Source organism: Molossus molossus, unplaced genomic scaffold, assembly GCF_014108415.1.
Source record: "Molossus molossus isolate mMolMol1 unplaced genomic scaffold, mMolMol1.p scaffold_m16_p_21, whole genome shotgun sequence".
Taxonomy (NCBI): domain Eukaryota; kingdom Metazoa; phylum Chordata; class Mammalia; order Chiroptera; family Molossidae; genus Molossus; species Molossus molossus.
Genome location: NW_023425357.1, coordinates 2,603,273 through 2,737,390, shown reverse-complemented (window position 1 = coordinate 2,737,390; position 134,118 = coordinate 2,603,273). Strand labels below are relative to the sequence as shown.

Here is a 134,118-nt window from a genome sequence, read left to right as displayed (position 1 = left end):
GAGGGGCTGGGGGTCTGGACTCCTGGGTCTGAGGGAGGAGGGGCTGGGGGCCTGGACTCCTGGTCTGAGGGAGGAGGGGCTGGGGGCCTGGACTCCTGGGTCTGAGGGAGGAGGGGCTGAGGGTCTGGACTCCTGGTCTGAGGGAGGAGGGGCTGGGGGTCTGGACTCCTGGGTCTGAGGGAGGAGGGGCTGGGGGTCTGGACTCCTGGGTCTGAGGGAGGAGGGGCTGGGGGCCTGGACTCCTGGGTGTGGGGGAGGAGGGGCTGGGGGCCTGGACTCCTGGTCTGAGGGAGGAGGGGCTGAGGGTCTGGACTCCTGGTCTGAGGGAGGAGGGGCTGGGGGTCTGGACTCCTGGGTCTGAGGGAGGAGGGGCTGGGGGCCTGGACTCCTGGGTGTGAGGGAGGAGGGGCTGGGGGCCTGGACTCCTGGGTCTGAAGGAGGAGGGAACTGGGGACCCAGGTCCCCTGATTCATCTTCCTCCTCCCTCCACAGAGCAGAGGAAGCGTTACTCCACTCTGGTGATGTCCGACGTTTCCCAGTATCTAGTCAATGTGAGTCTGGGGTCTGCGTAGCCACAGGGACTGTTCTGGTACCAAAGGGACGAGGGTGTTGAAAGCAGTTGGGCTTCCAAGCAGAAAGAACTTGCGAGACTCAGTTTGCTCCTCCACCAAGTGGACTTCCTCTGCCTTGCCTCAGACATGGCTATCCGTGGAGGAACTCAATTCCACTCTGATCTGCCTGCTTTTCATCAGAACCAGCTCTTGACCTGGACAGTTTGGCCACAAGCACAGATCAGATGCAATCCTGGATGAGTAGGGGTCACACGAGGTCCAGAGGTACAGCAAAGGGTATCAGGTGCTCTGAAGGAACTAGATATAATCCAGACCATTCCCTGCCTTCAAGGAGCCTCCAGTCTCCTGGGAAGACAGACCCAGGCGCTAGTCACTCTGGTGAAAGAGAAACAAAGGGCAATGAGTGGAGGCGCCCACAGGTGGAGCAAGTGATCAGGAAGGCTCCCTGGAGGAGGTGTGGTTAGTCACAAGCCAGAAGGCTGATTCCAGGGGATTCTGAGCCCACCGTGCGTTATCCCCGGACTCACTGCTTTCTCCGTGGCCCGTGCCAGCACCTGGTGACGTTCTGCCTGGGCGAGGAGGATGGCGTGCACACCGTGGAGGACGCGTCCAGGAAGCTGGCCGTCATGGATAGCCAGGGCCGCGTCTGGGCCCAGGAGATGCTGCTGCGCGTGTCTCCCGACCACGTCACGCTGCTCGACCAAGTCTCCAAGGTGCCTGGGGACACGTGGGTGTAAGACGCGGCTGGACTGAGCAGCCGGGCATGGGGAGCTTGGCCCTAGGGACGTCAGGGGTCTTGGTGTGAAGCTTGGTTTCTGTGCGTCCTTCCGCTGGGAACTTTGGCAAAGGACCCCGCCCCTTCTTTGAGCCCTATTAGCCTCATCTATTAAACGGGTGTTTTCGCGGGGTTGCCCTGCGTAGTACGGGCAATTGCTGGCACTTCTGTCCCCCTGTCGTAGTGTCATTGGTTCCAAGCCTCAGTTGACCCGCCTTCCCGCCCCGCAGGAGGAGCTGGAGTCGTACCCGCTGGGTGCCATTGTGCGCTGCGACGCGGTGACTCCGCCGGGCCGGAGCCGCTCGCTACTCCTGCTGGTGTGCCAGGACCCCGAGCGCGCGCAGCCCGACGTGCACTTCTTCCAGGGCCTGTGTCTCGGGGTGAGCGGCGGGCTTGGGGGCCACCGGGGAGGAAGGAGCTGGGACCCCGCGCATCCCCCGACGGAGCTGGAAAGGGGCGGGACCTGGGGCACAGGCGGGGTCTGACCCGCGGAGGGGGCGGGGCATGGGGAAAGGTTCTGTAGGGGAGGGAGCTTTGAGGGCAGGTTGGACTCGGGTTCCAGGGCTCGGACCGAACAGCGAGAGGGGACCTAGAGGACCGCCAGAACTGGGCGGTAGGGGGTGCTTGTGGTCTAGGGAGCCACCTGGACGGGGCCTCCGTGGGTGGGTGCGTGACCTAAGTCAGGAACAGATTTAGGGCGAAGGTGTGAGTCTAGGGCGTGGACCTGCGTGGAACCACATGCGTGAATGATGACTGGACGCGGTCTGGGACCGCACGCGGCCCGAGGCGGGCTGTGGGCGGGGTGGAGGCGTGGCCTGACCCCGTGACTGGCAGGTGGAGCTGATCCAAGAAGACATCCAGGGGGCTCTGCACAACTACCGCTCTGGCCATGGGGATCGAAGGGCGGCGGCGCTCAGGTAAGGGCGCTAGGCTGGAATCCGGGGAGAAAGGGGGACGGGTGGGTCTCTCTGGAAATGGGCTGTTACCACTAGCCTAGAGCAGAACGAATTTTGAATGAAGTCAAACAGAGCCTCTTCAAGTCTTGCGTGTACCTCCCAGACAAGTGTGCCCCTTCTCCAGAACCCTGCTTTTCCCGACTCTGGTCCTCGTTTTCTCCTCCCTTGGCCCGTTCTCCAGAGGGATGCTTTCCACTCCCCACCCTCCAATATCTTGGATTTCTCCCTATCACTCTGGGCCTAGATTTGACCCATGTGGGCCACTGTGTCTGTTTTAAGCCCCGAATTTTCCCCCTCCCTGCACTCCAAGGGGGACCCAGCCACAGGTCCCCCCTTCTTCCTCCGCAGGGCCACGCAGGAGGAGCTGCAGCGCCGCCCCTCGCCCGCCGCGGAGACCCCGCCCCTGCAGCGCCGCCCCTCGTTCCGCGCATCGATCAGCACCGCAGAGTCGGCCACGGACCGCGGGCGACCCCAAGGGGAGCCCATCCCTGAAGCGGAAGCGGCGCGGAGGCCCGGCCCGGCGGAGACCTCCAGGAGCGCCGACCCGGCCTCCCCGGACCTGGGCCCCCGCGGCCCGGATCTGGCCAATCTGCAGGCGGAACGGGACGTGGTGAGCGGGGCGGGGCCAGGTTGGGGGCGGGACCGGCTGGCGTGGGAGGTGTGAGTCCTTCGTCAGGAGGTGGGGCCAGGTCTGGGGGCGTGGTCAGCGCTGGGGGTGTGACTGGCTGTGACCAACTGGGGACAGGGCCAGGCATCAGAAGGTGTGGCCTGGGCTCAGGGTGTGTCTGAGCGCTCCCGGCTGGAGGGCTTTGATTGGAGTGATGAGGGTCCGCGACTCAGGGATCCCCCACGCCCCCTCTGTCCCCCAGGACATACTGAACCATGTGTTCGACGACGTGGAGAGCTTCGTATCGAAGCTGCAGAAGTCCGCGGAGGCGGCCCGAGTGCTGGAGCATCGCGAGCGCGGCCGCAGGACCCGGCGCCGGGAGGCCGGGGGTGAGGGGCGCCACTGGGCGGGATCCCGAACACCCCCCTCCCCTGGCCACTCCCAGATAGCCTCCCCCGCGCACCCCCTGCCTGTTTGACTCCCCCTCACAATCTCACTGGGACTTTCCCTCTCTGGCGCTGTCTGTGTCCCCTGCCACCTTTCCTGGCCCCTGCCCACAGAGGGCCTGCTGACGCTGCGGGCCAAGCCGCCCAGCGAGGCTGAGTACACCGACGTGCTTCAGAAAATCAAGTACGCCTTCAGCCTGCTGGTGAGGATGCGTCCAGCTAGGGCCCCAGGGGCGGGGGCGATGGCATCCTGACCTGTCCACGCACTAATGCCAGCCTCGCTCGCTCCGTAGGCGCGTCTGCGAGGCAACATCGCCAACCCCTCCTCCCCAGAGCTGCTGCACTTCCTGTTCGGACCTCTGCAAGTGGTGAGGCCGCCTCCCTCGGCCCTCATGTCCCCCAGCAGCAGGAGGAATCAGGGTTCCACTTCTAGAGGGGCTGACGGCGTGCCCATTCCTGCTCCCCCTCCCCCGGTAGATTGTAGACATGTCGGGCGGACCCCAGCTTGCGAGAGGCGTGCGGCAGCCTCACCTGACGTCCGAGGCCGTGGCCCTGCTGCGGGACAATGTCACCCCAAGTGAAAATGCGCTCTGGACCTCGCTGGGGGACTCGTGGACCCGCCCGGGGTGAGGGGCCTGGCGACTAAGGGGCGGGGCTGGGATGCAGGGGCGTGGTCATTGGAGGAGAGAAGCGGCTGTGAGGCAGGGGATGTGGTGATTGGAAAGGTGAGACTGGGAAGGAAGGGTGAGAGCGAGCCTTAGGTAGAAGGATGCGGTCAATAAAGAAAAGGTGGGACCTAGGACAAATGCAGCACCCGACTGGAGGAAAGGCCATTAGTGTGACATTAGTGTGAAGGAGAGGTTAAAGACTGCCTCGGATAATCGAACGGGAACGAAAGGCGGAGCTTAGAGGAATGGAGCCGGGCTTTAGGGCGGAGCTATACTGAAGGGGCGAGGTTTAGGAGGGTTTGGGCCTGTGGGTTGACAAGGGGGCGGAGTCTGCGCTCTTGGAGGCAGAGAGCCGCGGGGTGTAGGGATGTGAGTAGCTGGAAGCCGGTTTGCATTCAGAAGCTGGGGGCGAGCATTAGTTGGAATCAGTGTATTTAGAAATATAATTTATGTCATGGGAGCGGAGCTTAGAGACAGGGGCAGAGTTGGCAAAAAGAAGCGAGGGTGGGGGAGGGGAGGGGGGAGGTGGAAGAGGGCGTAGAGGGGATACAAGGTGATGAAAAAGAAAATTAAATGTTTTTATTGATTTTTTAGAGTGAGAGGAAGGGAGAGAGAGAGAAACATCGTTGTGAGAAACATCCATCAGTTGCCTCCTGCATGCCCCCTACTGGGGATCCAGCCCACCACCCGGGCATGGGCCCTGACTGGGACTCGAACTGGGACCTCTTAGACCATGGGACGACCCTCAATCCACTGAGCCACACCGGCAGGGCGAAAAAAATTAAATTAAATTAAATTAAATTAAATTAAATTAAATTAAAAATAAATTTAAGAAATCAATATATTAAAATTTTTTTTTAATTTTTAAACAAACCAGGATAGAATAGCTGGATTAGAGTGAGATTTAGGAATACGGGGAAAGTGAAGTCAATGACAGAGCTAAATCGGGGCCAACCAGGATCCCTGAGTCCTTGGCGTATCTTTGGCTACAGGCTGGAGTTGCCCCTGGAGGAGGGACCCCCATACAGCCCCGAGTTCTACAGCGGCTGGGAGCCCCCGGCCACAGACCCGCAGGGCCGCCCCTGGGAAGACCCAGTAGAAAAACAGCTACAGCACGAGCGGCGGCGCCGGCAGGTGAGGCGAGGGCTTGGAGGGGGCAGCAGGCGCCCCCAGGCGACACAGCAGGGCCAGGCCTGGGAAGTCTGGGAGGAGGCCGCCCCCTTCCATGACCATCTGTCTTCTTATTTCCTGCAGCAAAGCGCCCCCCAGATCGCTGTCAATGGGTGAGTGTCAGCCCTGGGGCAGGTGGGGTCCAGGAGGGGTGCGTCCTGGGGCCTCCCAGCGCTGACTCCGCCCCCCCTTTTTTCTGTCTTTTTCCTTCTGTCTTCCCGACTCCTCACAGGTGGGTGAGGTGGTGACCAGGTCGGGGCGGGGCTGGGAGAGGGGGGAGGAGCACAGGGGGAGGGGGCGGGGCCCAGACTTCTGGGTCTGAGGGAGGAGGGTGCTGGGTGTAGGTAAAGTCTTGAGAGGTTGACCCCTGAGTCCCCAAAGGGCTGGGAGAAGGCACTTTGGTTTCCCAGGATCTGGGAACCTCCCTGCCAGGGTCTCTATCAGGACAGAGCCCTGGGTATTGAAGGGAAGAGGCTGGGAATTAAATATTTGGATTTTGAGGAAGAGTCCAAGTCTGGTACTTGGGACCTTAGACACCCAGAGAAACAGGCTTAGGACTTGAAGGGCTGAGGGGTGAGTTTCTGGGGAAATTAGGAAGTGGTAGTCTCTCTGGGCCCCAGGAGGTGGGACCATCGCTTTCCCCAAGCGTTACAGCAGTTGCCTCAGTCCCTGAAGCCTTTAAGGGTTAAAAGGGCAAAGAAGTTAAAGCTTACGACCTGGACTCCTGGGTCTCTGGGAGAGGAAAGAACTGGGGGGTCCAACTTCATGATTCCAACAAGCAATGGGGGTGCAGACTCTTGGGTCCTGAGAGAAGAGGGATCTAGAGGGGCTACGACTCTAGGGTGCCTGGGCAAGTGGGGGGGCAGAGGAAAGGGAAGCCGCATGGGATGAGAAGAAACCAAGCAGCAAAGCTGGAGGAGAAGAAGGGGGGTCTGGGTAAGGGCCCGGGCAGAGGGCCTCAGCAGGGACAGCGTGCTGGGAGCTGCCGGCCCCACACAGGGGGCGCCGCGGCCCTGAAGACCCCCCCTGTCCCCTGCACAGGTAGGCCTGATCTGGGCTGAGGTCCTTCTTCCTGGGGGCTCAGAGCCCAAATCCCACTCCCCTTCCCCCAGCTGCCTGGTCTTGCGGAACCCCACCCTCATCCCCGCGCTTCTGACACCCCCAGCTTTTCACTCACCTTCTCTGTGCCTCGGGTTCTTTGGAGGACAAAATGGAAATAATCACCCCTTCCTGGAAGAGTGAGAATCTGTGAGGTGGTACAGGTTTTCAGTTAAGAACTCAAAGCCATGGCAGAGCCCAAGTTCACGTCCGACTGCATAGCACAGGAGAGTAGAATTTGCTCAGGACGTGGACTCTAGGGCCAGCCTGCCTAGGTCCCTGGCCGGCTGTGCCTCTTCCTGCTGAGACCTTTACATCAGTGGGTCTCTTCACATCACTGTTCCTCCGCTTCCTCGCCCGTAAAGTGGAAATAATAACAGGGGCTCTGGGAGCAGGAAGAGAAAGGTGGGGGTCCGCACTCATGGTTCTACCAGGGGTTGTCTGGAGAATCAAATCAGCTAATATATGTAACAGACTTTGAACAGTGCTTGGCATGTAGTAAGTGCTATATAAGTATTAACTATTGCTTTTATTGTGACTGTGAGCATTATGCATGAGCCCAGTACTTAGTAACTGCTTGATAATTAGCTTCCGTTCCCAGTTGTGTGATCTGGGACATTTTTATCTTTCTCAGCCTGAATGTTCTCATCTATACAACGGAGCTGATGGTAGTACCCTTGCAGCACATTGCCAGGCACATAAGAAGCAAAATATATTCAAGCTGTTATTCCAATGTCAAGTCTCTATTAACAGTACTAACTTGTACCCCTGCCTTGGCCCCGGCTTGGCTCTAGCCCCAGCTCACACCAACACCCTACAGCCCAGAGCAGAAGGGCTGGCTACCTCCTGTCTCCAACCCTCCTCCTTCTCCTTAGTCACCAAGATCCGGAGCCAGAAGCTGAGCCCCAGCCGGAGCCGGAGCCGGCGGGAAAGTGGGTCCTAAGCAATTATGACTTCCAGGCCCGCAACAACAGCGAGCTATCGGTCAAGCATCGGGACGTGTTGGAGGTTAGCGGGGTGGGGGGCTGAGGGGCTGGAGTGGGCCCAACACTAACAGCAGACACAGGCTCTGAACCCTCCCCTCTTACCTCCCCCAGGTCCTGGATGACAAGCGCAAGTGGTGGAAGGTTCGGGACCACCAGGGACAGGAGGGATATGTGCCCTATAATATCCTGACACCCCACCCAGGGCCCGGGGGGAGCCGCAGCCAAAGCCCTGCCCTCATTCTGGTGAGCCAGGGAAGACTCCCCCGTCTTGAGGGAAGAGGCGCTGGGGACCAGGTCCTGGGTCCTGGGAACGAGGGGTATGCCGAGTCAGGGCGGAGGAAGTGCTTGGGGGTCAGAAATGTATCTCCATAAGGAGGGGCTGCGACTCGGAGTCCTCTCTCTGATCCCAGGTGCTCTCCTCTTGGTCCTCTCTAGAATAGCACGCCCCCTCCCCCACCGGCCCCGGCCCCGGCCCCGGCCGTGGCTCCTGCCCCTGCTCGGCCCCACTGGGACAGCTGCGACAGCCTCAACAACTTGGACCCCAGCGAGAAGGGTAAGTAGTGGGGGCACCCCGTCCGGGGAGCGGTCCTGTTCTCTCCGTGCAGGCAGGGAAACCAAGGCTCAGAAAGAGTAGGTGGACTCCGGCCCATCACGAGGACCCTTCTGCCTGAGTCCGTCCTCTCTCCGGGTCTCTTTCCCGCCCGCAGAGAAATTCTGCCAGATGCTCAGTGTCAACGAGGAGCTGCAGGCGCGCCTGGCCCAGGGCCGCTCGGGCCCCAGCCGCACAGCCCCGGGGCCCCGCGCGCCGGAGCCGCAGCTCAGCCCGCGCTCCAACGCCTCGGAGGTCCGCGCCTGGCTGCAGGCCAAGGGCTTTAGCTCCGGGTGAGTAGCGGGCGCCGTAGGGAGGGCCTGAGATTTGGGCACTAGAGACGAAGTGTTCTGATTGGCTCAGAGGGAGGCGTGGAGGGCCGCGGTTGACCAGGATTGGTCCAAAGCGAGGGTCTGTCTAGTTGCAACAATGAATGGCAGGTTGTGACTCGCATGTTTTCCCAAGCAGTCCCGCCTCCCGCAGAAGTAGAGTGCCCCGCCCACCTACGCACGCTGTGATTGGTGGGTGGGGATTTAGGAGCCTGCTTAGCTAGAATGCTGCTGATTGGGCAAATGGCTGGCAGCGTGAAGTGATTGATTTGTGGGGCTTGAGTTCTGATTGGCCGGGAGGCCTGACCACGCCCCCACTGCCCTTGCTCAGGACCGTGGACGCGTTGGGCGTGCTGACAGGCGCGCAGATCTTCTCGCTACAAAAAAAGGAGTTTCGGGCGGTGAGCCCGGAGGAGGGGGCCCGCGTGTACAGCCAGGTCACCGTGCAGCGCGCACTGCTGGAGGTGAGCCGGGACGCTCGCCCCGGGGCGGGACCGGGGGGAGGGTGCCCAGGACTCGGACGCCAGAGCCCCGATTTCCCCCCTGCCCTCCAGGACAAAGAGAAAGTGTCAGAGCTGGAGGCGGTGATGGAGAAGCAAAAGAAGAAAGTGGAAGGACAGATAGAGACAGAGGTCATTTGACCCTCCCCGGCCCTGTGGTAGAAGTGTCCAGGCAGCGGGTTTCCCCGCGCCCCGCGGGAGAGTGGACTCTGCAGGCCTCCCACCAACAGACCCCTCGAAGGACTGCGGACCTGCGCCAGCTCCGGTCGTCCCCTATCGCGGCGGATAAAACGGACCGTCCCTGCTGGAGTGGCCTGAGCGAGGACGGGCCGGGAGCGGGAGGGGTGCAGGGGAAAGACAATGTAAGGACCCCGCTTGTGGCGCACCCCGGGAGAGGGCACACCTGGGAGCCCTGCTGATTGTGATGTTGCCCAGTCTATAAACAGCTTCCTCTTTAACAGGCTGTGTCAACTGTTGTCCATTCTCTACCGGCTACCAGGGGGCTCAGGAACCTGCCCCTCACCCCAGCTAGTTTTACGGGAGGAAGGGAATCTAGGGAACGCCCCCACCTTCTTTGGTTTCTCTTTCTCAATACACGTCTCCTTACCCCAGGAAGAGCCCCAACCCAGGCTTCTTCCTGACCTCCATCACTCCAGAGGGATCTTCTGAACACCCAGTATTCCAGCCTGTCCCTTGCCCAAAATCCTTCTCTGGTTTCCGATTGCCCTCTGAGCTCCATAGCCTGGTATTCGAAGCCCCGAGTGGTTTGGTCCCTACCCACCTCTTCAACCTCCTCTCTCACTTCCTCATTCTTCCATGCATCGTGGTCCTACCCTTTTCCAAACATTCCCCAAACCTCTTCAACCACTGGTTTTGCATTTGCTGGTTTCTGCTGCTGGAACAGCAATTCTCTGGTGAACTCCTGTTCAGCCTTCTAGGGCCAGCTCAAATACCCAATTCGGGGAAGTCTGCCCTCATCCCCCAGGTTAGTCTCCCAGCATCCACTTTTCCACAGTCCCCCACCTCCTGCCAGAGGCCCAGCCACGGAGAAGTGGCAGCCTCCTGAAGGTGCCAGAGGCTTCCTGGCCACTCTTCATCTTGAGATGACAGCTCAACAGGAAGCTTCCTGCGACCTCCAGAACCACCAGCTCCTTTCCCCTCTGACCAGCCAGCCTCAGGCTGGTTTTCTCTGGCTCCCAGCCTCGTCCAGACTGGACATTCCTCCAGCTTTAGAAAGAAGGCTCTTTCCTCTTCCTCCCATCGCTCCTTCTTCCCTAGAATGACCATTACCAGGCTCCCCAGACAGAATTCCTCCTGGCCGCTCCCCGCAGAGCTCAGCTTCTACAGAGCCGCCAAGTGGCATGTGCCTGGCCAGGTTCACCAGCTTCTCGGGACCACTGCTCCGCTTCCCTCGTCCTGCCATTCCTTCATCCTGGAACACCCTCGCCCCTCATGGCTGTCTAACCCTTCAACCTCCTGTCTGGTGTCCCAACCCTCATTTCTAACAGGAACCAGGGATGCAAGCAAGTCCCCAAACCTGTTTGCTCCAGTTTTCTACTCAACAAACCCCCATGGTGCCATCTAGGCTGCTAAGGGGAATGATGCTGGGAATATTCTAGGAGACTGTCACCAGGATGTCCTTATAGGTTGGATAGTGATAGAAACAGGGCTTGAACCAGACAACTGACCCACATGAGCAAACCAGGCTAGTTTCCCTGTTTCTGTCCCTCACTGCCATCCTCCAGGCTGTTCTCAACGTAGCAGCCAAAGGGACCCGTTCAAAAAATAGGTCCCACCTCAGCTCAAGTCCTTACCACGGCCACATCCCTACATGGTGAGCCATTAACTACCTCCCCAACCCCATCCCCTACCATTTCCCTCCAGACACATGGCTTCTTCCTGTGCCTCAACATGTCCGGCGCACTTGTACCCCAGGGCCTTTCTCAACATCCAGAAGACTCTTCCCTTAAATACCGACATGGCTCCTTCGCTGACGCCTTCAAGTATCTGCCTGTGCCAGCTTCTTGGTGAGGCCTACTCTGACCACACTGTACAAAACGCACACATGCACGTACTTCTGCACGCGCACACACGCGCACACACACACCACCCTCCCTATCCCCTCCCTGCTTTTTCTTCATCGTACCACCACCTGAAATGTACTCATTTTATTGTTGGGTGCCTTATGCCTCTCCTAAGATGTCTCAGATCTTTGCCTTTTTCATTCACTACTGTATCAGCAACAGATAGGACAGGGCCTGGCACACAGAGCATGACCAAGAATGAGTGAGTTGAGTGAATGAACGAATGGACGCCCCACCTCGGGAGAAGACGGCTCCTTCTCAGCCCCGGCCCACCGTCACCATGCAGGACTGAAGAGCTCACACTGCCACAGCTTCCTGCTTTCAGAGAAGTCAAATTACAGATTTTTCTATGTGAATTACCCAGATGTTAAATGTTGACAACTGACTCCGTTTCAAAAGCAGTGATGACAAGACCCAAGCTCCCCAGCTCCCCACTCACAGCCACCTTGCGAGTGACCATGTCAGCCCTGGCCTGGGGCCTCCCCTCCAACGGCTCTTCCTGAGGCACTTCCCAGCCGGGAGCACGCACCTCCCGCCCTCGGCGCCCCACCCGCACAGCCCAGCACAGCAGCAGTGCCCACCTCCAGCAGGGGACAGTCACTGAGTGGCAACTTCACGACTTTTATTTGTGGTGCCTGTGCTATGTCTTGAAAATACCTTCTCCCCCTGCCCGACATGTCTGGGAGGGGGCAGCAAAAATAGAAGACGTCCCTCCCTATTGCACATGGACCCTATATACAGGCCCACCAACCTAGGCTGGTGGGACACTTGGCACATTCTCGGATCCCTGTTCAGGAGTGGGGGGGTGACTGGGTGGCATCACACGTGAGAGGGGACCTCCAGGTGGCCACTCTGGTCCTAGCTACTGGTCCTGGTGCTTCGTGGTCCTCGGGTCCTTCCTGGTCCCACCTGCAGCCCTGGTCCCCCTACCTGGCTCAGCCTCCCGCCTCCATCCTGGCCTCAGATGGCCCCCCCCTCGGCTCCCAGGGACTCTGTCCTCCCCTCCAAGTCTGGAGGTCCCAAGGGGAGGCTATGGCTTCTCAGAGACTCCCCAGTAGCCCTGTCACTCGTGTTCACACAGGGGAAGGGGTGCGTGTGGCAGAAGCAGCTGTATAAATGCGGGTGCGGGGCAAGTCCTCCGAAGTCACTTGGAGAGTTTGCTGATGACGCGGATCAGGGCCGCGTTCTCATCCTTGAGTCGCTGGTTGTCAGCCCGGAGGTCGGACAGGCCCTGTGGGATAGGACTGGGTCAGCTGGTAGCCCCGGGCGGGCTAAGCCCACGGCCCACAGTGCCTCGTGAGTATTCACCTTCAGCTCCTCTTCCAGCTCAGCGGCCTTTCGCTCCAGGGCCCTGCGCTCCTGCAAGCAACGGCGGAAGGTGAAGGCAAGGGACTGGGGGTGGGGAGGGTCAGAGGTTGAGTAAGTCTGAGAATGGTGCAGAAAGGTCAGTGGGCCAGTTTAGAAGGTCAGTGTGACCCCTCCATAGCTTGTAAGGCCAGGGACAAGTCCTGACCCCACCCCAGCTGCCCCACTCACGAATCTCTCCAGCTCCAGAAGGGCCGGCCTCTCTGCAAAGCGCTCCTGCCTCTGGTGGGGAGAGAAAGAGCATGAGTCAGAGAAACGTCCGAACAGCAATGGCCAGGAGTGGGAAACCTGCGGCCAGAGGGAAGGCAGCCGCGGCTCACCACAGGCCCCGCCCCCTGGAAAGGAGCCGCCAACTCCCTGCCCCACTCCTCCTTGCTGAGGCCCCGCCTCCTGAAGGCGGCGCCCAGCTCAGTCCCCACCCCTCGCTGCTCCGGCTGGGCTCAGGGCACAGGGATGCCGGCGCCATCTGCAGGGCCTCAGCTCACTCACCTGCGTGGCGCGCTCCAGCTCCACCTTGAGCTGCGCCAGCCGCAGCGTGGTCTCGGTCAGGGCCTCACGAAGTCTCTCGTTCTCACTGCGCAGCTGTGCGTAGAGCTGCGGGCACCGGGAAGCGGGCATGGGGTCAGGCCCGAGCTGCCCTGCCAAGCCGTGGGTTTGCGGGAGGGGCACACGGGAGGTCTGTGTGGGTGAGGATGGGGATGCAGAGCGGGAACTTGGCAGGTGGAGGCGCTGCCGGGCAGTGGGGCAGGGGTTTAAAGGCCGACTTATGGGAGGGTTAACGCACGACCATGGGGTGGGGGCCTCGAACCTTCCTGAAGCCTCCCTCCGGCTCTTCTGCTTCAGGCTGCGGTTCTGGGTTGCGGTCCCGCGGCCTTCGGGATGAAGGGCCGGCCTTTGGAGTGCTGGGGTGGAGGCAAAGCGCAGCGTCAGGGGGTGCGCACAGCCATCTGATGGCCCAGATCCTGCCCTGCCCGCCCTGTACCTGGATTCTGGGCTGATGTCCGCTGGTTTCGCCTCCTCCCCCTGTGGGCGGGGTGGGGTTCAGCGGGATGCCCAAAGAGGGATGTGCCCACTCCCCACCCCTGCCAAGGCCCACCCACAACTCCAGCTTGCCCCACTTGAGCCCACCCCTCACCTCCGCAGGCCCTCTCCACTCCTTGCCAACTCTGCGATGCTCCCTGGCGGCCTGTGGTCCCTGACCCTGCCCGTCAGGCGCGTCTACTGGGGGAGGGGCAAGAATCAGGAATCCCCTCTCTGTGGTGTCAGGGTTCCTGGGCCCAAGACTCCAGGAAAATGGGAGACTGCAGCGGGAGGGCTCAGGTGGGCTCAGGAGGATGACCTCCCAGAGACCAGACCTCACCTCTCTGGGCAGGGCCGTCAGAGTTTTCAACCCCGGGGACTCGGGGCTGCCAAGAAGGGTCCTGTGGGAGAGGGGCAGGGGGGTCAGAGGACGAGGGCTTCTTGTACTACCCACTGCCCAGTCACCTGACCCCAGCTGCCCCTCACCGGGCTCTGTGGGCATGACTTCTCTGGCTCTGGGGCCTTCCCTGACACCTTCTCTGCTTCCTTCAGGTCTGTCAAAGTCACGCCCTGCAGGGAAAGTGGGCAGTCAGGGCCCCAAGGCTCAAGCCACAGCCCCTTCAGGCCCCCAGCCCTCCCCCCCAGAGCAGGAGTGCAGGCCCCCAGCCCTCCCCGACAGATCAGGAGTGCAGGCCCCCAGCCCGACCCCCCAGATCAGGACCGCAGGCCCCCAGCCCGACCCCCCAGACCAGGACTGCAGGCCCCCAGCCAGACCCCCCAGACCAGGAGTGCAGGCCCCCAGCCCGACCCCCCAGACCAGGAGTGCAGGCCCCCAGCCCGACCCCCCAGACCAGGAGTGCAGGCCCCCAGCCCGACCCCCCAGACCAGGAGTGCAGGCCCCCAGCCCTCCCCCACAGACCAGGAGTGCAGGCCCCCAGCCCGACCCCCCAGACCAGGACTGCAGGCCCCCAGCCCGACCCCCCAGACCAGGAGTGCAGGCCCCCAGCCCGACCCCCCAGACCAGGAGTGCAGGCCCCCAGCCCGACCCCCCAGACCAGGAGTGCAGGTCCCCAGCCCCCCCACACACACCTGTGTGGACCTCCGAGACTGGCGCATGAGGCGAGAGCGAGCTTTTCGCTGGGATTCAGACTCCTCATCGCGGACAGGCATTTGATAGGACCTGTGTAAAGGGCCCCCGACCTCAGGGAGGGTTCCTTTTGGGCCTGTGCCATGGCTGACACCCTTAGGGCGAGGCAAGTTCTGCAAGAGGACTCCAACTCTCAGCAGACCCAGGCACAAACTCTCCCTTGGGAGCTCCTGCCCAGACCCCTGGGGCCTCCTAGGTAAGGGAGCTACTCCCGCTGGGGAGACAGCTGCCAGGGCCGCTTTACCTCCGGCGGTCCCGGGAGTCCACTGTGGGCACTGTGGAGGTGGCAGGGGCAGTTGGCTTCCCTGGGGATTCAGGCTCCAGAATCCTGGAGGGAGGAGTGGAGTTATCCAAGGGAGGAGGCCTGGAGCTCTCGCACCTGTGTGAGTTCATTCATTCGGCAAACGTTACTCAAGCCCGCCTTAGGAGGCGGCAGCCGAGATACAGCAGCGAGCAGAAGCTACAATGACCGCTGCCCAACGAGTCAGGTCTGAGCAGAAAGGATGCAAAACAATGACCATGAAAAGATTGGACGCCCTGGCCAGTTTGACTTAGTGGTTAGAGCGTCAGCCCGCAGACCAATTGAGTCGTGGGCTCAGTTCCAGCCAAGGGCACGTACCTTGACTGCGGTTCGTCCCCGGCCCTGATCAGGGTCACGTGGGAGGAGCCAGTCGACGTGTCCCTCTCACATCTATATTTCTCTCTCTCTCTCTCTCTCTCTCTCTCTCTCTCCTTCCCTACTTCCCTCCCGCTCTATCTGACAATAAATGGAAGAATGTCCTGGGGTGAGGATTGAAAAAATAAATAAAAATTAAAAAAAAAAAAGACTGGTCCATGACAGGACACGCCAGGAGGGTAAAGCACACTGGAAAACAGCAGCAGAGCGAGGAAGGGAGACGAGGGCGTGCGTGTCTGGGCACTGCTGCCACGTGGGCAGTGCCATGGTGGGCACCCCACAGGAGGGGACACGAAGCACAGACCGGAGGGAGGGAGAGCTACAGCAAAGGCCCTGGGCCAGGAGTGTGCTGTGCTGGAGAAGGGCCAGGCGGGAGCCAGGGAGACGCAATGGGAGGCCAGGTCACTGAGGCCTTATGCACCTCACTGTGAGCTTTCACTTGATGCAGCAAAAGGAAAACTGAGGCAGAGTGGTGAGGAGCAGGGCCAGACCCGACAGCAGAACTGCTCGGACCACATCGACAAGGCTGGAAGCCGGACCTGCCTCCCGGCTCAGCAAGGCCCAGACCCCAGACAGCAGAACTGCTCGAATCATATGAACAAGGCTGAAAGCCGGACCTGCCTCCCGGCTCAGCAAGGCCCAGACCTTTGGTACTCACAGGGCAGAGGGCTCTGGCACCGTCCGGGAGGGGGTGGGGGTAATTCTGGCAAGTCGGGGCTCCTTGGCCTGTGGAGAGAGGGAAGGAGGGAGGTATTCTCTTTGACAAGCAGGGCCAGGGCCTGGGCCCCTGCCTCGCCCACTCACCTGAGTGGAGGTCCTTTCCAGCAGCGAGGAGGAAGCTGAGCGCTGCAGCCCAGCGCCAGGGGCTCCCTCCGCCCCCTGCCTGTCTGCAGGGCCCAGGGCACCAGAGCTCCCCGTTTTCTGGAGGCCGAAGCGCCTAGAGAAGGGAACCTCCTCAGAGGTCTGGGGAAGACAAAGGTCTGTTATGGAGAAAGACTCCTTCTTCCAATACACTTCAAATATTACTCCAGAAGGACCACAACAAACTACAATTCCCATCAGCCCCTGGAGCAGGTGCAACCAGAAAAAGGTAGTCAGCTGCACTGGAGGATTTTGGAAACTGTAGTCTTCACACAACCTACCCAAACAAGAGGTTTACAGGCTTCATGGGACCCTCCACTCCCCTACCCTTTGGATGCACGGCCTCCAGGCCATCCAGACTCACCACGGGGCCCTTAAGGCGAGGGGGCGGCAGGGAGGACATGCCATTGAGGGCTCTGGTTTCTGCAGGAGACGGCTCTTGGGTGGAAAAATGAGATCAGAACAAAAATATGCCAGCTACCTCTGAGAGCCAGCCCCTCCTCCCTCGGACCCAGGAGCCCGGGCCCCCAGCCCCTCCTCCCTCGGACCCAGGAGCCCGGGCCCCCAGCCCCTCCTCCCTCGGACCCAAGAGTCCAGGCCCCCAGCCCCTCCTCCCTCAGACCCAGGAGTCCAGGCCCCCAGCCCTCCTCCCTCAGACCCAGGAGTCCGGGGCCCCCAGCCCTCCTCCCTCGGACCCAGGAGCCCGGGCTCCCATCCCCTCCTCCCTCGGACCCAGGAGTCCAGGCCCCCAGCCCCTCCTCCCTCGGACCCAAGAGTCCAGGCCCCCAGCCCCTCCTCCCTCAGACCCAGGAGTCCAGGCCCCCAGCCCTCCTCCCTCAGACCAGGAGTCCAGGCCCCCAGCCCCTCCTCCCTCAGACCCAGGAGTCCAGGCCCCCAGCCCTCCTCCCTCGGACCCAGGAGTCCGGGGCCCCCAGCCCCTCCTCCCTCGGACCCAGGAGTCCAGGCCCCCAGCCCCTCCTCCCTCAGACCCAGGAGTCCGGGGCCCCCAGCCCCTCCTCCCTCAGACCCAGGAGTCCAGGCCCCCAGCCCTCCTCCCTCGGACCCAGGAGTCCGGGGCCCCCAGCCCCTCCTCCCTCGGACCCAGGAGTCCGGGGCCCCCAGCCCCTCCTCCCTCAGACCCAGGAGTCCAGCCCCCAGCCCTCCTCCCTCAGACCCAGGAGTCCAGCCCCCAGCCCTCCTCCCTCAGACCCAGGAGTCCAGCCCCCAGCCCTCCTCCCTCAGACCCAGGAGTCCAGCCCCCAGCCCTCCTCCCTCAGACCCAGGAGTCCAGCCCCCAGCCCCTCACCTGTGGGGCCTTCCTCTTTCTCATCGTCATCATCCTGGATGGTGGGTCCCCTCGCCCCCCCAGGCCGGCGCTCCTTGGACAAGTCCTGGAGGGAGATCTTCTCTCGGCTGCTCAGACGACACACGGAGCTCCTGGTGGAGAAGGAGGGCATGTCGGGGTCCAAGCCCTGGGCACCTCTAGTCCCCTGCCCCCCAAGGCAACTCCCCACACCTTCGGTGTTTACTGCTGGAGGGCACCTGGGGCTCCTGGCCCCGGCTCTGGGAGGCTGCCTTCTGGTTCCGGAGCTGCAGGGAAAGGGAAATGCTGGGCAGGGGCAGAACACAGGGGTCCCTCCTGGGTCGCACATCCGCAACACTGAGGCCAAGCCACACAGCTGGTCGTGCCTTTGCGGGTGCTCCAGTGCAGGGTGTCAGCTCCCGGGCGGCAGAGGGCTGCAGGTGGCGGCCAGCGTCCACAGGGGCACCCTGGGTCTCATGTGCGAATGCACCGCTGTGCACCCACCATCATCCTGCTCCCAGCCTCTCAGCACCCGGACACATGCCTGGCAGCTCACTTCCTCCCTGAGCTCACACAGCAAATCGAGTCTGAGCCCGAGTCCACACCGTTCACTCTTTTTAATCCTCACCCGAGGACATTTTTGCATTTATCTTCAGATACCGCAGGAGGGAGAGAGGGAGGGAGAGAGAGAAACATCGACGTGAAAGGGACACATTGAGTGGCTGCCTCCCGCACGACCAACCAGGGCCGGGGACAAACTGCAACAGAGGTACGTGCCCTCAGTGGGAACCGAACCCAGGTCTCTCTGGTCTGCGGGCCAAGGCTCTAACCGCTGAGCCAAACCAGCCGGGCCACACCATTCACTCTTCACTCTGTTTTTCCTGGTGCTAGGCGGGGCGCACCTGCGGCCCAGCCCAAACCTGAGCGGACTACCAATCCACATCCCAAGATCCATCTGGACCTCAGACCCTGCCTCCTGAGACTGCCCAGCTGTGCCCTCCTCACAGCCTGCACAGGACCTCGGTCACCAGTGGGAATGAGTAGGTGCCCAGGGACCAGAGACCAGCCCTCCCTCCCTCCCAGGACTCACGTCCTCCTGCTTCTGCGCCAGCTCCTCCAGTAGGCTCAGCACCTCCTCATCAGCCAGGTCACAGGGACGCTGCCCCTGTGGGCGAGAAGGGGCAGATCGTGAGGTGTGGGGGCCTCCTCACCACCCCCACCAGTCCCAAAAGGCAGGGGGCAGGGCCTCACCGCATGGGTCAGCGAGTCCATGCCCCCACCGTGCTCCGCCAGCAGGCGGCAGGCGTCCTCCACCCCCCAGTGGGCTGCCGCGTGCAGGGGGGTCCAGCCGTCCCCGTCCCGCAGCTCTGGGTCGTAGCCCGCCTGGAGGAGCAGCCTGCGGGTCAGACAGGCTCGGGGTCGGGGCCAGGACAGGGTCTGGGCTGAGGGCTGCGGTGGCAGCACCAGCCGACAGTACTGACCGCATGCTGGGCCAGGGGGCAAAAGGACCACTGTCCGGAGCCCCTCCCCTGGCTCGGCAGGTGGCTTCTGGCACCTGGCTCCTCATCCCTGCAGATGGGGACTGGCCTATGAAAAGGGGTGCAACCCCAGAAGGGGTGCCCAGCAGCAGCGTACTAGGAGCCCGTAGCTTGGAACCCTGGTTTTCAGCCAGGGCCACGCCGCCTGGGGACAGCTGGCGGTGTCTGGAGCCAATTCCGGCTGCCACACTCGGGTGGATGCCAGCAGCACCCAGCGGGTTGCCAGGGATGTGCCAAACTCCACAGTGCAGAGGACGCCCCACAGCGGAGGGCGAGCTGGTCCAATGCCCCCGGTGCCAAGGCTGAGAAACGCCGGCTCAGACATTCTTCTCCGAGAGAGAATCACCCCTGGACCATGAGGTTCGGGGAAAGGCAGGGAGACAGTCCAGGGCAAGTCCGCAAACTCAGCTTGGGCAGTGGCTGCTGTAGGGAGCCGGTGCGAGGCTCTCCGCCAGGGAGGAGCAGCTCACGCAAGGCGGGAAAAGACGGAGAGACAAGGCGGTTGATAAGGCTGTACACTGTCAAACAGGATCCTCTACGTGGCCCTGTCAACCTGCTCACACCTGTCCCCTGAGCTCTCTCTGCTCCGGCCCTGCTGGGCGTCCTGCCATTTCCCCAAGGGTGCACCCGCCCTGGGTCCTGCTGTTCACTGCCTGGGGGGCCGTCCCTTCTCGACAGGGCCTGACCATTCAGAGGACCCCGATCCCCTGGTCACAGGGGCCCAAGCCAGCCCCACGAGCTCCAGACCCCGGGCTTCACTGCACAAGGATGAGGCACCGCACTGCAGGAGCAAGCACGGAGCGGCCAGGACGAGCCTGGAGCTGCCAGGGGTCATCTCAAACCCTCACTGGAAAACCTGCCTGGAGATTCAACACGGAGTGAACAGACCCAGGGTTCACTTTAACTCCATTCTCATACTAAACACGAGGCAAACGTCACAAGAGAGGGGGATAGAGAGAGGGGGAAGCCTGAAGATAAGAACTGGACCCACTACGCCAACAGAAGGGGCGGGGCAGCCGAACGTGGACAGGATCGTCGTGACAGAAAGTGAGTGTGCACCACAACAATTTATATCTGTACATGTGCCAAAAACCTAGCCTCAAGATACGTAACAGAAATTGACAGAACCACACGGAGGAGTGCTCAAAATCCACAACTGTGGATGTTTAATCACACCTCTTACAATAACTGACAGAATAACAAGAAGTAGACAAAACCACTAAGGACAGATTTAAATAGCATGATTACAAAACTGACCTAATAACCTACATACACCACTGCCCGACAACACAATTCTTTTCCACCTTACTTATACCAGGGAATAAAATAAAGCAAACCTCAATAAATTTCAGAAATATGGAACTATACCAAACCCCATTCTCTGACCACAGTGCAATTAAGCCAGGACATGGGTAACAAAACAATGACTAGGAAATCCCATGTACCTGGAAATTAAGAATACACCTCTAAAGAATCCATAGGTCAAGGAAGAAAAATTATACGTTGAAAAATGTCTTAAATTGGATGACAATGAAAAGCCTTCACATCCAAACTTATAGATACAGCTAAGGCTATATTTAGTGGCAAATACATAGCCTTATGTACATACATTAAGTAAAAACAGGGATGGAGAAAATCCACAGTAAGGTTTAAGACAACAAGAAGGTACACATTGGCCCCACAGAAGCAGCATGGGTAGGGAGGGTCCTCGTTGGCCCAGCTCACCTCATCACTTCGATGTAGCCCTTAGCTGCAGCCACATGCAGGGCAGAGGCCCCTGTACGGGGATGTCGGGCCTCGGGCATGGCACCTCCATTTAGCCAGCACCTTGTGTCATGAAGTAGCAATTCCTCCTCGGCCCGTTTGGCTGCTTCCACATCCACACCTGGGAGGACGAGAAGGGGTGACTGGTGGGACTCACACCTCAAGGTCCAGGAAGCACAGCTCACCATGTGCCTTGCCCTGTCGCTCTCCATCTGTATGCTCCTCTGGGATTCAGAGGGCCTGGACCAGCTCAGCAACTTCCCAACCGTGTTCTATGTGGTCCAGGGTTCCACTACGGGTCTCCGAGTCCCTGCTTGGGGCTGGGAAATGGAATTTACAGGCATTTCCCCATTTCAACCAAAGCATCACCTTGACTGTCATCTTTAAGTATAACTGTCATCTAAAGTTTATTGCGCAAACCCAGCGTTTGACTCCCTCTCTTCTGATCACTAGATATAATGCTTAGCCCACCACCTTCACGCATTTTGTTACCATCATCACTTTGATAACTCCTAAAGACAAGACAAGCAAGAAGCCCCTGAACAAAGTGTCCGTGTCGGCGGGGGGCACTAAAGCTTCTTTCCTCGCCAGCGCTGATCCCTGTTCCCAGCTGTACTACACCTAGAACAATCTCCTCCCTGGCCAATGTCCCACGTCCAGTCGCTTCATGGAAAGTGGGGGAGCATTCAACAATGCAAAAGGCGAGGTATGACTTCCTATGAGATGTAAGTTGATTTGGGATCAAAACAGCCTAGTCGAGGCTGTGGCCTGTCACTGAGAATCTATATTCTTTTGCCTGTGAAACTAATGAGACAGGAATCAAAAATGGGTATTTTCTAGAGAATGTTCCTTTACCTGGGATTTATTACTGCCTCCTATTTTTTCAGTTGTGAAATTTCCTACACTTGCCAAAGTGCCACGTGGAGCTGAGCAATCCTGCACAATGGCCGTCAGCCGCCGAGCAACTGAAACGTAGCCAGTCCGGGCTGCCCTGGCCGGTGTGGCTCAGTTGGTAGGAGCATCGTCCCATACACCAAAAAGTGGCAGGTTCAATTTCTGGTCGGGGCACACACCCAGGTTGTGGGTCCGAGCCCTGGTCGTGGCACGTGCAGGAAGCAACCAATCGGTAATCGATGTTTCTCCACCCCCCCAAAGTCAAAGTCAATAAAAAAAGAATAGTAATGTAGCCAGTCCGCGCTTAGCTGTGTCATAAACATAAAACACATGCTGGATCTTGTTTTGTTTTTTCATTTTTTTTTTTTATCCTCATCCAAGGACATTTTTTCCATTTTTTGTTCAGAGTGGGAGGGAGAGAGAGAGAGAGAGAAACATCGATGTGAAAGGGACACATCGAGTGGCTGCCACCCACATGACCCAACCAGGGCCAGGGACAAACTGCAACTGAGGTACGTGCCCTTAACGGGAACCGAACCCGGGTCTCTCTGGACCACAGGCTGACACTCTAACCACTGAGCCAAACTGGCCAGGGCTAATTTTTTTCTTTATTGATTAGAGAGAGAAAGGGAGAGAGACAGAAGCATCCATGAGAGAGAACATCGACTGCCTCCTGCATGGCCCCCACTGGGGATCAGGCCCACAGGCTGGGCATGTGCCCTGACTGGGAATCGAACTGGCGGCCTCTTGGTGCATGGGTCCACGCTCAACCACTGAGCCATACTGGCTGGACACATGCTGGATTTTGAAGTATGAAAAAAAAAATGTGCAGTAACTCATGAAGTTTTCTTTATATTGGTTACATGTTGAAGTGTTAGTATTATTACTAACCTTAACTCCACCTGTTTCTTTTTACTTAATTTTACTTAAAAGTTTTAGAAAGAGTGGAAGGGAGAGAAACATCAATGTGAGAAACATCAACCCATTGCCTCCTGTTCGCACCCTGACCAGGGATCCAGCCCACAACCCGGGCATGTCCCCTGACCGGAAATCAAACCAGTGACCTTTCGGTGCATGGGATGACGCTCGCCCAACTGCGTCACCCGGCCAGGGCTCTCTTTACCTTTTTAAATGCAGCTACTTGAAAGTTTTCAATCACACTGTGGCTCAGCTGGCTTTCCAATACACAGTCCGGGCGAGGAGCCCCCACTTTTCACCACTCGGCTTCAACATTGAAACAGAGACAACAGAAGCCCCGTGCCCCTCGCTGATCTCGTCCCACTCCCTGCGGCCCCCAAGGTAACCACCATCATGAGGGTGCTTCTGTGAACGTGACTTCTTGTGTCCACACTGCACATGTCGCCAATTCGTGCCCTAAGTGGGATCCCAGAAACTCAATCACCACTATCCCTGGCTAAGGACCAAATCCATCCAAGTCCGAGCTTCGTGTGGGCGCCACCTGGTGGCACCTGGGCCTAACTGCCAACGGGACCACCTGGGGACTCCCAGCTGGCGGGGGACTTCCAGCTGGCGGGGGACTCCCAGCTGGCGGGGGACAGTGGCAGCCCGTCCAGGAAGGACTGGGTGGTTAGGGCCCATCTCCCTGGCCCAGTATGGGCCTGCCCTGCCTCTCACCCTCTGCCACTTCCCTAAAGGGAATCACCCACCTCTAATCCGACCACGTCTGTGTGGGCCAGACTTCGGGGAGGGCGAGGGCTGAGTTCCCTGGCTCGACTCAGCAACCAGTTAGCACTGTGTTCCTTTGCGTGTCCATACTCATCCTTCTCAAATTTGCTTCTGTGCAGATCTGCCTGTGTCTACTGACCAGAGCTCTTCCCGGGCCGGCAAACTGCAGCCTGGGGGTACAGGCCACCTGGTTTTGTTGTTGTTTTGTGGTGGCGACATAAAGATAACATCATACTTATCGATTTCGCTACTGTAAAGTGCCCAGCTCGGCGGCACTGTACTATCTAGTTCCTGAACCCCGCACCCAGGCAGGCACTCCCCGCGCTGCCGCCCCAGCCCCTGCACCCACCAGTCTACTTCCTGTCACTGTGGATTTGGCTCTGCTTGTAAATAAAGTTTTATTGGAACATCTCCAGGCTCACACATTTACACACAGTCCCTGGCTGTTTTCCCCATGACGGCAGCAAGGTAGGTAGCGGGGTCCACACCGGACAGTATGTCCCACAAAATCTAAATTGTCGTGCAACCATCCTGCCATCCATCTCCAGAACTCTCTTCATCTTTTTTTTTTTAAATATGGGTTATTTTGTCTTTTTAAAATTGATTTTAGAGAGAAAAGGAGAGAGACACATCGACTGGCTGCCTCCTGCACATGTGCCCACTGGGGCAGGGTTCAAGCCTGCAACCCAGGTACCTGCCCTTGACTGGAAATCGAACCGGTGTTCCTCCAGTGCAAGGGCTGACGCCCTACCCACTGAGCCACACCAGCCAGAGCGACAGACTACTTCTTATTACAACAGGCGGAGGATGCTTCCAACGCCCAGAACAAAGTTCAAGGTTAACTCCACCAGGCGCAGGGCAGACACACAGGACCTGTCCCCCACGTGACGGGGTCCTGATAACAGCGCTCCTCATGCTGCCCCGGAGGAACAATGTTGCATCCCACGGGCTACCAGAAGCGTCCTTGCTCTGGGAGACACCGCCTCCCGTGTCTGGTGGAGGTCACAGTGTCAGCAACATATTCTCAACAGGGCCAGGGAGGGAGGCAGGGAGAGAAGGAGGAAAGAAAAAAGAGGTGGATTTATGTATGAGGCAGGGAGGAGAAGGGAGAGGGGGAGGGGAGCCCATAGAAATGTGCCCCAAAACTACAAAACTAATGAATCTCTACTTTATGATTCCATTTATACGAAACATCCAAAACTGGCAAACCCTAGAGACAGAACGCGAGGGGCAGTTCCTGGGGTGAGGGGCCTGGGACAGGGTGGTGGCTAGCAGGTGGGTCAGGCTTGCTCTCGGCTGATCAAAACCATCTGAACCGACGAGCGATGGGAGCGCAGCGCTGTGGACTTACTCACAGGCGAGCTGTACGGACTGTGAATTATATCACCACAAACCTGCTCAGTGAAGGTCACAACCACCCTCTGTGTTCGAAGTCTTTAAAAATGAAGTCACAGGAGAGGAGGGAGTCCCCAGCCCTGCCTTCACGTTCCCCGCTCCCGCCTTCAACCGCAGCAGGGCTCCCAGGCCCGGTGTGCCCTGCGCTGACCACCACCACCTGGCCTGAAGCAGGGCGCCGGCAGCACTCACCTCCCCAGGGTCCTCCAGACCCCACTGAGCGCTGCCTCCACCCCAGTGCTGCCAGCATCCTCATCACCTGCTCCGGGTCCTCCAGACCCCACTGAGCGCTGCCTCCACCCCAGTGCTGCCAGCATCCTCATCACCTGCTCCGGGTCCTCCAGACCCCACTGAGCGCTGCCTCCACCCCCAGTGCTGCCAGCATCCTCATCACCTGCTCCGGGTCCTCCAGACCCCACTGAGCGCTGCCTCCACCCCCAGTGCTGCCAGCATCCTCATCACCTGCTCCGGGTCCTCCAGACCCCACTGAACCCTGCCCTCCACCCCAGTGCTGCCAGCATCCTCATCACCTGCTCCGGGTCCTCCAGACCCCACTGAGCGCTGCCTCCACTCCAGTGCTGCCAGCATCCTCATCACCTGCTCCGGGTCCTCCAGACCCCACTGAACCCTGCCCTCCACCCCAGTGCTGCCAGCATCCTCATCACCTGCTCCGGGTCCTCCAGACCCCACTGAGCGCTGCCTCCACCCCCAGTGCTGCCAGCATCCTCATCACCTGCTCCGGGTCCTCCAGACCCCACTGAGCGCTGCCTCCACCCCAGTGCTACCAGCATCCTCATCACCTGCTCCAGGTCCTCCAGACCCCACTGAGCGCTGCCCTCCACCCCAGTGCTGCCAGCATCCTCATCACCTGCTCCAGGTCCTCCAGACCCCACTGAGCACTGCCCTCCACCCCAGTGCTGCCAGCATCCTCATCACCTGCTCCAGGTCCTCCAGACCCCACTGAGCGCTGCCTCCACCCCAGTGCTGCCAGCATCCTCATCACCTGCTCCGGGTCCTCCAGACCCCACTGAGCGCTGCCTCCACCCCAGTGCTGCCAGCATCCTCATCACCTGCTCCGGGTCCTCCAGACCCCACTGAGCGCTGCCTCCACCCCAGTGCTGCCAGCATCCTCATCACCTGCTCCGGGTCCTCCAGACCCCACTGAGCGCTGCCTCCACCCCAGTGCTGCCAGCATCCTCATCACCTGCTCCGGGTCCTCCAGACCCCACTGAGCGCTGCCTCCACCCCAGTGCTGCCAGCATCCTCATCACCTGCTCCGGGTCCTCCAGACCCCACTGAGCACTGCCTCCACCCCAGTGCTGCCAGCATCCTCATCACCTGCTCCGGGTCCTCCAGACCCCACTGAACCCTGCCCTCCACCCCCAGTGCTGCCAGCATCCTCAGTCACCCTCACGGCAAGGATGCCAACCGTTGGACAAGCAGCTGGACCCGGCAGCCACTCTCTTAGCCCAGGGCTCCGCGGGGTCCCACGCGTGTGGCAATCCCTCTGAGACCCCACAGCCCCCTGCCTGCTCCCCACCCCTCCTCTGCTCCGGGACAGTCAGACTACAGCCTGCTCCGGGAGCCTTCACATCAGCTCCCCCTAGACAGCTATTTTTAGGAGTGTGGGGGGGGTCACAAGCCCCTCTGAGAACCTGCTAGAAACAATACGCATACTCCTTAGAAAATGAACATAGCCAAGCACACAGCGGGGTCCTGGACCCCATACTAAGGACCCTGGGGTTCAGTGACCCTGAGCATGGGGAACCGGTCCACAGGACCCTGCATGCCATCCCTCCAGCAGACCCTCCTGAGAACACCCGCATCGGGCCCTGCACTCGCACCTCACGGACCCCGGAGGAGCGGCCCCCACTGCAATGTCCGCAGTTACTCAGAGGGTAAAATGGCGTCCGGGTCAATGTCAGTCTGAGCTCGAATTCTGTGCCCGGTGGTGGCACGAGTACTTTATACCATCACTCATTTAAGGTGCCACCCAACCCTGGGAGTAGGTACCACACCCCACCACAGGTGAGGAAACAGGCACAGAGGAGTCAGAGCCCTGGGAAACGCAGGGGCTGGCCTCTGATCCCCCACGGTCTGATTCCCGAGGACAGTCCAGGCCGGGGCGGAGCCCATCCCCAGCGCAGGCGGGCCCACCTCGGTGGGCGATCTCCGCCTTCAGGAGCTCCTCCATGGCGTCAGCCTCCGCCAGGTCCAGGGGCAGGTCCCCGTCGCTGTTGACAGCGGCAATGTTGGCCCCATGGCTCAGGAGGTACCTGGGGGTGGGAGGAGGTCAGGACAGAGGGGTCCGAGCCCCAGCCTCTCTGTCAGGCCCTGTCCACCCTCCCCCTGCCTCACCTGGCGATGTCCAGGTAACCACAGGAGGCGGCCACGTGCAGGGGCGTCCAGCCCTCATTATCCGCCTGGTTCACCGTGGCGCCCTGCTCCACCAGAAAGCGCACCACCTCCAGGTTCTCATCGATACAGGCCTGGGGGGAGGGGGACAGGGCTGTCAGCCCTCAGCCCATCCAGATACCTCACACATCCAGCTGGGCAGGACTCCCAACAAGGATTTTTGAACAGATTAAGGGGCCAAGTGGCCGTAAAATTCAAGGAAGAGACCCTGATGGTCCTGGGACAAGACCATGAGCAGGGGGCTCCCAGCTCCCCGCAAGCCAGAACTGGGTAGAGAAGAGAGGGCTGCTTCTGACCCATGTGCCGGGATCCCGACTGGTGCTAGTTAGACGTGCCCTACCCCACAGTCACCACCAAAGGGATGGGGCTTCAGGGGTGAACTGAAGGGACAGGGCGAGGCCCCCTCCCTCAGACCCAGCAGAGGCCCTCCAGGAGCTGACCACGCCCTGCCTTGCACCCTGAGGGGAGACTGCTGGCCCTGCGGCCCACGGCTGCTGCAGGTCCGTGGAGTGTGGGGCAGAGTGAGGGTCCAGGGCAGGACTGGGACAGTGGGAGAGGCTATGTCAGTGTGTGCCCGGGCCCAAGGGGCCGCAGCTCACGGTCATGGAGGGGCAGCTACGCCCAGGGGTCTCTGCAGACATGTTCCCACTCCTCCTGGTGTCAAGATTCTGTTTTACAAAGAAAAACGAAAGCTCCACAGACAAAAGCCCCGGGGCGCACGCAAACACTGGGTGGGCGTGAGCCTGAGTGGGCCTGAGTGAGCCAGCGGTGGACCTGGACTCCTGGGTCCTCGGGGCAAATTAACCCCCAAGTCCCTCACCTCCAAAACTGCCCGTCTGGAGGGGGAGGAAGCTGCAAGGGCCAAGAGCATGAAGTCATGGAAACTCAGGCTGGGAGGGGGCCGCACGTGCCCTGGGAACGGGATGAACTCTGGGCTCCGTTTATTTCCACCCGGTTGTCATGACGACGGCGGAGGGGGGCAAGGAGGGAGATGGGCCTTTCCCTTTCAAGGACCTGGCCCAGCACAGGCATCCATGTGAAAGATGCCTGAGGCCTGGGCACCAGGGACACAAGAATCCAGGCCCAAGCCGCTCCTCCCTCAGACCCGGGGGGAACAGGTCCCCAGTACCTCCCTCTTCAGACCTAAGAATCCTGGCTCCCAGTCCCTTCTACTAGAGGAGGAGAGTATACCAGCTGTGGCTTGAGAGCTCCCAGGGACTCAAGGGGGGCAGGGGGCTGATGCCTGGGAGTCACAAGAACCGCAGCCCCAAGACTCACCCAAATGGCAGCACCGATCCCAGTCTGCCTAGGACTGGAGGCTTCCGGGGCCCTGGGACTTCAGTGCTAAACCCAGGCCTGTCTTGGGCCAACCAGCACAACTCGGTCATCCCAGAGCCAGACCTGACCCCTACCCCGCTCTCCCGCTGGCTGGCTGTGACATGAGACGGGAACGTCCCCTCCCTAAAGCTGGGACACCCCGACCCTTCCGGGCTCCTCAGAGCCCTGGCAGTGGTCTGTCAAGTGTTGGCCTGAAGTGAGGGTCCCACCTGGAAGAAGCCTGCCTGGCAAGGCAGAGTGGCACTGTGCAAGATCCCGGCTAACAGGGGTGCTGGGCAACGGGGCTGGGCCCGAAGAGCAGGCCCAGGAGCCCCTGTGGAGGGTCCAGGGGAGCCAGGGGCAGGGCAGTGGCAGAGCAAGGGGGACACTGAAGCCTGGGGACCCTGTCCTAGGCTAACCCTACACGGCCTCAGGGGAGCGAGACCCTCCTCTGGGTGGAAGAAAATGTCCCAGGTGGCACTACGGCCTCTGCAGGGCAGAAGCCTGGGGGTGGGGAAAGAAAGGGGGGAGGAGTAGCACTGCGACCAGGAGCAGCAACTCCCCACTGGCCACGCAGGCTGCTCCCTGAAGGGAGTTAACACACACACAGCCTCCCTCCCTCACCAGCACCCGGACAACTCACCCCATTTCACAGGTAAGACAACTGAAGCACAGAGAGAAAAGACACTAACTCAAGGTCAAGGTGCCGAGGAGCTGGGATTAGAACTCGGGGCTAGTCTCTTTTCCCAAACTGCCCCCTTCCCAAGAAGTGGACCTCTGCAAGCATTCCCCCACTGCCAACTTTTCCTTCCCAGCATCCTCTCTGGCTCCATCAGCAACCAAACCCCAGGGGTTCTGCAGGGAGGAAGGAGCTGGGCCTGGATCGATATTAGGAGACTAGGAGGGAGATGGCCTCGGGGCTGCAGGCTCTCTAATGGCCAGTCCTGTCCCTGGTGGTCCCACTGGTGGGAGGGAGGGGGGAGATCAATAAAATTACCCAGAACCAGAGAGAACCCTGGGGCATAATGGCCGGTTCTGGGACACTGGAGGCAGCAACCAGGGCCCAGGAGGTGGAGGGAGTGGACGAACAGGCTTCTAGGACCCCTGGGAAGGTGTCATCACAGAAAGCTAGAAGGTGGCACAGTCTGTGGGAGGAGGAGCTGGCCAAAGCCACAGGAGAGAGTATCTGGGCAGAGAAAGCGAGATGACCAGAGGATGGAGAGGCGGCCCAGAGCCAGGAAGGGGTGGGTGCTTTGACAGTGCCCAGGAAAAGGATGATGATGCAAGCCTAGCCTGGGCCAAGGGAGACCGGGGAAGGCGAGGCATGCCCGCAGGAGAAGCATATCGGGGAGATGGCATCCGGTGGGAGGCTAGCGGTGGCACGGGTCCAGAAGGAGAACGAAGAGGGCGTGGGCATAGAGGGCGACGGGGTGACCCAGATGAGGGAACCACCCACTCCAAGGGCGCAGAGACGAGAAGGCAGTGTGAACGCTGGGGAAAGCCCATTCTCAGACAGCAACAGATGGCACGGACCGAGGGGGGGCAGAAGGAGTGGATAGGGGGAGGCACCTAAAAGGCACGGCCGGACTGGGCCTAGTCTCACAGGTGGCCCAGGACAGGGGCCAGGGCAGGAGGGAGCCCAGGCCGGGGAGAGAGGGTGCTCCTGCCTGAGAGGGGGCAACAGTGGGCAGGAAGAGCTGGCACGGACTCCGGAGAGCGTGGTAGCACCAGGTGGCAGAGTAAGGGGGGCGCGGGTGGCACAGACGACAGCGGTGCAGGGCGCTCAGGGTCGGGCTAAGTGACAAGACCGGACGGAGGCAGGCAGCAGTGGTCGGGGTCCAGGGAGAGGGCAGCGCAGGGTGGCAGCGACCAAGGCCAGTTCCGCGGTCAGGGCTGGGCTGGGAGCTCGCGGCGGGTGGGGCGGGAAGGGGCTCGGCCCGGGGGCCGGCGCCGCCGGTGCAGACCGGGCTGCGGAGGGAGGCGGCGCAGGGCGAGGGCGAGGGCGGGGGCGCTGACCTGGTGCAGGGCGCTGATGCCGTCGGCGTTGGTGGAGTCGAGCACGGCGCGGGCGGGCGGCGGGGCGGCGGCGTCGGGGTCCGCGCCGGGGCCGGGGTCCGCCGCGCGCAGCATCAGGCGCGCCTCGTCCAGGTCGCCGCCCGCGCAGGCCGCCAGGAACTCGGCGGCGCGCTCGAAGCGCACGGTGCGGACGCGCCGCTCCCCGGGGCCCGGCTCGGCGCCCGCCCGCGCCCCCCACTGCCGCAGCTGCTCCTGCCGCCGCTCGCGGGCCGCCGCCGCCGCCGCCCCCGGGCCGTCGTCGCCCGACATCGCGCCGCCCGCCCGCCCCGGGAGCGAGCGAGCGAGCGCCAACCCTCCACCGCCGCCGCCACCGCCCGCCCCGGGGCCGACGGGAACTGCCGCTCGCCTCGCGCCGCCGGCCGAAGGCTCTGCCGGCCACGCCCTGCGCTCTACGTCACCGCGCCGCCCCGGGGCGCGCTGGGAAATGCAGTCCACTGGCCAAAGACAGCCGCGGGAAGCGCTGGGAAATGGAACGTCTACCAAGAGGAAGTTGCTAATGGCATCATTCCAGCCTCTGTCTGCCCCCGGGCACTCTGGGAGGTCCGGGGCTCTCGGGTGTCAAGTGGAACGCTGGGAAATGGAGTCTGTAGGCCACAGGCGTGCCCCTGGGCATGCTGGGAAATGTAGTTGCCTCTCTGGGACCTGGTAGGAAAGAGACTCCACAGCCCAGAAGTCCTAAAAGATAAAGAACTAATTTTTCCATACACCTAATCAGCTCTCCTCGTACCGTCTAGTGGGTGCATTATAGGCTGGCTGCTCCCTTCAACCAGAAATAAGCTGCAGGAGGACGGCGGATTTGTCTTCTGCGTGCCTACCACCGAGCCTAGGAGCACACGATCCAAAATAGTTTTTGGATGAATGAATGAGGGGATTCCCTAGGTCGTGAACAACACTAGGGCATCATGGGAAATTGAGTGCGCAACACCTACATCATTCAAGAGACTTCACGCCCAAGCCTTCCTGGGTGGCCTCCCACGGCATGCTGGGAAATGAAGTTTGCGGTACGAGCTTCACGGCAATCGGCCAACAGCCTGGCGGCGTGCTGGGAAATGTAGTCCGCATGGCCACGCCCCCAAAGACTCAGTTGGACTTAAGAAATCAGACTCAATGGCAAGAAAAGTCCAAAGTCCCTGATGATACCTCCTGGGTCACATGGGGAAAGGAAGCCATGAGGACGGGGTCTACAATGAGCGCCTCAGAACCATCTGGCTGGTCCTTTTCTTGGTCTCACGCAGAGTCGTGGAGCACTCTGGGAAATGTAGTTTAGCCCCTACACCCCCGCAAGCCATGCTGGGATTTGTAGTCCAGGGCGAGGCATTCCAATGGATTTGGAGGGTGAGTGGTCTCATACATAGCACTATGAAGCAGTAAAATATCCTTACTGTAAGTATACTGCATCAAAGCCCAACTTGAGATAGGTGCAGGCACTTTGAGACTGGAATAAAGACCCATAAAAGTCGTACAGAAAGGTTCTGAAATCCGGACAGAAGCAACAGACTCCACCCACCCTACAGTCCTTGGGCCTGTGCAAAGAAATAAACTACAAGTCCCATGAGGCCTTGGGAGCAACCGCCATAGATACAAGAGATAGCCGTCCTGCTGGCTCTTGGGATATGTAGTCCTCAATTCCACACTTCCCATGAACATCCTCTCCAACCTCCTTCTCCCGGGAGTTTAAAAGGCAGGCAGTAAATCATCCGTATGTTGTTATGGGTGTCTCCGTGCCTATGTGTACCATGACACATTATAATTGCGTGCGTTTTCAGTTGTGTTTGTGGCTGGGTGTGTGCTGTTTAGGGATGCTTCTGCTTATGGTGGCTGTAAGCTTTGGTGTAAATATGTATTTTTTTGTGTGACTATGATCATTTATTTGTGAGAGATACAATTTGCGGTATCTGCTCAACCCACAGAAGGAACTGTCAGATGTTCTCCCACCATAAGCTCTATTAGTAATCTTTAATTGACTTTAACTTCTATTTTTAAAATTCTATTCTATTGCAATGGTTAAGAATTCTAGCTGTGGTTTGAATCTTGTCTCTGCCCCATTTCTAGCTCTGGGACCTGGGCCCCCTCTCTTCAACTCTGGAGTTGTTGAGACAGCAGGCATGCAGTATCTGATAGATAGAAGACATTGGCTGTGTCCAGACATTTTCATATTTGTTAAAATTCTCTTCTGCCCTTTTCTTTTTCATGGTGAAGGTGTTTGCCCTTCTCAGTCCTGTTTTCTCTCAGTGCTAACCCTGGAAATTGTATACTTGACCTTAGAGCTGCAGGCCCTCCTCACTGCTGGTGAAAGTAACCTCAAACTGATTTGTTGTTGTTGTTGTTGTTGTTGTTGTTGTTGTTGTTAATCCTCACCCAAGGATATTTTTTCACTGATTTTTAGATGATAGAGTGGGAGGGAGGGAAGGAGAGAGAGAGAGAGAGAGGGAAAGAGAGAGAAACATCGATGTGAGAGAGACACATCAATTGGTTGCCTCCTGCACAACCCCAATCCGGGCCGGGATCAAACTTGCAACTCAGGTACATGTCCTTGACCAGGAATCAAACCTGAGACCCTTGAGTCCTCGGGTCGATGCTTTAACCGCTGAGCCAAACCAACCAGGGCAACCTCAGACCGACTAAAAAAAAAAAAATGATCCAGGCAGAAAACCAGGCACTGGTCTGCATCATAAAGATGGTTCAGATAAAGGGATGAACCCCGGTGTAGTCTCCTGTCCAGTGTGGAAACAGGGCTAAGCACATTATACGTCAGTTCTGATTTCTGTTATTTAAACTCCGTTCTTGTAAGAGCTATTTGCACAAAACAGCCTTTTACATTCAAGAGGGAAGTTATTGTGTAAGGCACCCCATTGCTGACCTGCTTGTGGAGGCTAGTGGAGCACTTTGTCTTAGTCAACGCCAGCTGCTAGGACAAGAATATCATAGACTGCATGGCTTACACAACAACCACTTATTTCTCACAGCTGGGGGCTGGAAGTCTGAGATCAGGGTGCCAACATGAGGGGGGGTTCTGGTGAGAACCCTCCTACTGGCTTGTAGATGACCACCTTCTTGCTGTCCTCACATGGTGGGGAGAGAAAGGTCTGGTCTCTTCTACTTCTAGAAACCCTACCTCCACCATGGGGGCCCCACCCTCAGGACCTCCTCTAACCCTAATCACCTGCCAAAGGGCCCACCTCTAAACGCCATTCAATTGCAGGAGGTAGGGCTTCAACATATGGATTTGGGAGTCACAAACCTTTAGTCCATAGCACTTACCCCTTTGGACAAAGGCAAAACCCTAGAGATGTAGCCTCAAAAACGAAGGAGCCTGCCCTGGCCTGGTGGCTCAGTTGATTGGAGTGTCGATCCATACACCGAAAGGTCTCAGGTTTGATTCCTGGTCAGTGCACATACCTGGGTTGCAGTCTCGATCCCCAGCTGGGCGCCTCCAGGAGGCAATCAATCGATGTTTCTCTCCCACATCAATGTTTCTCTCTCTCTCTCTCTCCCTAAAAATCAACAAAAGCATATCATCAAGTGAGGATTTTTTAAAAAGATGAAGGAGCCCTGGCCAGTTTGGCTCAGCGGTTGAGCATCAGCCTGTGGACCAGAGAGTTTCAGATTCGGTTCCTGCTAGGGGCATATACCACAAGAAAAAGAAAAAAAAAGATGAAGGAGCTTAGTCTCAAACAACTTCACGAAACAGAGCCCCTATCTCAATTCAGACTCTTTTCTTTTTAACTGTTTTTCTTGATTTTTCAGAGAGAGAAGAAGGGAGAAATAGAAACATCTATGTGAGAGAGAAACATAGATCAGCTGCCTCCTGCATGCCCCCTACTGGGGATGGAGACCACAGCTCGGGCTTGTGCCCTGACAGGTAATCAAACGGGGACCTCTCAGTCCATGGGAGGACGCTCAATCCACTGAGCCACACCAGCTGGGCTCAGTTCAGACTCTTACATGCGAGAGAAATCAAATATCTTGCGTGAGCCACCGTTATTTGGGATTTGGAGCCCAGTAGCCAGACCAACACAATCACTAACGTAAGTCCTGTTCTGCAAGTCACAAAGGCAGAGGGGCAAGTGACAGGGATTCATTTGTCATTCAGCTGACCCTCCCATGAGCAACTTTATAAAGTTTTTTGTTAGGCTTTGCTTTTGCATTTCTTTTTAAAAGACTTTTTTAAAATTCTTATTTATTGCCTGTCTGGTGTGGCTCAGTGGTTGAGCATCAGCCCATGCACCAAGAGGTCGCTGGTTCAACTCCCAGTCAGGACACACGTCCAGGTTGTGGGCCAAATCCCCAGTGTGGGTCATGCAGGAGGCAGCCAGTCAGTGTTCTCTCTCATCGATGTTTCTCTCTCTCCCTCTCCCTTCCTTTCTCTCCAAAATCAATAAAGCAAAAAACAATTTTAATTCTTATGTATTGATTTTAGATAAACACCAATTTGTTGTTCCACTTATTTATGCATTCATTGGTTGTTTTTTGTATGTGCCACCAGGGATCGAACCCAAAACACTGGCATATGGGGAAGATGCTCCAACCAACTGAGCTACCCGGCCAGGGCCTGGTTTTGTATTCCTAAAATCAAATATTATGCACATACCAAGAACATTTCAAAGTGTCCAATCCAGTGGCTCTTCACCATAGTCTTAAGGTTGTGTAACTGTCGCTAATTCCAGAGCATTTTCACAACCCCGAAAAGAAATGCCAGTCCCTTTAGCCCTCGCCTCCCCATCCCTTCCCCTCCCCAGTCCCTGGAAAACAATAATCTAACCTTCTGCCTCTATAAATTTGCCTTCTGGAAATTTCACACAAATAAAACCATACACTGTGTGGCCTTTCGTGTCTGTATTTCACTGAGCATCATGTTTTCGAGGTTCATCCTCACTGTGGCCGGTATCAAAGTTTCATTCCTTTTCACGGCTGAGTAATATTCCACTGTACCCATTCATCAGTGATGGACTCTTGGGTTGTCTCCACCTTGTGGCTGCTGTGAGTAATGCGGCTACCACATACGCGTGCATGTTCTGATATGGATCTGTTTTTCTGTTCTCTTAGGCAGATGCCTAGGAGTGGAATTGCTGGACCAGAAACTCTGTGTTTAACGTTTTAAGGAACCACCAGACTGTTTTCCAAAGCACCGCCCCACTTTACCTCCCCACCAGCCAGTGTGAGGGTTAAACTTTACATGTCGATGTGATAATATGAAGATTCTCCAAACAATGGGAGCTGGTGATAATAAGTCAGTTAACCGCAAGAGCCGGGCTGCACATTAACAATAATAACGACCTCAGCAGGTGCCCGCAGGCGGAGCGTTTATTTCAAGATACACACGGGACAAGCACTCCGACTGCTCCCGGTGCTGGTTCCTCAGGGTGGGCCACCGCCCCATCCTCACTTCCACCGGCCACCAAGGCGGCCCTTCGCTGCCCCCTTCCGGCTGTAGGAGAAGGAGGGGGTGTCAGGAGGGAGGGCTCCCTGGACCTCTGAAATGGGGACACCCCCACCCCCGAAAATACCCGCTTTCGGTGCCCAGAGAAAGAGATGGGCAAATACATGCTCATCTGGGTTCACTGGCTGGGGTGGTGAGGTTCACGGTCAAAGACCCAGGTGTCACGCGGAGTGGGTGTCTGTGCTGAGTTGAGGTTTTCCGCGTGGGTGTGACACGGGTCACATTTATGACTGGGAGCTGGCACTGCTGACCTTTGGGGCCGGACCTCTGCTGTGGGGCGGGGCCTCTGCTGTGGGGCGGGGCCTCTGCTGTGGGGCGGGGCCTCTGGGGGCAAGGCCTCTGTGTGGGGCAGGGCCTCTGGGGGCGGGGCCTCTGTGTAGGGCGCTGTCCTGCGCACTGCAGGGTGTGGAGTAGCATCCCTGGCCTCCCCCCACTAGGTGCCAGGAACACCCGCGCAGCTGTGGCAACCAAAAATGTTCCAGACTTTGCCCAGTGTTCCCTGGGGGGCAAGATCAGCCCCATCCTTGAGAACCAGTGACTTACAGGGACATGGAGATGTTGATTGAAAGCCCAGGAAAGAGCCGGAGGACACAGAGAAATGACAGAAATGAGGGACAAAGAGAAAGGGACAGACCCTAAGAGGGACTGAGGAGGAAGGAGAAGGAAGGAGACACCCCGAGAGTCAGAGGGAGGGCGTGGGGCTCAGGCCCGGGACACTTACAACTTCTGGGCGTGGCTGATGCGATTGTAGAGCAAGTTGATCTGCAGAGGGAGCGGAGAGGGAGATGCTGGCACAGCCTGGGGACAGGCCTGTCTGCCCCGCCCTGCCCCAGCCCCGTCCTGTCCCAGCCCAGCCCTGCCCCAGCCCAGCCTGCATCCCCAGCAGAGATGGGTCTCACCTCATATTTCTGCTGCTTCATTTTCTCCATCAGGTCAAACTTCTCCGACTCCAGCTGGTGGATCCAGTCCGACAGTTCCTGGGCCTTGTCCCTGGCAGGGCAGACAGGCTGTCAGGGACTGGGGCCCGGCCACACCCTAGGCTCAGAGAGGTTGAGGGAACTGTCTGAAGCCACACAGCGTGACTCTGAATTTGGTGTTATTGGTGCCATTTTGTGAACATTTGAGGCAGAAATATCCAACGTGAATTGAAGCAAAGGGTTTTAAAATCTCTGCCCACTCTCTCCCTACCCAGAATGGAGATTCATATTCCCCTAAGTGAGAATGAGGTCGTGGCTGAGGACCCAGGCTCTGGCGTCAGAAAGTCGTGGTTCAAGTCCCCACTCTATGATTTTCTGGTTGGTGACTATAGCCTGGTGACTTCCCCTGGGATCCTATTTCTCTCTCACACACACACACACACAAAAATGTAGAAACAAAACTGTGAAAGAGGTAGCTGGTTGCCCGCCCAACATCCCTTAACCCTTTCTTCCTTAGAAACTGAACTTTCTGTAATAGGTCCAGTTAAAAAGCCACTTCTCACCCTGGCCTGTTTGGCTCAGCGGTTAGAGTGCTGCCTGCAGACCAGAGAGACCTGGGTTCAGTTCCTGCTAAGGGCACATACCTAAGTTGCGATTTGTCCCCACCCCGTTGGGGTCATGTGGGTGGCAGCCAGTCTATGTGCCTCTCTCACATCGATGTTTGTCTCTCTCTCTTCCTCCCTCTCTCCCTCCTGCTCTATCTGAATATAAATGCAAAAATGTCCTCGGGTGAGTATTAAAAAAAAAAAAAAGTCTCTCTCCTCAACCTCCCTTGCAAGTAGGGACAGTCAGAATGAAAGTAGGTCATTATCTGGCCAGTGTGGCTCAGTGGCTGAGCATCAACCTATACATCAAAAGGTCGCTGGTTCGATTCCCAATCAGGCCACATGCCCAGATTGTGGGCCCAATCCCCAGTCGGGGGACATGCAGGAGGCAGCCAAACAATATTCTCTCTCATCGATGTTTCTATCTCTCTCTCCCTCTCCCTTTCTCTCTGTCTACAATCAATAAAGAAAAAAAGAAAAAAAAAAAGTAGGTCATTGGATGGGGCTTCCAAGAAAGTTTGTGGCCCTTCCCTTGCAACTTCTTTCTGCTGCTTGGATGTGATGGCTGGAGCTCCAGCAGCCATTTTGGACCATGAGGTGAATGTGAGGATGGAAATATTGGGCTAAAAGTGATGGAGCAGAAAAATAGGAGTCTGGGTCTCTAATGATTTTGTAGAGTTTCCTATCAACACTGGAATGTTTCTTCTATGTGAAAAACTTAAGCTCTGTATTTTAAGATACTTTAGTCAGATTTCAGTAACTAGATGCCAAATTTATTCTTTCTTAACTGATAAAAGTCTACTGCATTGAGTTGTTGAATGATGAGATAATGGATGTAAAATATTATTATCTCGCTGACCTTTACTAATGGGTCTTGGCACCCACAAAGAGTAGATCCTATAGCAGTGACGTTTTACAGAGGAGGCTACAGGGGCCCAGAGAGGGGGAGACACTTGCTCTAAGTCACAGAGCACCAAGGCTTCTGCCCACCGGGATCTGCAGGAAGGTCCCCTTGTCTCCCTGTCTCACCCCCAGGCCCCTCCCCACCTACCTAAGCTGTTCCTCTCCCATGTGATCGATGTTCAGAGGCTTTTTACGCTCAGACAGGATACGAAGTTTCATCTCCCGCCCCGTCTGGCGCTTACCCCGCTTTTGTTCTGCCTGAGGATTGGGGAGGAGACACCTTGAGTTGGGGTACAAATCCTACAGATGGTTCCCCACTTCAGGACCCAGGGGTCTGCGATCCAGGCCAACATCCCTCCCAGGACCTCAGTCATCTAAGACCCCAGCCCCTCCTCCCTCAGACCCAGGAGTCCGGGCCCCCAGCCCCTCCTCCCTCAGACCCAGGAGTCCGGGCCCCCAGCCCCTCCTCCCTCAGACCCAGGAGTCCGGGCCCCCAGCCCCTCCTCCCTCAGACCCAGGAGTCCGGGCCCCCAGCCCCTCCTCCCTCAGACCCAGGAGTCCGGGCCCCCAGCCCCTCCTCCCTCAGACCCAGGAGTCCGGGCCCCCAGCCCCTCCTCCCTCAGACCCAGGAGTCCGGGCCCCCAGCCCCTCCTCCCTCAGACCCAGGAGTCCGGGCCCCCAGCCCCTCCTCCCTCAGACCCAGGAGTCCGGGCCCCCAGCCCCTCCTCCCTCAGACCCAGGAGTCCGGGCCCCCAGCCCCTCCTCCCTCAGACCCAGGAGTCCAGGCCCCCAGCCCCTCCTCCCTCAGACCCAGGAGTCCAGGCCCCCAGCCCCTCCTCCCTCAGACCCAGGAGTCCGGGCCCCCAGCCCCTCCTCCCTCAGACCCAGGAGCCCAGGCCCCCAGCCCCTCCTCCCTGGGACCAGAAGTCTGTGCCCTCAGTCACCTCCTCCCTGGGACCCTAAACTCAGGCCCCAGGCAGCTGACCTCACCTTGACCAGGTAGCCCCCAAAGTGGGCCCCCATGTTGGACAGAACCTTCTTCTTCTTGGCATCATCCTCAGCCCGCTTCTTAGCCTCTTCCTCTTCCTTCCGCATTTTCTCCTCCTGTGGGGGGGAAAGGATTATACCCCAAGGTCTGCCCCCCCACTCTTGGGGGAGAGGGCCTGAGATGGGGACGTGAAAGGGGGATTCAGACCCAGTGGTGAGAGGCAAGTCAATGTGGAACAGGTAAGCATGCAGGTGTCCCCTCTGCCCTTCAGGCCTGGCTGTGTGACCACCTGCAAGCCCTCCTTCTCTCTGGGCCTTGGTACTCCCCGCTCCAGCACAATGTCAGATGGAGGAGGAATGTGCTTGCTTTTCCTGCATCTCTCCAGCATGAAATGGCCAACAGCGAACTTGGCTGTGCAGCCTCAGCACAGATACTCACCCTCTCTGGGCCTTAGTCCCCCTGAGTCTCATGAGATGAGAATGACTGTCCTCAGAGGGTCAAGGAGGGTAACATGATGGCAGTGGGGAGCCTGGGGCTCCAGACAGGTTGACGGGGACTTGAGCCTGAGCAAGGGGTTCTAGAATGTCTAGCAAAGGTGTTACCACCTCCAGAAAGTGTGCCTTGCTGGTTGCAGACACAGTGGCTGGTTCAGACCAAGGCCCTTTCCCCCTGGAAGGGCCCTCGTGGGCCTGATAGTTTTGGTATGTCCAACATTCCTCACCTGGGACAGTTCCCTAAATCTGTGTGATTTGCAAACTTACTGGCTTAAGAAGATGCAAATTCACCAGGTGGGGACTAGACTTCTTGGGGGACCACTTTGTAAGTTACAAAAATGTCTCACCACTATGCTGTACACCTGAGACTAATATAATAGGGAATGTCAACTGTAATTGGGAAAAAATTTTTTTAGTTAGTTTGTTTCTTTTTAATCCTCACCTGAGGATATTTTTCCATTTATCTTCAGATAGAGTAGGAGGGAGGGACAGAAGGGAGAGAGAGAGAGAGAAACATCGATGTGAGGAACATCAGTCAGCTGCCTCCTGCACGCCCCCCACTGAGGATTCAGCCCCAAACCCTGGCAAGTACCCTGACTGGAAATCAAACCAGGACCTCTCAGTCCTTGGGATGATGCTCAATCCACTAAGCCACATCGGTCAGGCTGAAAAAAATATTTTTAAAAACAACACAAACTGCCCTGGCCAGTGTGGCTCAGTTGTTGGGCATTGTCCTGTGCACCAAAAGGTCACTGATTCAATTCCCAGTAAGGGCACATGCCTGGGCTGTGGACTAGATCCCCAAGGGCATGCAGGAGGCAGCCCATCGATATTACACTCTCACATCAAAGTTTCTTCTCCCATTCTCTCTCTCTAAAAATCAATACACTATTCTTTAAAACTAAAGTTTTAAAAATACACATTTATTCTTACAGCTGTGCGGGTCGCAGGTCAGAGGTGTGATAGGTCTCACTGGCTAAAACCAAGGCATGAGCAGGGCTGGTTCCCTCTGGAGGCTCCAGCAAGGACCCATGTCCCTACCTTCTCCAGATTCTAGGGGTTGCCTGCGTCCCTTTGCTCTTGGCCCCTTCCTCCGTCTTCAAATACCCCTGATGCTCCTGACTCCCTCTCCCAAGGACACTTGTGATGACACTGAGCCCACCTCGACCATCCGAGATCGTCTCCCCATCTCAAGGTCCTTAACCACATCTGCAAAGTCACTTTTGCTGTAGAAGGTACCATAATCACAGACTCCCGGAAGTAGGATGTGAACATCTTGGGGAGACCCTTATTGTGCCTACCACACCATCCTACTCCTGTTCCTTAAAGTGGTTCTGGTGGGCACTTCCTCGATGCCACCACAGATCACGTTTCTAAGGCCTGAAGTGATGGGTGCATTCTAACCACTCTCCCCCGACTATGGACGAGGAACAACAACTCTTGTTTGCCTGGGACAGATGGACACAGGATTTGGGGAGCTCAGACCAGGAAAGTCCCAGGCAAACATGAATTGGTTGCTGCAATGTCCATAGAAAATGAGCCAATCCCTGGCCGGTTTGGCTCAGAGGTTAGAGCGTCGGCCTGCGGTCCAGAGAGATCCTGGTTCGGTTCCCACTAAGGGCATGTACCTCGGTTGCAGTTTGTCCTCGGCCCAGGTTGGGTTGTGAGGGTGGCAACCACTCGATGTGTCCATTTCACGTCGATGTTTCTCTCTCTCTCTCTCTCTCTCTCTCTCTCTCTCTCCCCCCCCCACTCTATCTGAACAAAGTATAAAAAAAGAAAGAAAGAAAGAAAGAAAGAAAGAAAGAAAGAAAGAAAGAAAGAAATTGAGCCAAGGGATGGGAGGAGAAAAGCTGGGTCTTTGTCATGTTATTTGAGTCCCTTGATCCAGCCATGCCTGAAGCAAGATCACCCTAGACTTTTGTTTGGATGAGCCAATACAATTTTCTTTCTGCTGAATCCAGCTTGAGTTGGGGTTTCTGTCCCTTCCAACAGAAAGATCCTTGAATAATACAGCACAAGGACCTTTTGGGGATCACAGACAATATCATGAATGGAAACTAGAGTGTCCAGCTCAAGAAGTAACATTTGGGCTCCCAGAGGAGGGAGGCACCCACCGCCAGCTTGGCCTGCCGCTCCCGCTCCTTCTCGGTTCTGAAGCGCTGTTGTTGAGCTCTCTCCGCCCGGCGGCGTTCCTGGGGGACCGAGAAGAATGAGGGGGTGCAGAGGCTACCAACCCACCTGCCATCCGCCCCCAAACGAGGTCAAGAGCAAAAAAAATGCACAAGTGTCAATGTGGTCAGACTTGGGTCCATTTCCGAAAGTTTCAGCCTCGGGTCTGTACTGGACGGGAGCTATTCTACGTTATTCCTCAAGACCCAAAGGATAGCACGGGGTGAGGGAAGAATTTGGGGAGCCCCACCTCCCTCGACTCACAATGCGGTCTTTCAGCGCAATGAGCTCCTCTTCCTCCTTCTTGCGCTGCTCAAAGTGCACGTCAATGAGCGTCTGCAGCTCCAACAGGTCTTTCTCCATGCGCTTCCGGTGGATGTCCTGCAGGAAAGGGGGTTAGAGCCCTGTCATTCTCGGGGACCCCAGGGGGCGAGCCCTTCCCTGCAGGAATCGGTGGGGTTGACAGTTTATACATTTCCAGCAGGGGGCAGCAAAGTACCGTGTCCTGGCCCTACTTGGCTATTGGCATTTCATTCCCAAAGGAGGCTGAACGCGCAACACTTGTTTCTAATTTGCATGAAGGCACCCTAAGGGCTAGCAGCTGCTTCTGGGGGCGGGATGTCTGCTACTTACATCGAAGTCCACACGTTCCCCTTCCGGGATCTTTGGGGGGATCAATGGAGGTACCACGGGGCGGCTGAGGGGACAGAAGAAAAAGACAGTGAGCAGCGTGAGGTCCCTGACGCTCCCGGCCATGCTAGCGCGGTGGCCACCAGCCACACGTGGTGCTGAGCACCTGCGATGTGCCCAGTCCCAATGGAGAGGGACTGTCAGCCAAACACACATCTGATTTCGAACACTTGCTACAAACAAAATAGCTCACGTTTTATGTTAATTACACGTTGAAATGATGACATTCCAGATATCACAGGTTGAACACAATAGGATATTAAGATTCGTTCTGCATCTTCTGTCTTACTTTTTAAAACGCGGCTAGTACAAAATTTAAAGTTGCACAGCTTGCATTATATTTGTATTGGGCGGCGCTGCCGGGGGCGGGTCAGCCCCCCCTCTTTTCTCTTTCTTTGGTTTCTGAGACAGCAAACTCCCGACTTGTTCCCTACTTCTCTGGCTGTCCCATCTGTCTTCTTGTCCCCCAGTGAGCCCTTTTATTCATTCCTGGGACATTCATGATCGATGCCATTCACTTGGTGACTTTGACTTTGATTATCATCAATTACTGAGGTGTCTCCACCTCTGTCTGCAGCCTAATCTCTTTCCTAAGCCCCAGCCCAGGCAACTTTCCCAGGGTCTTGTCTCTTCACTCAGACACACACCATATTTCATGGTTCCCTGGCAATGTCCTGTGCTCTTGTGCCCCAGGGCCTTTGCACATGCTGTTCCAGCAGCTAGCAATGCCTTTCCCCTGATATACTTCATCCCGGAGGCCTTTCCTCCTCCACCAAGCGTTCCCTGACCCTGTGGCACATCTGTGCTCTTTCACCTGGATCTGACGTTATGTCTCCTCTCTTCAAAACTGTCCCATGTCTCCCTACTGCCCTGGCCTTCATGGCCCAGGCCCTTGTTGTAACTAGAGCCATCATGAAATTTGCACTCTGCCTACACAGGCCCAGAGAGTATCTGCTTCTAGTTTTTTGTTTGTGTTTGTTTGTTTGTTTGTTTCTCATGCTCAGATTGCTGCCTCCTTGCATCTCCAAGCTTTGGGCCCAAAGTCACCTCCTCCAGGACCCTCTGCCCCCAGTGAGCTCAGCCTCCTCCTCCTCAGAATGACCCTGAAAGACTGGCCTACATCAGTCGCTGACTTGGCACTCATCATACTGCTCTCTAATCTACAATCTCCCTTCAATCTCCTTCAGCTAGACAGTTATCACCTCCCCTGGGAAGCCTTCCTTGATTGCCTAGGACAAACATAGAGCCCTAATCTGTGCTACTCTAGTCCCCTGGCTGGTACCATCCCTGTATCTGGGTCTGCTTCATCAACAGGGCAGAGTGGGTTTGACCGGCCAAACACCATGGGAAGTTCTCCAGAAATGTCTGCTAAAGAGGGAATTGACTGTCCTTTCCTCTGTTTCGATTTCCCCACTCTATCTTCCCTGGAACCCTGTCTCTGGAGGTAGGCAACATACTTAGGAGGGTGTGATTTGCCTCCCCACCCCCTAGGATCTCACCTTGGTTTGGGGCGCTCTTCTTCTGGTGGGAGAATACAAAGAGATAATTAGCCAGAGTTTATGAGGGACTGAGGAGGGAGCCCCCCAAACCTTGGTCCCCAAGAGTCCAGTTCCCTCCTCCAGCTGCTCTGGGGTGGGGGTGGGGGAGCATAGGGGAAGAAAAGGAGAGAAGGGAAATCAGGGTGGCCAGAAAGGAGGAGGAGGGTCACACGCATCAGATATACATTCAGAACTGGCATGGGGACCCAGAAGTCCAAACCCCAGCCCCTCTCCCTTACACATACCCAGAGCTCCTGCCCTCCTTCATCAAGACCCAGCAGTGCAGGGGGGTCCGGAGCCCTCTCTTCATTCGGTGACCCAGGAGTTGTGTGCCCAGCCCCCTCCCCCTGGGGGACACAGGAATCCAGAATCCCAGTGCCAGCCCCTTCTGCAACCCAGGTCCCAACCTTTGAATGTATATGGAGGAGAAAAATAACAGACAGGGTCGGGGGTGAAGATGGGGGAGGGGGTGCCTCTCCGCAAACATCCAACCCTTCTATAAGTATTCCTCCAGGCTGGGGAAGAAGGCTTGGGTGTCGGTCCCTTTAAGAAGGAAGGGAAAGGGTTAAAGCCGCTGCGAGGCGATTTCCCTTCGTGGCCACCAGAGGGCGCGCGGGCTCTCGGGGGCTTAAAGGACCGGGCCTGGGGCCAGGTGTGGGGTCGGGAGGGAGTCCTCGTAGAGGTCAGCATCCCGGGGATATTGGGGTGGGGGAGCCCCGAAATCGTTCTCGGGAAGCGAAGCAGCTGCGGTTACCTCGCTCTGCCACCGGCTCCGGCTCCTCGGGGGCTGGGGAGGGGGCAGGGCAGAAGCCAGGATTTGGGGAGGGAGGAGTGGGGAGGAGAGCGGCCACGCGCGGGTGCGGGAAGGGAGAGGGGAGAGAGGGGAGAGGCTGTTAAAGGAACTGAAACTCAGGCCTTCGGGAGCCCCCACCCCAGCCTCCACCCCTGGACAGGACAGTGGTCCCCGCCCCAGCTCCCGGTCCGGCCCCCGCGTCCGGCTGCCACCTGCGGAGTCCAGGGCCTCACCTTCCTCCGGCTCGGGGTCAGCCTCCTCTTCTGGAAGGGGCGGGGTGGAGAAGAGAGGCCGTGAGGGACCCGGGGTCGGGGAGGGGGGGGCAGAGCCCTGGGTGTGAGTCACAGGGGGGCGGGGGGGCTCCTCTGGGTCTCAGGCGCGGACCGGCCGTGCGCTTCCCCACGGGCTGTGCGGAGGCTGCGCTGCGAACGCTCCGGAACCCGGGAAAGTGGGCCGGGCGGGGCGCGCGCCCCCCGCTCCGCACCCCCCCTCCGCCCACGGGGTCCGCGAGGAGTCCCCAGCCCCCCAACGCCAGCACACTCCCCGCTCACCTTCGGGCTGCTCCCTGAGGATGAGGTGCGAGGGAAAGAGGGAGGGAGAACGTTAGACGTGCGGGAGTGTCCCCACTTCTCCAGGACCCCAGCCGGCCCTCCCACCAGCATCACTCACTCCTCATACTCCTGCTCTTCGGTGTCCCACATCCTGGCGACCTGAGGACGAGAACGGGGCGTGGGCGCAGTCCCAGAGCAGGGGGGCCGGGCCGGGCTCCTGGTCTGAGGGGGGGGGACTGGGGGCCTGGACTCCTGGGTCTGAGGGAGGAGGGGCTGGGGACCTGGACTCCTGGGTCTGAGGGAGGAGGGGCTGGGGGCCTGGACTCCTGGGTCTGAGGGAGGAGGGGCTGGGGACCTGGACTCCTGGGTCTGAGGGAGGAGGGGCTGGGGACCTGGACTCCTGGGTCTGAGGGAGGAGGGCTGGGGGCCTGGACTCCTGGGTCTGAGGGAGGAGGGCTGGGGGCCTGGACCCCTGGGTCTGAGGGAGGAGGGGCTGGGGACCTGGACTCCTGGGTCTGAGGGAGGAGGGCTGGGGGCCTGGACTCCTGGGTCTGAGGGAGGAGGGCTGGGGGCCTGGACCCCTGGGTCTGAGGGAGGAGGGGCTGGGGGCCTGGACTCCTGGGTCTGAGGGAGGAGGGCTGGGGGCCTGGACTCCTGGGTCTGAGGGAGGAGGGCTGGGGGCCTGGACCCCTGGGTCTGAGGGAGGAGGGGCTGGGGCCGGGCTCCTGGTCTGAGGGAGGAGGATAGAGCCCTGGACTCCTGGGTCTGAGGAAAGAGGATGGGGCCCTGGACTCCTGGGTCTGAGGGTGGAGGCTGGGGCCCTGGACTCCTGGGTCTGAGGGAGAAGGGGCTGGGGGCCTGGACTCCTGGGTCTGAGGGAGGAGGGGCTGGGGGCCTGGACTCCTGGGTCTGAAGGAGGAGGGCTGGGGGCCTGGACTCCTGGGTCTGAAGGAGGAGGACTGGGGGCCAGGACTCCTGGTCTGAGGGAGGAGGAGTTGGGGGCCTGGACTCCTGGGTCTGAAGGAGGAGGATGGGGCTCTGGACTCCTGGGTCTGAGGGAGGAGGGGTTGGGGTTCACCTCCTAAGCCCTGTAAGGACAGGGCTTTGGGAGGTGCGGTCCAGGCACAGCCCGGAGCTGCATCTCCTGCCCCCACTCCACCCACCCAGCTGTCTCTTGTCTGTGACACGTCCATGGAACCCGATCTGGGTTGGATTAAGAGAAGGTATTTGGGAAGGGATGGTAGCCTGAAGACAATAGCTGCCCCACCCCCAGGGGCTATTTTGGGGGGATGTCATAGACAGGGAAACAGAGGACATCTCCTAAAAAGGGACTGGAGTGTGTATGGGGGGTGTTCCTGGGAGAATTAGTCATACCATTCCCCTGTTTCCTCTCCCACCCTCAGATACCACCCCTCCCTCTGGCTGGGTGTCTTCACCTGTCTTCTTTCACCGTCACCCACAGCCAGAGGGGAGGCAGGACACCCAAGAGCAGCATCTGTCCACAGGCTTCATCCTTACCCCCAAACAAATCCCCCATTTTCTGACATCTCCCAGGCCCCAAGGTGCCCACATTAAGAGTCCCCCTAAATCCTGATACCCACAGATCCTGAGACCCACAACTTACGATGCACCAGCCAGTCCTCATGCCCTGATTCTGAGACCTCAGGTCTTGACACCCCCCTAAATTCCAAAACCTCAAAATGATGGGACCCCAAAACCAATGCCCCAACTGATGCCCGATTCACGATATTCTGATCGCGGCACTAGAAATTCTGCCGCCTCCAGTCACAAGACCACAGATCTTGAGTCCTCAATTCCTCGAACCCCCGATTTTGCCCCCCAGTCCTGACACCCAGACTGCGTGACGTCCAAGCCCAGATGCCCCTAATTTCTGAGAACCCCTGATTCTTGAGACTTCTGAGATCCTAAGGTTATATTCTGGGACACCCAAATCCTGGTATACATGCCCCCTCCGAGATCTCCACACCCCTCAGGAGATCGCAGGAACCTTACCTAAGGCTGGGTCTGCAGAGGCTCGGACGTGCTGGGCAGCTGAAGCGCCCCCCGATTTATAGTGGAGCTCAGCCCCGCCCCGGGGGAGAGGGAGGGGGAGAATTCCTTTCCCCAAACACTAGTCCCAGCAGAGGCTGCCCTGCCCCCACTCTGGCTCCACATTAATGCTCCAGGCACCTCCTGGCTGCTGAGACCCCTTCTCGACCCCATCAGCACCTCCCAGGAACCTCCGGCTGGGTCAGGTGACCCCCCGTGCTCCCCACCTCCCTACAGCACGTGGCATTTATACTTTGAAGTCCCTGAGCTTAGCACACAGAGGTCTTTGGAGAATGCTCTTTGATGACAGGGGTATAAGGGACAAACGGTTTCTCTTTCCAAGGCTCTCGTCCCCCTTTTGGTGTCTCTGGGCATCCATCTCATCCCCGTTTCTCTGTCTCTCCTTTGTCTCTGTGACTCTCCACGGCATGTCTCTCTCCGTCCATCTTTCTGTCTCCCCTGCCCCACCCCCACCCTTTGTCTGCCACCAGGATTCCACCCTGGTGACAACAGGCGCTAAAAAAGGGGAGCAGGTGTGAGTGGGAAGGGGGGGTGTCAGCCTGAACGACCTTACCCCTACCTCCATCTGACATGGACCTTTTTTGGTCTCTCCTTTCCTGCCAAGCCATGACCCTGACCTCCAGGGGAGCCAACCCTGGAGAGCAAACTCCTCACCCCTCCGTGCCTTTGGGCGTCTCTCACTCCACCTCTGTCTCTCACTATCTGCGATCCCTGTGTCTCTCTTTCTGTGTGTTTCTGTGTGTTTCCGTTGGGTCTGTGTTCGGGGCTCTCTCCGCATCTCTGTGTCTCTGTGTTCTCCACTGGGCCTCTCTCCGCATGTTCTAGTCTCGACATTTCTGTGGGTGTCTCTGCGGATCTGCCTCTCTCGGTGCCAGTGTCTTGGGTCTCCCCAGTGTCTGCCTGGGACCTCGTGTCTGTCCCTCTCGGACTCTGTACCCATGTCTCTACCTTTGTAGCTCTTTCTGGGTCTCTCTCTGGGTCTCTGCAGTTATCCCTCCACGGGTCCTCATTTCTGTCTCCATCTTGCTCTGCATTTTCTCTTTCTTTGCACCTCTTTCCATCAGTCTGTCTTTGCCCTATTCCCTTGGGGTCTTTGTGTGTGTGTGTGTCTGTCTGTGTCTCTGTGGGCCCGGGTCTCAGCATCTCTGAGCCCCCCACATGGAGCCCAGGAGCCGAGAACTTCCAGACCCATGTCTGCCCCTGATGTGCAGTATGGCTTCAAGGAGCCCGGCCCTCAGTTTCCCCGACTCTCACGCCCAAGCCCCCAGGTAGACACAACCACTTCCAGCTCAGACAGAAGGTTTATTCCTCAGGACAGCCGACAGGCCAGCTCAGCCCTCAAACTTTTTCTTGCGGCCCTCCATGCCACTCAGCGCGTCAATGTTCTTGCGCCAGTCTCCAACCTCCCGGATTTCCTGGGGAAGTGGGGTCAGAGGTTAGAGTGTCTTCCCTCAGCTAGTCTCCCCCGCCCTTCAGCCTGCTGGGCCGCTCTGTTCTGGACGTCTTCCCAGGGATCCGGTTCTGGAACGCTTCCTGTCCCTCAACGATCCAGTCCAATCTGCCCCATGCACTTCCTCTTTTCTCTCCTGCACTTCCTGTCTCCCTCCTGCACTTCCCATCTCTTCTCTCCTGCACTTCCTGTCTCTCTCCTGCACTTCCCATCTCTTCTCTCATGCACTTCCTGTCTCCCTCCTGCACTTCCCATCTCTTCTCTCCTGCACTTCCTGTCTCTCTCCTGCACTTCCCATCTCTTCTCTCATGCACTTCCTGTCTCCCTCCTGCACTTCCCATCTCTTCTCTCCTGCACTTCCTGTCTCCCTCCTGCACTTCCCATCTCTTCTCTCCTGCACTTCCTGTCTCCCTCCTGCACTTCCCATCTCTTCTCTCCTGCACTTCCCATCTCTTCTCTCCTGCACTTCCTGTCTCTCTCCTGCACTTCCCATCTCTTCTCTCATGCACTTCCTGTCTCCCTCCTGCACTTCCCATCTCTTCTCTCCTGCACTTCCTGTCTCCCTCCTGCACTTCCCATCTCTTCTCTCCTGCACTTCCTGTCTCCCTCCTGCACTTCCCATCTCTTCTCTCCTGCACTTCCTGTCTCCCTCCTGCACTTCCCATCTCTTCTCTCCTGCACTTCCTGTCTCCCTCCTGTACTTCCCATCTCTTCTCTCCTGCACTTCCCATCTCTTCTCTCCTGCACTTCCTGTCTCCCTCCTGCACTTCCCATCTCTTCTCTCCTGCACTTCCCATCTCTTCTCTCCTGCACTTCCTGTCTCCCTCCTGCACTTCCCATCTCTTCTCTCCTGCACTTCCTGTCTTCCTTCTGCACTGCCCATCTCTTCTCTCATGCACTTCCTGCAACCCTCACGCACATCCTGACTCCATGCGATTTCCCTCCTTTCTCCTAATGCACTTCTGGTCTTCTCCTTCTACACCCTGTCTTCCTGTGTACTTCCTGTACTTCCTGTTGAAGATTCCTTAGCAGATTCTTCTCCCCAAAATTCCAAGTCATCTGCCCTGAGGCCAGGCCCTGGGACTGTTGCCCCCACACCCTGTCCTCTAAGCATCGCCTTTCCTGGCCCAGCCATGCTTACCTTCTCCGTGTCCTCCTTCTTCACCTGCTTGAGGTGGGCCCGCAGGTCCAAGGACTCCTTAGCCCTGGTTCCCAGCAGCGCCTGCATCATGGCATCCGCAGAGATCCGCACCCTCCGCAAAGTGGGCCGCTTGAACTTGCCCCGGAGGTCAAAGATCTTCTGGGTCAGATCTGCAATCTGGGGATGAAGCAGGAATAAGGGGAGGTGGAGACCTTTTCCTCCACTTCCCCCTTTCCCAATTCTCACACCCTCCACTGCTCGCCTATCCCAAGCCAGGCCTCACCCAGGCTTTTCCAAGCTCAGGCTGCCACTGTCTCCGGGACAAAATCCAAGTTCCTCACCCTGAGCTGGAAACCTTCCCAGATTGCCCCAGCCTCATCCCTCTGAACCACTGACACATCCCAGCCAGGCTACCTGCACTTCGGGGTTCCCCGTCCATGCCTGAGCTCCTTTGACGCACCAGCCACGCATTTTCAAAACACATTTTCTACTGTCCGCCTTCCCCTGCCTGGAACAGCCTTGCCTGGCCATACTGTAGTCATTCTTCTGCCCCCTCCTTGCCAGACTCACAGAGTTAGCCCAGGGCCCTTGTATCCCCAACCACAAGCAGCTGCAAGGAGCCAGGCTGAGACCCCAGCCCCAGGTATTGCATCCTACTCGGAAGGGACCCAGAATGCCCCATGCCTCCTACCTCTGTGACGTTCTTGGTGACTTTTGCCTCCACGTCATATCTCTCCTCATCCACTTTGTCCAGGCGGGCATGGAGCTGTCGGCACAAGTCCTGGTAAAGAAAAGTGTCATGTGTGGTAAGAGAAGGCTGGGGACCCAGAGCCACAGGTCTGAGGGAGCAGGGGGCTCGGGACCAAGAGCCACAGGTCTGAGGGAGGAGGGGCTGGGGGCCTGGAATCCTGGGTCTGAGGGAGGAGGGGCTGGGGACCTGGATATCTGGTCCTGAAATAGACTGAAGCTAGTCTCTGGGGAACTGAGAACAAAGGAGAACTCCAGAGCCAGTAATCCTGAGAATGGACAGAATTAGGGATGAAGGAACCGACTTCTGGGTTTGAGACTGTAGGCAGCTTGCAGGCCGTATTTCTGAACTCGTGAGGACAAAAATTGGGAGATTGGGCACCAAGGTTCAGAGAAAAAAGGGAAGGACTGTACCAGAGCCTCAAGGATGCAAGACCAGACACAGGAACCCAGGACCTCCGGCTGAGCAGGAGACCCTGATTAGAGCCTGCACCTACCTGCAGCTCCTCGAAGCCCAGCCCGGCCAACTCCAGAGGCTGGCAGCGCGTGCTCAGAGCGCGCACCTTCTCCCCGCGCCGCTCCTCTGCCTCCCGCTCCAGCTCTTGCTTCGCTATCTGCAGCATCAGGGTCTGCGGAGGGGAGGCCGGACCACACCCCACGTGGGAGAGCGAGATGAAGACCGACTGGGAGGCTGCCCCGCCCCCCCCATCCTCAGACCGACCTTCCAGAGTCCCGCCCCTACAAGGTCCAGCCCTCCAAGGCTCCGCCCCACCATAGCTGGGCAAAGCCACGCCCCAAACAACACTTCAAGTCCCACCCACTCGCACATTCGAAGCCTCACTCCCAACTTCTAGCTCCGCCCCCCTCAAGGACACCTAGGCTCCCTCTCCAGGCGCGTTCTCACCTTCAGCTGCAGTTTTCTCGAAGCAGAGATCTTAGACTTTTTCTGCCGGGAGGAGATGGAGAGAGGGAGTAGAAAGGGGGGGAATCCAAAGGCGGGCAGTGGGAGGGGCTTACGAACCCGCCCCCTCAAGCCAGGTGCAGATTTGAGCCCGCCTCTAAGTCCCGCCCTCAGAGCACCAGAGGCCACGCCCCTCAGTCCGGTGCACCAATCTGGGCCTCTGACTCTGGCTAGGCACCGCCCACTACCTCCAAAGCAATCGCAGGACGAAACTTAACTCCGCCCATAGGCAGCTCTCACCAATCCGAGCCTGGTCCTGTGCGAAACTCCGCCCCTGAGACGCGGCTCATCCTCTTAAGCTCCGCCCATGACCCAAACCCCGCCTCCATAATGGCAAAGTCATGGCTCCGCCCCTTTTCCCCAAGGTGCTGAGTACAGTAACTACCTGACTCTGAAGCCAGGCCCCGCCCCGGCCCCGCCCCGGCCCCGCCCAGCGCGCTGCCCCACCCTCACCTTGGCGTGCGGCTCGGTGGCATAGGCGCGGTAGTTGGCGGAGGAGCGGCGTCGCACCGGAGCGGGGCGCGGTTCCCCCGCCTGGGTTGGGGGAACGGAGCCGCGTCACCGTCGGGCCCTCGGCCCCTCTCCTTGCCCTCCCCTGGGGCTGCAGCCTCCCGCCCAGCGCCCTCCCGGCCCCACCGTCCAGCCCACGCCTGCTCTCACCGCATCGCCGCTCCTGGAGGGAGAGAAGCCAGGAAAGGGGGTTAATGCTGGGCCTGTGGCCTGGTCAGTCCGTCTCCAAAGGGACCCCAGAAGCCCCTCTAACCTAGAGGTCGTGCCACCAGCTTCCCCGTCTCGGGTCCTAGGAGTCTCATTCCCAAACTCTTACCCCATTGCGACCCCCAGGAGTCCTGTCCCACCTCCCGTGTCAGGCCAGGGGTCCAGCCCCGCAGCTCTCACCCCTCCCCCTCCCGGAGATCGCCCCACCTCCCCCTGCCTCGGGCCTCAGGAGACCGGCTTCACTCACTCGTCTGCCATGCTGAGACTCCGGCCAGGGGCTGCGGAAAACAGAAGGGACAAGAGGCTCTGGGAGAGTCAGTGAGGGGGCGTCCGGGGTGACCTTGAAGGCCCCAGGGACTTCAGTCTCATCCGGGCTGCTCGAGCCTCGGTGAGGACACTGATAAAAGGCCAGGGCAGAGACTAAATATATTGCTGTCCCCTCCTCCCCCTGCCCAGGATGTGAGATAAGGGGGCGCGTGAGGGGTGGGGCGGGCGGGGCTCCAGCTGGATCACCCCACTGCCACTGTTCTTGCCTGAGAAACCCGGCCCTTCACGCAGACCCAGGAGTCCAGACCTGTCACCCCTCCTCCCTCTCACCCAGGAGTCCGGGCCCCATCCCCTCAGTAAACTGCAGTCTCCATGAGGGCTGGAGCTGTGTCCTTCTTTCTCATCATCTCACCACGAGTTTCATGCCCCAGACAGGTTAGTCACTCAATACATTTTGCTTTGAGGACCCAGGCGTGCGGTGCTCCGGCACTCAGGGGACAGCGCCGGGAAATCCATTCCTAGTCCACTTGGAAAACCAGAAACCTGGTCTTGGCTACCCTCACTTGACCTTCCCTGGCCCCTCCCCACTCCGAGCCCTGGAAACTGACTGAGGACAGGACACACAGACACACGGAGAAGACCCTGCTCTCTTTATTTGGACCACATGGGTGCTGAGCAGCCCGGGGAGAGGAGACACCCCTAACACCCAGTTAGGAATGGGACACCTGGGGACCACGCAGAAGACTTCGGGCCTGATCTCTAGGCTGCCTTTAGAGTCTTGGGAGGGAAGTGTAGAAGGCTGAGAGAACAATCTAGAATCCTAAGGACAGAACCTAGACTCTCAGAAATGGAATCTGAAATTGGAGAACCACCTCTGGGGCTGAGTGAGAATGTGGGGGGTATAACTGAGTGTTCTAGGGGCGGGTTCTAGTTCCAGGACCTGACTTTAGACGTTAGAGGTGGAGGACATGGTCTCTGAGGGTCAGGTCAGACTCTCTGGTTTGGGGGTCTGACTCTCCGTGGGCGAAGCCAATGCCTTGAGTGAAGAAGCCTGAGACTCTGAGGACAGTTTGAGGGGTTCCGAGAGTGGGGTTTGACCTTGGAGCAGCTGGGTCAGGTCCTCAGAGGACTGGTTTGTTGCCTCAGGGGGTGGGGCCAGGACTTCAAGGGGCGGGACCAGGACTTCAGGGGGCGGGACCAGGACTTCACAGGGCTGGGTCCTGGGTTCCACCACTGAGGCCACCGGAGCAGAGTCCCCAGTCTTGCAGAAGCGCGCGAAGGTCTCAGAGGACCTGGCCCCAGGCTGTGGGGTGAACCCAGCTGCCTGAGCCAGCTCCCCAACACGGTCAGAGAACGCCTGCAGCTGCTCCTGCCGCACGTCCACCAGATATCTGAGATTCAGAAGCGGCATGTTAGGGGACACAGTTTTGTTTTGTTTTTTTTGGGGGGGTGCCAACCTGGTCCCTTGCCCTGTGCTCCACTGACTCACCGGGCTAATTCCACAATCAGGTGTCCTCCAGGGGCCACACAGGCCCCGAGCTCAGGGCTGAGAAGATGGACCATCCTTCCGAGAGAAAACAGGAGGACTTAGGCTCAGAGTTTCAGGTCTTACAGGAGGAGGGGCTGGGGAGGGAAGCATAGGACACCCCAGGTCCTCTTACCCACAGGCCACGTAGAGAAGCTGGAACCGACCCTTGTAGCAGCTCTTATAGTGCAGGGCCTGGGCAGAACCAAGGGGCAGGAAGTGAACAGTGAAGGATTCTGGGCAGGAGGCTGCTGGGGAAGACCAGCAGTTAGTGAGGCAGACACACAAAGCTCGCAGATCACACTACTTGGCCATCTTGAAGCCCTTTCTCATCCTTTCTCTCAGGTGGATTCCTGGAAAACTCTGGGATGGTTCTCCCAGTAGGCAGAAACCCATTTTACAGACCAGACAACTGAGACTCAAGAGAAGGAAAGAGGGTGGCCCATGGCCAGACAGGGCATCCAGACATGGGGAAGGGGCAGGTTAGGGGTGGTGAAGAAGCATGATCAGATTTGGGGAGAGGGCTGTCTCTCCAAAAGTGACCTGGGACCCAGCACCGTGTTAGAATGTTCTCAGCCTCTTAGCTTTTTGCCGGTAGGATCAGAATTGAACCACTGTAATTCAGAACGCTGAGAATGGTGCCAGGACTTAGGAAAGGGAGAGAGATACAAAGAGAAGAGAGAGTCCCTAGCTGGGTAGCTCAGTTAGTTAGGGCATAGTCCCATACACCAAGGTTGTGGGTTCAATCCCCCTTCAGGGCACATACAAGAACCAACCAATGAATGCATAAATGGGTGGAACAACAAATCGATGTTTCTCTCTCTCTCTCTCTCTCTCTCTCGCTCCCTTCGTCTCTCTAAAAATCAATCAATAAAAAATATTTAAAGAAACCATTAAGAAGGGTGCCCACTCATCCAGGCACTGGGAACCAAATCAGTCCATGCTGCTACTCGAAACACCTGGAGCCAAAAGCCCAGGATAGGGTCTGGGTCCCACTCACCCCAGGAGATGTTGTGTCCACATCATCACCCAATCTCGACCTCCCATCTCTAGGAGGAGAGCTGAGTCCCTCCCTTACCAGACTCCTGGGTTCCATTCGCCTTGTCTGACACCTCCTCGGGGTCTCCCTGGGCGGTGCTCGGGTACCCCCAGGCGGCCAGAGCGCGGAACAGCTCTGTCACATTGTGCTGCGTGATATCGCCAGCAGTCTGGGCAGAGGGGGCGCAGCCAGACGCTGGGTTAGGACCACAGTGGCAGGGAGCTCGGAGTACACCACCCCTCCCACCCCCAATCATCTGAGCCGAGAGCTCGGATTCCTGGGACTGGGTTTAGGAAGTGGAGAGGGGTGGAGCCTAGCTCGGGGAGGCGGAGCTCAGGAGGGGGCGGGGCGTAGAGGCGGGGCTTTGCGAACCCATCCAGGTGCAGCACACCTTGACCGGCTGCCCGTTGCTGGTCCGCAGGAGACTCTCATCATCCGTTTCGATGCCAAAGGCTACGAAAGGTCCCGTGGCGATGTCCCCCCAGTACCCTCGCGCTGCCACGCGCTCCCCGCGCTGGGAAAGCAGGGGTTGAGGAGGCAGGTGAAGTCGACGTTGGGGACCCGGTCTTCTGGGTCCCCCCAAAAGAAGGAGCAAGCCAAGGCAGGGGGTGGGCACGCACGTGGCTCAGAAGGCGACCGGACGCCATAGTCCGGTTGGGCACCTGGTAGGCGCTGGAGTCTCTGAGTTCAAAGGCGACGCCTGTGTCCCTCCAGCGCCTGAACTCATTGATGTGGATGACTCGGGCCTGGGGATAGGGGTAGAAAGAAGAGAAGCCTCCGTGAATCCAGTAGACGGGACCTTGGTTGGCCCTCCCTCCTCCACACCCAGGACTGGGGATCTCACCCCACGGTCATGCAGCTTCATGTGCAGGTCCCAGTCGCTGACACCACGCCGGGCGTCGTAGCGGGAACCCAGGTAGTGTCGTATTCTCAAGTCCCAGAGGCGGCTCATGGGGAAGGCCTCGGGTCCTTTCTCCGCACCAGCCCAGAAGCGGAACACGGCTTCCAGGGCGTCGCGCTCACGGAACTGCACATCCAGGCACGCGTGGGGGGAGAGTGAGGGCAAGGGGCTGCAGGGAGAGTGGCCTTTCCTGCTTGACCCTCACTTCCACCCCAGGGTGCGGGCACCGTTCTCTCGTCCCTCCGATGAAGGAACTGAGGCTCAGAATAGAAGCCACCCCCTCGGTCAAATCCCAGGGTGGGCGCTGGGGAGCTGGAATTCAAACCCCCGAGCTTCTAGCTCACTCCATCAATGCAGAACGTGTTGGACCGCCCATCTCCATTATCCCCGTGGCCACCCAGATCCCAGGCAGGAGGCCGGACGGAGGCACCTTCAGGGCGCCCAGGCTGAGCCAGGGCAGCTGCTCCGCCAGGCAGTCGGGCTCCGGAACCAGGCGCGCCAGGCGGTCTGCCTGGGCGCGCACAAAGGCGGCCACCGGGGGGCGCAGCAGCGAGTTCCCCCACACTTCCAGGAAAGTCTCACTCCTCTCTGCGGGGAAGGGAGTGAAAAGTAGTCGGGGGAGCAGAGGAGTGGGCCCAGAAATGAGAGCAGTGTCTCATACCCTGTTTATAGAATGACCGATTCCATATGACACACGCCTTCTTTATAGAATCGTATCATTAGTCATTTAATAAACACAAGGGACCCCGCAAACCCCACGCACTGGCAGCAGCTAGAATGCAAAGAATAACTGACACCTCACCAGGTCTCCTCGCCTATTCCCCGCCCCCAGGCAACCCCATCCTGAATTCCACGTTCACATTTCCCTTGTTCTAAAAGAGAAAAGGAAGGAGGTGGGGATGCATGTGTGTTAAAATGTTACAGATTGTTTAATTTTAGTTAAGGATTTTATAAGAGAAAACGATGTGCTTTTAGTTGTAGACATATATATCTATATCAATATAGCTATGTAAACTGTTTCATCTTAGTTGTTTGAGAACCTTATAAAAGAGGACTTTATACCTTTAGTTAGATAGATATAGGTAAGATTAGTTTAGTCCTTGTTGGTTAAGAGCTTTATACAAAGCGCAGTGTAAATTGTGTGCAATGTATTATGAATGCCTGGGCTATTAATGACAGCTACCATCCTTACTCGTGATCATAATAATTGCTAAGATGTACTGAGTCTATATCAGAAGGCAGGAGCTATGCATTTTTTTCTCCCGTTGACTCCTTGAAAGTGCTCTGTGGAGCAAAACCAGGATTTGAACACAGCTTGTCTGAGCCCAGTCTTTGCTCTAGGTGCCAAGCTGACGTTGTTACTGAGAAACATCACTTTCTGTCTCCCTGCCCATCTTCCTTTTTCCTTCTCCTTTTAGTCTCACTTCGGAGGCTACCTCCTCCAGGCTGGCTCCCTGGGATTCACACTTCTTACTGTGGGAGGCTTGGGGCAGGACTGAGCTCAGCTCAGCCAGACCCTCCCCACGTCTGCGAACTCACTAGCTCTCAGGAAGCCCCCTGATCTATTTTGGACTTCTCCCACTGTAGGAGGTTTTGAATGCTTACGCTGTGCCATGTACTGTTCTGAGAGTTTTGTGTAGATTTTCTCTTGAAATTCTTTCAAATAAGTGAGTAAATGATGAAATAGGGAGCAATGTCCAAAGTTTTTCATTGCACCATGGGAAAGCCAGAATCCCTGCAGGAATGTGGGAGGAATTGGGGACCAGAACGCCCTGGTCCTTGCAACTGACCTTGCAGCCCCATCTTCTCAGGATCCTCCAGGGCTAGGTTGAAGAACAGCATGTGTCGGGCCACAGCTTCCAGATTATTCTCCAGCACATAGAACTGGAAAGATGGACGGGGCAGAATAATTCTGGGATCTGTGTCTCTGGTTCCTAGAAGACCGCAGCCCCCTCCTCCTACAGGACCCAGGAGTCCTGTACACCAACCCCCCCCACACACACACACTTTATTTATTATTATTTGTCAATCCTCACCCGAGGATATTTTTCCATTTATCTTTAGATAGAGTGGGAGGGGGAGAGAGAGAAACATTGATGCAAGAGAGGCACATTGGTTGCCTCCCGACAACCCCGGCCAGGGCCAGGGACTGAACCACAACCGAGGTATGTGCCCTTGACTGGAATCAAACTCGTGACTCTTTGGTCCACGGGCGGATGCTCTAACCGCTGAGCAAAACCAACCAGGGCCCAACACCCCACTTTGGTTCCCGCTAAGGGCACCTACCTCGGTTGCAGTTTGTCCCTGGCCCCAGGTGGGGTCGTGTGGGTGGCGACCACTGGACGTGTCTCTCTCTCTCACATCGATGTTTTTTTCTCTCTCTCTTCTTCCCTCTCTCCCTCCTGCTTTATCTGAAGATAAATGCAAAAAATGTCCTCGAGTGAGGATAAAAAAAAAAAATTAAACACAAGAGTCTGGGCTCTCAGAACCCTCCTCCCCACCACTACACAGGAGTCCCTGTCCTTAGACTTTCTTTCTCCCACTTGAACCCAGGAGTCCCCAACCCCGGACACTTCTTTCCTTAGGACGCATGGGTTGGGGCTCCCAGCTTCCACCTCCCTCAGACCTAGGGGTCCAGGCCTCCCACTTCCTCCTCCCTCAAGGTCTCAGAAATCTGGACTCTCAGCTTCGTCATCCTCCTTTCACACCCCAGAATCCCAGCTCACGTGGAACCTCCTGCGAGGCCAGAGTGATGCCTGGGCCAGGGTTCGAAGCAGGTGGCGCCCATCCACGGAACCCAGCAGCAGCACGTCTAGCTCGAGGGTCCCGTGCTCTGTCTTGGCCTGCGAGTCTGGGTCCACAGGAGGACCTGGCAAGGCGACAGCGGGCTAGGGTTGGTGGCCTCAAAGCGCCTTCTGCAACCGACCCCAGCAAGATGGACTACATATCCCAGGAGGCCTTGCACCTCCAGTCTAGATTCTAAAGGGAGCTGTGCCTCTAAGCATTCTGGTACTCGTAGTCCAGGAGACGCTACCGGAGCTGTCCACTTGGGGGCGACCGCGCCGTTGGAACCTCGGAGAACGTTAGCGCACTATCTGCCAGGCTGTGAAGGTAGCCGCTGTGACAGATGTGGTCCTGGGGTGGGGACTTACTCTCAGCCTGCAGGTCCAGCGCCGGGGACAGGCCCCACCAGGACACCGAGCCGAAGCCCGTGCCCGAGCCTGCCGGTGTGGTCATCGCCCTGCCGGACAGACATCCAGGGGATCCCCAAATATCGTCTCTGCGTCGCCCACCCAGTCCCCTCTCACCGCCCCTTTCCTCCAGGTGACACCTGCCTCACCTTTATCCTTCCAAATATCCCGGGACTTCCCCTCCCTCCCTTCTAGGTGCTGACCTGCGGTCCCACCCGGGCTCCGCAACTGCTGCCCGTAGTCCCCGCCCTTTTTGATCAATTAGCCAATGGGAGCATGCGGACTGGCACCGCCTCTATCAATTCACCAATGTGAGCGAGCGGAACCCGCCTACTTCAAACTTTGCGCCAATGGGAGCGTGGCTTCACTCTCCCATTGCGTGCCAGAAAGGAGGGCGTAAGGACGCGGTTGTCAAGACGACGGTGCTGGAAGAGGCTGGGGCGGAGCCTGGGGAGGTCCAAATGTCTAGTATGGATGAAGCCTGGGCTTGAAAATTAGAAGGAATTGACGGAATCTTCATTAATTCAAATTACATTGAAGTGGCCTAGGCCTTAAACTATAGACGTTTGTGTCCCCTTCCCCCTCAGGGCACATGCCTAGGTTGTGAACCAAATCTCCAGTGGGGGGCATGCAGGAGGCATGTTCTCTCTCATCGATGTTTCTACCTCTCTCTCCTTTTTCCTTCAACTCTCTCTAAAATGAATAAAAATTTAAAATAAAATAAAGGTAATACTCAAAACTCATCACTTTTTATTTTACTATATTACTATTATGGTCTTAAGGTTGTTTAGCTCTATTATACCTGTATAAAGGAATTTTTTTTTTTTTTTTTTTTTGAGAGAGAGAGAGAGATTGCCTCCCACACAGAGATCGAACTCGAAATCGAACCGACCACCTTTTGGTGCATGGGACGACGCTCCAACTAACTCAGCCACACTGGCCAGGGCACTAGTTTAATGCAATAGTTACAAATATGAAATTGATAAATTGTGACCATAGCTGTCTATCTTTGTAAATAAAGTTTTATTAGAACCAGGGCCAGGATTAGCATGAGACACAGTGGTCCAAGAGCAAGGCCAGATCCTGCTTTAAAGTTTTTATATTTTGTCCATTGTGAATTTCTTTATTTTTGCATTAATATTTTAAAACATTGCCCTGGCCAGTTTGGCTCAGCGGTTAGAGCGTCGGCCTGCGGTCCAGAGAGACCCGGGTTCGGTTCCTGCTAAGGGCACGTACTTCAGTTGCAGTTTGTCCCCGGCCCTGGTTGGTCGTGCGGTGGCAGCCACTCGATGTGTCCCTTTCACATCGATGTTTCTCTCTCTCTATCTCTTCCTCTCTCTCCCTCCCACTCTATCTGTACAAAAAATGGAAAAATGTCCTCGGGTGAGGATAAAAAATAAAAAATAAATAAAACATTGTATAAGTACTATTTATCTTGACTACTGAATGTTTTGTTTTGGAGGTTTTGTTTGTTTGATTGGCTTTGCCTTAAATTTGAGGATCCTCCTCCTGACCCTGGGAAATACTACATGTTGGTGTGCTAGTAGACATCTCAACTCCATATTTGATGACTTCACATTGGGGGCTTGAAATAAGCCACAGTAGAAGTATTTACACCATGGGAATGGGCAAACTACACACTAGGGCTTCAGAAAGTTGGTAACAGCACATCACAGGAAGCACTCAAGTCCTCTCCTGCCTCCAGGACTGTATTCTTTGCTTGGAAAAACCCAGCTCATCCTTCCAAGCCCCACTGGGGATCATCCTCTGAGTTCTGTTCCTGCCTTCCCAGCAGAATGGACACAACAGTTCACCCTGTGATTCCCACTACTTTATATTTGAGGGACCTGACATCAGAATGCTTGACAATGTGGCTGTTGGTGTCAGACATGCCTGGGTTTACATGTTGTCTTGTTACATGCTGGCTGAGGGGCCTTGGCTGGGGAAGAACTTGTCTGTGAGTTCCACGAGGTCAGGGAATTGAATGAGCCATGTCTCCAGATCAGAGTACCTTGGCTCTCTGCCTCCTCTCCTCACCCAGGTACATGACCTTAGACAAGTCATGATAAATTCCTGACTAAGCAAATTCTCATCGACCCCTCCCAGCACTCAGAGGCGTGAGTGAGTGAATAAATGAAGGAATGAATGGATGAATCAGTGGATAGGTGGGAGGGTGAATTTCCCTCAGTATGTTCCGAGGATGGGCAGCCCTTCCCCTGCCCTTGTGTGACCCCACCCCTGGAGGTGAGGCTCCCTCCCGGGCCCTGGCCCTGGCCCTTGCCCTTGCCCACTTCCCAACAAGGAGCACCCAGTCAAGCCACCAATGTTGCTGAGTATTTATTTGGCCCCAGGAGCAGGACAGGAATGAGACTGGGGACAGGATGGATGATCCTGTGTGGGGTGAAGGGGACAGTAAGATTGGATCACTGATTGTCAAAGCAGAGGGAGAGACCCTGGGTGGGGTGGGGGAAGGCCAAGCTGTTCCCCTCCCCCAGGAGTCCCTGGGGGCTTCTGGGTGTGTGTGTTGGAGGAATTGGCAATCTATTGTGGTCTTAGGGTCATGATTGGCATACCAAGGAGGGGTGAGAAGGCAGGAATGGGTCAGATGGTTGGGGTGGAGGGGTGAGGGTGGGAGGGTTAGTACTCAGAGAAGGCTTAAGGGTGGGCCTAGGCATGGCTTTGGCCAGGAATCTGGGATCAGGGGCTTTAAGGTGGGGTCAGGGAGCAGGCTGTGGCCTCACTCGGTCAGGGGGTCGCAGTGAGTGCCACTGGGCAATGGGCCGCCGAGGGTTGGCCAGCATGTCTGCCCAGTGCCGCAGGCCAGCTCCGCCGACCGCTGCTCCGACAGCCACCCTCCCGATGGCCTCGTTCTGGCCCAGCTTGTCATAGTCCAGCACGGTCAGCTCCACCTGGACCTTCTGGGGTGGGCAGGAGAGGAAGAGGAGGCAGGAGGGTGCAGGCACGTTGGCACTGGGAGGGACTTGGGTAGCATTGCTAAGGAAAGCCCTCCTTCTAAGAGTCCTGGGGGCCTTGTTAGGTCCCTGGGTTCAAACGCACCTGGAGCTCGGCTGAAAGGGGGTGGGGCAAGTGAGGGGGGAGAGCCCTTCAGTTAGGGGTTCTGCAGTCTTTCTTCCTGCGCGATCCACAGGCTAGAAACCCTCAGGACCCCGTTGCTAAGGGATTGTTAGGCGCCTCCTTAGGGCGCTGCTTCCTAACGGGGGACAAACCTCCAAGACTCTTAAGTGAGTGGAGGGACCTATCTCTAAAGGGTTGTGGAGAAGTCTCTTTTTCTTAGTAACCGTGGCTCCTGAGGGGGCGGGGCATCGTGGTCTTGTCTATGGGGCAGGGTCACCTGCTTCTCCTAGAAGGAAATTGGGAACACAGCCTGAGACCACCCCAGGCCCTGGCTTCTGGAGGTAGATACAGGCTCCCTCCTCTAACAACGGCGTTTCTAAGGGTCCAGGGCTGTTCTGGAGGGTCTCGGGCAGGTCCGGCTCACCTGGACCTGGTCACAGGGCACCTCGAAGCTGAAGGCCTCGTTGTAATAGGGGTTCAGCGTGTTCTTCTTGATGGTCGTTTTCTTTTTCCGCACCTTTTTGCCGCCCTGCAGCAGGTGAACCTTGACATACGGATCTGGGGAGAGGGAGGAGGAGTCTTAGAGCTCCCCACTGCTTAGTGAGAGGATCGGATTGGGGGGGGGGTGCGTGATACTGCTTTGGAACAACATAGCGATGCCCGTGCGCCCTCCAGGTCTCCTTTGTGTGCCCAAATCAAATCTATATCTTTCCATGGCAGCCTGGCCCTCCCTTTTCCCCAAGGGTCCTTCAGGCCCAGAAATTGTCAACCTTAGCCAGAGGACGCCCCCCCCCCCCCCGCACCACCACCATTTCCTTGCTTCCCGCACACCTGACAGCCCTCCGACATCCATCTTCTTCAGGTTTTTAGCCTCCAGGACGATGACGGTGAGCTTTCCGGCAGTGGGGACATAACGGAGGGAGAAGCAGATGTCCCCTAGTTTCTCCTGCTAAAAGATGAAAAGGAACCCATCAACCATCCCCTTTGCGACCCTTCTTCCCTGCCTCCCCCCCTCTGCTTCGGATGGGATGGTCCATAGTTAGCACCGGGAGAGCCCTTGGAGGTATCCCTCTGCAGCAGGTGCATGGGCTGGAGCCGGGTTCCGAAAGGCCTATGATCTGATTGGCCCAGGGCTGCAGTGGGCGGGCCCAGCCGCGGGGGCGTGGCCACGCGTGCTCACCTCCTCCCTCGGAGCCGTGTGCAGCTCCCGCCAGGCCAGCACTGGCCTCCCCAAGTCCACGGAGCTCATGGGGACTCGCACCTCCCCAATGGCATCGTTGCGGGAGAAGCGGTCAAAGTCGTACACCGCCATGACCAGCACCCTGCCTCCCAGCTCCACGTAGGGGACCTGGGTGGGGGAGCGCAGAGGGCACAGGTGGAGAGTCGGAAGTCGGAAGGAAGTGGGGCACAGCACGTCAGGGTGGAAGGCGATGAGAGGGACAGCGAGGGGCCCAGTTGAAGGGGGTGGGCCATGGAAACCAAGTGGGACAACCCAGACCAAGGGAACAGCCCAGGGGTCAGGAGTGCCCCAAAGGGACAACCCAGGGGCCAAAGCTGGTAGCTGCCACCTGAGCTGAAGGGGTCGGTCCCCAGTGTTCCAGGGACTGAGGGAGGCTGTCGAGTGTGGGGCAGAGGCCAGGTGCTCACCTTGAAGGCAAAGGTCTCCCCAAAGTGTGGGTTCAGTGTCTGCCGATGCACCTTGGTCTCATGCCGCCTCCGCTTGTCTGGCAGCAGGTAAACCCGCACATAGGGGTCGGAAGAGCCGCCCAGATCCAAGGCTGCCAACCCCTCGGCTTGCAGGATGCCTACCAGCAGCTGTACAGCAAGGAGGGGCGTCCAGTCTTAGCTTCCCTACCCTCCAAAACCTCCCCCTCCTCCTGGGGCCCACCCCTCCAAAGCTCCCCCCTCCTCCACACCCACCTGGCCACTCTGGAAATCATAATCCAGTGAGTACTGCAATCGTCCGAGCTCATGCTTGTCTGCCACCTGCTGCCCTTGCCCCACCTGCTGCCCTTGCCCGGAGAGGGTCGGCTCCAGCTCTTCCACCTCCGGTTGCACCTTAAGGAGCCAGGGACAAGAGCAGGTGAGCTCTTCCCCTGAGAATGTCATCTTCTGGGCTCAGAAACCAAGGGAGACTCAGGTATCTCAAGGCTATACCTGAGCCCTTGCTGGCTAAGCAGAGTTAGTGTTCTATTAGTGATGCCTGCCACGGGCAGGGAATAACCACAGCAACACATGGTGTCGTGTTTTTCAGTGTTTGATTAGTGATGTCTGCTATAGTTGGGGCTAGATAGTGGTGAAACAGGCAGCCATGGTAGCCCAGAAAACCCAGAGTAAGTGTCTCCCGCCTTCAGGAAGGAGGCTGTAGGTTTTATTTTACATGCCAATGATGTATTGGGGTTGTGCAAATTGCTACATTGTTTTGAGGTGGCAAAATACGGAGGGGAAATGGCATCTTTACCGTGTATTTACCATTCTAAACTAGAACAGCAAAATCAGACATCTCCTTCACCTAAGCCACCAATCTTCAAAATTTAGCGTAAATCAGATTCCCCTGATCAGTGTGGCAAAATGCCTTCACTCCAGAGCCTCTGATTCAGTGGGTTTGGTGCAAGATCCAGAATTTGCCTTTCAAGGAGCACCGGAGGGGATTCCGATGCAATGGTCTTTGGAAGTCACCGGCTTCAGGGATAGGGGTGGAAATTGGACACCAGAACCCTAAAGGGCATCACTATGGGTAAGGATTGTAACAGTTACTTGTTACGAAGGGAAGAGGAGAAATACCAGTTATGGACCACGAACTTGAGGCTCAGAGAGGAACAGTGAATACCCCAAGGCCGCACAGCTGGGTGGAAACCCAGGGCTCTCTGATCCCAGGTGATAATCATTGCACTTTGCATTCAGAGACCTCATGCGCGCTCAGGTCCTTGCACTTGCAACCTTCCATTTGCCACTCCGGTAGTTTCTTTTAACTCATGGTTCCTTCATCCTCTCAGCACTGCTATATGACCTCCTCCTTAGTCTCCTTGCCCCAGGTCTGTCCTCCACATGAATTCCTGGGGGTTCATCTAACGCACATCTGACCCTGTCCTTGTCCTGCTCAAACCTTCCATGGCTCCCTATTGCCCTCACTATGTGGACACTGCTGGTTCTCCCACCACCTCACTCTAGAGCACAGTATGTGCCCCCCACCCATTGTGAAAATGACTCATTGTTCCCCAACTACGCCTGAGAATCTGGATACGCTCTCCCTTTGAGCTGGAATGTCCTTCCCTCTGCTCTCAGTTAACTCTGGGTGTCCCCCAGGTCTCGGCACAGACGTCACCTCCGCCGGGAAGCCTTCTGGGACCTTCTAGTCTGTCAAGTGTTTCTTTCTCTGGGCTCCCATATGCTCAGTACTGCCTCTGAGGGGGCGCATACCACCTTGCTTTGTGAACCTGGGAGTGTCTGACTTCCTCACCAAACTGTAAGGTTCTTGTGATTGGTGACTAGGTCTAGTCCATCTCCAGGTTCCCAGGGTCCAGTCTGGGGCTAGACACACAGAGCAGATGGGCAAATAAGGTGGGCATAGGAGGGAAGGGAGCAGGGGCTGAGGCTGCTGGGCCATGGGGAGGAGCGGGGGTGCAGAAAGGAGCAGGACAGCGGGGACCGGGCCAGGCCACACCTTGTCTATGTAACTCCGGCCCAGTTCCTTTACTTCCTGAAGGTGGACCTGGGCTTGGGCCTGGCTCTTCTTGCCCATCCGCCTTCGACAACGCTTCCGGTACAGACAAAAACAGCAGCTGAAGACGAGGAAGCCTGACACCAGCACGATTGTGGCCAGGGCCCAGGGGGGCACTGCAGAGGACGGAGCACAACAGAATCAAGCCCCTAGGAAGCAAGCCAGCTGGGTCCGTCCAGGTGACATGCGGAGGCTGCAATCCTGGCCTTGTTTTTCCTCCAGCCATATCCCTACCGTTTTATTCCCACGTTTTCCTTCCAACTCATCTCACCTATAAAGCGATTTGATGCCCTCACCCAGCCTTCTGATTTTTTTGCCTATCCCTTCTACCTCCATTCTCATTTTTATGCTCAACTCCTGATGTTCTTAGAAGCCTCAACCCCTCCCCAGGCCTGTTTCCCTCCAGTTTACCAGTCCAAGAGCCCGTTTGATTCTACGCCCAGCAGTCGGGTTCTCATTGTTTTTGTTTTTGTTTGTAGCAAACCTGTTCTTTTTCCATTTCATTTCCATTCCAGTTCAGGATTCCGACTACGATCCCACCCGGATTTTCCAGCCCGCCAACCGAGTACACTCGTGGAAATCCCTCCCCAGTGCATCCTGACCGGGCTTTCCCTCCGCTCCAGCCCCGGGTCTAGCTCACCAAGGCCGTGGCCGATGCGACTCGAATCCGGAGGCGTGTCAGGCGCTGGAGGCCCCGGGGTTGGGGGCTCGGGAATCATGGCAGCAGGGTCCTATGATCGTTTCTGCGGAGGCACCCGAGCGCCCTAGCCCCCCACGCCCACCCCATGAAATCATTGAGTCCTTCCAACAACCAAGAACTACAATTCCCATCAACACTCTGGGCAAGCGACGGCATAGGAATCGGGCAGCCGCCGCGAGGCATGTTGGGGGTTGTAGTTTCAGCCTCCCCGCGACGGAGCGAGCATGAGGGAGGTGCGTTCCGGGACCTAGTTAGTTCCTTCCGAAAGGGACGTCCCCCAGGTCCCAGGTCCCCGCAGGAATCTTGCTGACTTTTGCCCTTTCCTTGCGCTTCTCCAGGACCCGAATCGGAAATGGGCGAAGGCCAGCGTGGGAACCAGAGCACCCAGTTGCCCAGAGCAACACCTGGCTCGGCTCGGGCAGGGTGGGAGCCACTCTGGTTGCCCCGGCAACGGCCTGTTACCACGGCAACGGGCGGGGCTTACGCACTGAAGCCTAGTGTCCGGGGGGTCGGCTGGCTCCGCTGTCTGTTGGGCCTGGAAACCCAGACCCGGACCCGGGAAGAACCAGGGTGGGGAGGGACGGCCTTGCCCGTCGGTCCAGGAGCCCACAGCTGGCCCCTCCTTCACCTCTGGCCCTGGGGGCGGAGACTCAGTCTCTTTCTCTCCCACTCTTTCGAGGAGCGTGGGGGTCAGGGACTTGCCCCGCTGCTTCTGCGGAGCTCCCACATCCTTCTCGGCCTTTGGTCTCTCCCGCGCGCCCCGAGCCCTGTCTTCACAGCTGTCCTCGTGGCCGCCCGGCCTCCACCCCTCCTCTGGACTCCCTAGTTCTGTCCGTTCCCCCAAGGGTCTCTCGCCGCTCCCCCTTGTGTCTCCCTCTGCCTGTTGTGTGGTCTCCGTCTCCCGGGGGCGCCCACTCTCTCCCCGCGCCTGTTCCTACCTGCTCCTCCCTCCCCTCTGGCTCTTTGTCCCCACACCTGTCTCCGGGTTCAGGCTCCAGCCCTCCCACTCCCTCTGTGGATGCTTCCCAGGGTGCCCCATATCCCCCACATCCTGTCCCTCTAGGGATGGGAATGAGGATGGGGCTGAGGGAGGGGTCCCCGCAGCTCCTTACCTGCCCAAGCAGCTGGACAAGACCCTCCCCAGGAGACACTGAGGCGCCGGCCCTGACTGACGCAGGCGGATGGCGCTGTCCGCGGTGCTGATAGTGGAGCGCGGTGGGGCGGGGGCGCGGCTGGGCGGAGATGGGCCGGCGTGTGTGTGGAGTGTGTGTGTGTGTGTGTGTGCGTGTGTGTGCGCGCGTGCCAGCGCGTGCGTGTTCAGTCCCGAGTAGGAGGAGAGCCCCGTCCCGCCCCTTGCCCCGCCCCCAGCCAGGAACCACCAGGCATATTCGTCCTGGTCCCCCAGGATTTTCTGCCTTCTAGTCCAGCCACCCCTTTGCCCACCTCCTGTATTACCCAAAGAACCGGGGGGCAGGATACCAGGAGACCCTCTCCGTAACATTCAGATACCCAGACACCAGACTCAGCGTGAAAATCTCCAGCATATTATCCCCAGACATCACCCCACCCTCTTAGTTCCACTATCTCCAGGTCCAGGAGACAAGCCCTCCTGGGTTTTTTTTGTTTGTTTGCTTGCTTGCTTTTGTTAATCCTCACCCAAGGATATTCTTACATTTATCATCAGATAGAGTGGAAGAGAGAGAGAGAGAAACATTGATGAAGAGAGACACTTCAATTGGCCACCTCCCACACAGCCCCAACCAGGGCCAGGGAGGAACTACAACCAAGGCACATGCCCTTGGCTGGAATCGAACCCATGGCTACTTGGTTCGAGGGCCGACACTCTAACCATTGAGCCAAACTGGCCAGGGCAAAGCTCTCATGTTTTTAGCTCCAGGGAACCTCGTCCACATTACCGTGGACATCAAACTTTGCCTCCAGCCTTCTCAACCATCCAAACCTTTATTTTTCCAGGTGCAAAATTGTGGGTCCCTCTAGTGACCTCCCTAGGACTTTTGCCTCAGTACCTTAACATCCCATCCCCACCCTGAGATTATTTCCAGACTCAGAAATCCATTGAGGCAAGTCTATCTGCAGAGAATAATGATTTAATAAATTATGGGACAGAGGGGAAAAAATATGTACAGGCAGTGGGGTGCTGGGAAACCTGAGATCTAGAAGCTTTGGTTTCTGGAGTAAAACTTGGGCAGGATCCTGCCTAAATTGCTCCTTGGGTAGGCAGCATCCCAGAACCTCATTCCTTCCTTCCTCAGAATCCAGCTTGTTTCTGTGAGACCCTGCAGCCCGGGCCCCTAGCCTCCTCCTCCCAACAAGAACTAGGACATCCTAGCCCTCATCCCTCCCCTCTTCCAAGGAACCAGGATCCTGGATCCCACCTGACCTCTCTCCCCCAGGACTGCCAGCCCCTCCTCCCAAAGGGCCGGGAGTGTTTGGCCCCAGCCCTCTGCTCTCCCCGGAGTCCAGGAATCTGGGCTGAAGTCTGGATCTAGAGTTTGAGTCTAGCCGGGCTGGGGTCTCAGCGCCCTGAAGCTTAGCTCCCATAGTGGTCGCGGATGGCGGCCTCATTCTCAAAAGCCAGGTTCTCATACGTGACCTCCTTCTTGGTCTGCACTGGGGATGACTGCTGGAGAAACCATAGGATGCACTGGTGCAGGAACACGTACTGGGCCTGGCGAGGGGGCACAGGGCGGGGTGGTGGTGGTGAGGGATGCCCTCCGGAGCCTTGGCCTGGCGTCCCCCAGGGATCCCACCTTCACCCACCACCCCATCCCCTAAGAACCCCAGTCACCTCTGTCTGCACCATCAGCGGCCGACTTTCCCGCATCTTCTTCACAAAGCTGAAGGGCCCCACGACACCCTCACACTCCAGCTGCCGCAGCAGGACATCCAGGGCGATGAGGGTGCCCGTGCGGCCCACACCAGCACTGGGCAGGGACAGGAAGGGGTCAGGCCACGGGAGGGGGCTGTGACACAGGGCAAGGATCTGCTTCTAGAGCACCCCGCGATTAGGGTATTATTCAGTGAGACACGGTTGCGGGGGGACACAGTGTAAGTGGGGGGCACTCAGGGAAGGAGACGGTAGTGACATACGACTCTGCATGTTGTTCTTTCTACTTGCCAGGCCCTACTTCCAAGCTCCCCACCTGAGAAGCAGGACTGACTTGCAGGCCCACATTACAGGTGGTGGAAATAGAGGCTGAGCCAGGTAAGGTCGCTTGGCCCAGGTCACGTGGCTAATAAGTGACAGAGCTAAGGTTCACACATGGGAAGACACTCTCCCAAGATGTGGCTCGTTGGCTGAGTGTCAACCCGTGAACCAAGAGGTCACCGGTTTGATTCTCCATCAGAGCACATGCCCAGGTTGTGGGCCAAATCCCCAGTGGGGGGCGTGCAGAAGGCGGCCACTTGATGTTCTCTCTCATCAATGTTTCCCTCCCTCCCTCGCCCTTCCTCCCTTTCTAAAATCAATAAAGAAAAAAAAAATTTTGTTTTAAGTATTTTTGCCCTAGCCAGTGTGGCTCAGTTGGTTGGGCATCGTCCTGTGCGCCAAAAGGTCACCAGTTGGATTCCTGGTGGGGGCACATGCCAGGGTTGTGGGCTCAATCCCAGTAGGGGCGTGCAGGAAGCAGCTAATCGATGTTTCTCACATTGATGTTTCTCTCTCTCTCTCCCTCTCCCTTCCTCTCTCTCTAAAGTCAATAAAAACATATTTTTAAAATGTTTACAATTTAAACATGAAAGTCACCATTTTAAACAACTCGGTGGCATTAGTGACACGCGCAATGCTATGCAATCATGACTTCTATCTAGTTTCCCAAACACTCATGTCCCCCAAAGGAGGCCCCACACCCATTAAGCACTCACTCCGCATTCTCCTCTCCCTCCAGCCCCTGGCAACCATCAGGTGGACTGGCCTGTTCTGAACATTTCATGTAAACAGAATCATCCACCGTGACCTTCCGAGTCTGGCTTCTCTCACTCAGCCTACTGTTTCCAAGGTTCGGCGTCATCGCATGAATCAGTGTTTCATGCCTTTTTATGGTCCAGCTGGTGGGCCGAACTGCTAGGCAGGACCCTCCTGCCCTGGGGGAACGGAACACCAGTCCGCGGAGGCACCTCCAGGGGGCGCCCTCCGGGGATTGGGACGGTGTTAGGACACTGAGCCTCACCCACGTGGAGGCTGGCTGTCATTCTGAGGCATGCCCCTTCCTCGGCCACCTCCAATTTGCCTACAGTGAAATCTTATCTTCGGGGCTTCAGCATAAACAGGAACACGAAGGTGGGGTGGCGCCCAGCACAGGAGCCCAACGAGGTGTTCCAAATCCTTCTCAAAGCCTTTGGTGGCTTCTCCCTCCTGTTCTTCACCCCCCCCTTCTCTTCTTCCTCACTCATGCCTTCTCCTCCTTTACCTTCTCATTTTTCTTTCCCATCTTCTCATGGTACCCTTGTTCTCAAGCTGCCTCACTGACCCCTTACTTCTGTCTCCATCACCTCCTCTCTCCTCTACAAGGTCCCTTGGACCAGATAAGCCCATCTTCTGAGTCCCCAGGGCGTGTCTCTCCCAGGACAGGGTTAAGGCAGTCCTCACCTGCAGTGCACAATCGGGGGGCCTCCCCCTGGGGTCCGGTCCAGCCACCGCCTGAGCACCTTCCAGAAGGCCAGTAAGGGGCCCGGGGAGTTGGGGACACCATGGTCCGGCCAGGCCACGTAGTGGAACTGTCGCACGGACAGAGTCTTCTGCTCCCGTGTCTAAACCAAGGGTGGGTTGGGGGAGGGAGAGCTCAGAACCGAGGAAGAGGGGGGGCTGGTGTCTGACTGGTGGGGGCATCCCTGGGGCACACTGTGGTCCTTTGGGGGAGTGATGGAAGGTTAGCCTTCCTGGGGAGTTGTGGGGAGGGGGCTTCCCAGAGCGTCATGGGGGAGGAATTGAGGGCCAAACCCAGAGCTGGCTGGGTGGGAGGACTTTTTTTTTTTTTTATCCTCACCCGAGGACATTTTTCCATTTTTCATTCAGATAGAGTGGGAGGGAGAGAGAGAAAGAGAGGGAGAGAGAGAAACATCGATGTGAAAGAGACACATCGAGTGGCTGCCACCCGCACGACCAACCAGGGCCAGGGACAAACTGCAACCGAGGTACGCGCCCTTAGCGGGAACCGAACCCGGATCTCTCTAGAATGCAGGCCGTCGCTCTAACCACTGAGCCAAACCGGCCAGGGCAGGGTGGGAGGACTTACATGTCGCAGCCTCAGGTCTCGGACTGTCCAGTTCTCCTTCACCTCCTCACCCTCAAGGGTCACTTGTAGGTGCCCATGGGTGCAGGGCTGGGCGTCTAGAGGCCAATAATGCTCACACTTCACCTGGGGGGTGACTGGAGGGTTAGAAAGGAGGCCCAGAGAACCTGCCCGAGGCCCCTCTGCATGGTGGCTCTTGTATTAGGGCCAGGGACCCACAGGCAGCCAGGTGTAGATTCATCCCAGCCAGGAGGACCCCTCTGTCCCAAGCTCACTGGGATCGGGCTCACCCCACAGTGGCCACAGTGGCTGGGGGTGATGGAGGAGGTTGGGGTCCCACGGGAGGGAATCAGTGAGGTGTGGGTCAGGGTCGGTGCGTCTTCTCACCCGGCCCAGCTCCACGCAGTTGGTCAGCATGACCAGGGTGCGGCTTTGCTGTTCCCAAACCATGCGCCAAAAGTCACCCACCGTCTGGGGCAGCGGGCCCTGGGTGGCAATGAACTCCTGGGAGCTCCAGAGACCCTGGTGGATGGAAAGAGTCAGTCACAGCCACCTCCGGCCCTGCTCGGGCCCCCTCAACACCCTCCTGGCTCCCAGCCACACCTACAGGCACGAAGCTGGCGTTGATGTAGTCAGAGCCTGGCTCCCCTCCGACGGTCTTCAAGGACACGCGGGACCAGTCGTCTAGGGGAAGAGGCCAGCATTTCGGTGCAGAGAGAGTGGGGGGGACAGAAGTTATGCTGAGGGGCAGGCAGACACTGGGAGCTCTGAGAGGGGCAGAGGACTTCAGCCGGGAGAACCGGGCTGGGGACAGGAGCCTGCATCTCACGGGGATAAGGGAGGGACCGGGGATGGGGTGTTGGCCAAGTCATGCCTGGGGACAAAGCCAGCAGCAGCTGAAGACTCACAGGGCAGAACGTTTCTGTACCGGTTCTTGGGACCGTTCTCAGGAGCCGAAGCCACCATCTGAGACTGGCCCTGGCCCTCCAAGGCCAGGTGCTGTGGCGGAGGCAGAAAACCGGTGCCCGGTGTGAGATTCCTCCACCTCCCCCAAGGACACCCCGCTGCTCCCTTTGCCCCCCCTTTCCCCATTGAGCTCTGGAGGTCTGTACCCCCTGGAGAAATGGAACCTGTGTGTGTGCCGCCACCGCTGCCATGGGGCCTTTGGGGTTATTTGGGGTACAGGAGGGGCAGGCGAGAGAGGGGGTATCAGGGAAAACCAAGGTGTTTCTCTAGGACTGACACAGGGGCTCGTCACAGTGTTGAGTCCGCTCACTCCAAACACGACCCGAGCATGCCCGGTTGGTGAGCTGCTCTTGTTGCAGGTTGCAAGGCCCAAGGCCGTGGAAAGGTCTGGGTGGGCTCGGGGGGGGGCTCAGGCCTCGGTCGGCACCCACCTGGTATTCCTCCGCAAAGCCGCAGTTGCTGTCCTTCTCATTCCTCCGGACGTGGTCAGCAAAGTCAGCCGCCGCGATGTCCTCTGGGAAGCTCCTTTCTTCCTGGGCACTTGGGGTCCAAGGAAAGGTGTTTCGGTTGTGTGGGCAGCCCCGAAACTGATACACCTTGCAACTGGGAGGTTCTGCCTCTTCACACCTTCCCCCCCCCGTTTCGCCCACACGCTCAGCCCCCAGCCTTTGGCAACTACCAATCTATTCTCTGTATCCATGAGTTCGTTTTGTGTTTGTTTTCGGGTCTTTTTCTCTTTATTTTAGAGAGAGAGGAAGGGAGAGGGAGAGAGAGAAACAGCGATGAGAGAGAACATCGATGGGCTGCCTCCTGCATGCCCCCCACTGGGGATCAGGCCCACAACCTGGGCATGTGCCCTGACCTGGGATGGAACCAGCAACCTCTTGGTGCACGGGTCGACGCTCAACCACTGAGCCACACCAGCCGGGCTGTTTTTTATTTTTAAAATATGTTTACATTGATTTTTTTAGAGAGAGAGGAAGGGAGAGAGAGAGAGAAACATCAGTGTGACATGGAAACGTCGATCAGCTGCCTCTGCACACACACTCCCCCCCTCCCCACTGGGCATTGAGCTGGAAACCCAGACATGTGCCCTGACCAGGAATCAAACCGGTGACTTCTTGGCATGTGGGACGACACTCAAGCCACTAAACCGGAGCTGAGCTATAAATGGAGTCTTGATTCAGTTTTGAGACTGCCTGGAGGTTGGCAGTTCCCCTTCTCACGCAGCGATTAATCTACAGATCCGTTACGGGGCACAGTCTGGTTACACCCACCTACCCTCATCCCCCAGGGCAGGTTCCAGATGTGTGGGGACAGCCCCTGTGCCCCAGAGCCCATAAAATTCATCAAACAAAGGCTGCATGTCTAGAGTCACCCATTCCTTCCTGCAGAAACCACAATAAAAGTTCTCACCACATCTCCCCAAGCTCCTCTGCCCCCCACCTGCCCCCCAGTGCTTCCCCGAGTGTCCCTGTGTGATGGACCGTGTCCACCCTCTCTCAGAATCTGTGAGTACTATAAACTGTCTTTTCTTTTCTTTTTTTAATCCTCACCCAAGGATATTTAGTGCATTGATTTTTAAATAGAGTGGAAGGGAGGGAGGAAGACAGAGAAAAAGAAACATCGATGTGAGACACAGCCATTGGTTGCCTCCTTCATGACCCCAAGGGCAGGGGATTGGACCTACAGCCCAGGTATGTACCCTTGACCGGGAATTGAACCTGAGACTCCGGTGCATGGGCCAATGCTCTAACCACAAAGCAACACCAACCAGGACTCGTCCCCTATTCTTGCCTTTGATTCTTAAATAGGTGAGATCGTGTCACTGGTCTATTCAAAACCCTCGCCTTTGCCAGTTTGGCTCAGCAGTTAGAGCGTCAGCCTGCGGTCCAGAGAGAGAGACCCGGGTTCGGTTCCCGCTAAGGGCACGTACCTCCGTGGCAGTTTGTCCCTGGCCCTGGTTGGTCATGCGGGTGGCAGTCACCCGATGTGTCCCTTTCACGTCGATGTTTCTCTCTCTCTCTCTTCTTCTCTCTCCCTCCCACTCTATCTGAACAAAAAATGAAAAATAAATAAAAATAAAGCAAAACCCTCCAGCCCTGGCTGGTTTGGCTCAGCAGTTACAGCATCAGCCCATGTACCAATGAGTCATGGGTTCGATTCCGGTCAAGGCCATGTACCTCGGTTGTGGTTCATCCCTGGCCCTGGTTGGGGTCGTGTGGGAGGCAACCAGTTGATGTGTCTCTCTCACACCGATGTTTCCCTCTCCCTCTCTCCCCATCCTTCCCACTCTATCTGAAGATAAACAGAAAAATATCCTTGAGTAAGGATTGAAAAAACAAACAAGTAAAAAATTCCTCCCAGCCCTGGCCAGTTTGGCTCAGCGGTTAGAGCGTCGGCCTGCGGTCCAGAGAGACCCGGGTTCGGTTCCCGCTAAGGGCACGTACTTCGGTTGCAGTTTGTCCCCGGCCCTGGTTGGTTGTGCGGGTGGCAGCCACTTGATGTGTCCCTTCACTTCGATGTTTCTCTCTCTCTCTCCCTTCCTCTCTCTCCCTCCCATTCTATCTGTACAAAAAATGGAAAAATATCCTCGGGTGAGGATTAAAAAAAAAAAAAAAAAAAATTCCTCCCAAAACTCCCATCTCGGAGTAAAAGCAAAGTCCTTGGTTTCATCTGTAAGGTCCTCGTGCTCTGGTCCCACCTCTCGGATTCATTTCCTATGACCCTCCCCTTCACACACACACGCCCCCTCCGTCTCTGCCACACCCAATGAGCTCTATACACACCCAGCGTGCTCCTGCCCCAGGGCCTGTGCACTTGCTGGTCCTTCTGCCCGGAATGCCTTTTCTCCACCTGTGCACAGGGCTCTCCTCCCCTCACGTGCTTCAGGTCTGTGCTCAAATGACTGTCTTTTTTTTTTTATTTTTTTATCCTCACCCGAGGACATTTTTCCATTTTTTGTTCAGGTAGAGTGGGAGGAAGGGAGAGAGAGAAACATCGACGTGAAAGGGACACATCGAGTGGTTGCCACCCGCACGACCCAACCAGGGCCGGGGACACACTGCAACCGAGGTACATGCCCTTAGCGGGAACTGAACCCGGGTCTCTCCGGACCGCAGGCCGACGCTCTAACTGCTGAGCCAAACTGGCCAGGGCTTTCCATTGATTTCTAGATAGGGAGGGAGCGAGGGAGTGGGAGAGAGAGAGAAACGTCAATGTGACAGAAATGCATTGATTGGTTGCCTCCCTCATGGACCCAGACCCTGGCGGGGATTGAACCTGCCACCCAAGTATGTGCCCTTGACTGGGAATTGAACCCAAGACCCTTCGGTCTTCAGGCCAATGCTCTAACCACTGAGCCAAGCAGGCCAGGACTAAGCGCTCTCTTTATCGTGAACCTCACCTGTTTTTTGTTTTTTTATCCTCACCCAAGGACATTTTCCATTTTTTGTTCAGATAGAGTGGGAGGGAGAGAGAGGGAGAAACATCGATGTGAAAGGGACACATCGAGCGGCTGCCACCCACACGACCCAACCAGGGCTGGGGACAAATTGCAACTGAGGTACATGCCCTTAGCGGGAACTGAACCCGGGTCTCTCTGGACCGTAGGCCGACGCTCTAACCACTGAGCCAAACCGGCCAGGGTTCACCTTCTTTAAGGTCTTGTTTACCAACGTCTTCTTGTGCTAGAATAGAAGCTCCATGAGGACAGGAATCTTTGTTTAATTCACTGTTTCCTCAGTACCTAAGACAGTGCCTGACATATAATAGGTGCTCAGTTAATATTTTGTTGGATGAGTGAATGGAAATCCCGGAGTTGAAACAGGAACTGATTCCGACATCACTAGCCCAGGCTGCTTAGGGGACAGGAAGCAATGAAATGGGCTGGGACCCCTGTCACCCAGGGCGTTAGGCCCTTCTGAGACAAGCGCATGTGGATTCACTGATCCTGCCCTCTGACCCACACAGTGACCAGAAAACACCCCTTGATTTAACCCCACAGTGATTCTTTTGGATGCTCCCCAAACCGTCTGCTCACCTGAGTGCCGAATTCTTCTGGGTCTCTTTATACCTGGGAAGAAGGATGTTGGGATGAAAGGCTCAGGGAGTGAGGCTGGAACCAGAGGTCCTGATCCTTCTCCCCGTCCCCACCTCCAGGCAGTCGGCCAGTCCTGCACTGAGTCTCACCTCTTCAGGAAGAAAACCAGCAGGCCCATCAGGATGATGAACAGGAGGACCCCGACAATGGCCCCAGCGATGACCCCTGGGGGAAGGAGGCATGGGGTGCCATTAGAGCCCAGGTCCTATCTCCTCACCTCCCATTTCTCCTCTCTCTCTCTTTTTTTTAAATCTTCACCCGAGGATATTTTTCCATTTATCTTCAGATAGAGTGGGAGGGGGAGAGATACAGAGAGAGAGAGAGAGAAGCATTGATGTGAAAGAGACACATCGATTGGTTGCCTCCCGCACGACCTCGAACAGGGCCAGGAACTGAACCACAACTGAGGTATGTGCCGTTGTCCGGAATCGAACCCTCAAGTCCTTGGTCTGATGCTCTAACCGTTGAGCCAAATCAGCCAGGGTATCAATAAAACCATTTTTAAAAAAGACAGCAAACAACCCTGGCCGGTTTGGCTCAGTGGTTAGAGCGTCGGCCTGCGGTCCGGAGAGACCCGGGTTCGGTTCCCGCTAAGGGCACGTACCTCGGTTGCAGTTTGTCCCCGGCCCTGGTTGGGTCGTGCGGGTGGCAACCACTCGATGTGTCCCTTTCATGTCGATGTTTCTCTCTCTCCCTTCCTCCCACTCTATCTGAACAAAAAATGAAAAATGTCCTCGGGTGAGGATAAAAAAAAAAAAGAAGGCAGCAAACAAGCAAACCAAACCGTCCCCATGGGTAGGTGAGATCCCTTCCAACAGGTCTGAAAGGGCCTAGGGACACTCTGTCCCCTGGGGCTCTGCTCACCTGCGCTCTCGGTGTGGCAGGTGATGAAGGCAGGTGGGGCCCGGAGTCCATCCCAGAGGGTCGTGACGGTGGCCGAGTAGGACTGAGCTGGCTGGAGACCCGACACGGACACATCCCTCCCGCAGGAGGCTCTGTCCTGGGAGCCCAGCTGCCCCCCCACCTGCAACTCAAAGGCCTCATAGCCGCCCAGGGGGCAGGACCAGGTCAGAATAATCCCATAGCCACCAGAGGTGCTGACACAGGAGGTGATGATGACCGGGTCCGGGTCTGGGTAGAGGGGACAAGAGGCGTCAGTACGTGCCACCTGAGGCGGTTTTCCATCCCTCCCCCACTTCACCGCCAGCGATGCCAATTCTGTGACAAGGAGCCCATTCTGCTGTCGGTCCAACAGGTTCCCCCACCAACTACAACTCCCATGATCCCTCTGACGCTCTGTATCACTGTAGCTGATGGAGTCATAGCCCCATGGCCCGATGGGATTTGTAGTCCACTCACTGCTCCTTGCCTGCCAGTCCAGATCTAAGCCCCCCAGCAAGTACAATGGGGCCCATCTCACCTGTGGACGCTCGGAGGCTCTGTGTGGCGCTGGCTACATCGCTCCTCTCTGCCCACACGCTGAAGTTGTACAGAGTGCCGGGTTCCAGAGCCTTTACCACATACCAGGTCTCATTGGTCTTGTGTGTCTCGTCGGCCCCATGTCCTTGGGGGTCTTGTTCCCTCTGGGGGTGTCCTCCCCCGGCCCACCGGACGGAGTACAGGTAGAGGTGAGAGCAGGGGTCTGCAGGGGCCACCCACCGCAGGGTGATCGAGCTGTTGGTCTGATGGTCTTTCTGTAGCCCTGTGACCATGCTGGGAGCTGAGAATTGATTCAGACAGTCAAGGGGCTGGACCCTCATGGACCCTCACACCTGCGCCTGCTCACCTCCCTTTCCCTGCAAAGCTGAGGTGCCTCGGTGATCGGATGGGTCTGCTTCCTAAGGAGCGTGAGCCCCAGAAAAGGGGTGAGGACCGAGGTCGCCCGGCTCCTCTCTGTCCTGAGTCTGCAGCCCTGGGTCCCCCCCCCCCCACCGGCCACTTCTAGATGGAGCTGCTGACTTCAGTCTTCTTGGCCCAAATGGCCAAAGACTAAAGGGTTCCTGGTTCCGTCCGTCAACAGTGAACCTACTCCCTGGGGTAGTTCTGGCTCCTTTCACGCTCGGGCCCCTCCGTGCGAGGACTGGGAGGCGGGGCTCTGGTGGTTCCGATAATTCACCAGGACTAGCTGTGGTGACGGTCTAGCTGGTGACTTTAATGATTCCCCAAGAGGTGGTGCCGTCCCCAAAGACAGACCCTCAAATTGGAAAACCCTGGTCACTGAGGACAGACAACCCCCTAGGAGGGAGACCTATAAGTACATAGACTGATGAGGCTGGCGAGGGGTCACCGAGAACAATTCATCTCCCAGGAACCTCCTAACATCCCCCCATTACTCCCTTCCCCCACCCCAGGAGTGTCGGGTTCAGAACTAGACTAGATCTCACCAGTGGCCCCCATGAGGGTCTTTTCGGCACCCCTGATCCTATTCCTCTCTGCCCGGATGGTAAAGGTGTATAGGCTCCCGGCTTCCACTTGCGTCAGGGTCATCTTGGTCTCGGTGGTGCTGTAGGACTGCAGGGTACCACTCTCCGGGGTGCATGAGACCAAGTAGGTGTAGGGAGGGTGATCTGGCCCCTGAGGAGCGATCCAGCTCAGGGTGATGGAGCTGGTGGACTGGTTCTGTATCCTGAGACTTCTCACTGCATTGGGGACTGGCAGATGAACAGATGGTCAGGTTTCCACACCCCTCATCCACAGGGGTTCAGAACACTGTCAGGTCCCTGCTCCCCGGCAAGCCAGCTTGGGAAGAAACACTGCCTATCAGCCCCGGCCGGGCAGCTCAGTTGGTTGGAGCTTGGTGCCAACATGCCAAGGTTGTGGTTTCCATCCTCAGTCAGGGCACATACCAGAATCAACCAATGACCCTAGTGGTTAGAGCGTCAACTCGCCCACCAAAGGGTCTCAGGTTCGATTCCTAGTCAAGGGCATGTACCTGACATGCAGGTTGGATCCCCCGCTGGGGAGCATGCAGGAGGCAAACAATCAAAGTGTCTCTCTCACAGTGATGTTTCTCTCTCTCTCTCTCTCTCTCTCTCTCTCTCTCTCTCTCCCTCCCTCCCTCCCTTCCACTCTCTCTGAACCTCAATGGAGAAAGTATCCTTGAGTGAGGAATAACAAAACAAAAAAAAGAATTGACCAATGAATGAATGCATAAATAAGCGGAGCAACATAACAATGTTTCTCTCTCTCTCTCTCACTCATTATAGATAGATAGATAGATAGATAGATAGATAGATAGATAGATAGATAGATATCTGTGCCCCCTTCCTCTCTCTCTCTAAATCAAGAGAGAGAGAGAGAAAAGGAAGGAAGGAAGGAAGGAAGGAAGGAAGGAAGGAAGGAAGGAAGGAAGGAAGGAAGGAAGGAAGGAAGGAAGGGAAGGGAAGGGAAGGGAAGGAGAGAGACACACATTTGCTGGCCTGGGACCTAGAGACACCTGAGCTCCTGAAGCCCTATGCTCGGTGCACACCCCTGGACAGGTCAGTCCCCAGGTGTGGCCACGTCTCTCCTGTGGACTCAGGGTGGATGGGTCCGGCTCAGTGAGGCTGAAGAGGTGATGGCCAGAGCCCAGACCCACAGCAGGTGCCACCTTTGCCAGGCTTGGTCTCTCGCCCAAACACAGTGGGCACTGGTGCCTCTCACCTGTGGAGATGCTGCGGTTCTCCCAGGAGCCGGCGACTTCATGCTTCTCCGCCCGCACAGAGACCTGGTACAAGGTCCCGGGTTCCAGTTTCTCCACAGTGGAGCGGGTGTCGACCGTGCTGTGGTTCTTAGTTCCGTCACTGCCACCTGCCCACTGGACCCAGTAGGTGTAGTTCAGAAGGTCAGGGCCGTCGGGCACCGCCCAGCTCAGGCTGATGGAGCTGTTGGTCTGCGTCTCCACACTGAGGTTCCGGACGGAGTTGGGGGCTGAGGAGGGGACAGGAGGTGGTCAGCTATGGTCTCTGGAGCCCACACCCGCTGACCTGCCTTTGCCACTGGGCCCCAGAAACGTAGGGTGCTGGTGAGACCCTCGAGTCCCACAGGGCAGCCATGGCGTCCAGGTGACAAGGAGCCCTGACTGGTGTGGCTCAGTGGTGGGAGTGTCCCATACACCAAAAGGTTCCGGGTTTGATCTCTGTCCGCGTGGGTGTGGGAGGCAACTGATCGATGTTGCTCTCTCACACTGATGTTTCTCTCCCTCTCTCCCTCAAATAAAGCCCGGCCAGTGTGGCTCAGTGGTTGAGCATGGACCCATGCTCCAGGAGGTCGCCGGTTCGATTCCCGGTCAGGGCACATGCCCAGGTTGTGGGCCCGATCCCCAGGGCGGGTCATGCAGGAGGTGGCCAATTGATGTTCTCTCTCATCGATGTTCCTCTCTCTCCCTCCTCTCTGTCTCTCTCAAATCATTAAGAAAAAAAATTTTTTTTAAAGCCCAGCCGGTGTGGCTCAGTGAATTGAGGATTCTCCCGTGGGCTCAGAGGTCCAGGTTCAGTTCCCGGTCAGGGCACATGCCCAGGTTGTGGGCCAAATCCCCAGTGGGGGGCATGCAGGAGGCGGCCAATCCATGTTCTCTCTCACCGATGTTTCTATCTCTCTCTTCTTCTCCCTTCCTCTCTCTCTAAAATCAATAAGGAAAACTAAACTAAACTAAAATAAAATAAAGGACACACTAGCTGGCCTAGGACCTAGAGACACCTGAGCTCCTGAAGCCCTATGCTCCGTGCACACCCCTGGACAGGTCAGTCCCCAGGTGTGGCCACGTCTCTTCTGTGGACTCAGGGTGGATAGGTCCGGCTCAGTGAGGCTGAAGAGGTGATGGCCAGAGCCCAGACCCACAGCAGGTGCCACCTTTGCCAGGCTTGGTCTCTCGCCCAAACACAGTGGGCACTGGTGCCTCTCACCTGTGGAGATGCTGCGGTTCTCCCAGGAGCCGGCGACTCCATGCTTCTCCGCCCGCACAGAGACCTGGTACAAGGTCCCGGGTTCCAGTTTCTCCACAGTGGAGCGGGTGTCGACTGTGCTGTGGTTCTTAGTTCCGTCACTGCCACCTGCCCACTGGACCCAGTAGGTGTAGCTCAGATGGTCAGGGCCGTTGGGCACCGCCCAGCTCAGGGTGATGGAGCTGTTGGTCTGCGTCTCCACACTGAGGTTCCGGACAGAGTTGGGGGCTGAGGAGGGGACAGGAGGGGGTCAGCTATGGTCTCTGGTGCCCACACCTGCTGACCTGCCTTTGCCACTGGGCCCCAGAAACGAGGGTGCTGGTGAGACCCTCGAGTCCTACATGGCAGCCATGGCGTCCAGGTGACAAGGAGCCCTGACTGGTGTGGCTCAGTGGTGGGAGTGTCCCGTACACCAAAAGGTTCCGGGTTTGATCTCTGTCCGGGTGGGTGTGGGAGGCAACTGATTGATGTTGCTCTCTCACACTGATGTTTCTCTCCCTCTCTCCCTCAAATAAAGCCCGGCCAGTGTGGCTCAGTGGTTGAGCGTGGACCCATGCTCCAGGAGGTCGCCGGTTCGATTCCCGGTCAGGGCACATGCCCAGGTTGTGGGCCCGATCCCCAGGGCGGGTCATGCAGGAGGTGGCCAATCGATGTTCTCTCTCATCGATTTTTGTGTCTCTCTCTCCCTCTCCCTCCTCTCTGTCTCTCTCAAATCAATAAAGAAAAAAAAATTTTTTTTAAAGCCCAGCCGGTGTGGCTCAGTGAATTGAGGGTTCTCCCGTGGGCTCAGAGGTCCAGGTTCAGTTCCGGGTCAGGGCACACGCCCAGGTTGTGGGCCAAATCCCCAGTGGGGGGCATGCAGGAGGCGGCCAATCCATATGCTCTCTCACCGATGTTTCTATCTCTCTCTTCTTCTCCCTTCCTCTCTCTCTAAAATCAATAAGGAAAACTAACCTAAACTAAACTAAACTGAAATAAAATAAAATAAAATAAAATAAAATAAAATAAAATAAAATAAAATAAAATAAAATAAAATAAAATAAAATAAAATAAAATAAAATAAAATAAAATAAAATAAAATAAAGAAAGGATACACTAGCTGGCCTAGGACCTAGAGACACCTGGGCTCCTGAAGCCCTATGCTCGGTGCACACCCCTGGACAGGTCGGTCCCAGGTGTGGCCACGTCTCTCCTGTGGACTCTGGGTGGATGGATCCGGCTCAGTGAGGCTGCAGAGGTGATGGCCAGAGCCCAGACCCACAGCAGGTGCCACCTTTGCCAGGCTTGGTCTCTCGCCCAAACCCAGTGGGCACTGGTGCCTCTCACCTGTGGAGATGCTGCGGTTCTCCCAGGAGCCGGCGACTCCATGCTTCTCCGCCCGCACAGAGACCTGGTACAAGGTCCCGGGTTCCAGTTTCTCCACAGTGTAGCGGGTGTCGACCGTGCTGTGGTTCTTAGTTCCGTCACTGCCACCTGCCCACTGGACCCAGTAGGTGTAGCTCAGAAGGCCAGGGCCGTCGGGCACCTCCCAGCTCAGGCTGATGGAGCTGTTGGTCTGCGTCTCCACACTGAGGTTCCGGACGGAGTTGGGGGCTGAGGAGGGGACAGGAGGTGGTCAGCTATGGTCTCCGGAGCCCACACCTGCTGACCTGCCTTTGCCACTGGGCCCCAGAAACGAGGGTGCTGGTGAGACCCTCGAGTCCCACAGGGCAGCCATGGTGTCCAGGTGACAAGGAGCCCTGACTGGTGTGGCTCAGTGGTGAGAGTGTCCCGTACACCAAAAGGTTCCGGGTTTGACCTCTGTCCGGGTGGGTGTGGGAGGCAACTGATCGATGTTGCTCTCTCACACTGATGTTTCTCTCCCTCTCTCCCTGAAATAAAGCCCGGCCAGTGTGGCTCAGTGGTTGAGCGTGGACCCATGCTCCAGGAGGTCGCCGGTTCGATTCCCGGTCAGGGCACATGCCCAGGTTGTGGGCCCGATCCCCAGGGCGGGTCATGCAGGAGGTGGTCAATCGATGTTCTCTCTCATCGATTTTTCTGTCTCTCTCTCCCTCTCCCTCCTCTCTGTCTCTCTCAAATCAATAAAGAAAAAAAAATTTTTTTTAAAGCCCAGCCGGTGTGGCTCAGTGAATTGAGGGTTCTCCCATGGGCTCAGAGGTCCAGGTTCAGTTCCGGGTCAGGGCACATGCCCAGTTTGTGGGCCAAATCCCCAGTGGGGGGCATGCAGGAGGCGGCCAATCCATGTTCTCTCTCATCGATGTTTCTATCTCTCTCTTCTTCTCCCTTCCTCTCTCTCTAAAATCAATAAGGAAAACTAAACTAAACTAAACTACACTAACATAAAATAAAATAAAATAAAATAAAATAAAATAAAATAAAATAAAATATAATAAAATAAAATAAAATAAAATAAAATAAAATAAAATAAAATAAAGAAAGGACACACTAGCTGGCCTGGGACCTAGAGACACCTGGGCTCCTGAAGCCCTATGCTCGGTCACACCCCTGGACAGGTCAGTCCCCAGGTGTGGCCACGTCTCTTCTGTGGACTCAGGGTGGATAGGTCCGGCTCAGTGAGGCTGAAGAGGTGATGGCCAGAGCCCAGACCCACAGCAGGTGCCACCTTTGCCAGGCTTGGTCTCTCGCCCAAACACAGTGGGCACTGGTGCCTCTCACCTGTGGAGATGCTGCGGTTCTCCCAGGAGCCGGCGACTCCATGCTTCTCCGCCCGCACAGAGACCTGGTACAAGGTCCCAGGTTCCAGTTTCTCCACAGTGTAGCGGGTGTCGACCGTGCTGTGGTTCTTAGTTCCGTCACTGCCACCTGCCCACTGGACCCGGTAGGTGTAGTTCAGAAGGTCAGGGCCGTCGGGCACCTCCCAGCTCAGGCTGATGAAGCTGTTGGTCTGCGTCTCCACACTCAGGTTCCGGACAGAGTTGGGGGCTGAGGAGGGGACAGGAGGGGGTCAGCTATGGTCTCCGGTGCCCACACCTGCTGACCTGCCTTTGCCACTGGGCCCCAGAAACGTAGGGTGCTGGTGAGACCCTCGAGTCCCACAGGGCAGCCATGGCGTCCAGGTGACAAGGAGCCCTGACTGGTGTGGCTCAGTGGTGGGAGTGTCCCGTACACCAAAAGGTTCCGGGTTTGACCTCTGTCCGGGTGGGTGTGGGAGGCAACCGATCGAAGTTGCTCTCTCACACTGATGTTTCTCTCCCTCTCTCCCTCAAATAAAGCCCGGCCAGTGTGGCTCAGTGGTTGAGCGTGGACCCATGCTCCAGGAGGTCGCCGGTTCGATTCCCGGTCAGGGCACATGCCCAGGTTGTGGGCCCGATCCCCAGGGCGGGTCATGCAGGAGGTGGCCAATCGTTGTTCTCTCTCATCGATGTTTCTCTCTCTCCCTCTCCCTCCTCTCTGTCTCTCTCAAATCAATAAGAAAAAAAAATTTTTTTAAAGCCCAGATGGTGTGGCTCAGTGAATTGAGGGTTCTCCCGTGGGCTCAGAGGTCTGGGTTCAGTTCCGGGTCAGGGCACATGCCCAGGTTGTGGGCCAAATCCCCAGTGGGGGGCATGCAGGAGGCGGCCAATCCATGTTCTCTCTCACCGATGTTTCTATCTCTCTCTTCTTCTCCCTTCCTCTCTCTCTAAAATCAATAAGGAAAACTAAACTAAACTAAACTAAACTAAAATAAAATAAAATAAAGAAAGGATACACTAGCTGGCCTAGGACCTAGAGACACCTGGGCTCCTGAAGCCCTATGCTCCGTGCACACCCCTGGACAGGTCGGTCCCCAGGTGTGGCCATGTCTCTCCTGTGGACTCTGGGTGGATGGGTCCGGCTCAGTGAGGCTGAAGAGGTGATGGCCAGAGCCCAGACCCACAGCAGGTGCCACCTTTGCCAGCCTTGGTCTCTCGCCCAAACACAGTGGGCACTGGTGCCTCTCACCTGTGGAGATGCTGCGGTTCTCCCAGGAGCCGGCGACTCCATGCTTCTCCGCCCGCACAGAGACCTGGTACAAGGTCCCGGGTTCCAGTTTCTCCACAGTGGAGCGGGTGTCGACCGTGCTGTGGTTCTTAGTTCCGTCACTGCCACCTGCCCACTGGACCCGGTAGGTGTAGTTCAGAAGGTCAGGGCCGTCGGGCACCGCCCAGCTCAGGCTGATGGAGCTGTTGGTCTGCGTCTCCACACTCAGGTTCCGGACGGAGTTGGGGGCTGAGGAGGGGACAGGAGGGGGTCAGCTATCGTCTCTGGAGCCCACACCCACTGACCTGCCTTTGCCACTGGGCCCCAGAAACGTAGGGTGCTGGTGAGACCCTCGAGTCCCACAGGGCAGCCATGGCGTCCAGGTGACAAGGAGCCCTGACTGGTGTGGCTCAGTGGTGGGAGTGTCCCGTACACCAAAAGTTTCCGGGTTTGACCTCTGTCCGGGTGGGTGTGGGAGGCAACTGATCGATGTTGCTCTCTCACACTGATGTTTCTCTCCCTCTCTCCCTCAAATAAAGCCCAGCCAGTGTGGCTCAGTGGTTGAGCGTGGACCCATGCTCCAGGAGGTCGCCGGTTCGATTCCCGGTCAGGGCACATGCCCAGGTTGTGGGCCCGATCCCCAGGGCGGGTCATGCAGGAGGTGGTCAATCGATGTTCTCTCTCATTGATTTTTCTGTCTCTCTCTCCCTCTCCCTCCTCTCTGTCTCTCTCAAATCAATAAAGAAAAAAAAATTTTTTTAAAGCCCAGCCGGTGTGGCTCAGTGAATTGAGGGTTCTCCCGTGGGCTCAGAGGTCCAGGTTCAGTTCCCGGTCAGGGCACATGCCCAGTTTGTGGGCCAAATCCCCAGTGGGGGGCATGCAGGAGGCGGCCAATCCATGTTCTCTCTCACCGATGTTTCTATCTCTCTCTTCTTCTCCCTTCCTCTCTCTCTAAAATCAATAAGGAAAACTAAACTAAACTAAACTAAAATAAAATAAAATAAAATAAAATAAAATAAAATAAAATAAAATAAAATAAAGAAAGGACACACTAGCTGGCCTAGGACCTAGAGACACCTGGGCTCCTGAAGCCCTATGCTCCGTGCACACCCCTGGACAGGTCGGTCCCCAGGTGTGGCCATGTCTCTCCTGTGGACTCTGGGTGGATGGGTCCGGCTCAGTGAGGCTGAAGAGGTGATGGCCAGAGCCCAGACCCAAAGCAGGTGCCACCTTTGCCAGGCTTGGTCTCTCGCCCAAACACAGTGGGCACTGGTGCCTCTCACCTGTGGAGATGCTGCGGTTCTCCCAGGAGCCGGCGACTCCATGCTTCTCCGCCCGCACAGAGACCTGGTACAAGGTCCCGGGTTCCAGTTTCTCCACAGTGTAGCGGGTGTCGACCGTGCTGTGGTTCTTAGTTCCGTCACTGCCACCTGCCCACTGGACCCGGTAGGTGTAGTTCAGAAGGTCAGGGCCGTCGGGCACCGCCCAGCTCAGGCTGATGGAGCTGTTGGTCTGCGTCTCCACACTCAGGTTCCGGACGGAGTTGGGGGCTGAGGCAAGAAGAAGGATCAGGGTCTGCAGGGGTGCAGATTACGGGAGACACTCGGGGGCATTTCTGATGCTCAAAATTCCCAGGCTGGCCCCCTCCACAGCCCTGCTTGCTAAGCAGAGACAGTCCCTAGCATTAAGGTCTAGAAAGTTTCTCGAACTCCTAACTCAGGGACAGGAGGGCCCACGGACAGCCCCTGGGATGTGGCCAGTCTCTCCCGGAGCCTCGTCGGAGGTCAGGCCCAATGCCTGTTGGTCCCCGTTTGCTGACACCTCCTCCCACAGGGTCTCAGCCACCCCTCCGGACCCCGGGGAGGAGAACAGCCAGCGGACATGGGTGCCCCTGACCTGTGTAGCCCTCGAGGGTCTCCATGGAGCTGGGGACTCTGTTCTTCTCCGCCCACTCGGAAAACTCATAGGAGGACGCCGACTGGAGTTCGTCCACGGTGAAACTGGTGTCTGTTGTGTTTCGGCTCTCATTTTTGTCCCCATGCCCAGGCCACTGGACGCAGTAGGTGTAGTTCTGAGGGTTTGTGCTGTTAGGGGCCTCCCAGCTCAGGCTGATGGAGCTGTTGGTCTGCGTCACCACACGCAGGTTCCTGACCGGGTTGGGGGCTGAGGAGGGGACAGGACGGGGTCAGCTGTGGCCTCGGGGCTCACCTCTGCTGGCCCACATCTCTCTCCCTCTCCTTTCCTCTCTCTCTAAAAATCAATAGAGAAAAAATATAATTTAAAAGAATAATTAAAAAGGTTTTGGGTTTGACTCTGGGTCAGAGCACATACCTAGATTTTAGGTTCAATCCCTGGTTCAGGTTTGTGTGGGAGGCAACCAATCGATGTTTCTTTCTCACATCAATGTTTCTCTCTCTCTCTCTCTCTCTCAAACCAATAAATATATCCTCAGTTGAGGATTTTAAAATAATAATAATGCCCTGGCCGGTTTGGCTCAGCAGTTAGAGCGCTGGCCTGCGGTCCAGAGAGACCCGGGTTCGGTTCCCGCTAAGGGCATGTGCCTCGGTTGCAGTTTGTCCCCGGCCCTGGTTGGTTGTGCGGGTGGCAACCACTTGGTGTGTCCCTTTCACATCGATGTTTCTCTCTCTCTCTTCCTCCCACTCTATCTGAAATAAAAAAATGGAAAAAAGTCCTTGGGTGAGGATAAAAAATAAAAAAATACAATATAATATAATAATAATAAAATACATGCTGAGTTTGAAGAATTGGGGTGAAGTTAAGCCTGTACAAAATCTCATTGGTCTTCTTTTACATCGACTACATGTCAGAATGATAACATTTTGAATCCACTGGGCTAAATAAACTCTTTTTTTTTTTCCGTTCATTTTTAGAGAGGGAGGGAGGGAGGAAGAGAGAGAGAGAGAGAAACATTAATGTGACAGAAACACATCGATTGGTTGCCTCCCTCATGGGCCCAGACCCTGGCGGGGATTGAACCTGCCACCCAAGTATGTGCCCTTGACTGGGAATTGAACCCAAGACCCTGTGGTCTTAAGGCCAATGCTCTAACCACTGAGCCAAGCAGGCCAGGACTAAGCTCAGTCTTTATCATGAACTTCACCTGTTTTTTGTTTGTTTGTTTTTTATCCTCACCCGAGGACATTTTTCCATTTTTTGTTCAGATAGAGTGGGAGGCAGAGAGAGGGAGAAACATCGATGTGAAAGGGACACATCGGGTGACTGCCACCTGCACGACCAACCAGGGCCAGGGACAAACTGCAACCGAGGTACGTGCCCTTAGCAGGAACCGAACCCGGATCTCTCTGGACCGTAGGCCGACGCTCCAACTGCTGAGCCAAACCGGCCAGGGCTCACCTGTTCCTTTTACTTATTTCAGTGGGGTGACGGAAAGCATGGACTGACACGTGTGGCTTCCGCTCTGTCAGCTACAGAACCTGCCGGCCTCCCCTCTGGGCTCTTGGGCACCGTCAGAAAACAACCAACCACCGGACACCAAACAGGGGCCGCCTCTCACCTGTGGCCGCACTGAGGGTCTGGGGGAAGCTCTGGACACCGTCTGCCTCCACCCTCACGGAGAATTCATACCAGGACTCGGGTTCGAGTTCCTCCACTGTGTAATTGGTGTCTTTCGTGGATCGATTCTCATTTTTGTCTCCCGGTTGGGCCCACTGGACCCAGTAGGTGTAGTTCGGGTTTGAGCCTTCAGGGGCGTCCCAGCTCAGGCTGATGGAGCTATTAGTCTGTGTCTGCACCCTCAGGTTGTTGACGGCATTGGGGTCTGAGAATTGGGAAGGAAGGCCGGGTGTCAGCAGGGGAGCCTGAACACCACGCCCAAAAAACCACTCCCGCCGGCACCTGCCATGGGTCTTTGTGGCCTTCATGGAGACCCCCCAGAAGCTCCTGAGAGACGAGGTGCTACCTCTCTGTGCGGGATCACTCACCGGCTGCCCTGGCCCCGGTCCAGATGCACAGGCCCTGGGGAGAGCCCAGAGGGGAGAATCAGAGTCGGAGCGCCCCCTCAGGTGAGAAGGGGGCTGGACCTCTGCCCCCACAACATCACCACCTCCAGGCTGAGCTTTGACAAAGGTCAAAGGTCGCCCAGTGGCCACCTGCCTTTTCTAGGTGTGTGTTGAGGGGCAGAGGCGGGGCTCCCGGGACCCAGGAGCTGGGGTTGGCTCCACCCACAGGCCTGGAGATAAAGTGAATGGTTTCACTTCCTGAAGTAACGTATAGCCTTGGAGGACCAGAAGCAGAAACGTAAGCAACACGTTGCTGGTTAAAGAATAATACTGGCCCAGTCCGTGAGGCTCAGTGGATGGAAGGTCATCCCACAGACTGAGAGGACCCAGTTCCATTCCGGCCAGGCCCAGGCCCGGGTTTCGAGCTTGGTCCCCAGTAGGGGGCGTGCAGGAGGCAGCCAATAGATGTTTCTCTCACACAGATGTTTCTGTCTCTCTCCCTTCCTCTCTCTCTAAAAAAAATCAATAAAACATTAAAAATAATAATACTGAAATAAAATTTAAAAAGAAACTGGGAATAGGGGAGAAACTGAGGCTGGGGCACAGAGGCCAGATACCCAGTCTGATGGTGTCTGACTGAGGTTAGAGCCTTGGCTCCTGGTCTGAGGGAGGAGGGGCTGGGGGCCTGGATTCCTGGGTCTGAGGGAGGAAGGGCTGGGGGCCTGGACTCCTGGGTCTGAGGGAGGAGGGCTGGGGGCCTGGATTCCTGGGTCTGAGGGAGGAAGGGCTGGGGGCCTGGACTCCCGGGTCTGAGGGAGGAGGGCTGGGGGCCTGGATTCCTGGGTCTGAGGGAGGAAGGGCTGGGGGCCTGGACCCCTGGGTCTGAGGGAGGAGGGCTGGGGGCCTGGATTCCTGGGTCTGAGGGAGGAAGGGCTGGGGGCCTGGACTCCCGGGTCTGAGGGAGGAGGGCTGGGGGCCTGGACTCCTGGGTCTGAGAGAGGAGGGCTGGGGGCCTGGACTCCTGGGTCTGAGGGAGGAGGGCTGGGGGCCTGGACTCCTGGGTCTGAGGGAGGAGGGGCTGGGGGCCTGGAGTCCTGGGTCTGAGGGAGGAGGGCTGGGGGCCCGGACTCCTGGGTCTGAGGGAGGAGGGGCTGGGGGCCTGGGCTCCTGGGTGTGAGGGAGGAGGCTGGGGGCCCGGACTCCTGGGTCTGAGGGAGGAGGGGCTGGGGGCCTGGACTCCTGGGTCTGAGGGAGGAGGGGCTGGGGGCCTGGACTCCTGGGTCTGAGGGAGGAGGGCTGGGGGCCTGGACTCCTGGGTCTGAGAGAGGAGGGGCTGGGGGCCTGGACTCCTGGGTCTGAGGGAGGAGGGGCTGGGGGCCTGGGCTCCTGGGTCTGAGGGAGGAGGGGCTGGGGGCCTGGAGTCCTGGGTCTGAGGGAGAAGGGCTGGGGACCTGGACTCCTGGGTCTGAGGAAGGAGGGCTGGGGGCAGGGATGGCAGGGTCTTTGTAAACCAGAATTTACTCACTCCAGACAGTCATATCTCAGAACCCAGGTGGATGACTCTCCAACAATCTCCCGGAACCTAGACCTCTGCTTTCTTCTCCCGGGAACCACGCACGCTTACTCCCTCCGGACCCCAGTTCCGGGACCCCAGTCCCCCCATCCCTCAGGCCCAGCCGTGGCTCCCTGTCTCCTGTCCCTCCCAGAGACCCTGCTGGGCTGGCTGGGAACACTCACCAGCAGCAGCAGGGACCCGCAGGCCCTGAGGCCCCCACCAGACCCAGTCATGTCTGCCGACACTCCGAGGGACCCAGGTGTCCTCGCCCCGGGCCTTCCTCCTGCCCGACTTCAAATGGAAGCATTTCCCCTTTCCTAGCCGGGCGCAGGCGGCGGGGCCACAGGTCAGGTAGGGCAGGGAGGAGGAGGAAGTGAAGGCTGCAGGCTGGCTCCCAGCCCCGCCCCTGCCCTCTGCCTGGGTCACCGCTCCTGGACCCTCCTTTGTCCTGAAAAAAACCAGGACAGGGCACTGCTTCCCCGCTGGTGCCCGACAACGCAGTCACAGCCCGCCTCCTAGCTGCACTCTGGTCACACAACTCTTCATATTTATTTTGTAGGTACCAGGTACCCCCGGCTGTTTCCAATGCCCCAGTCTAGGCAGGTGCTGTTTCCTGGTAAGTTCTTTTTCCACCAGCTGAGGCCAAGCCTGTTCCACTTGGGGCTGACCCCGGGTACTCAACCACTCCCTCCCGTGTGAGCTCCCCTAAGCAAATCTCTAATTATAATACTCAGGACACCGTGTGCGGCTGTGTGTGGCCTGCCCTTGGAGGCTGGGGACGAGCCTTTGCCCCTCGGCAGCCACAGGGCCAAGTCCACCCTCGGGCACCCATGGATTCCAGCCTGTGCCTCTCCTTATCCGACCCCGCCCTCCTTGGTCAGGTGGCGCTCCGCTCAGTCTGGGTGTCATCCTCCACCAGTGCCGGTGAAGCAGCCCGACGCCCACACCTCACTCACCACTCCGTGTCCTCTCAGCCACACGGTGGGGAGCCCAGGGAATAACGGACCTGCCTCGCCACGTTGCAGGAGGACCGGGGGTCCTGGCTCCCCTCTCTGGCTGAAGGGAGGAAAAAAGCAGAACTCAGGGATGGGGGGGACCTGCAGAAGGGTGGTTCCCGGGGACATCACAGACCCCAGCTCAGTTCCCAAAGCTGCCCCCACACCCGAAAGTCCTTGGGAAAAGCCATGGATGCCTTTTCTCCCAATGTCATCAGTCAGGGTGCCCTTTATTTATTTGTTTTAATGTTTGTTTGTTTATTGTTTTTTTGTTTTTTTTATCCTCACCCGAGGACATTTTTCCATTTTTTTGTTCAGGTAGAGTGGGAGGGAGAGAGAGGAACAGAGAGAGAGAGAGAGAAACATCGACGTGAAAGGGACACATCGAGTGGCTGCCACCCGCACGACCAACCAGGGCCGGGGACAAACTGCAACCGAGGTACATGCCCTTAGCGGGAACCGAACCCGGGTCTCTCAGGACCGCAGGCCGACGCTCTAACCGCTGAGCCAAACCGGCCAGGGCTGTTTGTTTGTTTAATTCCTCACCTGAGGATATTTTTCTACTTATTATCAGATAGAGTCGGAGGGAAGGAGAGAGACAGAGAGAAGTATTGTTGTGATAGAGCCACATCGACTGGTTACCAACCGCATGACCCCACCAGGGCCGGGGACGAACTGCAACCAAGGTACGTGCCCTTGACCGGTATTGAACCCACAGCTCACTGGTCTGCGAGCCAACGCTCTAACCGCTGAGCCAAACTGGCCAGGGCTTAATATGTTTTTTTGTTGTTGTTTTTTTTTTCTTTATTGATTTTAGAGAGAGAGGAAGGGAAAGGGAGAGAGAGAGAGAGAAACATCGATGAGAGAGAACATCGGACTGGCCACCTCCTGCGTGGCCCTCACTGGGGATGTGGCCCACAACCCGGGCATGTGCCCTGACTGGGAATCGAACCAGAACCTCTCAGTCCATGAGCTGACGCTCAGTCCACTGAGCCACACCGGCCAGGCCAGGATGCCCTTTGGAGACCCAGAGATGTACAGATTTCACTGGGCAGGAGGCAGGAAATAAACAGGGACTTCTCCTGGCCCCCCGCTGGCTCTGAGGAACAAAAATGGACTTTCTCTAAGTCCTATCATGATGTATAACTACATCCTCACTACGGGAGGGGCAGCCAGAATCCAGTCTCTGCATTTGGCCATCACCCCCCAATCCTGCCATCCTCACCCCCAGCCCTTGGCAACCAACCACTCATCTACTCTGTCTCCTCACCCCATTCCGGACTCGCCACAGAAATGGAATCCTATCAGAAGGGCCTTTGGAACGGGCCTCTTTCAGCCAGGGTAAGGTGTTCCAAGTTGGTGCATTTTGTCACCTGTCACAGGACTTCATTCCTGTTTACGTCCAAGTAATATTCCACAGACCCACGTTTTTAAGGGGCTGGCTGACAGGTGATTGCTGCCCTGTGGGACCAGACGCTGGTGAAGCTACGGACCGCCCGAGGCCGCCAGCAGCTGGGACACAGGCACGGAGCACATTCCCACACAGACCGCAGAAGGAACCAACCCTGTTTGTGAAAAAAAATAGAACGTGGTCTCCAGACAGGCGGGGGTGGTACGCGGCTCCTTGGCTCTTCTTGCTGGGATGGGAGGTTGTCCTGGGGCCCTTTAGGAGGGGAAGGGAGGGGGTGCTCGCGCCCCTATATAGTCCGTCCTGAGCCTCCCAGGGCCATGGGGACCTGGGTAGTGTAGCAGCAGGTGGTCATGACCAGCAGGTGGGCGTGGAAATCCCAGGCCAAAAGGGCATCTGAGATTGTGAAGGGCAGAGACCCCCACCCAGAACACCTGCCCCTCTTCAGGCCAGGCCACAGCATTCCTGCCTCACCAGGCCCTAGGTGAATGGGGACCCTAGCCTAAAGGTGCAGCAGGGGCTACAAATCAGTGGTGGGCTTTGCGGGTCCCTATAAGCACATTATGGATATAAATCTCCTTTGTGCTATAAGAGTCCCCTAAAGCCTGTCAGGTATGTAAATCTCCTCTCTGCTATAAAAGTTCCTTAAAGCCTGTCAGGTATGTAAATCTCCTCTCTGCTATAAAAGTCCCTTAAAGCATGTCTTGGCTGTGTCTCCTCTCTGCTTTAAGAGTCCCTTAAAGCACATCATAGATGTAGAAATCAGGCAGGGTTTGGAGAGCAGCTCTGGCCACTTCACGTCCTCACATGCAGATCCTAAGGCCCAGAGAGGGACAGTGGGCTGCCAAGGTCACAGCCAGGATGAACGCCACACATGGGTTCGTTCTTCTTTATTACCCTAGTGCCACCCCACGGCTACCCATCCCTTCCGATAGCTCCGCTCATCTTTGCGTCTCCTCACCGCCCCAACCCTCTCCTGGGCTCCTGTCTGTGCCTGGAGCGGGTTGAATTGTGTCCCCTGAAAAGAGGTATCCACGTCCTAAGCCCTGGTCCCGAGGGAGGTGACATTTACAAACAGGGCCTTTGGAGACGTCTTCAAGTTAAGGATCTCACGGCGGCGAGACCATCCTGGATTTAGGGCGGACCCTGAATCCAGGGACGGATGCCCTGGGGAGCGGAGACGCACAGCCACAGCGGGCGAAGGCCCTGTGAAAAGGGACGCGCAGGTCATCAGAGGGCGCCCCGTGGCTGGAACCACCAGCAGCTGGGAAAGGCAGGAAGGGCCCTCCCCGGAGCCGGGGAGGGAGCGAGGCCCTGACCACACCTTGACTTTGGACATGTGGCCTCCCCAGCTTGAGAGACTGAACTGCGGTGGTCGTAAGCCCCCCAGTTTGTGGTGATTTGTGGCAGCAGTCCCAGGAACACACACATGGACCAAAGTCTCCCCCTGGCCTCAGACCTGCAGAATCATCCCAATAACGGGCATATGCATCGCACCGCCACCAAAGCCGCCTTGGAGAAGTGCCTCTCCCGCACCCTGGGCCCAGCAGAGCTGCCTGTGCACACAACGAATGCTGCACTGCACACCTAAACCGCAGTCCGGGGGTGAATCTCACTAAGTGTTCTCTTTAAAAAAATTTTTTTTCCTTTATTGATTTTAGAGAGAGAAGAAGGGAGAGGGAGAGACAGAAACATCGATGAGAGAGAACATCGACTGGCCGCCACCTGCACGCCCCCCCACTGGGGATCGGGCCCACAACCTGGGCGTGTGCCCTGATCAGGAATCAAACCCCGGGGACCTCTTGGTGAAGGGGTCGATGCTCAACCACTGAGCCACACCAGCCAGATTCGCTAAAGGTTCTTAACACAAGAATAAAAAAGCGTGCACACACCACACACCACTGCAAATGTACTTAATGTCACCGAATCGTACACTTGAAAATGGTAAATTTCGTTGTTAAGGGGAAGAAAGAAGAGATGCCCTTTTGCTGTTACGGTGATTACGGTCCCCTGTACCCCTCCCCCAGGAGAGGAGCTGTCCAGTCCCCTTTCCTCAGGCAACAAAGAAAACCTTTAGGGCCTGAGGGGAGGGGCCAGCAGAGGCTGCCTGAGGTCACAGGCGCAAGTGTGGGCTTGGGGAGGGCCCAGCGTGGGTCTGGTTGAGAGGCCCAGGACCCAGAATCAGAACCAAGGGACGGCGTTTGGAAGTCGGCGGTGGATACGGGATTCTGCGCGTGGTTTCCACATGTCCGAGGTGGACGGAGGCCTGCAGACGGGAGTCCGGGGACCTGGCTTCGGCCCCCAGTGGCCTGCCTGGAAGGCTCAGGTCCTGGCAGCAGGGGCGCTGGCAGGCGGACGCCAGCCTGTCTGGGCCACTCGTCAGTTGGTCTTTGGCCTGGGGCTCTGGAAGCTGGACAAGGTGATGAGGAACTGGGCGGCGTAGTAGGTGGCCATGACCAGCAGGCGGGCATGGGCCAGGGGCTGGATGAAGGCGTCCCAGGACAGCAGGGTGTCAGAGATGGCGAAGAGCAAGGCGCCCCAGCCGGCGCTGCCGCCCCTGGCCAGGCCCCGCCACAGCATGGTGGACAGGGCCAGGGCGTAGGCCGTCAGGGGCAGGACCAGGTCTGGGGAGAGGTGAAGCAGCAGGAGGCCGTAGAACGGGAGGGAGGCCAGGGCGATGGGCAGCAGGAGGCCCGGCTGCAGGGGTCTGAAGCCGAAGGCCCAGACGTAGAGCAGCTGGGCCACGGTGAAGGCAAGGACGCCTGGAAGACGGGGGTGGGGCGCCTGGTGAGACCTGCCCCCCTGCCCCCACCCCCACCAGCTCCCACCTGGCCCCTGGGGGTCCCACGTCCCCCTGCCCTGGGGCCATGCGTGTTCCCTGTGGTATCTACTCTGTGCAGAACTGCCCCTCGACTCCACCCGCTCGCCCACCCCAGGGCCTTGGCACTTGCTGGTCCCTCTGCCTAGACCAGTGTGTGCAGTCCTTCCCACACCCTCACCAAGACGCTTGTTCCTTTTCCCTGCAACTGTCCTACTGCAGCCGGGCCTGGGACCCCGCACTCCACTTCCTCGCTGCCTGCCACTCACTCGCTCCAGTCGGGCTGAGCTCCCCAGGGTAGGGGTCTGGGTGTTGGTCACCGAGGTGCCCCCTGCACCCGGGACCCCCTGCGAGCCGCACTCCCTGCTCACCACGGAGAAAGGCCTGGGGCCAGATGAGGAAGACATCTCCGAGGGCAGAGAAGACCAGGGCCCCCTGCAGGACCGAGCTGTGGGCGCCCCCAGGGCACACCCGCAGGAGCCCCAGCAGGCACAGCACCGGCAGGCCCTTGACCAGCGCGCCGACCCAGGACGGCGGGTCCTCGGGGATCCAGAGGAGGAAGTAGGCGGCGCAGGAGAGAAAGAAGGGGCTCAGGGTGCCCAGGCGCGGCTGCCTCCGGGACAAGGGAGCGGCTCAGACCCCGCTCAGCCCAGCCCCCCCCCCCCAGGCTCCAGCCAGCCCCCAGCCCTGGAAGTCAGGCTCCACCGGGCCAAGACTCAGGTCTTGGGGCTTCCATCCCATCCCCACCCAAGGACCCCAGGATGTCCAGCCCCACAGAACCCAGCTTTGCAGGAGGCCAGGACCCCCAATTCCTCCAGCCTGCTCCGGTCCCCAGGAGCCCAGGTCCAGCCCCCCTCCCACACTCAGTGGCTCTCACTTGGGCTGAGAAATGAGGATTTCGGGGCAGACCCTCTTTCCGGGCGTCCATGTCAGCCTGTGAGCCCCCCCTGGGTGGCCAGTATGTGGATGCCAATGGCTTTGGGGTGGAGGGGATGGCGTGTGGTTACACGTTAACCCGAGGAGTGTCCTGTGGACTCTTGAACTGATAACAGCACAGGGATGGCTCTGCCTGGCACCTGCAGATAAGGCGCCCACCGGGGCGCAGGGGTTCCCCCTCCCCCCCAGACCAGGTTTCTTCCCCCTCGCCACTGTGAGCTTCGGGTGCAAATGCCCCTCACAGTCCCGCCCTCCTTCACTGGGGGACAGGGGCGCCATCACCCTGCATCTCAGGTGGAGGACCCTGCCAGAGCAATGAGAGCCCCTCCCCCTGGCTACCCGGGATCCTCCTGCCTGGGCTTCCCTCCCCGTGGCCCCCCCACGTCCTCATCTAACAAATGCCAACGATGACCTGGCAGTTCGAGGTCCCTAGCAGCCAATGGCCCCGGCCTGGAGGGCACCCACCAGAAGGGGATTTCCCACGGGGTCTGGTGAGTGCCCAGTCTGCTCTTGAACTCCACCCCTGAAGTCGAGGACCTACTGGGCACCGGCAGGGCACTCAGGCTGCCTTGGTGACCTCTGACCTCCCACTGCTCCACCTGAGGGTAGAGGGTCAGAGCACGTGACCTGCGAGATCGCCTCCATGGCCGGGCAGATGAGGGCAGAACAGTGGACACATGAGGTTGGGGTGACTAAGGGGTTCCCAGATGACAACTCTCCACCCGCACCCCACGCGGAACTCAAGGTTCAAACAGCAGGCGTCGTAAATGGTCTGTTTATTCGTCTCTGCAGTGTGAAACCGCTTGCACGCGCACGCCAGCCGAGGGAGCTGGAACAAGGTCACTTGGCAGCTGGGCTGGACCCCTACCCCCAGGCACTGGAGGGGGACCCCAGCCAGACCCCCGAACACCTGCCCAGGGTGTGGGAGAGGTGCAGGGCCTCGGGGGAATGTCACTGGAGAGGCGCCCTTGGACCAGGACCCCAGCCCGGGGAAAGTGCAGGGCCGGGGCGCAGGGCTGGGCCAAGGTGTGGCCCCACTCGGGCTCCGGGGGCCTGAGCGGAAAGGTCATGTGGGTGTGGGCATCGGAACCAGGGGCACAGTGGGAGGGGAGGGTGGCTGGCACCTCAGGGACCCCAGCCCTGCCCGGGGCCTGGCTTCCCTCCTGCTCACCCACCCTCCCCCTCGACACATATATAACATATAACACAGGTCTCTCCCGTCCTCGCCTGACATGTACGTAACATATAACACAGGTCTCTTCCGTCCTCGCTCTCTCTACTAGGCTCCGTGTCTTTATTCTAGGAGACAAAACTCCATCATTTCTTTTCTCAGTGCAAATGGGGGCGGGTGGGCCTGTCTCCCTGGCACCAGCCTTAGGGAGTCCGGAGAAGAGAGCATGGGGTGGGGTGGGGGTGGGGTGGGGTGGGCGCTGGGGCCACAGGCCGCCACGGGACTGCCCTGCCCCCGCCCAGGCAGGGTCCGCGCCCAGGATGAGGATCTGGCCGCCGTCACTGGAACCAGGCAGTTACCTGGGAACCAAGAGGGAGATGGAGGTGAGGAGCCCCCGGCCCACCTGCCTCCCACCCCAGCCCCAGCCGCCTGCTACTCACTGGGCGCCTGGGGACACTGGCCCTCCCTGGGCAGAGCCGTTGGGCACTGGAGACAGCTGGAGGGCTTGGGCACTGTCGGGAGAGGGACGTGAGAGGCCAGTGCCCCCCCCCACAATGACACCCCGCCAGCTGCAAGGCTCCTCCATGCTCACCTCTGGCTTTGGGGGAACCCTGAGGGCTCTGGGCTCTTCTCCCTCTCCGTGGTCTTAGGGGGCTGGTGGGCACCAGGGGCTGGGACAGAGGTAGCAGGGTCTCTGGTTGCACTGTGGGGAGCCAGAGGGTTAGTGGCCCACAACCCTGTGTAAGGAGGGGGGCAGCCCGCAGAAGCCAGCGCAGGCGGAACTGGAGGATGGCGGGCACCCTCCTCGTGCCCTCCTGCCCATGGGCTGAACTGGCAGACGGCGCTCTAGGACCCTGTGTGACATCCTGCTGGCACGGGCACAGGCCTAGATGGTCCTGCAAGGGCCCCCTGGAGCAGCTCGGGGCAGGGACAAGCCCAAGGGCCAGGCTTTATTCACCTCCCCCACGCAACCCCCCAGAAGCTGCTCCCGCAGGTCACCTGTCCAAGGAGCTGGGGGCGGAGCTCGTCCCTCGGAGGGTGGCCTGGAGGTCCCTGACGCTGACCAAGGCCTGACAGGGGGCTGTGCGGAAGAGACGGAGACTCAGCAAGCCCTCGGCACCAGCAGCACGCTGGAGGCCGGGCCACAGGGAGGGCGCGCCACTGACCTGAGGGCTCCGCTGCCCTGCCGCTGTCTGAGGCTTCCTGAGGTGCTGAGGGTGCAGGGTCCTGGGACCTGCAAGGTGAGGGAAGCAGCCCCAGGAGGCAGCTGGGTTGGCCCTGACGCCTAAGGGGCCCAGGACGCAGTGCCCGCCTCCCAGCCTCGCCTCCCGGCCTCACCTGAGCTGCAGGGTGCCGGGGGCCACAGGGCCAGCTGGGCTCGGGGCGGGGAGGTCCTGGGGCACACTGAGGGGCCCCTTTGGGGCAGGGGGCCTGAAGCATGGCTCCTTCGCCCCAGATTCCTGGGGGCTGGTCAGGGCATCTGTAGGCACTGGGTCAAAGGTGGCTGTCCAGCTGGGGCCTGGGCGGGGGCAGGGCAGCGGTGAGTGGGCAGGCAGACACCTGCACCCACCCGACCACGCCCCACCCTGCCCATTCACTCACTGGGAGGCTGGGGGCCAGGGCTGGGGTAAGAGGAAGGCCTGGCCCCACCTGGGGCCACCTCCTCCTCGTCGACGTCCTCGTCGTCGTCCTCCTCGTCTTCCTCCTCCTCCTCGCTATCTGTGCTGCCTCCACTCCTGCCCCAGACACCAGCCATCAGCCGGCACTGCAGCCGGGACGGAGTGGGAGCCCCCTCCCCAGGGAGGGCCCGGGAGGGTGGTGCTGTCACACTGCACCCCTGGCCAGTGGGGCAGCCAGCGTCCACCGTGCACTGCAGGTCGCGGCTCGATCCCGGTCAAGGACAGGCGCCTGGGTTCCAGCCCGGGCCAGGGTGCTAGTGGAAGGTAACCAACTGATGTCTCTCTCTCTTTCCCTCTCCACCCCCCACTCTCTCTGGAAATCAATGGAAAAAACACTCTCAGGTGAGGATTAACAAGAGAAAATAGATAGCCAGCCAGTGTGGCTCGGCGGACCGAGCGCCGTCCCACGGACTGAGGTCCCGGTATGATTCCCAGTCGGCACACGCCTGGGTTGTGGGCTCGGTCCCCAGTTGGGGGCCTGCAGGAGGCAGTTGATCGATGTGTCTCTTTCACATCAATGTTTCTCTCTCCCTAAAAAAAAAAAATCAATAAAAACATTAAAAATAAAGAAAATCTTAAAAAAAAAAAAGTAATTTTAATGAAAATAAGCAAAAAACTTATGCTCTGAAAACTACAAAATGCTCCTGAAAGTTAGAAATAGCCAACTTCATGGAAACACACCCACACCCATGGACCAGGAGACATCGCTGTACTGAGCGGCAGGCTCAGAATCCCACCCGGCTCTCCTGCTGAAGCGACAAGCTGATCCCAAAGTTCAGGTATCTCAGGGAGCCCGGAACAGGCTCTCCAACGCCAGACTACTGCAACACAGTCATCCAGACTGGGCAGCCTCGACCCGGAGGAGGACAGACCCTGCACCGAGGGTGCCAGGGCCAGTGACCGGGAAAGACTGGCCTCGGGTGCTGCTGGGACAGCGGCACGCCCACAAGCAGCAGGATGGAGCTTGCCCCCGCCCGCTGCTCAGCGTGGATCCACACCTAACCTGAGAGCTGATGCTGCCTGCTCAAGAAAACCAGTGAATCGTGACCTTGGACTTGGCTGGTCACAGAGTGGGACACCGGAGAAAGGCCAACGAACGCACTATACCCACCACGGCAACGGCCTTCACAGACAGAAAAGCCAAAAACCCATCCACAGAGCAAGATGTCAGAGCAGGGCCACCCTCGGGAGGGCAGGCAGCAGCCGGCAGAGGTACAGGGACGGCCCTACAGTCAAGATTCCTGTACTCGCCTGTATGCTTGTTATACGTCCGTTAAAAAGGTAAAATGCTCCACCCGGCCGCTGTGGCTCAGTGGTTGAGCACTGACCCTGCACCAAGAGGCCGCTAGCTCGATTCCCGGTCAGGACATATGCCCAGGCTGTGGGCCTGATCCCGTCAAGGGCATGCAGGAGGCGGCCAGGCCAATCGATGTTGTCTCTCATTGATGTTTCTCTCTCTCTCCCTCTCCCTCCCTCTCCCAAAATCAATAAAGAAAAAAAAACACAGGTAAAATGCTCTAATCTTCCAATGAGAAGCCCCGGGGGCAGAGGCTGTCGCAGGCACAGAGTTGTTCCCACTAGGAAACCCACATGGCATGACCGTGGTGATGCCGGGCCAGCCAGAATGGAGGAAAGTAATGCAACACTGGCACAGGGAGCCAGCCACAGCTTCCTGACATTTGGCCTGTAAGGGACAATCATCGCCTGTCATGCGACTGAAATCAGGGGAAGGGAAGCTGATGGGACCATCCCACCACCTTTTTGGGAACACCTGCATGAGTGCTAACACTGGAAAGCAGAGCCAAAGGTGGAGGAGGTGACACTGGCTGGAGCTGCACCTGGATCAGCCAGACCTGAAGGAGCCCCCTTGTGTTCCAGCCACCCATAAGCTGTTGCCCTGTTCTTCGTGTAGCTTAATCACCCAAACTGGGTTTCTATCCCCAAGAACTGAGTGTGCCCCAGCGAGCACACACAGCCCGTTCTCCTCACGCCTCACTCACTCAAGCCAACGAGCACGCTCCACGTAAGCCCTGCAGACCCCGCCCCAGCCTGGAAAAGGAGGTGGGCCCTGGCTGGTTTGGTTCAGCGGTTAGAGCATCGGCCCGTGGACCAGAGAGACCTGGGTTCGGTTCCCACTACGGGCACGTACCTCGGTTGTGGTTTGTCCCCGGCCCTGGTTGGGGTTATGTGGGTGGCAGCCACTCGATGTGCTTCTATCACCTCGATGTCTCTCTCTCCCTCCCACTCTATCTTAAGATAAATGCAAAAATGTCCTCAGGAGAGGAAAAAGAAAAGGAGGTGAGAGTGGGACTCACCGCATACCCGGGGGCTGGCCCAGGCGCCCCGCCCTGGCCAGCTGGCTGCCCTGCCAGGCGCCATCCTCCCCGTCAGACTCCACGGAGCCCCGGCCCTCCTCCTCCTCCTCCTCGTCCTCCTCGTCATCGAACTGCTGGATCCGGTCCTTGTAGCACATCTCGAGCAGGTTGGCGTTGGGCTGCGGGCGCAGGCGGCAGAGTGGGGTTGGCAGCACTGCCCACAGCCCCCACCACAGGACAGGGCAGCACTCACGTTCTCGTCGTCGGCATTGAGGGAAAAGGTGATGTTGGCTGTCTTGTCAAAAGGTGCGCTGGAGAGAGCAGGGGCAGCTGAGCCAGGCGGCCTCCTGCTCCTTCCCACCCTCACTGCACAGCGGCCTCCGTCAGCGCCCCCTTGCTGACACCCATCTGCAGAGCTGGGGTCCCGGCCTCTGCCCTCCTGTCCCCTCCTCGCAGAGGTGCCCCAGGGGACCGTGTGGAGCAGGAATCCTGGTTTCAGCGGCCGCTCCTGCCTGTCCCTGGACCCCAGCCCCTGGATGCCCTGCTCGCCCCTAAGGGGCCAGAAGGGCCCTGTTCCATCTGCTTCCCCACTGTCTGCCTCAGGGCACCACGGGCTCATTCTTCAAAACTGGCCTCTTCCACGCGGCAGGCACTTCCTTCAGGGGCCCTGCCCAGCTGGGACCCGTGCAGGCTCTCAGCCGAGTGCGACCTGCCCGGGCCGGGGGCTGACAGTGGCAGAGCCAGGCTCAGAATGGAGGCCTGGGCCGGGGGGTGGTGAAGCCACCTGTGCCCCGCGGAGACCACGGCCGCTGCTGCTACTGGACCCAGTGCCCCTGCACTCACTGGTGACGCCCCCTCCCTGCCCACAACCGACTAAACGTCCCTGTGGCAGAAACGCGGAAGGTAAAGAATGTTCCTGACCAGACGCCAGAGGCGACGACGCGAAAAGGCTGCAGCGACAAGCGCCACCGAGGGAACCGCCCTGGGAGAGGGGCTCGTGGCCCTGGCCTGTGGACGGGCAGGGCCCAGCCTGGGGCACCCCAACACTCCCAGTGACGCGGACGTGGCCTCCCAGAGGAGCGCTTACTTCACGCTTTCCTCCTGCTCCCCAAACTCCTCGTCGTTGAAGCCGAAGTGGTCTATGAAGGCGGAGGTCATGCGCTGCGTCTGGAAATCCACGAAGGCCTGCAGGGGCCGGCAGGGTGGGCAGGGTGGTCGGGGGTGGTCAGGGGCCGGCAGGGTGGGCGGGGGTGGTCAGGGGCCGGCAGGGGTGGTCAGGGGCCGGCAGGGTGGGCAGGGGTGGTCAGGGGCCGGCAGGGGTGGTCAGGGGCCGGCAGGGGTGGGCAGGGGCTGGCAGGGGTGGTCAGGGGCTGGCAGGGGTGGTCAGGGGCCGGCAGGGGTGGTCGGGGGTGGTCAGGGGCCGGCAGGGGTGGTCGGGGGTGGTCAGGGGCCGGCAGGGCTGGTCGGGGGTGGTCAGGGGCCGGCAGGGCTGGTCGGGGGTGGTCAGGGGCCGGCAGGGGTGGTCGGGGGTGGTCAGGGGCCGGCAGGGGTGGTCGGGGGTGGTCAGGGGCCGGCAGGGCTGGTCGGGGGTGGTCGGGGGCCGGCAGGGGTGGTCAGGGGCTGGCAGGGGTGGGCAGGGGCTGGCAGGGGTGGTCAGGGGCCGGCAGGGGTGGTCAGGGGCTGGCAGGGGTGGTCAGGGGCCGGCAGAAGTGGTCGGGGGCCGGCAGGGGTGGTCAGGGGCTGGCAGGGGTGGGCAGGGGCTGGCAGGGGTGGTCAGGGGCTGGCGAGGCACCGAGGACCGGCCCCCAGCCCGTGGCCCACCTGCTGCAGCACAGCCTCCTCAGGGAAGCTGAACTCCTTGAGCCGGTCGTCCTCGTCGTCACTGGAGGAGTGCAGGTGCTGGGTGTTCACCTGGGCGTGGGAGCGGGGCGTGAGGGCACTGGCTGTGGGGGCAGGGACGCCAAGAAGCAGGAGGGGGGGGGGGCTCACCAGGTCCACCATGTTCTTCTTGTTGGTCTCGGCCAGAGGTCCCGACACGAAGGCCTCCCACTGCTCCTGCTGCTCGCCTGGCAGCTCTGCGCGGGGGGCGGGGGTGTGAGGGGGCGAGGATGAGGACGTGAGGGGGGCGGGCGAGGATGAGGACGTGAGGGGGGCGAGGATGAGGACGTGGGGGGGGCAAGGGCGAGGATGTGAGGAGGGACGAGGACATGAGGGGCCCTCGCCCTCAGCACCCCACTCCGCCGGCAAGGCCCCACCTCACCCTTCAGCAGCTGCCCCAGCTGCTGGGCATTGGGCCCCTTCTCCGCGTTCTGCACCAGCGCGTTGGCCACTCTCGTCAGGTGGCCCATGTAGCCCTTCCGTGGCCCCCCTGTGGACCTGGGGAGGGTGAGGTGAAGCTGGACACAGGCCCCGGGCCTAGGCCCCCCACCCCCGCCCCGCGAAGGCGGGACACTCACTGCACGCGGTCGTTCTCCTCCCAGGACGCCAGGATGCGCGCCACCAGGCGGCACTGCTGCAGCAGCTGCGGGAGGGCCAGCCCGGTCACCGCGGCACCGCGGTCCAGGGGCCCAGAGCCCCCGCTGTGGCCTGCCATCACTCTACAAACGTGGCGCACCTTCTCAAACAGCAGCCCACCCCCCCGCTCCCCAGAACGCCTCAGCCACCCAAGTCCACTCGGTGCAGACAACCGACCCAAGTTCCTGCCCCTCCTGGGGCCTGGGCCCCACCCAGGATGCCCAGCGCCTCCTGAGGTCTCCACGTCCTCGCACCTCCCACACAGCACCCTCTACGTCTCCCAGACACGACCTAAAGACAAGTCCGAGCCCCCAACCCCCAGGACGCCGAGTCCCCCACCAAGTACTGACTCCAGGTCAGGTGAGGAACAGATCTGAACAGAGCCCCCCCCCCCGGGGAACCAAGGGGCACCCAGCAGCCCAGCTCACGTGCTTCACGACGGGGTTCGGGCCGGGCGTCCCCAAGCCGTTGTGGGGCGGGGGCCCGGCGCTCAGCATGGCGCTCACGCACACCTCCACTTGGGTGTGCAGGAAGTTGTTGAACACGTAGTGGAAGAAGAGGTCCTGGGGGGGGGAGTGCAGGCTGATGGAGAGGCCCGAGGCACCACGCCTGCCCCCCCGCCCCCTGCTCCTGCCACTCACCAGCATGGTGTTGGGCACGTCCAGTGCCAGGAGCTCCTGGGTCAGGGCGGCGTCATTGGCGCTCAGGGCGCTGGCCAGCAGCTTGACCACGTGCAGCCGTGTGTTGCCCAGTGGAGGGGCCAGGGTGCCCCAGGTCGTGCACAGTGGCTCCAGCTGCGGACACAGGGAAGCTCGGGTCCTGGCCCCCTGCTGCCCAGGACCAAGGAGCGGCCTGCCCTGCCACCCCTCCGGCCGCCCAGCCCACCTGCAGCGGCTCAAACAGGAGCTGGTGGAAGCGACCGAGCCGCGGGCGCAGGGCGTGCAGAGTGCCCAAGCTGGACACAGAGGCGTCCAGGGGCGCCGGGGCCAGGAGCTCCAGCTGTCCGTCCACACTGCTGAAGAAGTTGTTCACGACCACAGACTCGGACCTGCCTCGGGGACAGAAGGGGCAGTGAGTGGCCCAGACAGCCTGTGTGCGTGGGCGGGAGAGCAGCTGCTCCCAGCAGACGTGGGGCCCAGGGACTCAGGGCAGCAGCCCCACTGTGTTCCCCTGGATTCCGATGGGCGGCTGACTGGGCCTGTTTCCTTGGCTGTCAGATGAGAACAGGACTCCTCTCTAGGACCACAATGACTGTGAAGGGGACACTTGTGGGGGCCTGGCCCTGGGACCTCCACCCAACTAAAAACCCTGCTCTCAGGGAGTCACAGGCCGCCCCTCACCGTGGCCTCCTGGGCTCCAGCAGGGTCAGCAGCACCTGGATCCCGCTGACGAGCACGGACGGGTTCAGCTCTCCCTCCAGCATGTTGCTCAGGAGCTGCTCAATCGTCTCCTGCCTGGTCGGAGGGGTCATGGTGAAGGGCCTGGGACCCAGGTCCCCAGGACGGCTCCCCCCCCTGGGCCAGGGCATTGCCTGCAAACCCACTTCTCCAGGGTGGTCAGCAGCGGGTCGGGCTCCGGGCTGTCCTGGACTTGGATCACCTGCTCCCGGCTCAGGCGGATGATGTCGCACAGGGACTGGGATGCGTTGGAATGTTGCTGAGAAGGCGGAGAGAGAGCTGAGGACCCCAGCCCGGCCGCCAGGCCCTCCATGGCCTGGGGTAAGGACTCCCCCAAGAGCTGACCACCTGGCCCCGGCCCTTAGGAACAGGGAAGAGAGTGGCGTGGACACAGGGACATGAGCACCAAGAGAAGAAGCTCAAGGCACCGAACACTGGGGGGAGCGACGGCAGCAAGAAGGGGAAACCAAGGAAAGCTTCCTGAAAGGAGACACCCCCAGAAACCCTGCACCGTTCGGAAGCCAAAGGAAGACATCCACCAACACTGAGGGGCAACCGCGCTCCATGCACAAGCAGAACGCTCCTCTGCTGTGGAAAGGGAGGAAACACCAACACAACACAACACGGTGCACACAGAACACGGTGCTGAGGCAAAGCAGCCAGTCCCGGACCAGGTGCTGAGTGATTCCGTGGGTGTGAAACCCCCAGAAGCAGCAAACCCCAAGGCAGACAGCAGACTGCTGGCTGCCAGGGGCGGGGGAAGGCTGAGGGAAGTGGAGTAACAACTAACAGGCGCAGGGCTTCCTTCGGGAGGACACAATATACACCCAAACCACGGAACCCTGATCATAAATGTGCGGGCCCGTAGCACGTAACTATTCTCAATAAAGCTATCTCCAAAGAAAAAACAAGGGGAGAGCGTGAGCAAAACGCTGAGTCTAACCCAACAGGGTCCACAGGCAGACCCTGACCCACACAGGCTCACAGTAGGCACCCTTGTCCCTCTGCCACGGGAGCCTGGACGGCCACCCTCCTCCTGGGATGGGCGCTGGCTGGGCTCTGGGTGCTGACTGCCCGACCTGTGGGCTGGGGAAGAGCCCAGCCCCACAAGCTGCTGGCGAGGATGCGGTGCCTCCAGACATTCTCCTAAGGACAAGCAGGCCTGTCCAGGCTCAGAGCCAGAGCTGAACGGAAGGAGGGTGAGCAGCCCCCAGGCAGGGCAGCAGCGAGGGCGCAGGGCACAGAGCCCGGAGTCAGAGGACCCTCACCAGACCTGCCCACTCAAGGGAGGTTGGACCAAGTTCCCGGCTGGGAAGAAATGGCCCACGACTGTAAGGCCCTTTCTGCTTGGCCGCTGCGTCAGAGTGGGTGGCCGGGCCCACACGCCGTGCTTCCTCTTCTCACCAACTCCCGTTGAAGGAAGGAGGCCGGGCATGCCTGGGGCACTCACATTGTCATCTTTCGATGGGTGGATCTGCTCGATCAGCCGCTGGACAATCTTCTCCTCATTGAGCCACTTAGGGTGAGAAAGAAAACCGTGCTCTGCTCACTGACCCTGCCTCCAGGCCCCGCCCCTGCCCGGCCCGGCCCCGCCCCTGCCGGAGCTCACATTGACCACTTCCTGCCTCAGCTGGGGCCGCTCCACACAGGTGAGGAGGCGCAACAGCAGGTCCATGATGGCTGAGGTGCCGAGGTGCTGCAGCAGCAGGCCCACAAAGTCGTCCTTCTTCCGCAGGAAGGACACGAGCTGCAGGCACGGCCAGGTCAGACGGCAGGAACTGGGCTATGCCATCTACCCACCCGCCACGGGCCCAGGACAGGACGCACCTGGTCCGGCTTTCGGTTGATGAGGACGCCCATGACCTTGCTGAAGAAGCTGGCCAGCAGTGGGTTGAGGCAGCCGCCGCTCTGCAGGAAGCCGTACAGCCGGTTCAGCAGGGACTCGTCTGCGCCCAGGGCGTCATTGATTTGGGGCACGTCCGAGGTCAGGATCTCACAGGCCACACTGGGGTACCTGGGGGGGTGGCGGGTTTGGCTGTCACATCCAGACAGGGAAGCAGATAAGGGGGAGAGCCAGCTGGGCCATCCTCACCTCCCCCACAGCACGGTCCACCCTCCTGACCCCCCACCAACCTGTCACCTCCTGAACATCCACCTGCAGGTCCCATGGCCCTGCCCCAGCCCAGGTCACCATCAGAGCTTCCCCTCCACAGTCTGTCCAGGTGACCTCTCTAAAACCCACCCTCACCCTCACCCCCTTCTCCAGACACTGGCCCACCCAAGGCCCCTGGTGACAACCTGCTTGAGGTGCCTTGTGAACTGTGGGGGCCTCGAATGCCTCCTCCCCTGGGCTCCTTGGAGCGGGGCAGGGAACCCAGGGGCCCGGAGGGCACAGGTGTCAGAACGGAGGTCATACTCAGGTGTCATACCCAGGGCCCCAAGTACACAGCATTTCCCTGCTTCTGTGAGCCAGAGCCCCCCAGACATGTGCAAGGGAGGGGGATAGAGGGAGGGAGGGAGGGAAGTCAGAGAAAAGAAGGGGAAAATGCATGTGGGAGCAGGTATATGACAAAGAGACATCAGGAGGCAGAGGACTCTGCTGACCTGCCAAAGTCCCTGAAAACTCACTGAACCCCTACAATGGGCAAGCTGAGGGCAGCCCTCACTCGTGCACCGCCTGGCTCAGGCCTCCACGCGAGGGGGGCTGGGCAGAGAGCAACACCAGGGAACAGGGAGGACAAACCTGGCCCAGTATGGACCATGCAGGGCCTGAGAAGGGCAGCGGGGACCAGGGCAGACAAAAGTCCCCAGTTATGGAGACAATTCCAATTCTGACCCCAACAGGGCCCTGCCAGCCTGGCCCGTCATACGCAGGGCCCCAAGTACCCAGGCAGTGACTTGGGGTGGGTGGAAGAGAAGGGCAGAGGAGTGTGCAGAAGGGGCAGCGGCCACCAAGTCTGTGCCCACTCTGCTCACAGCCGTGCCCAGTGCTCTGGTACCATGCCGGGCACAGGCAGATCTTACCCAGCTCATGCTCCAAAAAAGGGAAACTTACAAGAGAATTACAGGTAAAAAATGCTGTCTGGAGTGGGAGGGCTTGCGTTAAGCCACACCGGGCCTGCAGGCCCTCCTGCTGCCACCCTGGCTGACAGGGCTGACCTCTGTCGCCACGGGGCACAGGCAGTGTTCTCTCACAACTGCATGTGATTCTGCACTCGTCTCCACAAAAACCCAACTGAGAAAAACAGCAGGAGAAAGACTCTGGGGGGGGGGTTGGGGGGGGGCCACGAAACAAGACTGGCCAGGCGCTGCGCCCCGAGGGCCCCCCTCCCCCCCTCCACGGGAGGCTGTCTGCAAAGCCCATCACAAAAATGCTTTCCAAGAGTTCTGCCGTGAGTGCTTTGGAGCCCAAGCTGCAGGTCTGCACCGGGCCTGGCCTCATCCCCGTTTCCTTGCTCCGACCGACCGGGAGCCCGAGACAGGACGGGCGGGCTCACTTGTAGCGCAGCCGCTCCTCTCCACTGGCCGGTGGCTCCTGGGTGACCCAGGCCACCATGGCCTGCAGGTGCGGTGGCTGCAGCAGGAAGTCCAGCAGCTTGCGATTGACCACCTTGCACTCCTGCAGGACGTCCTCCTCATCCAGCAGCTCGGGCAGGCTCAGGTCCTCCCGCTCCAGCAGTGTGTCCAGGTGTGAGCTTGTGTGCAGGTCAAACTTCCAAAACATGGCGCCCTGCGGGCAGGGGCTGTCACCACAGAGGCCCCCAGCCAACCCTGCAGGTACCAGATCTGGTGTCTCCCCAAGCTGCCTCTGGTGCAGACCCCTGAGGTCCAGGGGTTACCTTCACACCTGAGGCCCACTGTCCTGCCCAACCCTCGGCCCCCAAGCTCAGAAAAGGGCCCTGGATATAGACTGTGCACAGGGTCTGTGCAGAGAGTCCTGACGCTGTGCGCAGAGCCACCATGGCCCGGCCCCATGAGGGCTGCGTCCACTGTCCCCACATCTGGGCAGGGGAGTCCCCAGGGTGGGGCCAGAGCTGTGCTCATCCTGGAACCCCTGCCATGAGACTGCCTTCATTCTATCTGCGGAACAAATTCAAGTGCCCCGAGACGGCCAGCACACGGCTACCATCCAGCCCGGCAAACCACCACGTGGTGCAGGGCGTGGGGTGGTGGCAGGCAGAGGGAAGTCTGTGCCGTTGCCTAGATGCCACACACACACACACACAAACACACCCAACCCCCTCCCACCCACAGCCCAGGACAGGAAAGAGGGACATGGTGGGGGGGTGTATTCCCAGAACAGCCATGCTGGGCCCAAAGGAGGCAGGGCAGATGGCTCAGCAGGGAGGACAGGCCAGCTCCTGCCACCTGGAGGATGGTGCCCTGGCTCGGACCCTGCATGCCCGGCTGTGGCCTGCCCACCTGCACAGGTACTGACTGGCATCAGGAGCACCTCCTGTGGAGCACTCACTAGGTGCCGGGTGGGCCCAAGCCCCTGCTGCACTGGAACTCAACCGCCCCTACAGGCTCCTCAGTCCAGACCCCGGCTGCAGACCCACCCTGAGCTCGCAGCCAGGCTCCCCAGGCTGCCGTCCTCCCTCCGAGAGTCCACCATGCACTGAGCACTGTCCCCACGGCCCTGGCTGAGAGGCTGTTGTCACCCTATCGCACAGCAGGCAACCCACGCCCAGGTAAGCTGGGGGCTCCGCAGCACAGCACAAGCACTGACGGAAGTTCAAACCTATCACCTGCTTCGTGGAGACCACCTGAGGCAGAGACGCCCCTCTTGGGCACCTCCAGACCCGCAGATGCCAGTCCCTCTTCCACGATGCCCTCCGAGTCTTCTCCGCCCCACGCCACTCCAGCCATGGACAGCATGCCAGCCATGGACAAAGGAACCCCCTCCCAACGACACTGACTCAGGAAGCAGCCGGGGTGGAGCCCGGGCGGAGCCAGTGGGCGCAGGTGACCAGCCTTCTAAGCCACAGTCGATTCAGGACACGGTGCAGCTGCACCCAGCCCTCCGCTCCAGCCTCCACAGGAGCCTTGGTCACACCGGCCATCCGGTGGCCTCCTGGCTGTGACCGGGGACAAATGGCTCTAAATCACAACAACCCTGGGGATGCACTTCTGTGCTAAGCCCCAGCTGACCACGCCTGAAGGTGCAGTGGGGACCGGCCCCATGTGCAGGGCAGCCAGGACGGCACCTCCCAGGGTCCTAGCCTGCCGGACACGAACATGGACTTGCCCGAGCCACTCACCGCCCCACCCCCCCGCCACTTCTCTGAACCACAAATTTGAGCGTCTCGTGTTGGTTCCCAGCCCAAAGCCCCCTGATGGCCTCTCTAGTGTCCACGTTCAAAGCACCAAGGACCACTGGCCACTCCTGCCCACCACTTCTGGGACATGGGCCCAGCCTGCGCAGCACCTCTGCTCGCTGCCACCGTAAGACGTGCTTTCGCTGCCCGGGCCCCGACGGCACGGCCAACCGCACAGCGCCTTCCTCGCCAGGCCGCTCTTGGCGCCCGGGCACAGGACCTGGCACAGAACCTGAGCCGGATGGACCTGGGACCAGAAGCATCTCAAGGGGCAGCCACCACCTGGGGTCATGAGAAACAAGGACCTCGACATAAGAATACCACCTGCTTCTACATCGGAGACTTTTGAGGGGCAATGAGGGGACCAGAGAGGCCAAAAGGCCACCCAAGTGGAGTGAGCCAGGGACCACACGCCCTGACTCCATCCACAGACAGCAGATCAGTGGTTCTCAGGAGCTGGGGGAGATGGAGATGTGCTAATAGGCGCTGGTTTCCTTGTGGGGAAAGGATGTTCGGGAAAAGCCCCCCCAGAAGTTCTGAAATCAATCACACCACTTTACTGTCAGTTACCCCTCCGCCGAAAGACCCCCTGTGGTGATGACTGCACAGCTCTGTGACTGTCCCAGAAGCCGCTGAATCGTGCACTATAACTGGTGAATCATATGGTGTGTGAATTACATCTCAACAAAAACTGTCACCAAAACAAACAGAACCAGAGCTGCCGAGCCCTGTGCGGGGCCAGGCCCAGCCTCACTCCACGGCCCAGTCACCCGGAGCTGACAGGCGCCAGCTGCCCGCAGAGCTGGGATGCATGAGGGTTCCACCCTGGGTTCCCCTTCCCACCACACCGGCACAGTCCTTAAGCTAGGTAGCCCCCCCTGTGTGGGAGGCAGGGCAGGGCAGGGCTCAGCCAACCCTGCAGAGAACCTGTGCCTCCACAAGGGGTCCCTTGTACCATGTCACCAAGATGACATGGTGGAGCACTGTTTTTACTCCCATTTGATAGATGCAGGGACACAGGCCTGCAGGGAGGAGCCCTGGCTGCCAAGAGGCAGACCCCAGATCCCAGACCTGCATCCCTGCTGTCCTGGCTAAAGGCCCACACACTTCCAAGGCACATGGTTAGAAGGGGCAGGCTATGCTTCCCCAAGCTCCCACCTGCTGTGGACAGCACGTCAGACTTCCCTCCCAAAGCTGCTTTCCAGAGATTTACAGTGGGGTGGGGGTGGCTGCACAAGATGGGGGTGGAGCCCTGGCCAGTTTGGCTCAGTGGTTGGAGCGTCGGCCTGCAGACCAGAGAGTCCCGGGTTCGGTTCCCACTAGGGGCACGTACCAAAAAAAAGATGGGGGTGGAGGGGGAGCTGGGCTCTGGATCCAGAGACCTCATGATCCCCGTGGCCCCTTAAACTCTCAGAACCTCAGACTGCCTCTCTGAAGATCAGGAGGCTGGCTGCAAGGACCAGATGCACCGCGTGGTGGTCAGAGCCCTACAAACATCACTTCTCAGCTTCGCGAGACCGAGGACACGGACCACGAACTGGGAAAAAGCACACACCAAAAAAGAGGAAAAGGGAAAGTAACATCCCCGCCACAAACTCTCAATGCACTCCAGCCCCACGTCCGGCAGGTCAATCCCTTCTTCTTGCTTAATGGAACTTGCCGGAAGCCCTGGGAACCAGACGGGAGGGCTGGTTCTCCTTCTCACACTCTAACGGGTGCGCCCGGGCCAGCACCTGGCATCCGGGAGCCTCGTTTCCGGTCAGTGAAGTGGGGGCACTGCCGGCCAGGAAGGGCCATGCTGTGGAGACAGCTGGGTCAGGCAGGTGACAGGCAAGAGCTCTGGCAGGTGCTGGCCCCTTCCTGTGTGTCCCTGAGGCCAGGACACTTGTAGTGGGAGGGAAGGAGACCACCACACCCCTGGGTGGCGGTGCTCAGAACAAAAAAGCAACAAGCCCGGAGAAAGACTGTGAGAAAGACTGTGCCTCGTCTGCCTGAGTGACTCAAGTCATTCAAAGACTCTGTCGGGCACCACACTCCCCGCTGCCCCCACCCTTTCCAACTTGCAGCAAACTTCAAGAAAGCGGAAGTGACTACCACTGGTTTTTAGCAACCGTTTGAAAACCAAGACTGACTGCAAGCGGAAGAAGGGGAAACTGTAAACGAGAAAGGAAGCCATTAAACACAAGAGCACCTCTCCCTCCGCAAGCTCTGCACCATCACCTAGGGTCTCCCACTGCGCGCGGCTCTGAGGCTCCTGTCCATCCGTCCGTCACACAGGGCCTGCCTGCAGCTCCCACAGAGCCGTCCCTGCTGCTGCCACCACTGCTGCCACCATCTCCACACAGCTCCGCCTGCTGGGAGCCTGCAGGCAGATCCTTTACCTGACACCCCTTCCCCACCTGCCCTGGCCCCAAAGCACCGGGAAGTGGAGGTCAAGGGCGCAGAGGCCTCTGGGAGGGCCTCCAGGGCGGCCACCTAAGCGGCCCTGAGGCTTAACAGAGGCCGTGTAGGGAGAGGCCATCAGCGCCCTACTGGCCACTGCCACCCTCAGCCATCCCAGGCCACTGGCTACTCTAGTGAGACAGGCCAGGCGAGCCCCAGAAGGGGAGAACCCACTGCTGGCCGGCCAGGTCCCAGCCCTCTAACTCCCACAACCCACTGCCACCCTCAGCCCAATCTGGAAAGGGGATGAGGGACTTCTGATTCCAAAGACAGGAAGAAGTAATGGCAGGACCCCGCATGTGTGCTGCCACACAACCAAAGACAGACCCAGCAGGGCCGGTGGTGGGACACCCATGTAGAAGAGGAGGCCAGAAAGGGACCTGGCCAAAGCCACACGGGAGGGCGGCCTGGGGCCTTCCTGTGGCTTGGGAAAGCCTGGGGGGTCCCCAGTGAGGCGCCTCACTCTCTGATCCCAGAGAAGACTCTCCTAAGGGAGGCGGCTATGCTGGTCCCCCCCCCCCCCCGAGAACAGAGTAATTAGGAAACAGCAGAGACGGGGGACACCAGGCCAAGGACTGAGGAGAAGCCCAAAAACACATTCAGTACAATCTCTGAAATGGGTCACAAGTTCACAGGAAAAAAGAAAAAGCACAACAAATAGATTTTGAAGCAGCCCTTGGAGAACAGAGCAGAGTGAGTGTTACAAGGTGATCCAGTCAGAGGGGCCTGAGCTCCAGTCCTGCTGTCCAGACGCAAACCTCAGTGGCCTCAGACCAGGGACCAACCCCCGGGAGCCTCAGCTCCGCACCTGTGACACCTCGTGGTTGACCGCACTTCCCAGGGGAAGTTCCATAAAGCCGGGGTGGTCAAAGGGAAAGCCATGGCTTGGCCATGAGAGGAAGGCGTGTCCCCACCCCAGTGTTGAGCCTGCCCACTGAGGTGCCGGGGAGCCCATGGGGAGCCCATGGGAGCCCACGGCCGCCAGGAAGGCTCCTCAGTCTCACCGACACTCCTAGGCCTCTCTCACCTCATCTCTGCCTGCCACCCGCATGGTGCTCAACACTCCTGCCACACCTGACTGCTCCTTTGCGCCCTCACGCCTCTGCCTGGCTCAGCTGCTCCCTCTGCTTCCCTCCGGCTCTTCAAGCCTCACTGGCTCCTCCTGGGTCCTTCAGGCTTCAGCGCAGACACCACTTCCTCCAAGAAGCCTCCCCTGACTGCCTTAGGGCCTGTTCCACACTTCCACGGCTTCCGTGGTCACCTTGTGACAGCGTCTGAGGGTTCTGTGACAGCATCTGCCTGTTGGGTCACCTGCCTCCCCTGCCAGGTGCCCATTTCCCAGGACCCCGCGTAAGACCAGGCCCACAGCTGGAGGGTCTTGTGGAATGAATGAAAACTGAAGGTCACTTGGCCATAGATCCTGAAGAAAAGTTGTTGGGGCCGAGGGGTAGGACAAGCATTGCCCTCTAATGGAAAGAAGCAGTCGATGGCCCAACAGAAAGTACCAAAAACAAGAACGTAAATCAAAATACACAACACACAGCCGCTTTGGGGTAGCAACGGAGAGGTGAGCCAAAACCACACCACACCCGAGCAAGAGAGCAGGGTGCAGTACTTCTAGCGCCCTGCATTCTGCTCTGGGCTCCTACAGGGTGGCGGGTCCCCAGCAGCAGCCTGAGAAAGGAGCCCCAAGGTCCGCGTCACTTTACCTCCGTGGACGTTGCTTTACAACTCTCAACCCCAAACGGCACCTGACAACCTAACTTTCCTTGCAGAAACACCTTGCTTTTCAGACTGGTAACATCTGCGCCCTCAGCATGGAGGTCCGGGTATGTCAGAACGCAGCAAGAGCGCTGGCCAGTGTGGCTCTGTGGTTAGAGGGTCGGCCAACACACACGGAAGGGCCGCAGGTTTGTTGCCCAGTCAAGGGTATGTCCCTGGGTTTGCAGGTTCAATCCCCGGCCCAGATTGGGCCGCGTGCGGGAGGCAACCAATCGATGTCTCTCACATGGTTTCTCCGCCTCCCCTTTCTCCCTTCCACTCTCTCCAAAAATCAGTGTAAATATCCTCAGGTGAGGATTAACCAAAAAAGAAAGAGCAGCCAAAATGACCCCACCAGGTCACTGCAGGGCAGGGACGAGCAGCCCCCGGGTATTCCGGCCACTTCCTTCCAACACGGCTGCACTCCAGGTGCACAGGCCGCTCCTGGGTCCCTGCCTGCACATGTTTGCACCTGCTGTTCCTTCTACAGGGCCGGCCCTTCTTCCCAGCACCATCCGTCAACTCCTACTCACCCTTCCTAGACAGAAAACCCCACCCGCCGAGCCAGTCTCCCCGGGGCCGGCTCGGGCCTCCCGCGGCGCTCTGCGCGACCTCTATCCCGCGGTTCCGGGGACCGTCCGGCTCTGCTGTGTCTCCGGGCTGGTTCCCCTCCCTGGTGCCCGGCACCAGGCTCAGCAGGCCCCATCTCCAAGAAGGGGAAGTACCTCCAAAAGAGCCCCGGCCTGGGGAGCCCAGTCAGGGTGAAGGGGCGCCCCCCTCCCTCCTGGTCTTCCCGAGCCCCGGGGTCAGACGTCTCGGGGTCCATGGCAGGGGGCAGGGACAGAGGGAGGGTGGGGTGTCCATGGGAAGGGTCTGAGGAGAGATGAGGGTGTTCGGGGGTGCAGAGGAGTGAGTGGGGCAGAGTCCCAGGGGGCAGGGGGAAGTGGGGGGACAGGGGGAGAAGAGACTGGGGGAAGGTGGGCTGGGGGAGGGGAAGAGACTTAAGGGACTTGGAGGACAGAAGAAAAGAGTCTAAGGGACTTGGGGGATTCAGGGTAGGAGACTGGGGGGGCTGACAAAAAAAGTCAAGAGACTTGGGGGGGCTGAGAAAAACAGTCTAAGGGACTTGAGGGGTTGAGGGGCCGAGGCTAAGTGACCCAGGGGCTGAGGGACAAGACGGGGGGCCCAGGAGGAGGGAAGGGTCCGAGGAGGAGGGCTGAGAAGACTCGAGGGAACCAGGCGGGGCTCCCGGGGCAGGGGTGCGGGACTCGGGGAGCCCGGCTTGCCGCTCACCTGCGCGGGGGGGCGGCGGCTCCTCGCACTCGGGGCTCATCGGGGCGCCCCCCCCGCCCCGCCGCTGGCGGCTCCGGCCCGGTTCAGGGGCCCGGTACGTGGGGGCGGGGGGCGGCGGGGTCTCGCGCACGCGCTCTCGGGCCTACGGAGGGCCCTGGCGCAGCGAGCCGCAGAGTTCGGGGTCCGCGCCGGCTCGGTGCGGGCGGGGCCGCCCGGGGGCCGCGGGAGGTCAGCGGGGTCGCGCGGTCCGCCCGCGCAGGCCCTCGGCGGGGAGGTCGCCCTGGTCGGCCCGGGTAGCGTCCCGCGGCAAAGCCGAGGCGGGCGGGAAGGCGTCCCCCTCACAGTCCGAGCAGGCCGCAGTGCTGAGCGGCGGCCGACGGATCCGAGGCCCACTTTCTTCACCACCCGGTCCCCACACCGGCAGCGTCTCCCGGTTTTGCAGTCGGCGCCAGGCCCTCCGACGCCCGGCTCCGTCCGCCACTATCCCACAATCCCCCCAGCGCAGGGGCACGCCGGAGACCCCGCCCTCCCGCGGTCGTCTCGGTGCACGGAGGCCGCGCGCCCTGGTCCGGCAATACGCGTGCGCGCGCGCGCGTGTGGCCCGGCCTCTCCCGACCACGCCCACCCAGACCACCTCCGTCTCAGTGCGCTTGCGCCGGTTGGTGCCAACGGTCTCTCCCCACATAAACCCTGGCAACCCAATGCGCAGGCGCTGCTGCACACCCGGTATTCTCTGCGACTCAGTTCCAAAACCCAGAGGAAATCCTGCTCCAGGGTTTGTTTCTCTTCCCCCTCGCTTGGAGGGGAAACCGTTCGCTATTCTCTCTCCTCCATTCGGGTTACTTTAAAAAAAAATTTTATTGCTTTTTAGAGAGAGAAGAAGGGAGAAGTAGAAACATTGACGACAGAGACTATCCATGGGCCGCCTCCTGCATGCCCCCCGCTAGGGATTTGGCCCGCAACCTGGGCATGTGCCCTGCCCAGGAATCGAACGGGCGATGCTCAGCCACTGAGCTGCAGCCGAGCTCAGGTTACTTTCTTTGGCTCCAGGGTCCAGCTCCTGGGACATCCTTGCCAGGCTTGTCTGCAACCAGGGCCAGGAGCCTTTGTCCCGCCTGGTTCTTTCTCAACACCTCTCGGGGCTCAAGGCTGACTTCAGTCCCACCACTGGGCACTTGCCCAGGCTGTGTCCTTACTGCTGCCAGTCCCTGCACAAAGAATCCTCTAAGAACATCCATGAAAAGGGTTCTCCCAGGCCTTGTATCCATACTCAGCCAGGTCCCATCTAGCTCCAATCCTCAGTTTCAACTTTTACAGCCATCCCTTGGCCCGTGTTACAGGCCTACCACTGTGATAGTAAGACAAGTACATTTGTGCAAAGAGTCAAGATTTATTTATCTTTTTTTTTTAATCCTTACCCGAGGACATTTTTCGATATTTTGTTCAGATAGAGTGGGAGGGGGAGAGAGAGAGAGAGAGAAACATCGATGTGAAAGGGACACATCGAGTGGCTGCCACCCGCACGACCAACCAGGGCCGGAGACAAACTGGAACCAAGGTACGTGCCCTTAGCGGGAACCGAACCCGGGTCTCTCCAGACCGCAAGCCAATGCTCTAACCGCTGAGCCAAACCGGCCCGGGCAAGTTTTATGTATCTTTTAACCTGCAGTTACCTTTTTCATTTCAGGGACATTTTGTTGAATCACGTTTAAGTCTACTTTCCTGTTTTATCTGTTAGCTTCTCCTTGCTTTCATCTTTATCATTCCCTCTTGCATTCACCAATTACCATGTATTGGTAATTTGATTTTCAGCCATGTCTCCTCTGATCCTTGCTATTGCCAGTGTGTTTGTTGCATGTGATACGTTTTTGGTCCTTGAATCAGGTGGGGACGGCCGAGTGAGACAACCGCAGCCTCAGTGGCACGTGTCATGTTCACAGCTTGGAGCTACAGGTGTGAAGGTTGGCAAGCAGAGGTCTGTGCTTGCCCAGTGCTGTCTGTGACCAGGTGGGCAAGGGTGTCCGACGCTGGGTGAAACAACAGCAAGACTATAGCCACTTTCCTGACTGGCTTTTTTTTGTTCAGACACAGGAGGAGGGGGAGAGAGAAACATCGATGTGAAAGGAACACATCAGGTGGCCACCACCCGTGCGACCCAACCAGGGCGGGGGACAAACTGCAACCGAGGTACGTGACCTTAGTGGAAACCGAACCCGGGTCTCTCTGGTCCGTGGGCCAAAGCTCCAACCGCTGAGCCAAACCGGCCAGGGCTCTGGCTGGCTTTAATAGTAGTAAGGGTCAGCCCTGGCCAGTTTGGCTCAGCGATTAAAGCGTTGGCCTACAGTCCAGAGAGACCCGGGTTCGGTTCCTGCTAAGGGCGCCTACCTCGGTTGCAGTTTGTCCCTGGCCCTGGTTGGTTGTGGGGGTGACAGCCACTCGATGTGTCCCTTTCACATCGATGTTTCTCTTTCTCTCTCTCTCTCACTCTCTCTCTCTCTCTCTCTCTCTTCCTCCCTCCCTCCCTCTCTCCCCCTCCCACTCTACCTCAACAAAGAGTGGAAAAATGTCCTCAGGTGAGGATAACAAACAAAAAAAATAGTAGTAAGGATCAGCCCAGACAGTGTGGCTCAGTGCACTGAGCATTGTCCCATGGACTGAGAAGTCCCAGTTCAATTCCCAGTAAGGGCACATGGCAGGGTTTCAGGCTCGATCCCCAGTACGGGGTGTGCAGGAGGCAGACAACTGATGTTATTTCTCTCTCCCTTCCTCTCCAAAATCAATAAAAGCATTTTTAAAAATAGTAATGAAGGTGGCATCTGACCTTCAATCTTGGAGCCTGTAACTACCTTTCCATTTATCTTGACACTGGGAAGAGAAGTGAAAATGATGGGTTCCTCCCGGATCCCAGGAGTACAAGTACATTCCACAGGGGAGGACAGAGTCCGGCATCAAACAGCTGGGAAATGAGCATACAGGGCAGAGGATTCAGAATTCGCTCAGGTCTGCATCCTGGGTGTGTGAACTTGGTCATGGATTAACCACCCTGGGCTCAGCTTCCTCGTCTGAAAGAATGACAATGGTCAGGACTCGGCTACAAATGGAGAAATCTCCTTCACCTAATCTGAAAGGTGATTTATTAGAGGTGAGGCAGTCCCTCTCCCCACACCCCCCAAATCTGAGAAGGCTGAAGAGGAGGCTCGGTGCTTTGCAGTTGGGAACGAACCCCATGCCCAACGGGCCTGTCCCAGGCACACAGACAATCTGTGCAGCACTGCCAGCTGTTGGCACACCTGCTCCCACCTGTCAGCTCCCCAGCAGGCCGGCCAGTGGGCTGTCATTGGTGGGGCTGCAGTCACATGACACACCACTGCCCAGCATGCTGGGAAAGGAGAGGGCTTTGGCCTTACCACTGAAAAATCTAATGTGGAGGATTCCCCAAATGGAGAAGGAATCAGAGAGGCTGGGAAAATGATAGGAGACAATGGCTCTGGGTTTTGAGGGCAGCCCTTTTATTATTCGCAGGCTCTGGCCACCACTGGCCCCTCCAGTGTCTCCCAAGGTCCCCTAAGATCAAGCCCCTCCCCCCCTCCCCAGGCACCCCCCAGAGGAGGTGACAAAGGCTGAAGCAAAGCAGAAACACCTTTATTGGAAGACAGTGTGGACACACAAGGGGGAATGGAGCGAGAGCGTGAGGTGGGGTCCAAGGGGCTGGTGCCTTTCTCAGTGCCCCTCCAGGGGGCTGAGCAGAGATGGGCTGGCACGCCCCGGCCTGGCACCAACAAGGCCCTGCTCTCCCTTGGGGGAGGGCCTCATGGCTGGGAGGGAGGCAAGAGGCCTAGGGTTCCCGCAGAGGGGCCAGACGCCGCTGGGCTTCACCGATCCATGCTGTCCTCCGTGGGGCTGGAGAAGCAGGTCTGTAGCAGCTTTTCGCAGAACTCCAGCTCCTCCTGGGTGGGGGCAAGAGCAGGAGCCCTGAGCGAGAGGCCGGCCCCTGCCTCCAGCACACCCTGCCCCAGAGGCAGCAGCTCTTCGCTCCCGACACCTGCCAGCCCCAGGAGCCGCCCAGGGCTCTCAGACCTCCGCTCAGATCCATGATTCCGTTTCTCTTCCCACCCGCGTCTGGACTACTGAACTAGACCAGGGGTCTCCAGCCTCTGGCCACACCCCACTGGTCTGTCCTCTCATGACCCCCTTGGGCTTTCTAACTCCCCACTTAAAACCCCTTCGTGGATACCAACTCCGGAACCCAGGAAAGCAAGCACTGCCGGGCTGGGCCGCATAAACACACGAGGTATCTGCCAGACACACAGGTGCCAGGCAGAAATGAAAGAAAACCAAGTTGGCGGGAAAATTAATTGTGACTCATCACACAGAAATAACATGGTTAATACTTAAACCAACTGCAGAAACCACCACCCACCCAACAGCTAATGGGGCACAGGATATGGATGAGCAGTTAACAAGAAGGGAAAGAGCCCCAGCCGGTTTGGCTCAGCGGTTAGAGCATCAGCCTGCGGTCCAGAGAGAGGCGGGTTCGGTTCCTGCTAAGGGTGCATATCTCTCTTGCAGTTTGTCCCCTGCCCTGGTTGGTCGTGTGGGTGGCAGCCACTCGATGTGTCCCTTTGGCGTCGATGTTTCTCTCTCTCTCTTCCTCTCTCTCTCCTCCCACTCTATCTGAACAAAAAATGGAAAAATGTCCTCGGGTGAGGATATAAAAAAAGGAAAGGAAAGAGATGCCCGACTTCACCCAGGGGAGAAATGCAAACATAAACTGCATTTACCAGTCAGCCTGAGAAAAGGTCCAATGGTTTGAGGCCAGCCGTCCTGGCTAGCATGTCGGGCACCCTTGTGGCTGCACTGTGGGCCAGTTCAGCCTCTAGGGGAACAGCTTGGCGATAGTTAACGAAATGGCCCTTAACCCTGTAACGTCACCTTTATCACCTTTACCTTAACTCGGCCTCTCCCTTCCTAGAAAAGTGTTCTCTACAGTCACTTTTAGCAGTGTTGTTAGTACCCAGAGTGGAAATAACCTGCATGTCCCTCAAGGGCAGTGACACAAGAGGCTCCCCCTACCCTGCAGAGACAAGGGAGGGAAGAGGAAAGAGGGGGCACCTGGCCCTGGGTGGTCTTGCTCAGCGGTTAGAGTTTCAGCCCAAGGACCAAACGGTCATGGGTTCGATCACCAATTAAGAGCCATCCCTGGGCACGGGGGGGGGGGGGGGGGGGCGGAGGGGGCAACCAATTGATGTGTTTCTCTCACATCAATGTTTCTCTCTTCCCCCTTCCATTCTATCTAAAAATTAATGGAAAAATATCCTCGAGTGAGGATTAACAAAAATATTTTGTCAATCTAATATTTAATTACTAAATATCTGAATATGATGTAAATAATCTGGATGATGGCTCAATGACTTCGTTAACCCTTTAAGCAACTCAGAGTTCCTCCTTCCTGCCGACAGCACCAGGCACGTGGGAGGCAGCAGTAATGTCTGCTGAGTGGGTGCTGCAAAAGACAGGCATGAACCCCAAACACAGCATGGCGCAGACCACAGCGGCCGGCCGAGGGCAGGGCTGGGGCAGGGCCCACCTGCTGAGCCCGGGCAGCCCAGCCAGGCCCAGCAGCCTACCTGGTACTCCTCATGCTGCCGCAGCAGCTGGCAGCGGTGTCGCAGGAGCTCCTCCAGGCCCAGCTCCGGCTGCCGGCACTCCCGCACGCCCTGGGGGAAGTCTGTCACCAGGCTGCAGGGACAGGAGAGCAGTGCTTGGGGCCTCCCTCTGCACAGGCCCACCCCCAAGCGTTACCACAGGAGCCAGGGAAGGACAGTTCCCCACATGGGCCTCAGTTGCCCCATCTGCATGGATCTCATGCTGCCCCCACCCCGTCCCAGGGACTTGTACAAAGCAGGGCACTTAGCACAGTGCCTGGCCTGGGGTCAACTGCACAGGCGGGAGCTGCTACCCACTCACTCAGCGGCTCCGCCCTGTCATTTTCCAGACACTAATGCACTTGTACTGTGTGCAGCGGGGGGTGAAAGCCTCTCCCCTCCTCCCGGGTCCCAGGAGAGAGGAGGCCAGGGCCTAGTGGTGCCATTCCAGGAGGTGGGGCACCTGCCCCAGAACCTGTTCTCTCGGGGCCCCAGCGCACCTGCACAGGGCTCCAAGCACGTGCTCATGGAAGGGGCTGTGTTCTGTCCGGACGAGGGCCACTAGCTGCTGGACCATCCCCATGGAGCACAGGGTCCCTGAGGGAAGGGACTCAGGGGTCAGAGGGACAGTCCCCACCCCTCCTCTGTGCACTCCCTTCCCCACCACCCATCCTCCAGGGCCACCCCAGGCCCCTGCTCCAGCTGCCTACCTTTGTGTTCCGGGTGGCCCACCAACAGGTTCTGCAGCAGGAATGCCGACTTGACCTTGAGCTTTTGCACCTGCTGCTGCATGGCCCGCATCAACACAGAGAAACCATCCAGCCGGAGGAACTGCAGCAACCCAGCCTCCTGCTCCCGGACCAGGCCTGGGGTGGGGAGAGAGGAAGGGCTTCAAGGTCACGGTCACCATCACCACGATCGTCATCACCATCACCATCATAACCATCATCACCACCATCACCACCCACCCCATGATTATCACCATCACCACCACCATCATCAATTTTTATGGGCCTGCACTTCTCAAGTATTATCTTCTTATAAGTGTATTTTTATTGAGATACAATTAATGCAAACTATATTTAAAGAAAACTCTGCACCAACTGTCACCCACCTGGCTCTGGCTCTTGGTATCTCTGGGGCACCAAGTCCCTCTGTCTGCCCTTTATGGCCAAGCTGCCCCGGGTCTGCCTGTCCATCTGTCTCCAGTTTTGGATGTGACTTTCCAAATGCCTCTCCCTCCAAGGCTCCTTCCCTCATCCTTGCCAGAATTCCTTCCTCCCTCCTGGAATCTCTCTATCCCAACCTCCCCCATTCTTCTCCGGGGTGACATAATAAATATATATTTGGTCTCTGTCCCCCACTCCTGACACCAAGTTCCTAAATCCCTTGGAATTTCCTCATAATAGAAGCATGTTTTCTTCTTTTTAAAATTTTATTTTATTTTTACTGACTTTAGACAGAGGGAGGGAGAGAGTGAGAGAAACATTGATGTAAGAGAGATACATCGATTAGTTGCCTCCCATATGTGCCCCAGCTGGGATCGAACCACAACCTAGGTATGGGCACTGACCGGGGATCGAACCCATGACCCCTGGTGCACAGGAAGATGCTCCAACCAACTAAGCTATAGTAGCCAGGGCAAGCATCTTTTCTTCTCTGGATGGGCTCCTGCATGAGGACTAGTCACCAGAAAGGCCAATCCATAATTAGAAACTAAAAATTTTCAGCCCCGACCCCCATGCACGGGCAAAAGGAGACTGGATGGAAATTGAATTAATGATTCACTTGCCTACATGATGAAGCCTCCACAAAACCCCTAAATATGGGGGTCAGAGAGCTTCTGGGTTGGTGAACACATCCATGTACCAGGAGGCTGACGCACCCCAATTCCACAAGGATAGAAACTCAAGGCTGTTCTAGACCCTGTCCAGGGTACCTATTCATCTCTGTTCTTCACCACATCCTTCATCACATAATAAACCACTAAACATAAGTCACTGTTTCCGGAGTTCTGTGAGCCTTTTCAGCAGGTCCTGGACGCCGAGGAGGGTCATGGGCCTCTGAGGCCGGGCAGTCTCGTGGCACTGAGGCCTCAGCCTGAGAGGTCTGCACCCACTCGGATACTCAGTGCCAGGACGCAGTTACCGGACACCCAGCTGGTGTCCAGACTGGAGAGCTGACTGCTGTGGAAACCCCCCCACGGCGGGGTCCAGTGTGGTGAGCAGAGACGGGTTTCCTCACACTTCCACAGACAGATGCAAGGCTACCTCACAACCCAGCTACCCTACCCCTAGGTGCAGACACACGAGAAGTCAAAGCGAATGTCCACACGAAACCCTGTCCACCCAGGCTCACAGCAGTGTCACTCACAGCAGCCGAAGGGTAGAAACCACCCAGTGTCCAGCTGGTGAACGGACAGACAGAATGAGGTCCATCCACAAACGGAGTAATTATTCAACCACAAAAAATCAAGCACTGCCCTGGCCAGTTTGGCTCAGTGGTAGAGCGTCGGCCTGCAGACCAATGAGTCACGGGTTCGATTCCGGTCAAGGGCACGTACCTCGGTTGTGGTTCGTCCCCAGCCCTCGTTGAGGTTGTGCGGGAGACAACCAGTCAATGTGTCCCTTTCACATCAATGTTTCTCTCTCTCTCCCTCTCTTCTCCTCCTATTCTATCTGAAGATAAATAGAAAAATATCCTAGGGTGAGGATTAAAAACATAAAAATAAAAATCAAGCACTGAGGCATGCTATCAGCGTGGACGAAGCTTGGGAAAGAGATGCTGAGTGAAAGAAGCAGTCGCACAGTCCACGTACTGCAGGACTCCATTTACGTGAGATGTCCAGAGCCGTCCAATCCAGGCAAGAAGCAGATCGGTGGTTGCCAGGGGCTGTGGGTGGGGGTGGGGAGCATAGAGGGGGACTGCTAATAGGCACAGGGTTTCTTTTTTGGGGTGATGACATTAGGTCGTGGTGATGGCTGCGTAACCTTATAAATATACTGAAAGTACTAAATCGTACATGTAAAAAGGATAAATTGCCCTGGCTGGTGTGCTAAGTGGTTAGAGTATCGCCCCATGCACCGAAGGGTTTCAGGTTTGATTCCCAGTCATAGGCCCTTAACCTGGGTTGCAGGTTCGACCCCTGGCCCAGGTCCGGGCATATATGGGAGGCAACCAAGCGATGTGTCTCTCTCGTCAATGTTTCTCTCTCTCTCTCCCTCTCCCTCCTTTTCACTCTCTCTAAAAACTAAAACCAATGGAAAAAAATATCCTCAGGTGAGGATTAACCAAAAAGAAAAAGGATAAATTGTATGGCCCATGAATTATGTCTCAATAAAGCTGTTAACACGGGGACCCCCAGCATGGCACACGCGAGAAGCGGGCCCAGTACATGGCGAACATGGCTTTGGCTCGAACCCCAGCTCCGCACGTCCTGGCGGGGTGCCCTGGGCTGTCACTCAGGCTCCCTGACCTGGCCCCTCCTGTCTGTGGATTCAGTCTGCACCTAAGAGGGTGTGTGTGAGGGCTGAACAAGTTAACCCTGCACCTGGCCTGGCACAGAGCAAGCGCCCGCAGATGTTGCCATCACCCCATCCCCGACCTGGCACCCATGCCTCAGGAGGCAGCATGGGTGAGACCTCCTGCTACCTCTAATGGGAGGGGGCCCAGGGGCCACTCACCAACCTGGCCTCCCAAGACCAGGAATGTCAACCGGGCCAAGGTGAGAACCCTGACGGCACAAGTCACTGAGGCTGAGCGACAGTCCTGTGTCATCAGGGTCTGGCTCTCTGACCAGCAGAGGGTTGGCGAGCTCACCACCCTGTTCCCAGTACCTAGCACAGAGTCCTGACAGGTACTGGGGGGGTGATGAACAATGAGGCTCCTGCCCTCTGGCCCAAACAGATCCCTACAAGGTCCACCTCCATCACAGCTCCAGGCCTTGGGGCCCCGGGCCCTCCCTAGCAGGTCCGGGGTACTCACAGGAGATGGCGAAGAGGGCCTTGACGCGCACCGAGTCACAGGGGTCCCGGTCCAGCAGCCGCAGCAGCTTGCGCAGGGCGCCCAGGCCCAGCACTTGCTCCTGGATGGCCGCCACGTTCTGGCTGCAGGTACCGATGAGCTGCGCCGCCCGCCACCGCAGCCCCGCGGGCCCCGCCTCCAGGTACCGGCCCACCAGCAGGTGCATGCCCGACAGCTGGCAGAAGTCTGTGCCACAGAGAGGAGAGGAAAGAGCCGAAGTTACAAGCTGAGCTGTGCCCCCAAATCCATACGTTGAAGCCCTAACCCCCAGAGCCTCCGAATATATTGTATCCGGAGATGGGGCCTTAAAATTGGCGATGACGGAGACCTGACATCACAGGATTGGCCTCAGTTCAATATGACCGGTGCCCTTCCCAGAAGAGGAAATTAGACACAGATACACCTGAGGGAGACCACGTGAGAACACAGGGAGGGGACAGCCATGTGAAATGTGAAAGCGGATGAGAGCGGCCTCAGAAGCAAGCACCCCTCCGGGCTGTGAGGACCGATATCTGTGGTTTCCATTGCCCCGGCTGTGCCCCTCACCCATTCTACACTGCCCTGCTGGCCTTACTACTATCCCTGAACACGCCAGGCACGTTCCCGCCTCAGGGCCTTTGCACTGGCCATTCCCTCCACCTAGAATGCTTTCTCCAGAACTAATCCCACAACTCAGGTGCTCACTTTGGGTCTCTGATCAAATGTGGCCCCTCAGGGAGGCCTCCTCTCTCTCACTCTAGGAAGTGACAGTGGATTCCCAGCAGACTAGGGCGAGATGGCCAGTTTGCAGGTATATCAGGTAGGGGTGGACTGAACCTGTCACCAGCCTGGCTGTGTAGGGTGAGAGAAGGTGCCATCATTGCTCCTGATGACATGGGGACCAAACAGAGGGGACAGAGAAGTCCCATCTAGGGCTAGAGTCAGAGCCAGACTGAAGGGGGAAAGGCTGGAGGCTGGGAGGCTGGAGAGGAAACCATGACAAAGGACGAGGGCTGAGCCGTAGCGGAACATGTGCTGAGGAAGAGGCAAAACAGAAGGGAGACCAGGAGGCAGAGGGGCAGGACCTGGAGGCTAGGGGCGGGCCGGGGTACCTGCAGCATTGTCCATGTTTTCACACAGGTCAGCCAGCAGCTCCAGGGCCCCCTCGCGCTCCTGCTGGTCGGTGGCCAGCTCAGCCTCACCAGCCGAGGGGGGCGTGGGCTGGGACAGCACTTGGAGGCAGTTCTTCATCTGCTCCACCTCCTCCCGCTGGCCCCGGCAGGCGGCTGACATGGCCTCCTGCAGCCACTGGCGCCTCTGGGAAACAAAGTGGGTGAATTAATCTATAAAGTAATTCATGAGTAATAGTCGTTAATAATAACTGTCAACATCTGAGAGCTGACTGTTCCTTCAATCAACACCTATCTATGGAGCTTCTTTTCTACTTGACAGACTCTTGTCTAGACACTAGATCTAAGGAGAGACGGGCTATGGGGTGGCAGACAGAGAGGAAGCGAGGCTCCTCAGTTTCTGTCCTGAGTCACTAGGGGATGGTGAAGACAGCAGAGAAGCAGGTGTTGGGCAGGGGAAGATTAGAGCTCCTTTGTCTTTTTGTTTGTTTTTTACAGACAGAGAGAAAGGGAGAGGGAGAGAAACATCTATTTGTTGTTCCACTCATTTATATACTCATTGGTTGCTTCTTGTACATGCCCTGATGGGGGATCGAACTTGCAACCTTGGCACATCAGGACAATGCTCTAACCAACTGAGCTACCTGGCCGGGACCTAGAACTCGTTTTTAACATGTTATGTTTGAGGGATATATTAAACACCCAAAGTAAAATACTGAGTGGGCTATCTGAAGTTTAGAGAGAAGATCGAGTGTACACCTGGGTTTCTCAGCCTCAGCCTATTGACACTTGCAGCGGGACAGTTCTGTGGTGGGGGCTGTCCTGTGCACTGTCAGAGGTTGAGCAGCACCCCTGCTCACCACCTCCTAGATGTCAGTCGCAGGGACTCCCATTTGCAACAACCAAGAATGTCTCCACTCTTTGCCAAATATCACCTGGTGGATAAAACCACCACCAGTAGAAAACCATTGGCCTGGAGATACACATTTGTGAGTCGTCAGAGTAAAACCTTAATAGGACATGAGATCAAACAGAAAGTAAGCATAAATAAGAGGAGAGTCCTGCTACCTCCATCATTCAGAGGCTGGAGAACGTGGAAGAACCAATAGAGGCAATCGGGAGGAAGGGCCAGTGAGTAGGATGAAGACCAGGACACTATGTTGCTCTACAAGCCAACTGAAGAAAGAGATCAAGGAGGAGGCAGTAATCAAATGCTGTTATTCCATCAAATATAATGAAAGCTGAGAACTAGCCCCTGGAATTTTTTCTTTTTTTTTTTTTGCCTGTCTATGTGTTAATTGCTCTAGTCACAGTCCTGGATAAATCTGGGCAAGAGGCTCACCTTTCGGTGTCTGTTTCTTATCTCATTGTCCAAAAGGCTCAAAGACATCATGGATATAACTGGGTGAGCACAAGTTTTCCTATACAGACAGCCCTCCGAGATATTGTGGGTTTGGCTCCAGATGATGGCAGTAGCGAGTATCACAATAAAGGGAGTCCTAATCTTTTTGTTGGTGGAGGTTCTTGCCTTCAGTTTGTAAAAAAGGCAACATCCGTGAAGCACAGTAGAACAAGGTATGCCCGAACTGTAATCACCATCACCAACAAAATATCATTATAACAAATATTGCTATTAATCTCCAAAAAATCCTATATAGTATTACTGTTATCCCCATTTCACAGATGTGAAAACTGAGGCACAGAAAAGTTATAACTTGCCCAAGATCACATCCATCTGTAAAGCCTGTGGTCAGACGGAAGCAGTCTGTCCACAGAGCCTGTGCTCTCAATGAGAATGAACTCCAGCTGCCTTCAGGGGCGCTGCCTGTGTGCCCAGCACAGTGTGGAGCCCTACTGGAACTTCAGAACTACCCTAGGAAATACCATTATTATTATCATAATCATCAACTTGCAAAGGAGGAACTTGAGGCTCAAAGAGACTAACTGATATACCCAAGGTCACACCGCTGGATAATGTGGAATTCAGTCTTGTCTGGATCTGGAGAGCCCTCGCTTTTCTTTCTATCTCAAGGCTATTCTGCATCCCAGCATGGGACCCAGGGATCTGTTCCCCTCGGACAGTTGAGATCTGACCTTCATTCAGTCTACAAGAACCCCAACTAGCACAAATAGAGCCCACTGCGCCTTCACACCCGGACTCCCGCCCTCCACCCTGGAAAACTCCAGCTTCTAGCTCCCCAAGCCACACTTCCCAAGATACACAGCTGTCCCCACACCCCTCCCCCAGCTTCTTGCGCCCCACCCTTTACCTCCTCACTCATAGGTTCTGGAGGGGGGTCTGGTTCCTCAGAGCCCGCCGTGATGGCCATCTGCAGCAGGCCTTGGAGGTTGCGCGGGGGCGGGGGATTGCCTGAGCCCCCGGCCGAGGAGCCGCCGCCCTCTGACGAGCAACCCTGGGAGGCTGGGGGCAGCGCCAGGGGGAGGCGGCTGCCCCCCGAGCCTTGGTTTGCCATGGGCTGTTTGTGAAGAAGGGGAGGATGTGTCGGGGATTAGGGGTGGTTGGTCACCGCGGAAGTAGCTCTGGCGTCCTGGCTGGTCCACTCCTGGGGGTCTGCTGAGAAGGTGACGTTTTAGGGGAGCTCGGCACCCCCCCATGACACCGAAGCACTCGGCCCACACCCACCTTAACCACAGCCCCCATGTCTTCCTTCAAAGCAACAGGACCCTTCCCCAAAGCCACAAGCCCCGCCTCCTTCCCTGGCAACAGGCCCCACCCACTCTCCGCAGCAACCTAGCAACCCCCTCCCCTCGGCCCAGTGCAGGCGTCCCCGTCTCTTGGCAACGCCACTTGTCCCGCCTCCAAAGCCACAAGCTTCCCCTTGGGTCGTTATATTAACGAATCTCCTCCCTCCTCTCCGAAGAAGGGAGCCAGAGCGGGGCGGACCTCACCTTCCCGGGCCGCGAGTCGCCGCCTCTACTGAAGGCAGAGTCGCCCGCACCTGACTCTAGTGGGCGCCGCCATCTTGACCGGAAATACGCAGGTCTCATTGGGAAGTTTCCGGCGCACCCACCCAACCTCGTAGCTGAAGCGGAGGCGTTTGTCCTGCCCTTAAGCCCTACCCATTCGGCCGGGTACCGCGCTCGGCCCCGCCCCTCAGTCCGCCCCGCCCCTCGCCTGCCGCTCACTCTAAGCCCCGCCCCTTCATGAGTCCCGTCGCTTCATCCTCCTCATAAGTTCCACCCCTGCCGTGATGGACACCCCGCCCCTCCCAGGTCTAGCCCCGCCTCCAGCGGACCCCGCCCGCACCCATGTTCCCCGCTCCCTTCTGCACTCCGCCCCTCCCTGGCACCTCAGGCTCCGCCCTTGTTCTAGGTCTTTCGGCCTCTCCCGGCTAAGCCCCGCCCCTGCACCGGTGTATCGGCCGCACCCGGTTAGGCCCCTCCCCTGTGTAGACCACGCCCCTTCTCTGGCCCCGCCCCACTCGTATCATTGCAGGTCGTGCTGGTCCCTCACCTACAGGCCTTTTCCCCTTCATCTGAGCCCCCACCCCATTATTTACTGGAGCCCTGGGTTCTTATCCCTAATAGCTGACCTAGGCAGCCTTTGACTCACGCCACCCCTTCTCTTGGCCTCAGTTTCCCTATCTACTCTTTCTCCACGCAGCAGCTGTGTGCAGACCCCTCTTAACACCCCCCCCCTCCCTCTTAGAATCTTCCCTAGGTCCTGCCAGGTGCAGAGGAGGGGGACTCAAAATGCCCAGGAGAGGTTGTTTGGAAAGCTCGCAGCCTCCGCGCGCCAGATTTGGAGTTTAGGGCTGGGAATGAGACCCTGCAGGCCTAGTCTGCAGAGGTCTTTGTTTTGGGCTGGGTTTAAGGAAACCCTAGTTCCAGTCTTCTGTAAGAGCCCCCTCCAGGAAAAGGTTGTAGTCAGCTGTAGTTGGGGCCTGCAGTCTCGGATGTATTGAGTTGCTGGGCCTGGGGTGTGCAGGGCAATGTTTTGGGCAGAGATGGGAAGACAAACATACAGGCTCTGTGTATTTGAGGTACCATGGAAGATAACCATCAGACAGGGGTCTGGGCCGGTGGGTACCCTATTGTATTCATTTCCTACGTGTGCTATTAACAAATTACCCAAAAACTTGGTGGCTTAAAGCAACAGATTTATTATCTTACCACTATGAAGATCCAAAGTCCTAAATGGGTTTTGGACTTGTGGACTTGACTGAGCTAAAATCCAGGTGTCACCAGGATCACGTTCCTTCTGGAGGCTCCAGGAGAGGATCTGTTTTCTTGCCTTGTCCAATCTGTACAGGCCACATGCATTCTTTAGACTGTGACCACAGCACTTCAGCTTCTGCTTCCGTGCTCCCATCTCCTCTGACTCTGAACCTCCTACCCTGCTCTCCTTGTGATTACATTTGGAGCCCATTCAGATAACCAGGATCATCTCAATTCAAGTTACTTTTGCAAAGTCTCTTTTGTTGTGTAAGGTGACGTATTCACCGGTTCTGGAAATGTGTATGTGACATCTTTGAGGGCCTACCATACCTACATACACCTATGCACAGTCTATCTATTTATAATATATATTTACATATAAAATTATACATAATACTATATAGCATATATGTGCATGTAACATGTAACTGTATATAACATTATATATATATGCCTATAGGTATAATATGATAGTGCTCTAAATGGTGGTCCCAGGTACTGTATAAAAGCCATTGCCTTGCCCTGGCTGGGTGCAGTGTCCCGTACACCAAAAGGTTTCAGGTTCAATTTCCAGTTGGGGTACATGCAGGAGGCAACCGATTGATGTTTCTCTCTCTCTCCCTCTTCCCCTTCCTCTCTCTCTAAAATCAATAAACATATCCTCTGGTGAGGATAAAAAATAAAATCCATAGACTTTAAAATGACCTCTAAGTAGAGTGGTCATATAATTTTCCATTTATGGCAAGACACTTGAGAATGTAAATGGATCCTATTAATAATTACTGAATACCAGGAGTGAACCAGGACTTCTAAGTTTCTGTAAGATCCGCTTCCTCACTTTTGGTCTCACTCCCCACCCCCACCCCCAGCTCCTCCAGCCACACCAGCCCCTTCAATATTCCCACAACCCACCAGGCACAGTCCCACTGGGAACCTTCACACTTCCTGTTTCCTGTTGGTACTGTATCTAAAATATCACGCTCAACAAACACTTCCTGTCCCCTTTCCCTGCTTCAAGTCTCTTCTTTAGCACTGACCAAGACCATGGAACGAACCACACATTTTGCTTGTTGGTCTTGTTTTATCAGTTGCCTCATCCACTGGAATGGGAGCCCCATAGGGAGGGGGTCTTTCTTGGCCCTAATCACTTGCAGCCATACCTGACTCAGACTTGGCACTCCGTGGAGGTTCATGGAATGAAGGTGCTTGACTGGGAGACTGGAGGCTCATGGGTACACTCTGTAGGGGACTTGGCTGTTAAATGGATGCCTCACACCTATAGGGGAGTCCTGGATGGTGTGGAAATCTAGCTGAGCAGACCCATGGATGTGCTATCGTGGGAACATACAATTATATCGGGGCCCACATAAGAATCTAGGGGACCCTGTAGTGGGCACAGAGAATATGCACGGGTCTGAAAAAATACATAGGGCCCTCAGGGGCTTCTGGAAGTTTCTCTGTAGGAACACAGAGGGAGGTATGGAACCAAGCTGATTTGAAAATTCCTGCCCTGGGCTGTGGGTGGACATGGGTCAGAAAGGATGG

General features: G+C 57.9%; 10 protein-coding genes across 19 annotated transcripts in view; 1 reads left to right on the top strand and 9 right to left on the bottom strand.

Moving 5' to 3' along the window:
* Positions 1-9,154, top strand: part of EPS8L1 (EPS8 like 1) — a 12,390-nt gene extending 3,236 nt beyond the window's left edge. For both annotated transcript variants that reach the window (XM_036274767.1, XM_036274768.1), the window contains exons 4-20: positions 493-551; positions 1,124-1,285; positions 1,578-1,727; positions 2,182-2,264; positions 2,652-2,913; positions 3,173-3,299; positions 3,471-3,559; positions 3,650-3,724; positions 3,834-3,982; positions 5,017-5,158; positions 5,279-5,307; positions 7,168-7,300; positions 7,390-7,521; positions 7,714-7,831; positions 7,986-8,160; positions 8,528-8,660; positions 8,751-9,154. In XM_036274767.1, coding sequence (XP_036130660.1) covers positions 493-551; positions 1,124-1,285; positions 1,578-1,727; positions 2,182-2,264; positions 2,652-2,913; positions 3,173-3,299; positions 3,471-3,559; positions 3,650-3,724; positions 3,834-3,982; positions 5,017-5,158; positions 5,279-5,307; positions 7,168-7,300; positions 7,390-7,521; positions 7,714-7,831; positions 7,986-8,160; positions 8,528-8,660; positions 8,751-8,837 — 2,105 coding nt within the window. In that variant the 3' untranslated portion in view covers positions 8,838-9,154. The remainder of the gene's footprint in view (positions 1-492; positions 552-1,123; positions 1,286-1,577; positions 1,728-2,181; positions 2,265-2,651; positions 2,914-3,172; positions 3,300-3,470; positions 3,560-3,649; positions 3,725-3,833; positions 3,983-5,016; positions 5,159-5,278; positions 5,308-7,167; positions 7,301-7,389; positions 7,522-7,713; positions 7,832-7,985; positions 8,161-8,527; positions 8,661-8,750) is intronic.
* A 2,236-nt stretch (positions 9,155-11,390) lies between these two features.
* On the bottom strand, positions 11,391-30,486 carry PPP1R12C (protein phosphatase 1 regulatory subunit 12C). 4 transcript variants are annotated; one of them, XM_036275808.1, is made up of 22 exons: positions 30,178-30,486; positions 26,788-26,918; positions 26,587-26,705; positions 20,416-20,575; positions 18,404-18,548; positions 18,243-18,317; positions 17,366-17,439; positions 17,156-17,286; positions 16,214-16,287; positions 15,793-15,951; positions 15,647-15,714; positions 14,557-14,691; positions 14,255-14,345; positions 13,652-13,735; positions 13,506-13,566; positions 13,281-13,366; positions 13,128-13,168; positions 12,954-13,047; positions 12,635-12,739; positions 12,317-12,367; positions 12,089-12,139; positions 11,391-12,011 (listed from the first exon to the last, which is right to left on the bottom strand). In XM_036275808.1, the coding sequence occupies exons 1-22, from the start codon at positions 30,484-30,486 to the stop codon at positions 11,925-11,927; spliced, it is 2,331 nt and encodes a 776-aa protein (XP_036131701.1). In that variant the 3' UTR covers positions 11,391-11,924. The 4 variants fall into 4 exon arrangements, with proteins under 4 accessions (XP_036131701.1, XP_036131702.1, XP_036131703.1 ...); XM_036275809.1 differs by having other exon boundaries at positions 13,281-13,363; XM_036275810.1 differs by having other exon boundaries at positions 14,557-14,640.
* Positions 30,487-35,532: 5,046 nt separating this feature from the next.
* TNNT1 (troponin T1, slow skeletal type) lies at positions 35,533-47,362 on the bottom strand. Of its 4 annotated transcripts, none has more exons than XM_036274840.1 (14): positions 47,342-47,362; positions 45,447-45,487; positions 45,329-45,342; positions 45,011-45,040; positions 44,739-44,771; positions 43,946-43,967; positions 42,390-42,453; positions 42,021-42,137; positions 41,702-41,779; positions 39,093-39,206; positions 38,251-38,360; positions 36,577-36,667; positions 36,399-36,439; positions 35,533-35,665 (listed from the first exon to the last, which is right to left on the bottom strand). In XM_036274840.1, exons 2-14 carry the CDS (start codon positions 45,476-45,478, stop codon positions 35,620-35,622), a joined length of 792 nt encoding a protein of 263 aa, XP_036130733.1. In that variant the 5' UTR covers positions 45,479-45,487; positions 47,342-47,362; the 3' UTR covers positions 35,533-35,619. The 4 variants fall into 4 exon arrangements, with proteins under 4 accessions (XP_036130733.1, XP_036130735.1, XP_036130734.1 ...); XM_036274842.1 differs by having other exon boundaries at positions 43,946-43,964; XM_036274841.1 differs by lacking the exon at positions 47,342-47,362 and adding an exon at positions 46,407-46,457.
* A 1,321-nt stretch (positions 47,363-48,683) lies between these two features.
* TNNI3 (troponin I3, cardiac type) lies at positions 48,684-52,799 on the bottom strand. Its single transcript, XM_036274889.1, has 8 exons — positions 52,662-52,799; positions 52,358-52,370; positions 52,151-52,231; positions 51,641-51,682; positions 51,234-51,365; positions 50,681-50,770; positions 49,990-50,166; positions 48,684-48,813 (listed from the first exon to the last, which is right to left on the bottom strand). Exons 1-8 carry the CDS (start codon positions 52,670-52,672, stop codon positions 48,730-48,732), a joined length of 630 nt encoding a protein of 209 aa, XP_036130782.1. The 5' UTR covers positions 52,673-52,799; the 3' UTR covers positions 48,684-48,729.
* Positions 52,800-53,663: 864 nt separating this feature from the next.
* DNAAF3 (dynein axonemal assembly factor 3) lies at positions 53,664-59,615 on the bottom strand. Its single transcript, XM_036274888.1, is given in 13 exon segments — positions 53,664-54,072; positions 54,171-54,245; positions 54,343-54,457; positions 55,285-55,414; positions 55,637-55,759; positions 55,866-55,991; positions 56,090-56,272; positions 56,577-56,734; positions 57,937-58,030; positions 58,873-59,015; positions 59,299-59,424; positions 59,487-59,534; positions 59,537-59,615. Coding segments are annotated over 13 exon segments (1,809 nt in total).
* Positions 59,616-61,694: 2,079 nt separating this feature from the next.
* Positions 61,695-68,075, bottom strand: SYT5 (synaptotagmin 5). The gene is made up of 9 exons (XM_036275316.1): positions 67,946-68,075; positions 66,774-66,897; positions 66,077-66,249; positions 64,333-64,470; positions 64,060-64,227; positions 63,593-63,760; positions 63,244-63,361; positions 62,837-62,970; positions 61,695-62,255 (listed from the first exon to the last, which is right to left on the bottom strand). The coding sequence occupies exons 2-9, from the start codon at positions 66,850-66,852 to the stop codon at positions 62,055-62,057; spliced, it is 1,179 nt and encodes a 392-aa protein (XP_036131209.1). The 5' UTR covers positions 66,853-66,897; positions 67,946-68,075; the 3' UTR covers positions 61,695-62,054.
* Positions 68,076-69,198: 1,123 nt separating this feature from the next.
* On the bottom strand, positions 69,199-91,845 carry PTPRH (protein tyrosine phosphatase receptor type H). Its single transcript, XM_036276032.1, is given in 24 exon segments — positions 69,199-69,522; positions 69,643-69,778; positions 71,443-71,603; positions 72,089-72,211; positions 72,473-72,607; positions 72,693-72,769; positions 72,994-73,084; positions 73,483-73,576; positions 74,453-74,462; positions 75,057-75,084; positions 77,233-77,318; positions 78,018-78,284; positions 78,574-78,873; positions 79,538-79,804; positions 80,796-81,062; positions 82,037-82,303; positions 83,402-83,668; positions 84,752-85,018; positions 86,018-86,284; positions 87,319-87,585; positions 87,932-88,198; positions 89,571-89,834; positions 89,998-90,031; positions 91,753-91,845. Coding segments are annotated over 24 exon segments (4,131 nt in total). The 5' UTR covers positions 91,804-91,845; the 3' UTR covers positions 69,199-69,384.
* Positions 91,846-96,352: 4,507 nt separating this feature from the next.
* Positions 96,353-97,726, bottom strand: TMEM86B (transmembrane protein 86B). Its single transcript, XM_036276021.1, has 3 exons — positions 97,669-97,726; positions 97,163-97,400; positions 96,353-96,735 (listed from the first exon to the last, which is right to left on the bottom strand). The coding sequence occupies exons 1-3, from the start codon at positions 97,717-97,719 to the stop codon at positions 96,353-96,355; spliced, it is 672 nt and encodes a 223-aa protein (XP_036131914.1). The 5' UTR covers positions 97,720-97,726.
* Positions 97,727-99,334: 1,608 nt separating this feature from the next.
* On the bottom strand, positions 99,335-117,662 carry PPP6R1 (protein phosphatase 6 regulatory subunit 1). 2 transcript variants are annotated; one of them, XM_036274852.1, is made up of 23 exons: positions 117,618-117,662; positions 110,301-110,533; positions 108,631-108,817; positions 108,413-108,550; positions 108,254-108,319; positions 106,950-107,062; positions 106,747-106,860; positions 106,292-106,454; positions 106,048-106,200; positions 105,835-105,969; positions 105,349-105,413; positions 105,153-105,268; positions 104,882-104,967; positions 104,714-104,803; positions 103,980-104,077; positions 103,146-103,203; positions 102,893-103,071; positions 100,501-100,634; positions 100,237-100,417; positions 100,065-100,132; positions 99,898-99,979; positions 99,491-99,601; positions 99,335-99,410 (listed from the first exon to the last, which is right to left on the bottom strand). In XM_036274852.1, the coding sequence occupies exons 2-23, from the start codon at positions 110,525-110,527 to the stop codon at positions 99,335-99,337; spliced, it is 2,640 nt and encodes an 879-aa protein (XP_036130745.1). In that variant the 5' UTR covers positions 110,528-110,533; positions 117,618-117,662. The 2 variants fall into 2 exon arrangements, with proteins under 2 accessions (XP_036130745.1, XP_036130744.1); XM_036274851.1 differs by lacking the exon at positions 117,618-117,662 and adding an exon at positions 115,591-116,195.
* A 3,560-nt stretch (positions 117,663-121,222) lies between these two features.
* On the bottom strand, positions 121,223-131,465 carry HSPBP1 (HSPA (Hsp70) binding protein 1). 2 transcript variants are annotated; one of them, XM_036274826.1, is made up of 8 exons: positions 131,305-131,465; positions 130,665-130,966; positions 128,377-128,581; positions 127,247-127,471; positions 123,973-124,128; positions 123,763-123,859; positions 123,245-123,356; positions 121,223-121,564 (listed from the first exon to the last, which is right to left on the bottom strand). In XM_036274826.1, the coding sequence occupies exons 2-8, from the start codon at positions 130,866-130,868 to the stop codon at positions 121,490-121,492; spliced, it is 1,074 nt and encodes a 357-aa protein (XP_036130719.1). In that variant the 5' UTR covers positions 130,869-130,966; positions 131,305-131,465; the 3' UTR covers positions 121,223-121,489. The 2 variants fall into 2 exon arrangements, with proteins under 2 accessions (XP_036130719.1, XP_036130720.1); XM_036274827.1 differs by lacking the exon at positions 131,305-131,465 and having other exon boundaries at positions 121,244-121,564; positions 130,665-131,120.
* Positions 131,466-134,118: the final 2,653 nt, after the last annotated feature.

Excerpts from the sequence above, each read along its gene's own strand:
- PPP1R12C (XM_036275808.1), bottom strand. The coding sequence starts at position 30,486 with ATGTCGGGCGACGACGGCCCGGGGGCGGCGGCGGCGGCGGCCCGCGAG. Across the intron at positions 18,549-20,415 it reads GGCTACATCGAAGTGATGAG|GCTGCTCCTCCAGGCGGGCT; the intron begins GTGAGCTGGGCC and ends TCTGACCCGCAG. Across the intron at positions 17,440-18,242 it reads TGGCGCAGAAGCAGGAGGAC|CTCCGGAACCAGAAGGCAGC; the intron begins GTGAGTCCTGGG and ends CTTTCCCTGCAG.
- TNNT1 (XM_036274840.1), bottom strand. The coding sequence starts at position 45,478 with ATGTGGGACACCGAAGAGCAGGAGTATGAGGA. Across the intron at positions 36,668-38,250 it reads ATGGGAGAGGAACAGCTTAG|GGACAAGGCCCAGGAACTGT; the intron begins GTAGGTGGGGAG and ends CTGCCCTGCCAG. Across the intron at positions 36,440-36,576 it reads TGAAGCAGCAGAAATATGAG|ATCAACTTGCTCTACAATCG; the intron begins GTGAGACCCATC and ends CTCCCTCTGCAG.
- TNNI3 (XM_036274889.1), bottom strand. Across the intron at positions 50,167-50,680 it reads TCACCAAGAACGTCACAGAG|ATTGCAGATCTGACCCAGAA; the intron begins GTAGGAGGCATG and ends CTTCATCCCCAG. Across the intron at positions 48,814-49,989 it reads AGAAGGAGGACACGGAGAAG|GAAATCCGGGAGGTTGGAGA; the intron begins GTAAGCATGGCT and ends CCACTTCCCCAG.
- SYT5 (XM_036275316.1), bottom strand. The coding sequence starts at position 66,852 with ATGATTCCCGAGCCCCCAACCCCGGGGCCTCCAGCGCCTGACACGCCT. Across the intron at positions 66,250-66,773 it reads TCGCATCGGCCACGGCCTTG|TGCCCCCCTGGGCCCTGGCC; the intron begins GTGAGCTAGACC and ends CGTCCTCTGCAG. Across the intron at positions 63,761-64,059 it reads GGGAGACCTTTGCCTTCAAG|GTCCCCTACGTGGAGCTGGG; the intron begins GTGAGCACCTGG and ends TCCCCCACCCAG.
- TMEM86B (XM_036276021.1), bottom strand. The coding sequence starts at position 97,719 with ATGGACGCCCGGAAAGAGGGTCTGCCCCGAAATCCTCATTTCTCAGCC. Across the intron at positions 97,401-97,668 it reads ATCCTCATTTCTCAGCCCAA|CCGCGCCTGGGCACCCTGAG; the intron begins GTGAGAGCCACT and ends TCCCGGAGGCAG. Across the intron at positions 96,736-97,162 it reads GCCCCAGGCCTTTCTCCGTG|GCGTCCTTGCCTTCACCGTG; the intron begins GTGAGCAGGGAG and ends CCCGTCTTCCAG.
- PPP6R1 (XM_036274851.1), bottom strand. The coding sequence starts at position 115,614 with ATGCGGGTGGCAGGCAGAGATGAG. Across the intron at positions 103,204-103,979 it reads GAGCAGGAGGAAAGCGTGAA|CGCACCTTTTGACAAGACAG; the intron begins GTAAGCGCTCCT and ends TGCTCTCTCCAG. Across the intron at positions 100,635-102,892 it reads GGCCAGCCCCCGGGTATGCG|GAGTGGAGGCAGCACAGATA; the intron begins GTGAGTCCCACT and ends TGTCTGGGGCAG.
- HSPBP1 (XM_036274826.1), bottom strand. The coding sequence starts at position 130,868 with ATGGCAAACCAAGGCTCGGGGGGCAGCCGCCTCCCCCTGGCGCTGCCC. Across the intron at positions 124,129-127,246 it reads GGCCCTCTTCGCCATCTCCT|GCCTGGTCCGGGAGCAGGAG; the intron begins GTGAGTACCCCG and ends TCCCCACCCCAG. Across the intron at positions 123,357-123,762 it reads GTGCTTGGAGCCCTGTGCAG|CCTGGTGACAGACTTCCCCC; the intron begins GTGCGCTGGGGC and ends CTGTCCCTGCAG.